The sequence below is a fragment of the Enoplosus armatus genome, chromosome 3 (assembly GCF_043641665.1).
Source record: "Enoplosus armatus isolate fEnoArm2 chromosome 3, fEnoArm2.hap1, whole genome shotgun sequence".
NCBI classification, from domain to species: Eukaryota; Metazoa; Chordata; class Actinopteri; order Centrarchiformes; family Enoplosidae; genus Enoplosus; species Enoplosus armatus.
The window spans coordinates 21,279,426-21,423,604 of NC_092182.1; the positions used below are offsets into that span (position 1 = coordinate 21,279,426).

Below are 144,179 nucleotides of genomic sequence, written 5' to 3' on the forward strand. Positions count from 1 at the left end.
GTATCAGGGAGGCGTGGAGAGCTCCCTGCATGCAGAGGCCTTGGACTCAAGTAGCAGCTAACCATTCATTTTAAATAATTTCATGTTTCCCTCCACCAATTCTCTGTCCTTCCAGTGCTATTATCAGAGCAATTGTGGCAACATATTATTCACAGGATGGCAGCCATTGTCTTTTTTTCTACAGGGCTGACAAACTTGTTTTTAATCGGTATTATTAGTTTACATCAGGAACACTCACACAGAAGGGCTGCCAAACATTTATCTGAAGATAATGTAGGTCTGCTACAGTAAATCTCCATTCTGTTTTTTTTATCATGCAAGATGCATTGTATGTATTGATAGTGAAGACCTGTTAGAAAGCATTCGACCCTTCCTTTTAAAGCTAAGGGTCAGAATTCATGAACAAAACCGGTAGTTTCCAGAATCACACAAACCTGAAAGCGGACGTTGAAGTTTGAAAACATTTTTAATAGAAATAAAATTTTGTATAAAAAAAACTAAACATGCTTCACACACTTCATTAGTTTTCATGAGGTTTTACAAATACATAGTCAGATAGCCAGGCACTGTATCTTTTTGTACATTTTCCCCAATTTTAGGATATGTCAGGACACAAAGCAGACATCATCAATCTATTTAATAACATACATTAACTTGCCATTTAATTTGGTCAGCACTCACATTTTATTCTGCAACACAAATGGTGTTGAAAGTAATACAGAGGGAGGCATGAAAAGCAGCATTGAATTCACAACACAAATGACCCCACAATGTTTTTCCCCAAGACATTAGAGGGCTTTTATACTGCACGAAGCCAACTATTAATCTGTTCAGCGAGCTGAGGGTGATTGATAGAGATATTGTATACTTTTGCAATTAGATTTTCATTTATTGAAAAGCTTTACAACTTCCTGACACCTCCTTCCTTATCACGAGAGTGCCTGAGGAGGACATGTATAGTAATGAATTTTCTCAATAGCTGGTCCATTATGGATATCACCTTTAGGACATATTGCACAATCCTCTCAAGGGCATACTTCATCTTAATTCGCCTCCTAATGGACCTGTACAGCTAAGCTTTACCCTTACACTACGTGTGACCAAGAGAATAGCTGGTGGCAGTGATGGGAGGGTCATCCTGGATGACAGCTCACAGTAAGATCTCCTGGCTAAAACACTGTTTATTCTAACCACGAGCCACCGTTTCAAAGCACATACAGGTATGCGGAGGGCAGTGGCAGCCTTAGGCTAGCTGGTAATACAAATCATGGCCTCACTTAAGCACAGATAAATAATCACTCACTAGACCTTCACCATTTGAGAACAGTTTTTAACGTACAATAGGCTCAGGCCCAAACAATTGTTAACAACGCTGCAACAGAGTTTAACGCATTCCAAAGATATTATTTTTTATTTTTCTTGTTTTTTTTTTGTTTTCTTTTTTTAACAACACAACACAGGATGTTGAAACTGGCATGCTCAAAATCGGCACAGACCATCTTACACGTGTAGTCATTCTTACTAACTTGGTGGAAACCTGGAAGAGGGAGAAAAAAAACTACATGGAGTCTGGTACAGATCTGCTGCATTGTTGAGGTGATCACCATTTCCAGTCATTTGACTTATGAGATACATTGAGAAATAAAAACCCGCTCTTAGAAATCCATGGACCATGTTTTCATGCCTTTTTGGTGTTGATTAATCCCTTGCGATGCCGTGAGGGTTTTAAGATTAATTATAGTTTGCAAAACTGAGCAGACGACATTGACAACACCTGAACATCTTCTTGATTTTAGTTCAGTTTCAGTCAGCGCTGCTCAAGATGACAGAGAGGTCTTTGATAGAGGGCATAGCTGAAATGTAAACACTCAAAAGGAAAGCTCCATCCGTCAGTCTCCAGGCCTCTGCCATGCAAGTATTTTTCATTTTTCTTTTTTTTTTTTTCTGTGTGTATTCTTGTGAGGCAGACAGAAGATGAAACATTACAATTGTACTGTTATCTGTTCTGGTCCCCTGTTTCGTCCGCCCCTGTGGTCTCTCCTCGCCATGTCACGTCTTTGGGCAACGCTTCTGTCATCTCCACCCAAACAACGACACATCCGTTTTTTAAATATTTTTATTTTGCCGGCCGTGTGAAATTCCACCGCATGTTTTCCTCCATCAGGGTGGAAATCCTGAATTATGATAAGAAACTTTGTCCCTTAGATTGCATGGTTGCTGTAGCTGATATAGGTTTGCTTTGTTGGGAAATCTGAAAGAGAAGAATGAAAGGGAAGATTTAGAGTCAAAGGTAAACTATTGTAATGTATGAGATGAGGAAGACAAGTGTACAATGAAACGTCAAATAATGGCTGAAAATTAATTTTCACTTGCTGTTTAGTTGCTGCAGTGTAGCATAAATGCCAATAATTCACTGTTTGCTGTATTGTTGCCCTCAATATATGCCTGTATTACCTACACCAGATGGGGGGTTTCAGTAAAGCCCACTGCCCCCTCCCTCCACCTTCTTTTCCTTCAGCTATCAGGCCTCAACTTTCCAGTTGTCTCCCCAGACTGTGTTAGCTGATTCGCTGAGGTGGAGCAGATAAATCCTGACATATCACCACCAGATCTCGGCAGTTGTGGGAGCTGGCCCAGGCAGGAATTTTTCAATTTCATCAAGCCATATATCCACAGTGGCGATGACAATGACAAATGGCGCTTATTCAAATAGCCATGCACTGTACAGCCCCTGTAAACGGTAACCCCATCAGGATAAATTGCTGCTGGCTATCAATTCTGCGTCTTTGCCTTCTCTCCACTTATTGTAACAAAAGGCCCTATTAACCCTCCACAGAAACATAAAGCAAGATTGGAATTAATGTTGCACTGTGTGTTTACATGTAGCTATTCTGATGGGCCTCAACACAGTACGCCATTGTTACTGCAATTCATATTGATTTCAGGTTTCTGTGTTAACAGTAAATAAAATGTCAGCTCTTTTATTCTTCTATGAAGGGAAACATTCCTCACGACTGTTGGTATTAAAAGTAAGGAGTACACAAAGCTCGAAAGCGTGTGACAATGGGCTCGACTCCTTGTTAATGAAGGCCAGACGGAGGGAATGTATCTCTGGTGGCAGACTTGACCGATTCAAACCTCTGCCTGCCAGAGGCAAGACGAGGAAGAGCGTTATGGACGGCACATGAGTAATTTCTGCTGACTCGATTGCTGAAGTCATTATTTACTCCACTTGTATAAATCCAGGGTGTGTCACTGATACAGTAGCGCCAAGCACTTTTATTGGTATTGAGATTAGGAGGAGGCGCACGCTGAGAGACTCACCTGCTTCAGAAAGGAGAGTCAGATGCTCCTTGATTATTTACAATGTGTTTAAACTCTGACTGCAGCCAATGTCAATTCATTGTTTAAATCTATAACATGTTACTAAACAGTAAAAAAAATCTAATTTTCCCAGTGTCCAAGGTGAGCTCTTGAAATCCAGTGTTTTGTCCAAAGCTTAAGGACCAGTGTGTAGGATTTAGGGAGATCTTTATGAAGAATTTGAATATAATAGTCATGATTATGTTTTAATTAGTGTATAACCACCTGAAACAAAGACTTGTTGTGTTTTCGATAGTTTAGAATGAGCCCGCCATATCTACATGAGGAGCAGGTCCTCTTCCATGGAGCCCGCCATGTTTCTACAGCAGCCCAGAACGGACAAACCAAACACTGATTCTAGAGAAGTCCGTAGTGTCATCTAGCGGAGTTCAACCTCGACGCTAATTCTTAAAAACTGGTCCCTTAAAGATATTAAATTTACATCACATAAAACAGCAGATCCAGCTGATATTTGGCCTCATAAATGATTTAAACCAGGGGTTTTAAGTAGTTTAAGTTATTACGAGTACTTTCATTGGTATTTAAAGTAATTTATGACTTGTTTTAAATTCTTAAACTAAATTAAAATATAGTATTTTTTCCCATTTGGATTTTTACAGCCTTTTACTTTGAAGTAATCATTTAATTTTCTAGGAATGAAACAAAATGGGATTAAACCATAGCTGAAAGAATCAGTCGATTCATTGATTAGTTGATCTACACAAAATGATAAGGCAACTATTTTGATTATTGATTCACTGACTAGTCGCTTTTTCCAAAATGCCAAATACTGGCTGCTGGTTTAAGCTGCTTGAATGTGAGGATTTGTTGCTTTTCTTTGTCATGTATGATAGTTAACTGGTTTTCACTGTTGGTCAAATAGAAACAAGCTATTTGAGTAGGTCACCTAAAGCTCTGGGAAAGTACAATGGGCATTTTTCAATGTCTTCTGAAATGTTATGAACAAAACGGTTGATTAATCAAGAAAGTAATCACTAGATGAATTGACTGTGCAGCTCAGTGAGTCAAAGAGGGAAGGTACCTTAAATATGTCAACATGTCAAATTTCACGTGCAGCCACTGACTTCAATGAAATAATGATGAAAATCAAAATGACAATAGAGAAAAAATAAAATAAATGTTTCCCACAAGGTTTTACTGAAGTAGAATTGTAGTTACACTGTTGAACTGCAGGATATGTTCTGTGTTGACAACTGTAACCCCCCCCTCCCCGACATAATTGAGAATCCTGTAATGGTGCATCCTTCTGACTCGCAAACAATACCAACACCCCCTTTCCAAATGAACAACAGCGGCAAATTTACTGAACTCAATGAAGTGTTAAATAATGCTACACATCTGTTGATAAGTAATTATTTTTTACTCTGCTTCCTATCTCTGCATCAATTTGTTTGATTTACAGACACTGAAGGACAAAACATAAAAAAAGAGTATGTTCTTCCTCATTATCACCTACAGTATGTACTTACTTTGTGATTCGAGGCTTTCGCACAGCTCCGTCTTGGCCTCTCCGTTGGGTCTGAGTCCAGCCTTGGGGTTGAACTTGTTGGACATGGTGGCGGCGGTAACCACGGCCTTGAGGCTGCGTGTGCGCTTCGGCACATTCTGCTCGGGGTGGAAGAGAACAACGTAGACCTTCGGCATGTAGAGCAACCCAAGGGACACCGAGGCGCTGAGGCTCACAGAGATGGTCAGCGTGGTTGTTTGGATGTACATCTGCAAACACCAAACATGCACAACACAAACTGTTTCTTTTGCACTGGATTGTACAGATTTTTCTACATGGGCAGAGGCCTGTACAGTACAAGTGACATCTGCTGTGTATCATTCTAATTAGAGCATCCAATGACCCGTTTGTTGGCCAAGCTGTTGTTGAAGTAGTTTCTACTGAGTCCAATAGAGGCTTCCGAACTATATGATGCAAATGATGTTATAAAACTTGTTTTAAATCAGCGTGTCATCTACTTTTACGGTGCGCATGCCAAACCAGCCAAGGCCACCTTGTTTGTTTAATTTTCTGCCATACTAGTTTTAATATGGCCATCACGTCAACCTGAACGCAGATTTGATAACGCCAGTCGATTGGATCCCATTCTGACTCATAACAAGCGGGCCCGTAAAAAAGAAACAAGCTCGTGAAAAATTTTACACATGGTCAAATCCTCTGAATCATAGGGGAGGGTAACTCTGAGTATCACACTCATTCATTCCATTTTAATTGTTTCCAAAGCTGCAGCAAATTAATGAGTCAGGGAGGCATTGAAGAAGAAGGAAAGCTGGTGTAATTTCTGTACATCGTACTACGTTGTGACTGCTTCACTGGCCATCTGAGAGAAATTAAACTTGTAAGTTGTTACTGAAGTAACAATTAAATGATACTGCAGACTTGAATGCATCCAAACAGTATGGCGTTCTCTACAGCAGGAGGTCTCTACCTTTTGTAGACTGAGAAGGGAAGGTGTTGGTGCAGGTACAACCCCAAAAAAAGGTCAAACATTCGGATATTAAAACACACATTAGGCTTTTTATTTGCGCTACCACCTCTGAAAGAACACTCAAGTTCTCTGAAACTCAGTGTTTTTGCTTCTACTCTTTGCTACCTTGTTATTACAGAAATGAGCCAAGTTCACGTCACATGCAAGAGGGAAAAACTGCTCCACAGGACTTTAGGTCACTGTGTGCTCAACCATCGAGCAAGAAAGTGATAATGTACATGGTATCTATTTCTGTACCTGTACATGACAATAATGGTTGAGGCCGAGGGCTCCACCTCTTGTCATGTGTCCCCTACTCAGAGTCCATTTCAGATATAAGGACTTTGAGGGCTACAACACGATGTTGCGGATGCAGGAGACCGTATATTTACTCTAACGTGGGCAGGAGCTGGCAACATCATCATCTCAGGGAACCAATTCTTCTATGAGAATATGAAAGGCTGTTATTACTGGGCTGTACCATGCAGATAAATGCATTGTCCTTTAGCAAACAGCACAGTATTCATCCAAGTTTGGAAATGAATGCATCTCTCATATGTCAGAAACATTTAACTAAAATTGCCACCCATAATCCAAAAGATCAGTAAGCAACAAATTAAATCCTGCTCTGAAGCCTGACGTTCCAGCATCTGGTCTGTATCTCTTGCTATGGGAAAACTATCACTACATGTTTTTCCACTTTAGGTTCCCACACTGCCTCAAGCGGATGCCGTTTTTGTTTGCCTTTTACTTTTAAAGGCTTTTAATAAGGCATACTTTCAGTTCTCGTCTTCTAAAGGTGGTTTACAAAACAGTTGAGTAACCGAAATATTTCTTTAGATTAGAAAAAAAAATCCATAAGGGCTACCTCACATGTGTCTTATATTCTCTGTAGGGTGGGACAGGCAGATTTTCAACATAAAACACTGCTGTGGGCGAGAGTGATCTGAATCTCAGAGGAAACGAGCGGCTGCAGGATGAAAAAAGTGCAGAGTGCATCATCGTTCTTAGGCTGCCATGAGGACTGATTCATAACTGTAATTAAACCACTGTTGACTGAAGTCTTCAATATATGATCTTAACGTGTGCTCATGATATAAGGCTCAACTACAACAGGCTCTCATTCAAGCTATTAATATTAATATTAATATAAGTATCTCTTCTTGCCTGGGTGAGTGTTCATCGGCTACTGAGTGACCCCCCCCCCGTACATCTCTGTTGGTTTTTCATCAAAGCAGAGTAACATTTAGCTCCCCAGATGTGACCTCTGCTTGAATATCTTGTTTGTTTTTATTATTTGTGACTCTCCGCGGCGCTTCCCCTCCAGACTGGCTGCATCTCATCTCAGCCAGTCCTGGTTCCATGTGGGACCGCTGGCTGGAGAGAACAATGGAAGAATGGAGGCTGTATGATAGAGGGACAGCTGCAGTGGTCCCCTCCCAGCTGTAGGGAGTGTTAACCAGTGAACTGCTCTGGGCTCGGTTCACTGCTGCCTCAGGGACGGACTGTTGTACCCAAGCTGTTACTCACATAAACAGACAAAAAGTTCAGCTGCCTTTCAACCAAGAATAGCTCTCTTCAAAGCCGTCCTTGCGGTCAATTAGTACATACAGTAAAACTGGAGTTAATTAACCAGAATTTAAAACAGGGCTCGGGGGATAGAGCTGAAATTAGTATCAAGATATTTAAAAAAATACTTCAATATATACATCACAATATGATAGAAATGTATGCAAAATTAGTTCACGTTCAAGTACATTTCCAATTCCAACTTCAAAAAGTACAGGCTGCAACTAATGGCTATTTCATCATCAATTAATCCGCAGATTATTTTGTCAATTAATTGTCTGTAAAACATCAGAAAACTGTGAAAAAGACTTCCAGAGACCAAGCTGACATCTCCAACTGTCAAAAACTCAAAATATCCAATTTACAATGATATGAAGCAGAGAAAGGTAGATCTAAATCTCACATTGGAGAAGCTAAAACCAAATATGAATGGAGTTTTTGTTAAAATAATAGTGGCTGATTCATTTCTGTCATTTGACTAAACTATTAATGAACCACTTGTTTCAGCTTTGGTTGAAAATAATATTGTAAGCTTTACGACATGTTAAACAACAGCACAATTAGACTGACTAATACTGGATTTTTGAGGTTGATTCTAGTATTAATATCGGAGATTTCGAACTAATAACAACAAGACAGGCTGAGCGTGTTTTTTTACAGTTGAAAACAGATAAAAGAGATTTCCGGTGGAAAAACGATGTAACGACACTGCTTCTAAATGATCTAAAACGCATCTTTGGTATTTGCTGTTATTTATCAGCTGACATATATGCTACTACAATGTATCTGCAATAAGCTAATCTTGTCTGGCATATCAACCCTGTTAATCTACCAGTCTACCTCAATACACAATTATGACCATATTATCACAGTACGATTCCACCAGGAGTCTTTTTATGATCATATGTAATTATAGCAAAGCCCTTATTTTAAATCTGCATTTTTCTGTCTGCACAACACGAGGAGCTACTGGATTAAAAAAACAAAAAAAACAAAAAAAAAACCTCCAACTGTCCTGCTTCATGGTGCTACCATGTGTTTGCTTACAAATGGAGTCCTGTTTTCAGTGTCAGACCAACTCCAGTGTTCAATCCATTAATTTGTTTCCTCTGATTGCAGTGCACCTGAGCATGCACAGACCTGAGCATGCACAGACCTGAGCATGCACAGACCGGAGCTCATAAAGGCGAGTTGCTGTAGATTTCACACACCTATCATCACATTGCCATCAGCAGATCTCGCCTGAGGCACAACATGGCACAGGAGAAGCGGCGTATGGCACCATTAATGACTGAACTAGATGCGAGGAAAACAACGAGGATCTATCCGTACATATATGATGAGAGGAGTTTAAAAAAATCACCGCCTACAGAGAACGCAACACAACGGAGTGAGAACTTCTGTGTAACTGATAACGTAAGATTAATTTGAGGCTTTTTTTTAACCAGGGACTCTGGAGAGCTTCTGCTTCAGGATGCAAACTATCAAATTCATTTAAACTGCGTAATTCCCACTCTGCATTAAGCTGCTGCGTTATTTCTCAGCATGCTATGGAAATGTTCAGCAGAGGGGCTTGCTGCATGAGGATTCACTATAATTGCACTCTAATTAAGCCAATAAACAAATAGAAGCCTTAGGGGACACAATAATATAGCTTCATTGGGAGAATGTCGTTTATAAAGATCGCAGTCTTTTGGTCTTGATTAGCTTCAACCCCTGTTCACCCATTATTGGAGGTCAACAGCAAAGCCCCAGATGACTGCCGTGCTGTAGGCCTAATGAACACAACAACTGCTCTCTGACGTCCAAGATGATGCTCGGCTCTTTTCTGCAGCATCAATCTTCATTATGTATTATTGGGCCTGCGGGGCATTATTGTGAATAATGCTGTTTATCTTTGTACTGAAAGGAGACAAAGAGAGAAATGGAAAGGACCGGGGGTGGTGGTGGTGGTGGTGTTAACAGGTAGCAGGGAAGAACACTGAGCCGGCACAGTCGCAGCGAGCACACTCCTGTCTGACATCTGGTCTCGTTGAACTCACTGCAACTCCCACTCTTTGTCTGACTAGTGCACTAACAGCAGTTTTTTGTCGTCGAGTTGACAGTGCCAATAGTGTGATGGAGACTTCATAGTGAAATAAACAACACCACTCAATTCATCAGTCCATTCATGCACTGTAATGGCAGGGCCCTCTTCGTGTGGGCCGATTGAATTTGAACTAAGCCCATTGTGCTGAAGCATCATTCCCAAGCGTGCTATTGTCCGACGCCTCTCCTCCTGCCTCTGTCTTTGAGACACCCGCTGATTTAGACTGTTTCTCCAGGTAAGCAGGTGTCACTTCTATTCCTGCAGCTAGCATAAAGCTCAGTGATCACGCTCCATAGATAGACCAGATGTCCCAGTTTGAATGATAGAGAAAGCCTCCCATGGCATTCGTTACATTTATCCTGGCAGCAGATGACAAATAAATGACTGTGCTTGTAATGCTGAGGCAGAGGCCCGCTGTAAACTGGTGATGAGCACATAGGCGGCTAGATAAGGTAAATCAAGACCCGGAGGAAGTGGAGCATTTAATTGCTCTGAAAGACGTGTCAACGTGGGCTGTGCAGCTTTGTGGGGCCTGTCATTTACAGTACGATGATTATGAGGTGTGTTTGCTTTGACATGTTAATTCCTTAAATAAGAACATTGTTTATGTAACAGCTCAGATAATCAGTCACAGGATTTTTTTTTGTTTTTTTTTGTGTTTTTACATGATGCCTGGCACAGCAAAACTGGTTACTTTAATGTAAAAGCCAACAAGTTCTCAGAATTAACTAACAAAATATGCTATTTTTAACAGCCCTTCAGAACGATGCATATAAGCGCTCGCCAGGTTGACATCAGTTTTATGATCCGGCAATGCTAAGGATAAGGTTTGGTTAGGTTTGGGCACAACACGACTTGGTTAGGGAAAGCTCATGGCTTGGGTTAAGGTGACAACTTTGTTAAGGTTAGGGGACCTTTGTTGTTCTGGTTACAATGATGACTACTCGGTTAAAGGACAATCGTGGTCATGGTTAAAAGAAACCGACAATTTCTTTCAGTAGGAAATGGGAATCTCGGCCTCCCGTTTTGTTGACCCACCCGACCTCCTCCCTCTGCGGACTTTTATGACTCACACTACGTCCTCCTTTGAACGCAAGCATGTGTTGTTTTTGGGGACTTGCTGAAATGACCAATGCTGTCTTTTTTTTCTTGGGAAGACTCTTGGGAGTCTCTTAAAAGCAGTCTACAATAACAAAATAACTTAGTGCTGCATGGTAAATTAGGTTTTTTTTCCAACTCAACACTCGAAGGCCCTTTTGGTTATGTATTAAATATGATTATTCTCCCTCAAATGAGGAAAGAATAAAAAAATGTAGGACATTTCCCTGAAGCAAGATTTCCATTTTGTCTTCTGTCTCATGTCTTACCTTAACAATGCTCAGGGCAATGGGAGAAGTTTTCCAAATGATAAAAGTGGAACTATCTTCCAGCCATTGTGTGTACAGTTTTCTACAGGAAATAATAATTAATGAGTGACTAATATAATTTCGAGGGGGAAAAAAAACAGTGTCTTATGGGTAAGAGAAGTTTTTCAGGGTTTTTGAATTAAATTCATCTGTTGTATAGAAGAAGAAGAAACCAAAAGTAGGACTTACCCTTCAAAGATTTTTTCAGTTCTATTTTACTATTCAAAGCCATGCTAGCTAATGGATTACCTCATCCTCCAAAAAGCTGTTCAATCTCTCTGTGATTGTTTAATTCTCTTTCATCTTCAGAGAGAGGAGATGGAATGATTAAACAAAGAACCCGCTGATATCCATGGCTGCTGTTGACATGTGACTTAAGATGTGCAACACTCACATTAAAAAATTATGTTGATTTTGCACTAGGACTGCTTTTTCTTTACTGTGTGCGTGATGATGGCTGACATTTCAGTACATTTTCCTGAATATATTTCAATGAATGTAACACATAACAAGCAACATCTATTGAGCTCAGCAGTCCTCTCGCTGTTTTCAACAAGTCGATGCTGTTGCTCAGTTTTAGTGTTAACGTCAGTAGATTTATGGGGTAAGAGGAAGCCATATGCAGATTCACAGTAGTTTAGACTTTGTGGTGTGAACACAACATGCAGCATATGAAAATAAGTCATTGTGCTGCAGGTCACATACTGCATTATTAATGTGATTCAATTGGCTGCAGTCATATGCACATTTTTAGCGCTGCTGTGGACTATAGAAATTATTTTGGGATGCTGAGCGTGACACAATGCACACGCTCTGTCTCTCAAGAACGTTTTTCCACCAAGGTAACTATCACAGCCAGTTTTCCAAGCCGGCATTTTGATGCATTGTTTTGTTAAATCCCAAAGGGAAGGAGGTAAGGATTAATTTGTTGCATCTGTCAGACCCATGCTGGCACCGCTGATAGTGTCCATGCCAGTATGAGGCTTTTCCCTCACCACTGTCCTCTCTTGTAGCCACTGAGCCCCTTTTGTTGCACTGCCAAAAGACCTCTTTCAACTGGATCTACACATTTCTACTGTGCCATTGTTGTACCCCTTTGGCTTTGTACCCAGACTGTCTCCACTGAATGTGAGTTCCAAGCCCAGCCTCCATTTCCATGTCCCTTTTGGATCCCTCTTGACCTGTAGCCTCCCAGTGCTCCCACTGGATGTGATCCAGGTCCTCGGTTCACAAGGTCAGGCACATTGATTTGACATGGGAATACGAGTGTGAGCTTGTGTGTGTGTAAACAGCTCATGGGTCTCTAATGCACTGCGGCATACAGCCGTCACATATATGTGAGTCATAGACTTGCGTGCTGCCTGCAGAGTTATTAGTGAATGCACTCGTAAAACTGTGTCCACACTTCGTTGGTTGTTAGTATATTTGAAATATGAGGCTTCCACATGACAACCCATTTTTAGTTGTTGTTTTGGCTGCTGAGTTCTGTTAACTTCATTTCCAAAATTGCTCTTGTCAAAAAATACAGGCAGAGTGGAATATATTAATAAGAAAACAGTGGCGAGCCGGGTGGGACTGAGGTACACATTTAAAGATTGCTGAACTGCAGTTTAAAGAAGTTGACTAGTGTGCAGTAAGTCCGGCATTCAAATTTTCACTTGAAAGTAAAGTATTAATGTGTATTTAGCACTAATTAAAGTATCAAAGTAAAAGTACTCATTAAGCACAACAGCCCATGCCAAAGACAAGAAGACATTCCTGAGTTTTAAGGGGGCGCAAGCCAAAAAGGTGAGAAGTGCTGGTTTTATCTCTAACAGTGCATCATATTTTACTTATTAATCATATTAGTCTGCAAATTTAATAATTAACTATAGATGTTAGATAAATGTAGTGGAGTCAAAAGTACATTTATCTCTGAAATGTATTATGGTAGAAGTATAAAGTAACACAAAATTGTACTTCATTACCGTACTTGAGAAGATACTTAATTGTATCCACCAATGCTAAAATTTAGTTTTTGTTTGTTTGTTTTTTTTATCTGCACCTGCACACTCCAAACATTCTTGTGAACAAACCAAGAAGAAATAAGCAAAGAGCAAACATAGAAATAAAAAAGGTAAGCCAATACATTTGGTATTAAAGAAGAATTTCTGTGTAGCTGCTAAGATTTACAAAAAAAGAAAAAAAGCTGTGTGACAAAAGAAAAACAAATTGCACTTCAGGAATAGTTGTAAGCTTACCTTTTCTGTGGACTGTGAAGTGCCAAAGAAGATTGGGATGAACGCTAGCCAAATAATGCAGGTGGTATACATGGTAAAACCAATGGGTTTGGCCTCATTGAAGGTCTCCGGCACTCCTCTGGTTTTAATGGCGTAGACTGTACAGGTGACCATGAGAAGCATGCTGTAGCCCAGCAGGCAGATCAGAGAGAGGTCAGAGATGTCACACTTGAGAACACCACGAGCCAGTGTCGGGTTAGACGTCCGCTGATCCTCATAGTCAATGATGGCCTTGGAGGGATCCACGCCAAACCAGATGCACACCCCGAGTAGCTGCACCGAGGCCAGGGTGAACGTGATGACTAGCTGCGAGGCTGGAGAAATGAACCTGGGTGCACTGACAGACATGGTGCCCTGCTCAAAGATGCGGTAAATACGATTGGTTTTGGTGAGCAGGGCAGCATAACTGATGCTCATGCCCAGACCCAAGAAGATCCTCCGGAGGGAACAAATTCCTACATCGGGGGTAGAAATCATCAGGAACGTTGTGGCATAACAGAGGAAGATGCCAGTTAGCAGCACATAGCTCAGCTCTCGGCCTGATGCTTTCACGATGGGAGTGTCGTTGTAGCGGATGAATGTGACCACGACAAACACAGTGGCCATGATGCCAACGACTGCAATGAGCACAGGGATGACCGCCCACGGAGAGCTCCACTCCAGCTTAACAATGGGGATTGGAACGCAGCCCGTGTGATTCTGGTTGGGCCGCAAATCAAACCGACACATCTTACAGGTGTAGGTGTCTGCCTGGTACTGATAGCCATCGCAGCGCTCGCAGTGCCAACAGCAAGGGATGCCCTTCACGATCTTCTTGCGCTCGCCGGGCTGACAGGGATGACTGCAGATTGAGGAAGGGATCTGACGGACACCGCCGGGCCACTGCATCGTACGAACCTGCGAAGGACACAGACAGACATGAATAGACACAGCGAGAGAAAGAGAGAGACAAAGACAGAGGAGAGGAGATTTGTAGTTAACTGCCCTGTCCCCGTCATATGGTGGCATGTAGAAGTAGTGATGCTTTATTGATCCAAAAAGATCCCCAGCAGCCCTGGAGGTCAAGGACAATCTAGACGGTGGTTAGTTGCTGTTTGGGTGTTTGAACCTGGCCTGCAGTACTACTCTGTGTGCTCCCATGCTACCTGGTTTTATTTATTTATTTATTGGTTGGGGGGTAGGAAAGGGCAAACTAGGGGTCAAATGAAGCATAGATTCAGCAAAATCTACCAGTGGGAGGTCAAATGATCTGAAGAGCAAGACATGAGAGAAAAGGGGAGACCTATTGTTTACTCTACAGGGAACTGACACAGTTTTTTCTCTTTTTTTTTGCTTTTTTTTTGCTTTGGTAAATACTTTGTGTTAAAAAAAAAATCAATACTCAGCTGTCTACAATCAGAGATAAATTCTGTTTCAGGATACTACTCTCCTTTGTGGATATTCCCCTTGTACAAGCATCCTTGTAAAGATAAATTACATTCGTCATTTCAAACGGATCTGCTCTCTTTAATGTTATGTTATCAATTTTATTCAATTGTGGCTGTTCATCCAAAGCCGGTAAATTTGTCTCTAAATGTGCATTTAATTAAGAACTCAAAGAAGACTAATTAAATACAACCGGCTTAAGAGTCAGAACTGGCATGTTTACAGTAGGTGCCCACCAAAAACCTCGCCTTTTTTCTTTTTTCCTGCATGTTGTTAAAAGAGGTAAAGGAGGCAAAGCTCCTCTCAAGCTGCTTCATGTGTTCAATTGTACTCTCTTTTGCCTGCCCAAGGCCTCCTCTTCATTTTGTCAAAACATAATTTGTTTGGTTCCTTTATGTAATTTACTGTTATAATACCGTTACTTCATCACACCCCCTGCTCGCAGTATTGTTTTTGGAGTTCAGTGATACCGTCTGGAGAGATATTAAATATGTCTGTCCTTAAGCTCTCATGGCTTTCTTTTCATCACAGTCCGCCCTGTTAATCATTTAAAGCGCCCTCTGGATATTTACACCTTTGAAGATGGCACTAAGCGCTATCAAATGGTTTGGGAGGAGTTGGTGAGCAAACACATAGTTGCAGAGCTGGAGAGCTGCAGAAAACATTTTTCAACAACTTTTCAGAGAAGGATTTTTATTCACATAAACATAACACTTGTAGGCTGAATGTCGTCAATCCGTTTGTGCAGACATGTGCGTGTGTGTGTGTGTGTGTGTGTGTGTGTGCATGCAATAGAAATGGAAATGCTCACGTTGAGATGGAGTTGATCCGTCCAGTGGCCAATTATTTTGTATTCGGCCGTTCGGTTTCTGATCTGGTATTGGTAGATCTCGTAGCGTCCAGGGGCGTCTCCATTTTCATTGAAGAGCACTGGGTTGCCAGCTATGCCTTAATGAGAGAACAATCATCATTTAGTGCACATCATTTAGTTCATTTCTGTTTAGCGAGCATGAATGTGTGAAAGCAAACTAATGTATTGTCATTGTTAGTACAGTTATTACAGAAACCAAAATGATGCTTGTGATTCTGAAACATTTAGGTTTTTTTTATTTTTCACCACCCGGATCTCTGATTTGTTCAGCAATTCAAATAAGTCAGGTGTTTTTCTCATTAATAAACAGTCATCATATGTGTTTTAACATATTTTAGCTAGTTCTTTAATGTAGTTTTTATTTCACTCTTTCACTTCTATTACTGTTATTAGAGCTTTTAAATCTATTTTTTGCAATTTTATTGCATTGCCATTATTTTCATTTTCCTGCGTGCATTGGTCCTGTCTCATTATCACCTTGTCAGTCATCTGTGAAGCACTTTGAACTGCACTCACCTGTATGAAAGGAGCTATACAAATTAAGTCTGACTGAGTGATTGATTACAGGTTGTTGTAAGTTGACTAGCAAACACATCAATTCTTAAAATTACCTTTGTAAAAAAAAAATCATCGTATAAAAATGTGAACTGCTCACAGTAACCGCAACCACAGCTTCAGTGTTGACTGAAAATTATGTCAGCAGGACATCAATTGCCACTGATTGGATAAAGCGAAACAAAACGCCCCCCCCCCCAAAAAAAAACATCCGAATCTGAAGTAATCAAGTGAAACGAAGAGGCAATTCAGTCCAATTATCAGACTAGATCTAATCAATATTGTAGAAAAAACTCATTATAAAAAGTTGGCATTGAAAGTTCAAAGATGACATATAGATGCACATATGCAGAATAGCTGCCTTTAGCAACCAGCTTTGTCTTGCTGGCTACTGAGCAAAGTCCACGAAGCTGTTGGGTATTGTGCTTGTGAAGATCTTTGGACAGTGACAAACTGACTTTGAGCAGCTGGATATCCACAGGAGGTCCAGAGGTTGACAACTGACCTCCTCCTGACCTCATACACACTTTTTTCACCACTCACGCCGTCTCCCCGACGTGTTTTCTGCTTCATCATCGTGATAACAATGTATTCCTGTGTGCCGTGTTAAGGCGAGCTGTAATGATGTGTCACAAAGAAAGCGCACCAAAGATTCCTCAGTAAGCTCCCCAATGGAAACTAGACGAGCCACACTCGCAGTCCAACGATCCGTTTAATCATGGTGGAACGTGGAAAGGTTCCCCTTAGAGGGAGAACGGGGGAACTTCATGTCTAATTGCTTTTCACATCAACTTCTCCAATCGTATACACTTTCAAGCACTGATGAAAGCTGTAAGCCTCTGCCTTTTTCTTTCTCTTATTATTAAGTCCTCCAAAACACAATGTGCATCCCAGTTAAGAACAAAAAGGTAAACATGGCCAATTGCTGCTGATAGATTTTTGCTGAGTTTTGGTTTTTTTTCTGTTTTCTTTCTTGCTCTTTGTTTCGATGCTGGAAGACGCAGCGCCTTAATCCACATCTCGATGAGTCAGCCCTGCTGGATTACGGCATTACCGTTTTACTCAGCCTTGCCTCTGTGACAATGCCGCCCACATCACGAAGCAGTTAGTGATCACGGGAGGATTACAGTGACTTTATGAAGCAGGAGGCATTATGTTTATATCAACATATTAAGCGCATCAACACTATTGGTAAGCTGTGATATTTTCTATCAAAGATTGCTATCGTACCAAGCTTTTTTTTTTCTTATTTTCCTCCAATTTCCTAAGCTTTTTAAGAGCACTTTGAAGCTGTATGCCTTCAACTGTCACGGTTGGGGTTATGTGCTCGAGCCTGTAAGTGCTCACATGGACACCACTGTCACTGAAAGAGGAAAATGGGCCCTGAATGCCACACTGGTGGTTTCGAGAGAATAACGCAGCAACACTACCAGCACAACACTGCTGATACTGATTATATTTCACAGCTTTATGGGTCTTTTGGTCGTGCTTGCTTTTCAAATTAAGACCTTCAAAATAAGACAGCTCGCTTACCGTGGCTTTGAGCTACAGTAAATTTGCTTCTTTGTGTACATACTACACCTGTTACTACTTCTCGTTTTTCACACACACACACACACACACACACACACACACACACACACACACACACACACACCCATTTAAGTCTGACAAAGCCACATGCAAGCAATTACAATTAGAGGTTGACCCGTGTGTGTGTGTGTGTGTGTGTGTGTGTATTTGCCTGATACTAACTGACATTCAAGATATGAGCCTGTTTTACTCCTGATGATGAAAGATATAATAAGGTAGGTTTTGTATTAAAAGACCTGTTTATCAATTTGGGAGTGACAGCAAGTTCAGTCCTGTGTTTTTAAATTTTGGTGGCAAGGTGACCCTTTTGGTTTGATCATAAATTGTGCCTTTAATGTTGTTATTCACAAATGTGTTACATATTGAAGACTGTCTTACATCAGCTGTCAGCAGCAATAACCACCACAATTTGAACCCAGGACTGTTGGAAAAGGAGGTGATTTCTGGGAGGCGCAGCTCAAAAACACAATATGCGCTCACTGAATATTTTTCCATAGAAAAACTGTATGTATTACCATTGAAAGCATCTTTACCAATCAGGTGTTTCCCAGCTGACACCAAAGTATCGTGATTCATATTCATTTATCTTAATGAAGCAGAATCAAACAGTTTTCTGTTAAGACCGCCGAATAAATACAGTAGTTCCCTTTAATACAAATTTAACAGTTTGACATGGGAAGCAACCAGATGGTTTGGTGTGCTGGCACAGCATGCATACCACATCTCCAGTGTTATGCATTATGGTAAAACAAATGTAAGAGAAAAGTCTGGCTTCTTAGTCGACACATTAAGGCACTATGGGGAAATACTGCCCGGGGTCCCTGTCATTCTACAGGAGGCAGTAGTGTGTCCTCTTCATTAAGACTGAATAGAGTGCTGCATTTTGGGGCAGTATGGCCAATGTTTGAGTTGCAGATGAGGAATTAGGCCTGTCATGTGGCACAAACTGCTTGTCTAAACAGTCCTCTCACTAGTCAGGGGCATAATGAGTTCCACAGAGGCCTCTGCCACCGCTGCATTGTGCTGTGCGTTAATGTGACGAGGGTAGCCTGAGGTCACACATGTGTGAACCGCAGGCTACTCGTTCGCTCATTGCTTTGTGTGCTCTCAAAGAAACGTTGGGCTTAATGGAGTGCTTGTAATTATATGTAATATCTAATGACTGGTATTGCTCCCCCCTCCCTCTTCCACCGCACATACACACCTTAAGAATTACTCAAGTACGATCATTAATCCAACATGTGCTTGTTCTGCATGGATGCACAACCGGGACACCTTGGTGAATGGCAGCACAGATCTCTGCCCTCTACACCGGTCATTAACTCTAAACGACCTGTACGCAGGCAAGTCATGCAGAATTTACCACAGATCCACTTCAAGTGTTTGTGTGTGTGTGTGTCTTTCCTGCATCTCCGTCACCGTCATGACATTTACATGATTGCTCAATAATAGTATATAACTGTACTATAAATCTCTAAATGGGGTTTAAATCTTGTAAGCATACAAGTGGCATGCTTTTAAAATGCTTAAATAGCTTCAATCTGTCAAAAGGTTCATTCAAATAACGACAATGCGTTTTTGTTTTGGGGCTTCAAAGGAGAGAATATGGATACCATAAATTCTCACATAAACGCTGTCATTAAAATAATGTCAAGTCTTGAGCAATGAACAAATAAAGGACACGTAAAAAACACTGAGGAGCGTAATTTATGAAATAATTGCAACTGGCCGTGGCCTGAGCATTACCATAAATTCAAAGCTGTCCTGGAACGTGATGGATGACCATGATGATGGAGTCGCAGGAAGGATTTTAATGTGAAACATCAATGCAGGAAGAGTTGTGTGAAATGGACATTATCCTTTCACATACACGTGGTGTAACAGTAGCAGAAGTAGAGATTAAGTCAGCAAACTGACTTAGTAATGTCAGTTACACAACAATATCTAAAGTTAGCTCACATTAGTCACCTCTGGTCACACCAGAGCAAATAAGGAAGTACCCATATTGAAGGGTGCTTTTGAATTCAGCTCCTCAACTTTTCTAAGAGGAGGATTTTGCTATTTCTTCTCTCAAAAGTTACAGTCTCGCTTTAATAGCATTTTAAAATGGGAGCAGGGCCACAAAAAAGCGAGATTCCTAATTAAAATATGATAAGATACATTAGGAAAACTGGAAAATTTGAAATAAAAGCCTGTATCAATATTTCTTGTTGTTGCACAGCTTATAGTATGTGTACAACAGGTTTTGGGATGTTCCCTTATGGTAACAAAAGTAGATACCGCACTATGATGAATAAGCTTTATATTTGGAGTTGCCTATTCTCATCAAGCTAAGATGCCGACAGTCAGATTTTTATGAGTAACAGGGCTCAGTGTCATACAGGTGAAAGAAAAACAGACATTTTGCATTATGCAAAAACATGTATATACTATACTATACTAGTACCTTTTGAATTGCACAACAAGGAAAACTTCCTTGAGAAGAGATTCTGCAGCTGTGCATCGATGGAAAACACTTATTCCACACCCATAACTGCTGTCCCCGGTGAGAACGACGGCATAAAGGCCACTGCTTTTTAGTCTGCGGCACAGCAAAAACACTTTTCCCTGATGTGATAGCAAGAGACATGAAACACTGGTGGGAAGCTTCATTCAATCGTGGCTTATTGAAGTCTGAACAACTCTTAGATGCATCGAATGCAGAGGTGGGAACAAGCAAGAAGGAAGTGAGTGCAGTGCATAAAGATGGACTGGAGGTGTTTGATTCTTCTGCTTTGTCGGCCTCATCTCCGGGTGTTACTGAATGAGCCAGCACTTGATAAGTTGGTAATGCAGAATAAATAAACAGCTTGAGCTCTTGAGAAAGCACACACATACGCCCAGAATATAGTGAAAATTTCCCAGCCAAGCAAATACTTTTGTCAGATTTTTCTTTTCTAAAAGGTTATCTGTCATCAGCAAGCTTACTGTGTCCCCTGTTGAGACCCTGACAGCCCACTGAGATATCATAGATAAATGGTTTTGTGAGCATGCCAGAAGTATGGCCACTATGAGTGCCTTTGGTTTTTAAGAATCGCTTTGACATCTGACCTTTATCAGCTGAGTTTCATTACATATGCAACCTAAGACATATAATACATTTGCCAGGGGTGTGGTCTTACTGGACTCTTCAGAGCTGTGCAGCTCTGCAGAGGGAGAAATGTGAATTATTTTCAGCAGATGTCCATGAAACTGCTGACAATAAACAGAAATGTGTAACAATACATTCTTGCTGGCTCAGCCTCAAGAATGATTCATCACAACAACAAAAAAATGACCTACTTTTACACACATTTCTGGCAATTGCTATTTGTTTGTAAGAAAATGGGGGATGACTGCTGTGTGTTTACTGGTGCGTAACATACTAATATCACAACGCAGAGATAAATATTGTCTTTGAAAATATAATACACATTTTAGCAAGACCACTCTCAGTTAGGTTGTTTTATGTATCTGGACAAGTTCAATATACTGCTGTGTGCTGATGCAATTAGATGGAGTGTAGTGTAACCTCAAAGCAACCCTTCAGGTCAGATGGTGTTGTAACATTAATACAGTTTGCCTGGTAAGAACAAAATTCATCTCATAAGGATCTACTGCACTGGAGCTTCATGCCCCTTCTTACAGGCTAAGAACTTTGAAGCCACTTTATAAAAAGCACTGTGCAGTCCTCACTGTGCAAACAATCTATTTAAAAAACATTGATTTGACTTATATGGATGCAATTCCAATCTACACACTTAAATAAGATGTTTATTCACGTTGTTGCACATGATATTAAACATGTCCTATCTACCTGGTTCTCATGTAATATCTGTATGTTTTACTAGTTGGGATATTTTAGAGATTGTGCACTAACTTTATGTCATCTTTATGTCAATATTTTGATTTTGTTGGTCCAAAACTTCAAACATTCCTTACGGACGAAACAAACATCAGTGCAAAAAGGGAGGATTAAAAGCTGCCATGTTTTCCCATAGAGGTTGCATTTAAAACTCCAACTCTGAACTTGGTGCCAGGCTCAGTAGTGTCAAAAAATTATATACAGATGGAATAAAACATTACTTACAATATATGCAAATTGAAAACTAGAATTTTAATTTGTAAACAATTACATAAACCTTATCTAGACACAGACTATCTATATAGAAGTTTTGTCTGGGAAAAAACACAGAAGCTTTTTTACAACAGACCATTAGAACCACCAAACCCAACACATTGCCTGTTGTGAACAGCATAAGTTGTTTTTCTCCCACAAGTTATTGGATTCTGAGCAGCTCAGCTGGTGCAGTTGGGGGTTATGGGCATCTTAATGGTTGTTGTTGAAGGAGACTGTTTACTTTTTCCACCTGGTTTCCCATCAAGGAGTCTACTCAGAGACTTTACATTGATAAACTCAAGTTAATCAGGGCTGAATAAATGTTGAGACATTGGCGCCATGCCCTAGCCGAAAAGACAAATTCATATTACCCACACCAGAAGGCAGATTGGTTGCTACAGTAAGAACCTCTAAAAGGGAAGTAACCCCAAAAGAAGCTAACTAATACCCAACGTTTGGTTGTTATAGTGAGAACAGAAATAAAGAGATAATATATATTTGTACATTGTTGTTGTTACATTGCACATTACTATCACTAGCCTGATAATCAGACTGAACTGACATTTTGTTTTACTATCCATTTAGGTGAAGTATCTGTCCCACTGGCGTCAGTCGACACAGAAGCTGCAGTAGAGGTAACAAGGAGCAGTTAACTTAAGGTTTTTCAGGACGATCAAACAGATGTGTCAATGTTGTTTTTTCTGTAAGTTGACTTAAACAACCTGGATAGCTACATGGATCTCATACACGCTTATCACCATTTTTATGGTAAGAAACGGGCCGATTGCTTCAAGACTTTGCTGCAATGTAACTTCTCCGGTCTCTCTTTCTTCATCTCTTGTTAAATGTACTCTCAATACACTACACTACCACAGAAAACAGTAATGTATGTCATAACCTGAACACTGATAATGTACGAAAGCATTTATTAACAGTGGCATACTCTCAATACACTACACTACCACAGAAAACAGTAATGTATGTCATAACCTGAACACTGATAATGTACGAAAGCATTTATTAACAGTGGCATCCTCTCTGAAAGCCTGCAAAAATCACCTATAAAATTTTTTTGAGGGATTTTCTTTTACTTCTCAGATATGAATTAAACACTGAATTGACATTTTGCCAATGCAACAAGTAGATATTAGAATGACAAATTAGCTTGAAGAGCAAGAGTTCAAATGAATAATTTATCTGTACAAACACTGCATACTCAAGTCTCTGAGAGAGAATTTTAATTGTCTTAAATTGCTTAGCTTTAAAAAGGCAATGTCTATATAATGAAACTCTGGATCACCGCTCTTTGTGTGAAAGCAATTAATTAATAATATGCAGTCATGAATATGAACTCGACTGATAGCTGAGTGTAATGTAAGGCCTCATGGAGGAAATGGAAAATAAGTCATACAACAGAAGAAAGTAACTAAACATGCTGGGTTGTAACCCATGACGTGGAGAAAATGTTTTTCTGGTTGTGCCACAAATGCTTTCCAATACCCTCAAGGTAAAGTCATTCACATTAAATACATTAGGTTAGTACATTAATAGCCTTCCAGTGTTGCCAGGTGTAAAATAATTATATTTCTACAATAATTTATCCCTTTCTACAATGTAATGTAATCCTAAGAAAACCTAAATGTACGATCATTTTGGCATGTCACAGTTTAAGGTTTTTAGCCAGGCTAGTGGCATGTCTCTAGGAATATCTCTCATCTCACTGTTTGATGGATTGCCATGACATTTTGTAAAACATTCATGGATGCCAGAGGAAAATCTGGCAAAAAGTCTTTGGTGATTCTCTGACTTTTCCTGCAACCCAGCAGGTTGACGTATTTGGATGGATTGCCATAAAATTTGGCACAGATATCCATGATTCCCCGAAGATGAATCCCAATCACCTTGGTGATCCTCTGTCTTTTCATCTAGCACCATCATAAGGTCAGGATTTTAATTACGACTAAATGACTAATGACATTCCCATCAGCCTTAGATGTGCTTTTTTTCTTTAGTACGAATTAGCAAATGTTAACATGCTAACACGCTAAACTGCGATGTTGTACATGGTAAGTATTATTCCTGCAGGTACAGAAATGCTATAACTGTAACCTGTTTGCTTACACACTAGGATGGACTGTGTGCCCTCTAGCCTGTATTAAGCTTGTAGTAGCAGTAGCATCTGAATGTACAATAGTTTGGCCTTAAATACAATGGCTGTGGAGTCTTCGTATGATCATTTGGTTTTTGCACTTGGCACCAAAAGTATACTTTCTGTTAATTAGAGAATGGGTTTGTGAGCTCATGTTAGTGCCTCTTGAGTTGAGACTAACATGCTTCTTAGTATTAATAAACGTGACTGACCTGCAAAGTTTAGACGGCGGATGTGCTTGAGCAGATGAGTGCCATTGATGGGATCCATTTTAGCGCAGAGGCCCACCTTCCCCGGGCAGAGCTCCTGGTGCATATTGTGCAGGGCATGAGCCATTGCATAGACTGCATCAATTACAAACTGCACCTTTCCTTCCTGCTCATAGTTCGAGTCCTTTCCTATCCGCTCCTGATCTGTAAGACACAGGCAGATGTAAATTAGACAAATCACATGCATAATTATACTGTATGATTTTGTAAATTGGTTACATGCATTCAAATCGTGGGAAATGCATCCTCTGTGGTCACCCGTTTGGCTCATTGTTAACCATGTCAAGTGTGAGGTGGAGTCATTTGTATCCACGTAGTTAAACAATCGTGAGGGAGACCGACAAGGATTTCACAAGTGGATTTGAAACAATCAGGAAAGCGATCTGTAATTTTATCAGCCACATTATGCAATCAAGAAAATTTTGTCACTTAAAGACTCAAGTGATTTCTATGAATGGGTCCAGCTTAAAGAATTATTCACTTGTGAGTTTCCCCTTGACCCTTCTTTGAAGAAGGCTGATGAAGAACCAGCATATTTAGTATTTGTTCCGACAACTAACATGCACAATAGTACCAAAAAAGAGATCTGTCTTGAAACTTATAAAATAGCTTGAAGATACTAGTTGTGTATGCCAAGTTCACTAAAACGTATCTTTTCAACACTTCTACCCTTGTGTAACCCCAGTTCTATGCAAACCCCTTGGAATGAACTGAAGCTTTTAAATGGAGGGTGTGGCGTCAGTCCAAAAGGCATAGAAGAAAATGCATTACTCCTCCGTGAGTCTTATTCTTTCTACACTGAATGGGTCTTGCCTCTTGCAATTAGCTAGAAGGTAAATATCTGGATTGCTGCAGAGGAGCGAATCAATTCCAATATCTGGAGTGCAAGGTTTTTCTCCTCCGGGAAATCCCATCAGTTAAAAACAAAAACTCTTTCTTGTCTTTCCGGCAGGAATACATGGATTTCCCCCCGAGTGATTTTGTACACATTAGTTCTTGGACCTACATGTCTATGCCATTCACGATTACCTCTATGCCTCATGCCATTTTCCATTAGCAACTTAAAAAAAACCTGATACACGTTTGTGATCGAATGTGATCGAATCCTTGAATCCTGACCTGCTTGACTGAGTGTCCAACTGTGAATTCAGTCTTTATTGCCTGGATGTATTTAGAGGGCAATAAAGTGAAGAATCAGAGAAGCAGGAAATGGAGACATCCATTCACAGGACAGGGATAATCCGCTCATAGGCTCAATGTAATAACTTGTGATAGGAGTTTAGTAATCCTGGCCCAGGTTGTTCCATTGGTTTTTGTGATTGTTAATTGCTATGAGGAGGTGGAGTCTGAGAGGGAGATACAACATGCAAATCCTGACTTCTCCTTTCTCCTCACGAGCCTCAAATGTTAAAGCTGTCTCAATGTAACTCTGCTGTATGTGGAGAAGAGATTATAAAAAGCAGGTGTGTTCAATTTAGATTAACAATGGACTAATTACCTGGGATGAGCTAATGATAGAGTTGCATATATTTATATACCTGCCAAATAGAATTCAATTAAGCTTAGCATGTTAATAAGCATGCAGCGGGGGATCTGCTGCTGACATTTCTAAAAGAATGTCTATACTGTTGGGTGCAGAATTACCTGATGATGTGTACAACTTAATCACTAGCCACCATATTTATCAAAAATGTGAAATATGGTATTGCACAAAATATAAGGCACAGAAATTTGGCTATAGCCAGAGTAGCAAATGTACTTGATAAATGTGAAGCAGGTCAAAAAAAAAACATACAACTAGTTCAAATATGTGTGCGAAATATTTTTAAAAACAAAAATGGATGTCAGGAAACACAGACCCAATGTAAGAAATAAATGGATGTAAGGTTTTTGTAAATTTCACAGTTTGGAAAATGAGTTTGCCTTAATCAGAGGAAGTTAATCTGAGAATTTGACAGAAGCACTTTAAGTTGTAGAATCAAAATAAGAAAAGCCCAAGAAAACACAATCACCCATTTACCTTTGATATGCATGTGTCATACTTCTACAGTTTGGACTGCCTCAATGCCACGCACATTTTGGGAAAGTAGTGTGTCACAATACTGCGTCAACAGTAAAAACCTGCCCTAAATTAAAGTGTATGTTATTAAGGAATGACACATCTTGCACTGATTCATTTTGGTGGATAACACTGATACAGTGCTCAAATATTGAATGGAACAAGGTGACACCAGGAAACATCCATTGTAAATACATGTTCAACCCTGTACCTGCTGGTGTGTAATTACCATAATTACCCTTATTCATAATCTTGCCTGTGGTGATATTAAATGATTTAATTAATTATTATGATATGAGTGTTTGTGTGGAAATACAGTCACACTCTCTGGCCCAGAACCTTGAACAAATATTTAAATTTGCATACACGTAGAGGTTCAGTCAGCATGAGGTTTTCTGTTCACCGTCAGTGCAGCTGACTTACAGACGAACCCCTTGACTGTTTCTGGCGCTGGGGGACAAAACGCTGTGTACACAAATGTTGAATGACAGTCAGAATGATGATGCAGTCATGCACTATGTTGTAACTTGATTAATATTAAATCCAGCTTCATCAAAAAGTATTAATTATATGTACTATATGTGATCGTCCTTACTGCTTTGCTTTATTTTGTGACTGAACAGTCACATTATCATGCAACATCTATCCTCTTAAGGTTCAAGCAATTTTCAATGGCCACTTCAATCTGAAAGAGTGCTAGCCCTCAAATCAGGAAAGGTCTCCTTCTGTCAGCCATCTTTCATTTACTACATCTACAGCTCGTCGCTGCAGACCAGAGGCGTTTTAATGTCCCCGATTATCTCATGAGCTTTTGAAATGCATGAATTATTGTTGGAGGTTACGGCTCAGTAATTAAGGGCCACAGGGCCTTGATTGGACAGAGATTGTCACAGTTTGGCCGACATGCTTATGCCATGGGGAATTCTGTGGGCCAGAATGGGTGTGAGAGTGATATTTCTCTTGCAGGCTTGGCAGGCCACCCACACTAACTTTGTATTGTCTCTTCTCCATAAGACCATTTCCCTTTTTCCCTGCGTCTCTCTCTCTAGCTCCCTTCTCATTGGCATTTTGGCTCTCTCACGCACATTTTTCAGGCTGGCGTTTTGCTTTCAGAGAAATCCATTCAGATTAAGCAAAGCTGAAGCAAAGTGTGGGTGTCTTCCACTCTGAGGTGTCACACAAGACAGTTTGTGACAGTGTGTGTGGGCTCAGACCTTTGACCATTTTTTCAGCTTGTGACTGGCCACAGGCCATCCAGTCCTTTCCTGCCAAGGCAATTGGGCTGCCTCCTAAATTAATGTGACACTGGTGCTATGTGTGTTACTCTCCTATTTCATAATTGTGTTCATCTTCTTCTTATATATGAATTTACACCTAAAGCTGCTTTTCTTGTCTGTATAGGGCTGGAACTAACAATTATTCTCATTACCGATTAAGCTGTGAAATATATTTTTGATTAAATGGGTATTCTTTTAAAAATATCAGAAAATTGTGAAATGTCCACCTCAATTTCCTAGAGCTTTAAAGATGTCTTTAAATGACTTGCTTTATCCAACAAAAACCCAAAGATTTTGAATTTACAAGATTTTAAAAAGGGGGATAAGCAGGAGATCTTCACATTTGAGAAGCTTGTTTGGCCTTTTATCTTGACAATGAATAATCTACTATCAAAGCTGCTGTCACTGTCACTGTATGCTTTTGGGCAAAAAGGCTAATCGTTTTTTAATATCAAAATTCTGATTTGAAACAGATCACAGGCCATTATTTTACATTTCTATGATTTTACTGGCTATTAAAAACACTTTAGCTAGCAAATTTAGTCAGCTGTAACCAAAATGAATTAGCTGAGCTGGCCAAACTACAAAATAAAAACGTATTGCTGTTGTCTGGTTTACATGTTCCTTTTAGCGCTGTGCCAGCGCTGGAGAAAGGTCTGGCTCAACCCATTATCATCCTGGGATAGGGGAAAAAATGCTCTGGCATGTTTGTATTTCTTTAAACCAATCACAATCGTCTTGGGCGGCGCTAAGCCCAGGATGCAGCGACGGTGCTCTTGCAAATCAGTAACTTGACTTATCCAAAAAGCCTACATCCGGTGAGTCAGACTATTGTGTATATTCTAAATTCTATTCTGTATTGTTTTGATGTCTTGTTGCTGTTCAAAAAGTCCAGAGTGTGAGCTTTTATCGACATCTAAGGGAACTAGGTGGTCGCATTGTGTTTGACAGCAGTTAAATGAATCCACAAGTAGTGCTGGTCAAAAAAGTTCGATACGTGCCGGGTCCGCACTGGTCCATACTGCTTCCAGGAAATAGCCATATGCTCTCACTCTGAAGTCCAACACTGGCAAAAGCTCTCGCCTTCTCCCACCTACTCTACTTTTATATGTTACCAAACTAACTGCCAGCCATCTAAATGATAGCATTTCAACCCTAACAGTTACCAGGGTTGCTAGCTCACTTGAATAATGTGTGACAAAATGTAGCTTCCTTTAAGCAGTGAGGGTGGTGACCGACCAAATCATGTTTTCCCCTCTGGGCTTACCGTAGCTGTATGGGCACCCTGCTGAGACCGTTCAGTACTACAAACCTGTATACTCGACTCGACTGCTGCTGATACCAGCTCTCGTACACACTCGCTGCCTTCGACACTTCCCGTACATCTGGAACTGCAGCCCGTACGCCCGTTAATACCAAAGAGACTGCTTGGGGGCTTCTGGGCTCTCCAGATTCTTTCATGTACCAGAGTCTCAGCAGACGCTTGTTAGCCTGTGGATACTATTCCTGCTGCCTGCGGACTTTGATGAGACTCTGTCTGCAGTTTGGGGTTGATAGATAACTTTTAGTGCCTGTTTTACATTTTGATTTAAATAGACTTATATAGATATAACCTATAGACTTTTATTGTATATAGGTTATAGCTGCTACTGTCATGATACAACATACATTTATACATTTACTGTAAAAATAATATACATGTAGCATCAACGCAATTATCACTGTAAGTTAAGTAATAACACTTCCTGATTTCATGAGTTATCATCTTTATGTAGCCTATAGCTTAATAGTTTTGGAGGATAAAGAAGCTTATTGCTTTACTTCCACTCGATATCTGCATATAATGTTAGTTATGCCCGGAACTCCTGTGGCCTGAAAGATGCGCAACACCAAATACTCGAAATCCGTCATACCGATGCAACATAACACTTGAACCTCCCGGCACTGTCCAACAGCGGGCAAATAGTAAACAGTAGTTGAAATCTCCCAGATAAACTTCTGACTAATTAGACTTAACCAGATTGACTGATTATGCTTAGTATAAACTTATCTCTTTTAATACTCTGTAGAAAACCAATACAGGCCTTGAATTTAATTTATACAAAATAACCACAATGAAAATCACAATGGTAAGATATTTTCCTCAAATCACTCATCCCTAATATATGTTGTATTTATTTTCATTGTACAAAAGAAAATCCTCCTGTAACAAACTGGCAACAAACCTCCAACCCAGTGCATGCTGGGAAAGGCTCCAGCCTCCTGTAACCCTGAACAGGATAAGCGGTTTAAAAAATAGATGCTTGGATGAAAAAGCAAAGCACATGCTTGCTGTGTTTCCTGCTGCTCCCCCACATCATTAATACGCAGGAGGAATAAGGAGCCTATGAGATGGGTCCCTGCTCTACCTTTCAACATTAATCAATATCAGTTTTACATCTCTGTCATTCACAGATAAAAGACAAGTCTCATTTTTTTCCCCAGTCACTCGTGACCTCCTTATCCTTTGATCACGCTGAGCAGTCTTAACCCTCCCAGGACACTGATAATTCTGCAGCATGCCCCATGAGGTTCTCTCACAGCTGCCTCCGAGACACAGCAAAGCTCTCCACCACTGGAGAGGCACCACGAGTGTCACACTTTAACCTCAAACAAATGCTGTGAGACTCTCTCTCCACGTGAAGCAGAGCTGATGGCGAAATGTAATACTAAAATGTCTGAAATGAACAAGGCGAGTGACAGAAGAGCTCCTGACTGCATTTTACAGGTGCCATGTTGATGTGGGTTTTTTAAGAGTCATGAAGTTAACAAGGGATTGTAAAAGAGTACATTTTGTAAGTAAATTACATGAATATTTAGAGCAGACTTAGTCTGTAAGTCTGTAATCATTTACTTTTATATTAACTTTGACTTGAAGATTTACTGTAGGTGCCGTGATGTCTCATAATCAGTTTATTCAACATCATGGCAGATATGTTCTTTTTTCCTTTTTGCAGTTTCTATTTAATCCTTTTGTATTTATTTCTATGTGGTCGTCCTTTTTAAGGCTTCTTGTCTTGCATGTTTTCAAAGCTGCAAATAAAATATAAATCTAGTGACATTTTCAAGCAGCACGCTATTTATATTATATTATTATTGTTATTTAAGATGACCTGTGTAGCCAAAGCCTGATACTTTATATCTTACTCTTGTGTGTCATAGACCTCCAAGAACTATTAAGAACACATTGATGAGCCAAATGGGTGACATGTTCACTACGAGCATTGTAGTTTATTTTGAGTTGATTGCAAATCTAACTTCTTGATGTTGTTGAAAACATTTGGGGGTGTGGAGTTAGAAAAAAGAGAGGTTACCAGACCTCTGTAGCCCGCTCGTCGTCGCTGCTTGAAGCTAACGGCTCCAGGCTACATTAGCCACTACTAGCATAAAACAATCAAATCCACACCCTAAAAATAGCAAAAAATAGAGAATATTGCCAGCCTTATCCCTTAAAACCTATGCTGGGATGTTCATTGGCAGATTTTACTGTAAATCTTGAAATACTATTAATCTGCAGTTACAGATCTGCTTACATGTCTATTACCTGTAAATGTATTTGAGTGAATTAACAGATTTTATTTAGCTTTAACATTTTTCACTTAACTGTTATAAACTAATATAGATACTTGTAAATATTCCAGTAACCTTCCGTATTATGACTCCAGGGACAGATTCATAAAACTCTCTTTAGATTCAAGATCAAAAAGCTTACGAACGCACAACAGCAGAAATATTCATACAACATCTTTGCTCCAAATTTAAACGCCTGCATACACACTGTTCCATATTTCACACCCCAGTTATTGTGAAAATGTAAACACAAGCTATGAGTGTCCTGCGTGAGTGCTGATCAGACGACACGCTCCTGAACCGTCACTGGAGCTCCCCAAGGAGCTCGGCGGTGTTCTCGCCAGCATCCCCGCTGGCAGGTAACCAGGAGGTCACTCCCACCATCTCGAGACTCGTCTCGAGATCCCATCTATCAGTATTATCTCATCCAGTGTTACTCTACATATAACCCTCTGTGTTCTCTGTGTGCTGGGACTTATTGCCTGTGAAGATGATGCCAGCTGTTGGTTTTACAGTCTTCCTCTTGAGTAAAAGTTGCACTTTCTCTCTAGTGCATTGAGTGAATCTGAGTTGTTTCAGCAGCACTGTTTTAGTTGTATATTGTCTTGCCAAGACCTTCCTTTGTTAAATCCTGAGTCTATAAATAAACCATCAAGAGTTTTGAGTCTCTACACTGGGGTCCTTCTCTCTTATCATTAGACGTCATTAGACATCATTACATCAAATATGAGTGTGATCACGCTCCCACATCGCTCCCACAATTATACATAAATGGATGTCAACATAACCAATTAAAACTGGATGCATATTGGGATCCCTGTGTTTCATAAAAGCAGCCTTTGAGTTGTTATGCACAATATGGGTGCACGATAAGGTTATAACTTTCTTCATGGTATATGCAATTTATTTTATATAACGATGTCACATATACATATACATACATACATATAACATATAGTGATATACTACATTTTCCAGAAACCTTTCAAAGATAAAATAATAAGAGGGGAATGTCTGCTCGTGGGTCATCAAGCGAATTACCTACCTGACAAATCAAGGTTTTTCATCACATTGATATAAATATGCTCGAGGTAGCTACATCTTCTCACCTTATCACAACTTTACTGTCATTTTGGAAGCTGTAGATTGTGATGCTGTAGAATGTATGACATTAGCTAATTGATATTTATGATCTATCTTATATCTACATATATGAATCTAGATCTATATCTATATATAAATTCCTATTTCCACATTATTGTTTATTTTGGATAGAAATATAACCAGACCGTACTTGTAGAAGGAAGAATGTTACTGCACACGTTCATAAATTCTACTCTATATGGGAATCTGTAATGCCTGAAAAAAATAAAAGACTAAAAATGCTTCGCCCAGATTCCCTCTTTGATGTTTTCTCTTTCTTACCCACAACACTGCCGTTTGTGAAACTCGAAACACACAAAAATGTGTGGACATACTGTTGGCATAGTGTCACAAAACGTTGTTGTTTATAAATACCAGCGTCTGTGTGGAAAGTAGCGTATGCAGACTGTGCACACACACATCTGGCTCCGGGGCAGTGTGGTGGCTCAGCGGTTAGCACCCTAACCTCCCAGTAGAAGGTCGTTACTTTGATTCCCTGGAGTGTGTGTGGTTTCTGCCTAAAGACACCTTATTCAGTCGGATAAGAGACTCGAAATTGCCCTTAAGTATGAACGTGAGAGCGAGTGATTTTCCGACATTGTGTCCAGTAATGATGTGCTCATCTGTCTGTGGTGTCTCCCTGCTTCTCCCTCCAACTATGTTATGTAAGATAATGTAATACTGTTTTTCATTATCATTTGTTACACATCATCCTGTCCTCACTGTAAAGTAAGCCATCTTTAATACAGTTTTCTTTCATTTCATATTTATGTGTGTGTGTGTGTGTGTGTGTAATTTAGGGTTCAATGACATATAATTTGCAATGATCCTGCCATATCTGATCCAGCCATATCCGAAAAATAAAAATAATCTGAAATGTTTTTTTTCTTTGTAAAACTTGATAATACCAATTTTTTCATTAGAATTACTGGATCTAGCTTTCAGATTGTGGTATGAGCTCAGTCCTCATCACTTTGAGAGATCAAACTTCAAAAAGTCTGGTTCCTGAAAAGAAGTCAAAGGTACAAGACAGAGGGTCTGTGTTTCCAACAGATGCTGCCGTAAGAGTCCAATTACGGAGCTTAAAATCCTGTTGTCCAAGTCCTCTATGGCTGGGTGAAGTTAAAAGGTTCAGTGAGTAACAGTGATTTGTGCCTCTGGTTTGTGTCTTCGCCATTGTATCGTTACATTATTCTGGGGACTCGTGTGTCAGTAGCCTACATACGTGGCTTTGTAATTTCTGTATTGTTATTCCATTATCACAGACTTTTCTCTAAAATGTTCTTAAATGTGGGGTGCCCAACAAAAGACTGGCCGGAGAAATATCTGGTAAAAAAAAGTCTCCAACAGAGTAGAATAAATAATGTATGTCGTAGATGTTACTGTTAGCTCATTATTTTTCTAATATCTAATGTTAGTAACATTTTTGGGCAAGCTTGCTGACTTATGTTATCCAATAAATATGTACTTAATAATTATTCATGTAATAAGCAAGTGTCTCACATCATGACACTCAAATGATTGTCAATTTCATTATTATTATTATTATTATTATTATTAAGATGAAGCATCCTTTGTATTGACCATTATTAGTTCCACAAACAGTAACTGATTTCTATAGACTTTTATAAAGTAATTTAACAGAAAAAGTATGAAGATAAGTGAGACTTCTGCAAGGAAACACCCAGATCTAACACAAGTTTAACTCTCATCTTTTAAATGCTGCACTAGTTAATTGGGGTTTAAATCTCAATAAAATGTGCAGGTTTCTCCACCTCAAGACAGATTGTGCTTTCCACAGCTGTATAATGTATGGCACTGAGCCCGAAGCTTTAACCACCGAGCCATTCACTTGTTATAGCCATGTGGGTAAACACACTTGACTCAGCAGAAACATAGTGCAGCACCGAAATGAGATTAACTGTGATTTTGAATATTGAAGGTATAGCTGTTCCACTTTTTAAAAGGTGGGCAATGCTGTCAAAACACTTTCACCATGAGCCAAATGTGTCACCTTCCTCAAGACATCAGAGGAATATTTTCAAGTTCGTTAAAAGTTTCAACAAAACAAACGTTAAATAAAAGCTTTTTCCCAGAAGGAGAATATCTTACTTGTGCACTTTTTCAGTCCGGACCCTTTCTTCACGGCATGACGGCTGAGTTTGCAGTTGAAGTTGTTCTCCCAGAACTCAGCAAACCAGATATTCCTTCTGTTGTTTTCCAGCGTTCGGCTGATGAAGTAACGATCAAACCCTAGACAGATCAATGGGTTCATTGTCATTGACACAGTCAGTGTCAGCGTAAACAACAGTGTTGACGCATCCTGTGAGCCGGAGCTCTGATGTGGTCTACTGTATAATTGATTGAATACTGCATATGTTCAATTTACTTTGCTGTATTGAATTTTAGTTTTTAGACCTTTGATGATCAAATGCTTAATGGTTAAGCATTACAAAACAACTTTTTTTCTTCTACAAACAAATACAGCCCTGCATCACATGAAAAGAATATTTCACTGAAATATGCACATGGTTTTATTATACATGGAGATCTGATGTATGCGCATGTACCTTTGATGGACTGCCGCTTTGGCAGGATGGTGACCGCTCCCTCTGCCATCTCCTCCTGGTGCACAACCGGAGAGATCTTTGAGCCCCAGCTGTCCGAACCCACCCAGATGAAATGGCCTGTCTGGTTGGCCTTTTTAGCGGCATGGAGTAGCCGCCTGCAAAGGTGAGGAAACAGATGTTGCAATGGATAAGGTCAGCATCCCCACCAGCTCCACTTTGATTTTGTTTTGCAATTCATTACACAGTGGTCTGGCAGAGGTGGACTGAAACGGCTGTGTTACCACATGTTTCTGTGCTGTCTGCTGCAGCCGTGTTTTTCTAATCTTCAAAGGAGTTGTTGTGTAGCTATTACCAGACCTTACCTGATATCGTCTTCGTTGGCAAAAAGTATGACGACTCTTGCGTTTGGGTTTTCTCTCAGTCGCCGGATGACCTTGTCAAACTCTCCCTGCTTGGGCTCCCGGGGAATCTTGACGGACTGGGAGATGCACACACCCCCTAAACACACACAAGTTTATAGATGTCAATATGATAATTTAGAGAAACTGAAACTGATCAACACCATCACCAGAAACGAAACATACAGTGACACGGAGTGAACTGAATTCAAATAAAATCAGGTACAAATCATAAAAATCATGAGTGAGGTAATTAAATCGAGTTCTTTGTGGCTACTTCATCAGTTTACCAGAGAAATGATTAGAAAACTGAAGCTAAGGTGGTGAAATGCTATATTTCCCTGAAGTGCGATTGACCAGCAGAAGGAAAATTGGCTTCTAAAAGAAAGAAAGAAAGAAAGAAAGAAAGAAAGGTTTCTTGAGGTAAGCCATTTTCCTTATCTACAGTATATGTGTTTCCCATCGGGTTGGTCTCACTTGGAAGATATTTTTAGCAGTTTTGTGGGACAGAAAATGATGCGACAGCGTGTAGCTGTGTGTATGTTGTTGCTCTAAATTACAAAAAGGGTATTTTATGTTCCTGTACCCATGTGAATTTAGCGCAGCCTTTGATTTTTAAAGGTTCAATATCTCTGGTGTTACATTTCTTACTTTTGCTTCCTAAAGTGATGCTAATTGCTGTATTTTTATGAGTTTTAATATGTTTTAATGTAGAGTTGGTGCACTTCCCTGTATTAGGGAATATTCTGTGTTTAACGAGAAGTTTAGCGCCTGTTTCATTCTACAAACCTGCCGTAAGTGTTGCCCTTCTGCCAACTTTACTTCCTCTTTTTTTGGGGGCTTTTCTTGGCTCTATTTACTTTTGGTGATTTTGCTAAATATGTGATACTAAGTTACTTTATAAAAAAAAAGTGTAAAATAAATGTATTAATATTTTAATGTTTTATTTATTTACATGCATAAACCAGTTATTTAGCTTGTCGAGGCAGCTGTGTAGCTTGCGATGCTGGAGTGTACTGTCATGACCATGTTGGCTATAGTGGAGCATTTGATGGCTCTCTTCATGGTATTAGACAGGCTTAGATGAATGTTTCTCTACAATTGCAGGAAGGTTACGCTGTTGCCATGTTTGGAGCCGACGTCATCCGGCTAGGCACTGTGCAGGTCAATCAAATTCATGCAAAGGCACATTCCTGTTGGATTACCAGTACATTAAACATCACATGCCCACCGACACATTCCCCTGCTGTGCTTTACCGCAGGGACTGATTTTGGTGTGAATCCTCTTAGACACATGACCAACACTTTTGAGTCCTTGCAAAAGCAGACTGAAACAAACAAAACCATGTGATGTGTTTTGTGCAGTGGAAGCAATGTCTCCAGTGCTTCTCCAACAGGACTTCTTGGGCGAGATTTAGAGTGTCTCAGTGTGTCGTGTTTGTCTGAGGGATTGTTTCTTAGCATCCGACAGCTCTCAGGACAGTGGGGACACAGCCAAGAAATGTCTTTGTATTTACTGTACACTGTAGATCCTATACAGATACATACTGTACCTATCGCTGTTGTAGATGGAGACCAGTTTAGAGTCAGGGAAGCTTAAGTTTGCAAACATCTCTTTGCCAAAGTAAGTCTGTGTTTATTTATGGTGTCACACGAAATATTAACTGTACAGCCTGACAGGTTGTTCTCCAAGAAGCAATCAGAGGAAACAACCAGCAGGAGTGAGACTACTGAAAATTGTTGAACAATTAACTGCAGCTTAATTAAAGTCACACAGATGAATACTACAGCAAAAAGACTTCTACCATTGTTACTTTAGGATTTGCAAAGCATATGATTGTCCTGTGTGGTCTAGACTCCTGTCATTCTTCCTTCAGCTCAATGAGGGGGGAGCTAAATCTGTACCAATTTAGCTGTCTCAAAAAATCTTGAGGTCTGAGACAGAGTCCCCGAGTAGGATGAAACTGGCTCATTCTTACACAGCTGTCACAGAACCCGTTAAGTTTGAGAAGGTCAGACAGAATTTCCGACCCAGTCCCCAGACATGCAAAGATTTTAAGTTTTGTCGACAAAAGGATCTGCAACAATCCTGCATTGAGAGCTGTCGAAGATTTTGAGAATGGTGGGCTGCAATAACCAATGAGAGTTTATGACAAGAGAAATCAGTCAGGATAGAGGCAGGATATCAATATCCCTCACCACCAAATCCAAGCACAAAGTATTTTAGTGTGGCCCCGTATATGCCGGATCTTTTTAGTATGTTCATCGCTGCATCAAAAATAGAAGAAACCAGATTTCCCTTCATTCCAGCCGTGCAGGCATGTTAGGTTTTCAAAAGTTTTGTAGTTAGCTTTCCCCTCTTGAGGAGTTACACAGTTCCAATAAAAATACCTTTATTATCCCCATATCCTGAAAATTAAACAATAAATGTGTAGACCAGTCTCACACCAACATTGCACCGCTGCTCTTTGAGTCTCATAGTTTAATACTTTTACTCTTTATTTGGTACAAAAGCGGAAACCAAGCACCTTGCTTGCAGTACATTTTTAGCATGGGTGATCACCACTGTTGCAATAAAATTGCCTTACAGGTTCAGTGCCACGACATACTAAGTAAAATGCAAAAAAAACAACAATTAGGATTTATAGACCATTATAGACCATTAGACTGAAACTTTGACTGAGAATTTATTTTTGTTTTGATTCATTCACTCAGTCTGATGTGTACCTTGTAGCCTCTGTTCCAATAGAAACTAAAGCTGTGGTAGCGATTGCTAAGAGCAGTAAGTGTTTTTCACAATGATAAAAAAAACAGTGAGAGAAACGTCGTCAATGAGCACAACTAGACGCGGGAGGTGATTTAGAGGTGTAACCAGGTTAGAGGATTTGTAGATTGTTAATAAACAAACATGAAAGACTTGGTTACGGATTAATGATTTCTCATGCAGAACTTTCAAGTCTCATGTTCTGAGAAGGCTGTTAGGAACAAGCATTTGATGATGTTGTTTGAAAGATCTTTAACCTGTAAGGCTTCTTTGATGCATGTATTTCCTTTTAGACATCTATTACAGATTTTGAGCAGGAAGAGCATTGTGTATTTGATCCTAGAGGTGACGTGTAGAATCCCTAAAAATCACACTTTAACCGTCTGGATGCTTCTCATCATCTTTTAGTTTATGGTAGACTGCTGCAGGGAGTGGGTGTCTCGACTGCAGTTGTGAGAGCATTTCATCACTTAAGCCATTTGTCTGTGATGACCCACTTGTCCAGTTGACTCAAACTGGCTCTATTATCAGTCATTTTCGATGTTTACTTAAATTGATGGGTTTAGATAAGTGAGAAGCATGCAAACAACTCCATCATTTTGCAGTTTCTCACATGCCACAGTAGATGACTATCCTGGTGTTATCTTAACAATGTGTTCACTAAAATTAATGGAAACTAATAGTGACAAGTAGCCGCTGCAGTGTTAGGACAGTCACAGTCATCTAATCTGTCTTTGTCTGAGCAGTTTTCTTTTTCTGCTTTTTTTTTTAATCTATATTCAGATGCCTTCCAGATAAAAACAGATATACTCTATGTGAGATCAACACAATCTCATACGATTATCAAGTCAAGACATCAACAAACAGTGCATTATTTTGTATTCAAATTACGTGAACACTGGATCCCACCACCACAAAATCGGATTATGTCACAGCTGCAAGAAGTGGACAACACTTTGATGTTTTCCACAGTAACAAATAAGCTAATGATTAGATTTAGACTGCAGAGAAACAATGTGTTTATACGTTAAAGAAGATGAAAAACTGTCTAAATGTGAACTGATTTATGTTTTTAATGGCATATCAGAAGCCAAATTGAGGTAGTCAAGCAGCTTCTCTCTCCTCATAGCATAAGATCCTCATCAACCACGGTTCTGTGCAGCGTTGCAACTGCAGAGAATCGTGTACAGCATTTTCTCTATGTTTACCTATAATAATAAATATATTCTTCTTCCTGTTTTGTGCCTTGTGTTTAAGAGGCTTCTTTTGTGCTTCCTGTGTATTTCATGCAATTGCACCTGACTGGGGTAAAGAGTAAAAGTACATAAAAATGAGCTAAAATAAACCAGTTTTCAGTATGATGTCATTTTCCACAGCTAATACACACTGTGATTAATGCTAATATTATGATGATACTGTATACTAAAAACAATATTCAAAGATTAGGCAACTAAAGGGACTTCAGTTCGGCTTAACAGCAAGTTTGACTAGTTGTGTCTCCTCAACACAATCCTTTTATCGTGGGAATTTTATTAAGTTTTCCCCACTGTAAGGCATCATTATGGTGGTCGAGAAAGCTGCTTCAAATACAGAAGTTTCAAAAAAATAAAAGTAATGCTGCTAGTCATACAGAACAATGAAACTAAGTCACAACACAATAAAGGTTAAGTAAACACAGTAGTAATTGGTAAAAGGCTTACCCTAGTATGTGTGAGGGCAATAGCTACAGTAATATCTGAATCATGCCATCATAATGTTAAAACTAAAATAGCCAGTCAGCCCATTTTGATACAGTCAACAGCTTTACTGTTTTGGTTCAGTCTCAGTGCTCTCATCAGCGTTGTTTCCAGCTGTCCAGAAATATGAGCTGTTATCAGCAAAAAAAGCTCTAAAAGCCCACTGTACGCTACCTGTCCAGCAACAAACGAGAGACAGACAAAGTTAGCAACTAGCTGGTGAACATAGCGGAGCATGTTCTGAGCCAAACCAGCCAAACCACAGCTAAGAGAAGAGTGAATGTTGGACTTACATCCATCAGGTGGACATAAACATGAAATTAATGATAATGTTGCTCTGTGTCTGCTGGATGTGTAAATCGGCAATGTTTCAACGTTATAAGGTGATAACATGTCAGCTTACAGCTAGCTACAACAAGTGGCCAAAAACATCACTTAATGCTGCTTTAAGTTCATGCGCGCTGAGCTCTCTCGGCTACTGTACATCATGTTTATTTGTTGAAATAAAGCGCCAGGCGAGTGAGACAGACCGTACACATGACACAATATTAGACAATCGCCATCACTAAAACCCATATATAAGGAAGCATGCATGTATGAATCTCAGAACGCATTTATATGCATGTGTTTGTGTTTATGAGCAACATTTGAGGTATATCTTGTATGCACAGTATACTGTCTGGCATCAGCTTCTTGTATTGTAAGAAGCAGTGAAGCAGTGAAGAAGAAAAATCTGGGATTAAATCTTAAGGATGCTGAACTCCACATGAGCTGACAAAGGCTTTCTACTTTCTACAATTTTGGTGTCACTTCCTTCAGCCTGCCTGTATTTTCCAATAGCAACAGCCCATTTCCCATTTCATGGCTTTCATGTAATAATTCAAGGTAAAACATACTGTGATTTCCTGCTTAAGTCAGGACTTGTAAAGACAGCAGTGAACTTGCTGACCTTGCAGCAGTCCTATAAAAAAAACACAACTGCTTTTTAATTCCTCTGCAAACTACAGTGTTCCTGCTCTGTGCTCTGATTTGAATACATTATGTAAAGACCTCTTTGTCATGACTTAAGTTATTCCTCAAAAAAAAAAACAACAAAACAAGAAGACACAGATGTCCTCATTCTGAATACTGATAGCCCTAAATCACCAATAATGATCAGTTATAGCTGGATTAATGAGGATGTTGAGCAAGTGATTTGATGGAGAGCTGGATTGGATCACATGTAGGTCTAATATGAACAGTGGCAACTAACGACATTTAAAATGTCATGTGTGAACTATAGCTTTACTGTGGATTAACAAATGCAATGTGAACTGCAGAAAACTCACAAAAGTTCATGGAAGAGTTTAAGCACTGAACTCAACATATTCAAAGAGGGAAACTGGATCCTGAGAAACACTGTTTAATGCTAGAAAGTAACTCTGTCTGTGATGGTTCTACCTTCCCGCTGCATTTACAACACAAAGACGAATCTTCCAGGTCTGTTCTTGGCTTGCTTTGCGTCAGGAGGTTGTTTTCGTGGATATGTGAGGAGATTTGAAATAATCTCTTCTTGCAAATGATTCTCTTTTCTTGCCAAGTGTTTACTGTGTAACTTTAACTTCTTATGTGGGTCTGACGCGCCAGAAAAAAAAACAAAAAGTCCAAAGATGCCATTTTCAAGACATATTTCCCACTGCACTGTCCTATCAGCGAGGCTTGTTGTATACTTTAATCTCTTATGCTGTGTCCATGCTCTGTTCATGTTCAATTAAACCAAAGAAATACAATGGTATTAAGTCTAGAAACACAATTTGTTGTTTCTCTGCTCCACTGAGTTTCCTAATTGTACATCTTTCCCCTGTTATTTGTTCAGCACACATGTCTTTTTGTGTGTTTAGTCTGTGGAGCCACTCAAGTAAATAATTAACATGTGGAACTCACCATCTTGACTTCTTTGTAATTTCTTTTAGCTCGAGATGCTTCTGAATTTAAAGGGCTGTTTCATTTTTGTGCTTTTGGAGCGTGACAAGGTGGCTTATCTCAGACTTCAAGCTTGAAACATTGTGTTAAATCAAGTGAGGGCACATATACCAGTCCAGTACCAGTCATGAACAAATTGAAATTATGACTTTCATGTTAGTCAATGATGTGTTGCATACAGGTATACTGTAAAATCATATTTATAAGTACAATTTAGGATGTACAACAGAGGAAAAAAATGCAATGATGCTTAGAGACTACATTTTCAGAAAGAGGAAGGTGAAGCATAGAAAAATGTGCTATAAAATAATGTTGGTTTGGATATTAAGTTTGTAATCTGTATGCTCATATCACAATCAGTTGAGATATATGAGCTTTATTTGGCTGTCTCTCAGATATTTGCATGAAAAACACATTTTCATTTTCACTTCAGTCCTGTTTGTTTGTTGGCAGGATTTCTTCCGAAAGTATTTCAATGAAACTTGGTGGAGACTTCAAGGACCAAGGATCAAGTGATTATTTCTTGGTGCAAAACTGCATCCAGGCATAGAACCAGGAATTTTTAAAGGGACTATTTAACATCGCAAGACAGGCTTTTTTTTAATTTTTTTAAACATTCTCACTACTTTCTCATGAACTATTTTACTTTAACTTACCTCAATGAAAACAAAAGTGTGACGAAAGGTTTTTTGTAGCTTATTTTCCTACCACAAATATCAAATTGAAATAGGCTATTTAAAGCTGCAATAATTAATCATTTTATATTAATTATGGATTAAATTACTATGTGTAATGCGAAAGAAATTGCTCATAGTGATACATTCACAAAGAATTATCACCTGATTTTGCAGATCCCCTCTACGGAGCATTTTAGCATCTTTCAGCTCTTTGTTTTGGTTTTATGGCTCACAATTTTACTGTTTTGGTTCACAACCTCGTTTTTTAGTCTCATCAAGCAGCTGTTTCCAGAAAAAAACCTCTAAGAAACTGACCGTACGCTACCTGCCTAGCACCAAACGACAGACAGACTAGCTGGTGAACATAATGAAAGCTAATGTTTCCAACGTAAAGCTAATGTTTCTACGTATCTGCTGGATGTCTAAATATGTAACTGTTTGTGAACACGTTTGCCATAACAACTTAATAGGGTGATAATGTCCATGTTGTGTTTATAGCTTGTTCCACTGCACCCAAGCCAAAATAAATCTGTTATTGCTCTACGAAAGATATTTTCCCTGAGAATCTTCTCAGTAGGTCAAAATGTATAAGGTATGAATTAACATGTAATGTGCTCTATTCACTCACCATTGGGTTTGCTCTCGCCCCTTCACCTCAGTTCAGTTTCAGCTCCATTGTAAACACCACAGGCTCTAAAGACAGCAGTGTCTACTAGGTGCTGGCTAGCGGTCATTATTACCTCTGCAGACCTGGAGGAGACAGGACGAGTGCTGTCCATTGGTGAGTGATGGTATTGCCAGAGTGTACGGTCTGAGGAATGTCCAGGCAGAAGAGATGGTAGAGTTCTCCTCTGGACTCAAAGGCATGTCTCGGTATTCTACTATATACAATATATTATATGAGTGCCTTACGAAAATGCAATTCAATACATCAACACCATGCCTCAAAGATTACTGTAGAATTTAATGAACATTTTTCTGTCAAACTCTCAACAAAGGGGAACATTTGTAGATACACCATTGTGTCATATTGTGTTCTTGGTAAATAAATGAGCTTTATAAATAAAGTGACTGAGATACTAAAAGCTGTCTTCACAGAAAAAAAATAAAAATATATATAACAGATAGCACGTATGAAACCACTGCTATGCTACTTTTTACTGCTGTGTGCTTTCACATACTGCATTGTTTGTTTGTTTGTTGGCAGGCAAATATCAGAATTTTTAATTTTAGTAAATTGCAGCTGTGTGAGACTTTAAAATAAAATATTTCCTGGAATGATTAATTTGCTGAAGCCCAAAGAAAGGGAGGACAACTGGCTCGAGGCCTTTTGACATGTCAGTGTGAAAAGTGTTGAAGGCTGTCAGCATACTAGATGTTTTCCAGTTTCGCATTTTGTCATTCTGTCATTCTATAAAAATAAAGAAAACACACTCTTTTCCTTACACAGGTTTCTGAAATGAATTCACATGAAACATAAAAAAAGCAACATAACAAACACGACTAACAGGTAGTTAGAACAACATCTGGTGATTGTTTTTCTGAATTTTTATGGTGTATAAAACGTGACTAAAATATGTGACTGGAGTACATAATTATTCAGATGTATTTATTTTGTTTGGCCATATTTTCTTTGATACTTGATTGGTAGATATTTGCTCACTTCTCATCAAATACTGTCCTATATGAACACTTGAACCTATTTATTTTGTCCTCTGTGGGTTTGATGAAGTTAGATTTTGATCTAAAATAAAAGGGAATTTCCAATCACTATTGCATGATAACGTAGTGCTACTTCAGTCAGATATTCATCATCATATTAAACGTGCCAATTACCATTTATTGTGTGTGTTGAAAGGTTTCGTTCCACAGTGTTTTCAGACTGTTTTCTTAAAGTTTGCGGCCCACATTGAAATGTCAAAATTGAAAAAGTAGTTGAATCTCTTTTTTTACCCGCTCTTTCAGTTTAATGGCACTTTGGCAAACAATAAAAATGGAGCACTGCCTCCATCCACAGTGTTTGGATGAATCGGGCATTTTGACAAATAAGGCCAGTTACAGCACTTTGGGATAAAACGCCTTTCTCTCGTCTTTGACATTCAAACAACAAACAGAACAATACTTTGGAAATTTCGGCTGTATTACCACACAAAATAAGCTATCACAGAAAAAAAGTTTGAGGTAACAGAAACTTTACTTAAATGACCTGATTTTGTTTACGCTTTAGAACAGGGATCATGGTGGAGGAGTCAAAACCTGTCATCATTTAAAATTGACCTTTAGTTAGTATCGCCTCCATCAAGCTAATCACGGCAATGTTTTTAAACACCAGAACACAGTGCCGGAATGAATTATCCCTCAAAAATTTAGCAAGGTTGAATGGAGGTGGTGTCTGCCATATCACATTTAAGTTAAAAAAAATGTCAGTTTAATTACAGAAGAGCCCCCAGCAGGCCAGCCAGTCTACGCTTCTGAAATATCACCAGAGATATCCCATTAACAGATAGATTGAGTGGAGCCCCTCACCACAATCCCTCTTCAAAGTGCAAGACAAAAAAGGAACTACATGGCTGCATAATGTTCCATTTTATTTTTCACCTCTCCTCTAAAGCAAGGGCAGCAGTTTCAATCAAACCAATTGACTTCTGCCTGACCTCTTTCTCATGACTACAGTCCAGAAACGCCTTAGGCAGAGCTCAATCCGCACACTAAACCTTAAGAATAGGAGTGCTTTAGACTGTAGCCTACCTAATTGACGCTGTAATAGTGTCATAGTTCAGTGCCACCAAATTGACTGAATTTCCAAGCATGCTTTGGCAACACCAATTCCCTGAAAAATTACAAAAAAGGCCTCCCAGTGCAACTCCAAGTTTATTGCCATTAATATCAAGGAGCAGCAACAAAACAGTGCCGATAAAGCATCCAATATTACCCTCTTCATTTAGAGCTACATCAACATGTTAATAAATCTAATATATAACTATCCATCATGCCATAATTTTAAAGCTGCACTTATCAATATTTTCATATGAACAATGGATCAAATGACTACATGTATATAAAAGGGTCGCACATGGTGACAAACCCACAGGGAATTATCACCTATCACCTCTGAAAAAGCATTTTAGCATCTTTCAGCCCCCAACTTTACTTTTTTGGTTCATCCGGGTAGTTTCCAGCCATAGCAACCAGCTGTTTTAAGAAAAAAAAAAAAAAAAAGGTTAAATCGAAAAAGCGCTACCTGCCCAGCACCTAATCGCGAACAAGCAAACCGGGAGTTTGAGAGACTTCAGACGGCAGGGATATTCCTGTCTGGACAGCCTGGGTCTCTTCCAGAGAGTTCTTCACACCTTTGACCTGTCCTGTGTGAAAAGGGACTGCTGCTCACTTAAAAAAAAGGTGTTAATTAAAAAGAGGGGAAAAAAATCCAGGCGACATATGGAGGAGGCTACCTAACAGCAGGCTCCTGCTGTTTTGGAATTTCACTTTGCTGCTCTTCTCTGTGTTTCTGTGGAGATGAGGTCATCTGGAGTGACAGGCTGACAATGATTAGGTAATAGGCCTTCACAGGCCGCTGGTGCTTTATAAATCTGCTCTGTTGGATCACACACGGCTCACTCACAAATTTGGCTACACTGGTTAGCCTTTTCGTCTTGTCAAATTGTGAAATTAAATGTCTCTTCACTGAAGAGAAAAGCAGTTTGTTGTTTTATTGAGAAGTAGTTCTTCTAGTGAACTCAAAATATTTGCGGCTGTATATTTTGTGCTTAATATTTTATTGGTGCTATTGTGAGAGATACAGTGAGTGGGAGGGAAGGAACCTGCAATAGCACAGAAAACCTCTTATGAGAGAAATGCTAAGCCTCAAGAAATGATACACAGCTGCTCGGGAGTATTTTTGCACCATAATTGATGTGCCACAAGCATAATTTCCCATCATTAGATGGACCTGTTGCCTGGGAGCACAGGAGCTTCCAAGGAGGAAAATCCAAGCCCTTAAGCTGCCAGGGCTGAGAGATAACAAAGCCGCACTATCACAAATGCAGACATATGGGCAAAATATACGGACAACAAACAAGCCCATTTTGCCCATTCAGTATGCTGGGTTGTAGAAATCATATCAAGCATTCTGTTATACATAATGAATGCAGACCTGGAGGAAAATTTTCATAAAACCTCAGCAAAGCAGTGCAAAATAAGTGCAACCTCAAGACTGTGTGAGGAGTAAAGCGCTTTCAAAATGGCTGAATAACGTTCCCAGTCCCTTTTCTCAAAAACTCTTCAATCTTTAACTGTCCTCGCCTTCCTGCCCTTGAGATGCAGCCTGCAATTGTGCTGGTCCTAAAGAAAACCTCAGCTGCAGGAGATGAATGACCTCTGTCCATTTGTCATCATCACCTTCTCACCAATTAAACGCTGACAAAACACTGCTGAGGAAGCAGCTGCTTTCATCTTCTAATTGACTGATTGATTTGCCTGTTTTTCTATCACCCTATACGATGTCTTTATGATGTAACCCGACAGTGTTCCATTTGATTTATAGAATGCAGCTTTAGCGGGCGCACTGATGTGGGAAGGTGATATAAACACCATTTGCGAATTCATATGGTATAAAAACCCTGCCTGCCGAGGAAACAATGCAAAAGAAAAGTCAAGTGTTTTGTTTTGCTAATTTGTTGTTGGAGTCCCTATAGAATAGACATAAATGTCGACAGAAATAATGCAACACTGAGTACATTTTCAATATATTTATAAATATCCAAGATCTACCCAGTGTGGGAGTTGTTTAAAAGATTTTGTTGTTGTTGTCTGGTTGTATTGAGAGATGTGCCCAGCCCTAAGGATGAGCTATTGTTGAGGTATTTTCCATTTATCTGGGATCTATATTCACCCCAACCTTCAGGATAATTGGTGTTCATGAAATACATTTTGCTACGAATATTTTTCATTAGAGAGCTGTTTGTCATTCATGGTTAGCATTTTAGTAGATTCTTCTCAGTTTTGACATACGTTTGATATCATGTGAAGCATAAAACAGCTTTATTTTCCCCTCTGAGGCAAAAAGTAAAAACAGAAATTCTCTCCAACGAGACTTCTCTTTTGGATTAGGGGTTGACTAAGATGGTTTTCTAGGACTGTAGGGACTGACACTGTTATTTTTTAGAGTAGAGGACCCTATAATCAATATTTTGCACTCATAGTGTCTTTAAATTTGATCTTTTTTTTTGCTGAAGTTCATGTCTTCCCAACAGTGTTATTTCAAGATTCAGGGTTCAATTTATTCATCCATAAAATCATGGTGATTACAGTGTTCCCATCTAATCAACCAACACTGATTACAAATAACATAACACCATAGATACATTTTGATTTTTGAAAGTGTGGGCAAGTCTCTGTGAACAAAGTTAGACACAACCATACCAATCTGATGTATTGGCAAATGTTGTGAATTTTACACAATTTTACAAGATAAAGTTTTTGGGGAGACTGTCAGAAAAAGTTTTTACTCTGATCATTTCTGAAAATGCTAATGTCCGGCTGTCCATCAGTTTGTCCACCACTTTGGTCCAGACTGAAATATCTCAACAACTATGGGATGGATTGCCATGGAATTTGGTACAGACATTCATGTTCCACTAAGGATGAATCATAATTACTTTGGTGATCCCCTGAATTATCTTCTAGCACCACCAGCAGATCAAAGTTTTCACTTATCCAGTGAATTATCTTCACATCTACTGGTTGGATTGGCACACAGTTCGGTACTGACTTTGGAGATCCCCCAGCTTTTCCTCTGGCACCACCGTGAGGTTCACAAGTGTGCTGAAATGTCTCAACTATCAATTTAATTGTAATAACTTTGGAGATCCCAGGACTCATCCTAGAGCCATCATCACATAATTCTTTGGTTCATTACGTAATACCTGCAAAACTTATGACATTCCCATCAGCCTCACCTGTACTTTGTGTTTAGTTCTAATAATAAAATGCTAGCACACTAAACTAAAATGGTGAATGTGGTAAACCCTCTGAACATCACCACGTTAACGTTTGTTTTTGGCTTTATTGGATAGATGATAGCAGAGAAGCAGGCTAGAATATCTCACCGTGGATGTTTTGGGTATGTGGTGTGCACCTTAACCGTTACTGGATGTTCAAACAGAACTTGAAGCACATTTAGAGGTGGCGCAATCTCATACAAAGTCAGTGGAAAAATGAAAAGGTTTCAACTTAAGCAAAACATTTGCACTCATCACCGCGCTTTATGAATCTGCTTAATACATGTACAGTGACTTAGAAAAAAGGAGAGGAAAGCCCCAGCTGTAAACTTAGTGTCTTTCTGAGACAGACCCCAAGTTAGCCTACTTGTAAAAAAAAAAAAAAAAAAAGTGGTTGGTTTATTTTGGTTGTTTTCAAGTGCTTCTGTTACAATATATTTCTGGCCATCTTTGTCGATGCGTTTAATGGAGCATGATTTTGCAGACAGAATTTGACATTCACTGATATTAAAGATAGGCTTGATTGATTTACATTGCCTCAATGTCCTAAATTATAGGTAATAGTAATGAAAAGTTCTTTTCATTTTAAATTATCTTTGGAAAATAGCAATTGTACACACTGGTCTTAATACTGCACTTAAGAGATAATATTAAACAAGGAAGTATATGTTCGCTAAAAAACAAATCCTCAAAACAGTATTGTGTGCAGAAAGAAAAATATTTCACACACCCTGATGTTGTTAAGTGCTCGGCTGCACCAAACCAATTTTGCATCAAAGAAGCAAGATGAAAAGAATTCAAAGCGACAGTGATATAATTTTCCCTGAAATCTCATGCAGCAACATTTTCTCTGTAAATGCGGCATTTTTGATTTGGCTCAGTTCAAACATGTTTTTCTGCTCACAAAATGTTAATATATATCAGTGTTGTACACAAATAAGCAGTTTATAAACGCTGAATTCTTTACCACTTTCTAAGCCTGACCTTGTGTTTATAATAAATAATCCCTTGTTAAGTGTTTGTACAAGTCATGTGCTGATGTCCATTTTAATTTTAATTACCTGCAAAACCTGCTTTGCATATTTTATGTGGCATTATATTCTTAGAAAGTGTTTCTTTGCAGTGTGTTTGCAAACTTTGCCTATCAATGTTTAACAATACCTAACAGAGGAAACCAAATATGTGTCTGTATGTGTTCTTTCGTCTTATTCTATGAAGATATTTTTGTAGTGAAGATAATGATTTCTATGATGAAAGCTGGTTTAAAATGACTCTTGTCATATGCCCCATGTTTGCTGCGTTGTACAAGAAAAATGTATTTATGAAAGATACATACAGATGTGTGAAAATAAGAGCTCTTGTAGCTGTCAGACCAGGCATTGATGCAGTGTTTTGGCTAAATTGGCTTATACATGTGTAGGCGTTTGGTTTGGTTTCAGAGTAGTGGAGGGGGGGGGGTCACATGTTCTTCACAAAAAGACTGAGAATTCTTTTTCCTGCATCAATATAATGTTTTTATATCGTTCTAGCAAATAACAAATAACTATGAAACTGGTTATTGTGCTTTTGATAATAGTGGTAGCAAAACCAGAAAATTACATGCTACATAAAAATTACCCCATTATTGATGCACTAGCGCTACTTAAAATCACATTTAGTTTCCTTTATAGATAATGTTGCATTTGCATCTTTACCACAGAGAACGATTTCCCTTACGGCCACAACTAAAAACTAAAGCCAAATTGTATCAATATTTTTATCATATCAGAGCTCCTCTTGTCTGGACTTTAGCGGTTGGACGGTTATAAAAATACCTTCATATTTTGTCCAGATAATTTGATTAAGAATACATACACATACACATCAACAGCAATGGCTTCTGGGATAACTTGCAGGGATAGAGCCAGGTGTACAGTCATTCACACATGTGAACTGTCCAACACAGCTACAGTACGTCTCTGCTGGGTCAACTACAGAAGCAGTGAAATGGCGTGCCGTGCCACGAGAGCATTCATTTTTATACATGCATATATTTTCACTGCAATAATGTCACTTGCCCAGCCTTCAGGGCTAAAGAATCTGGCTTCCGTGCCTTGCTCAGGCGCATGCTGACAGTAGTTACAAAGTCAATTCAGCCCCCTACAGCTAGCCTCTCCCAGCTCAAGTGAGACTTCAAACTGGGAAACTTTCTGTTACAAGCTGGATTCTTTAACCTCCAGGCTACAACTGTAACCCAGTTAATTCATTTATCTATTTATTTATTTTCTATTGCACGCTGGCACATTAACTAGTGCCCTCAGCTAGAAATGTCTCACCCATTCCTTACAGACTCAATTGCACTCATTTCATATGGTATAAACAATATGAGTAAAGTCAGATAATGATGAGGCTTTAATTTGCTGGTGGCCTCAGGGCTTGCTTACTGGAAGATTTTGAAGTTCTCGTAAAGACATGGCAACCGCTCAGCCAGACCATCTTATTTTCATGTGTTAATTTGTGTTTAGTTTGCATAATGTAGTAAATATCCCAATATTATGACTGAAGGCAAACGGTGGATGAGCATTGTATTTAAAGATAATTTGGATTAGCTAATGTCCAAAATAGATTTGCTGCAGCTTTGTTTAAAATGGGGATTTAAATGTGTTTCTACTTAAATATTAGTAAAACTGTCTGTCTACCATACGATGCCAGCATTACGGTCTGGACAACATTGATGTCATAGCAATATGTCAATTCCAATACTTTTGTTCTCTATTTTAATATATTTGCAAATTGGTTTTGTATGATTCCTGTAGATTTAGAGTTATAGGCATAACTCACTGGGGGGGGGGGGGGGGGGGGGGGGCACATCTCCATTTGCATGCAGAGACAGATATTCTACTTCCACAATCAAACACATGGAGATCAGAATATTCGATGCCTGCTTTATCTTTCAAGCCTTGTCAAGAATTCTGTGGGGAATTCACAGCAGAGTGCACACGTTGTTCATTTCCCAGTTTTACAATAAAAGAACACTTGATTGAGGAACACAGACCAAACATAACATGAATAATAGCTGACTCCATGACATCTTTGTCCTATGGCAAATTACTTTAAAGAGATGATGTGCCTTGAAGGATACATGAAGCAAAGAGCCACAGCTTTTATCACGTTATCTGTTGTTTTTAATTAAAGCTTTCGTCTTTTATGGCTGCAGTTACCTCCATAGTATGTGATGTGAAAATATGAATGCGCCTTTAAACACTTCTTTCAGACTGCGGAGCCCTACATCACTATGCTGCTGCAGGTACTGCAGATTTACTGAGGTCTTACACAAGTTGATGCAGATTTATTGAAGTCTTGTAGTGCAGCATAAAGATGATAGTGAAAAAAGAGACAAGAGGATCACTCCAAGATCTTTGCAGCTCCTTTCTTGTCAGGGTACTTCAGAGATCCCCTTCGAAACATGGTAATCCTGGATCTGGTACCCTGGCCTGTGGAGCGGGCCTTTTCAAGCAGGACTACAATTTCAAGTCTGTGGGTCAGCACAGTGGGAGCTGTGTTAAAGTGGGCTAATCCCATGGACATGGTGCTGTACCTCGAGGTCAGCACCGCAGTCTGATCTGTGTAGAGACTGAAGAGCAGAGAACCATCCAGAAGACGAACCAGAATAATCTTGCACGGTCAGCCAAATTCATCAGCCGGCACTTTCATGGATCCTGAGAAAGCGATAATCCTCCCTTCATTCTATTGTTTTGAAATTCCTACAATGTTCAGTTAAAGGTTTATGTCATTGCTTTTGGTTGATGGCTCATGGATGGAATTACACTCACTACAAAAAACCTTTTTAAATCATATCTCTTCCTCCATATTAATCATCAATCCTCCATCAATAATTTTTCTGTGAGCTCTAAAAACAGCAGACCTTTATGTCTTTTTTTGTTCATCTGTCACCCCGAGTTGAACAGCTTTATCTGACAGTAGGAAAAATGGATTTGTTCATTTGCGTTACGCTGCCATGATATTTGACTGAACCAAAACCCCTATTCTTCAACAGAATAGCTACCAGATATTACAGAAACAATTAAACTGCTATAAATAAATAATACAGTGTGTCTCTAAGTAGGAAAGCTTTTTACCGACGGGAGTTTTCCAGACTACCACGAGGATAAGGAGCACCAGTTGGTTGAAACGCTTGTGGCTGTATCCTGCGTAACTGATGCTGTTGTCAGTCATGAACAGGTGTGGATATACCTTTCGAATTTCATGGAAACGCTACTGAGCCGCAACAAGGAACATAGAGAAAGAAAGTGAATTAAACTGAGCCTTGCACAGTCACTTTTGCTAGCCTTTAGACCCATTCTGAATCATTTGTATATCTTGGCTACCCAGCCACATAATTGATACCATTCATTACGTGATTGAGGTGGGTGTTTTTGTGGGGTGAGTGGAGGTAGCCAGACCATTGCTGAGAGCAACTCACGCTGTGATGATTGATAGGAGGGCGAGCTGCGTAAACGCTCGACTGTTGGTTCCCTAAATGCAAGTGAGTGTTACTCTCATTGCCAGCTTGGGGCGAAGCCATTAATAAAACCTGCAAATGATGATAGCTGTTGTATTGATTCTAGTTTGCACCCGTTATTCCACCAGCCCCTCTTACTCCAATAATTTGCCTCAGTAAACACAGGCATTGAAATTGTTGACCCGGGCTGTCTCTGCCATTGATCACCCCGTTGATGTTGGGACACCACATTCTCTTTGTTTATGTGGTAGCTTAATCCATTCACAAATCTTGCTGATGGTACAAAATGGATCAATACAGGAGGAAAAATGGAAGTATGAGATTAAAAATTATAGATTTATCCCTGGAAAAAATGGGTTCCTTTGCAACTGATTGACCTGAATACTACAAGAAACCAGGAAATGTATGTTATGTTTCAAAACAAAATCCTGCAGGGAAATATTGCACTCTGCATCGTGATCACAGTATCGTGCACGTTTGTTTTTGAACATAAAGAAAGAATGAACTGTTTCATTTTGATCACTTCTTCATCAGGCTGACAAAAGAACAAATGAGTCATGAAATTCCAGAGTTACAGCAACTCACTCACTACTGGCTGATCAAACAACTGTTTCTCTGCATTCTGCAAACATTGTTTTTTTCCGGCCTTCAAATCCGATCCTGCTTTGTCTCACCCACGCGCCTCTCGCTCCCTCTCCCTCTCTCTGTTTCAACTGACTGTTAAGCGCCTTGTCATTTGTAATGGAAATGACACGCCCTGAGTCAAAGTGACATTATGTCAAATTTTTATCCTGTGATTCCTGCCAGGCGATATCACTCTTGCTGTATTCGTCATTCAGAATCAAATTAGAAACACTGAATGCTAGCCATTGTCTTTCTCTCAAGTTTTGCTGAGAAAGTTGCAAACTTCCACACCTCTTTAGTGATTTTGAAATCTGCTGGAGAAAATGGGGGGGGGGATTATGTTCAACTTTTAAATGGCAACAAACGAATGAAGGGCTGTTTGTTTTTCTCCCCTCCACTGAAATGGCTGCCTCCTCTTATACTTGAACAAAGACTTTTATGGCATTGCCTCAGCCTCCTGCTGTCTTGGAGATTATATTTCTTTTTTAATCTAAGTCACTTTGGGTGCAACAGGTGAGTAAGTAATAAAATGAGGAATACCAAGGGGAAAATATTAACTGTGCCCAGTTGGTCAGAAATTCAAACCACACACACTTGGTTTAAAAAAAACACATTAATCAGCATATTGTGGAACATAAATCCCAATGGTGTGTGCTTATCCTCAAAGAAGATAATTTTTAACCAAGTGCTTTGAGGAAAATCCCTACCCTCAATACATTAATGCATGGCAGAACACTTCTTTTGTGCAGATGTCGTCACAAAGGCTAATGCTTTTGGTCAGAAATAACTATAATATCTCTGACTTTCCCTTCAATCAATTCTGGATGTTTAGCCTAGCCTAGACATTTTCCTGATTTCATCAGGGCTAATGGGACAATTGGAATCCTATTTGTGTCTCACTGTGCAGCCTATTACCATCTGGAAATCTTGTTGAAAATACAGCATCACTGTTTTTTTTTTGCTAAATCAAATTGAGTTTCCACCATCAAGGTTATTTCAGCATACTGTGTATGGAGATTGCTTGTCCTCGATAGTCAGCGGTTGGTTCATGCCAATGTTTTCCACTCACATAAGGCACCAAAGCCCCTATTCATCCCCCCTCGTGGTTCCCCTGCCTTGCTAACACAAGGGCGCCTTTCCCATCGCTTCCAAAATGACCCTTCAAGGTCCTTGTGCAGAAATGAAATTGCATTTATCCCCCATTAGAGGAAGCATATGGTTTTAAGAAATTGTTGGGACTTTGTGACAGAGGTGGACACTATAGAGTAATAACATTATTATGGAAACAAGACAAACGGCTGGTTTTCATTGTTACGTGGGACCAAGGACTCACTTCAGGGTCTCTTCAGAGATGTGTGATAATAATCTGCTTGGGACAAAATTACTTTAAATACAGATACAGGGACAGATTATTTATACTTGTATTGTAAATAACGTTGGCTCCTTTTGAATTAATACAGTACAATGATTTATAATCCACCTTTCTGAAAGGTATATGAAAAATGTCCAGTTATATAATAATAATAATTAATGGCTGACTGCTTTTACAGGTCATTTCCAACTCAAAGGAATAAAGGTGTGCGCATCTATATTGTAGTTAAGGTGTAGTGTGAATGGAAAGGAGTGTCTGTAGTCAGTGCTTTTCTGGTAAATCTACAGCACATTACAGAGATATAATCTGATGGAAGAGGTACATTAGGACACTTTGAAATTATCTGGTTTGCTTTGAATCCCCACAGTTGTCTCACAGCCATCCACAGTCTTTCAATGTCAATTCCAAAAGAATGTCAGCGCCTATACAAGTTATCTAGTGAGCTAACTAGCTAGCGAGCACTACAGTGAGCAATCTAACAAGCTAACCTGCTAGCAAGAGCACTAAGTAACTTGTTTACTGTCAGTCCACAAATCCTGACCCTAGCTAGTTATCTCACTCATTAGTAGGTTAGCTCTAACTTGTGCAGGCACTGCCCTTCTTTCTGATTTTATGGGTGGACAATTTCAGGTCCATGCACTGCACTGTGGGACAGTTCTGGAGAGTCCGAGCTGGGTTCTAACCTAACCGATGGCTGACTTTGTTTGCTTGCTCTTTAAAAATAAGTATTTGAGGAAAATCCTTCAGAAAACAAATAAATCTAACCTCTGTGAAATGTAGATTTTTTTCATGATGGTTAACTAACTGCTTGTGGGATTTTTAAAAGGCCACACAAGTGTTTTCAGATATTTAGGCTGACAGACTTCTTGTCAGGTTTACTGTGTTTTAGGTGGAGCAATATTGGGAGTTTGCTGAGGTCAATGTATACTTAAAAAAACACATTTACCACAAAGAATCATAAACAGACAGAAGGGTGTGTCCTGCCCGCACAGTCCTGAGAAAAGGTCTAAATTAAATCAGATCACCTCTCTCTCCATAACCAACGGCCCATTGATTTACAATAAAGATTAAACTCAACAAGAAATGCATAAATTGGAGTTAGAGTAGAAGTTTGTGGGTTTTCGCAAAAGCTCCCGTCTTTGGAACAGGTTGTTTATCAGGATAAAGATTCAGGTTAGATGACAAGCTGACTAAACAACATTATCTACCACCTGCTCATTAGTGGGAACCATCTTGAAAGAAACAATAGTTCTGAAGGTAAATGTACTGACAGACTGTTTGTGTTCCTTTTGGACTTGTGATACAAGGCTCCATGCTGTGCAGTGCTATACTCTCTAGACAGTTTACAACAGAGTTGTGAAGCAAAGTCTGCTGTGATGCAGATACTGTACATGACAGAAACTCCACTGCATTACCCAAAATAATGATTTAGTCTATACCAAGGTCACAAAAGCCTTTTTAAGCCTTTTCCGTTGTACTAATGTTGAGTGAGATGTCAATGTCAAGAAAGAGACACGACACCAAACTGTGCTCAGATGCACTCCTTTTTTATTATTTTAGATTTGTGCGATTAAGATAGGATAAGCCTTTATTGATCCCTAAAGGTGAAGTTCGGCTGTTGCGGCACAGTGACAGAAATAAGCACAGACAAATAGATAAAGTAAAAAAGAAATAATAAGAGTTATATACAACTAGAATAAGAATACAAGTAAAAATAGAAACTATACAATTATATTATCCTTGTCTTTGCCTATGCTGAATCTTATCACTTGTGTTGCTGGAATGACCTAATTTCTCCAAAAGAATCAATATCTTTAACTCAATAACCTAATCTAAAGACTAATGCTGCTCTACTCTGCCACTGGCTACATGGGTCTGGTAATCCAGTTGCCAAAGTGCAAATCAGGAAAAACTACAGATGTCGCTTTGGAAAAGACTAAAATAAAGTAAATAATTCCAGTTGGAGTTTTTGACAGTGTGGGTGGATAAAATCACAAAACGTATTATCCCTGGAAGGGGGTCCAGATGTAATAATTACTAATGTCCAGACGCCTTGCAGTAATAATGCGGCCCAGATAGGGAGAAATCCAAGAACTGAAAACAGAATTCCTCGAAACATTATCAGCATGGGACAAACAATCAAGTTTGGGGACTGTTCCAAGAAAAACAGGTTCATCTGTCGCTGTTTTAGTCTGTTCCAGCCTTTGGGTTGGTCGCCTGGCACATAGGAAGTGGTGTGCTTTACTTCAAAATGTTACAAGATTGTCAGATGCAGTAACATTGAGTTGTATGGATTAATCAATTAACAATTCAGTATCCTAGCCTAAGCAGCGGCAGTCACACCAGCCGACCAGGAAAAGATTTCCTGCCAATGTAAAGCAACAAAAAGCTGAGGAAACAGATGTCACAGTTCTGTCCACACTGATTAATTGCCAAGTGACCTCTGGGAGCTGTAGTGCAAATATACCACAGCTAAAAATGTTGCCAAAGTAAAAATACCCAAAACATTTCTATTAGATAAGAACGTATGCAGTTTCTTACTCATAGCAACTGTAAACTGCCTTTTAAATAAATATGCTATGAATGAAACCTGCAGTTTTCCGTTCTGACCACAGAGCAAAGTGAGTCATAAAATGGAGCCACACATTCTCACCTTCTAAAATCTACTTGACGACTTATTTTCTGATTCTTGAGATGACACATAAAGTTTAATGGTGTTACGTGAATCTGGTCAGAGGTGAGTGTATTAGACTTATGTAATTCAGTGGAGAGACACATCATAGGTGTTAGACAGGTTCTTTAGATGTGCTCATTGGAGATGTTTAAAAAAAGAAAAAGGGGAAAAAAAACCATCTCTTTCCTTAAAAGACAAATAGAGTGTATGCCTTTTTGTGCGATATTGATGTATAATCAGTCATGTGATTGTTTTCTTTTAACACTGTGTTTATCACACGGCCATGGCTCACATGACAAACAGGGTTAACTCCTGTATTTAGTTTACTTTGTCATTTGTAATTTCAATAGTCACTGTCATAAGTCATTCCAATAACAATAATCTAGTTGAAGGTGTTAGGGTCTAAAACAGGTTGTCATCAGATTTTTATAAAACTGAATAACAGAATATATAAGCCTAGTCTAATGGTGATAATGTGAAGCCGTTTCAGACAGTGCTTAGTGGAAGCTGAGAGAATCTTATCCCTCTGACAAAAGTGATATTGATGTGTTCTAATGAACAGGAGCTGTATGGATTAGTTACAGAATTGTAATCCAGATTAGTTGCATGAGCTGTCCAATTTACATTATTGTCTTATGTTGTCTAATTGAAATCCTTTCCTCCTTAACAGTTTGGAAAGACAAAGGCAGATTTAAGTATCTTTCAAAATCCAATCCTTTGTCCTTGCAACCTCGTTAATACTTTCAAATTTGCTTTTTCCAAAATCCAAAAAAGCATGGAGCTATCACACACCTGAATTAAATTAAATCATTTCCTATTCCACAAACATGTTTAATTTGTTGCTTTTTTATCATTCTTGCACTATAAATTGATTATCTCCTGTTGTTGGATGCAATGTGACACCCAAAAAATGTCATTTAAGCTCCATTTTTAGGCATGTGACAACACAGCAGCCTATCAACTGGAAGCAAATGTGGTATTGATCTCTTTTTTTTTTTTAATTTTCCATGTAATTATTCATGTACTGTATTAGCTTAGCATCCACTAACCTTATCTGTACCAATTCACATTGCTTTTTGTGGCCAATTTGTGCAGCAGGATACTTCAGGATAAATTAAACTGCAGCATCCCCCCGTAACCTCCCCCACACCCTAATCCATTGCTTTGGTTCCCTGCTCTCTTGATTGGATAGGCAACACATAGTTTTCTCTAATTTCCTTCTTCATTTGAATATTTACAAATGTACATTTACATTACAAAGTACATGCTTGATGTGACCTGAATTACATACCACTTCTACAGGGTACTGTATCTAATACTAAAGATCAAAGTTCAAGCAGCAGTACTTGCTTAAGAAAATTGGCTTCCACGGTATCTCTGCAGTAAGAGAGATACATAACCATTTTGTCGCCGACAGGAAACCCCTGAGTGAAAGAGAGAGAGAAGCGAGAGAAGATGAGTGATTATTAGTCAGCCATTTGCCTTGCCCAATTAAGCAATGACAAGTAATTGTTTGAACAAATTGCAACAGGACATATCTGAGGCACTCAGGGGTCATTTGCGTGATGTCAAATAATAAATAACGGCATAACTGGCTGACACGCCACACGCGGGTTTGAACTAGAGATTAAAAGGCCATATGGATGGAAGCAGGAACATCGCTGAGTGTGCTGTGATCTCTTCCCCAGATGACTGCAGCCATTTAGAATACAGATGTTCAAATGTCTCCCTGTTGCTCTGGGTGGAGACGTGCTTTTCTCTTATCCAATCACCACATGCTGCTTTTCCATCAATTAACCTTACAACTTAGACCAATGTCAGACTAAAACACACGCAACAATTAATTGAAAATTATTAAAAACACATCAACGAGCCACACCTTTATACTGGGTGTTCCTTCGTTACGACAAACATGGGCACTGTGGTTTATTTTAAATCGAGCCCACGTACACCATCTTGCTGCGGTAAATGCTCACTGGATCACCAAAGACGTATTCATCTGTGACTGAAAATAGTTCCCAACAAATACACAAATTAGTCCTGCTTGAGTAACGTTTGCTAAAAACTGCAGCGCCCAACTGTTTTATTAGGCCTTTTAAAAAGTGAAAGTATACATTTGTGAGCTGTTTTTGAAGATTTACGTCTTCAGTAGGAACGAATGGGCTTGGAGCTGAGAGACAAAGACAAGGCAGGTAAGTCAGAGAGTGTTGAGAGAAACACATTGCTGCTTTTCGGTCTTTTCATCCCCAGCCTTATCATTTCAATAAATTATTCAAAGAAACAACTCACGAACCGATCTTTGTTTGTAAAAATCAGTTAATTAAGTATAATTAGGCTCTACCTTCTTCTATCACAGCTCAGATTTTACTTTCTGTTACCAGGCATAACCTCAACCCAGTCTAATGTTGTCTGTTGTCTGTATCTACAAATAAATCACCCAGGAGCAATGCAGAGTTGTTGGTGCTCCCCTTTTCTTCTTCATTTTACATTCCCCACATGCGCTCATTCATCCAAACTCTTTGGCTAATGCTAGTAATCCTCCTCGTCAAACAGGGACGGCAGTTACTCCATTAGCAGGGTGTCTCATGTTGGTGTCAGGCAGGCCATTGGTTTGCAAGGGAATCTTGTTAGAGTTCTTATTGACATTGTGTTTCATTAACTTGATTAATGACATCTATTGGGGCATGCTCCACAGTAATCAACATCTCTGCAGAGAGGGACTGTCTGCAGTCAAGGATGAGACTCTCTGGCTTCTGTGCCCTGTTTGTTTCCTAAAGGCTGCACTCAAAAAGAATCTTATATTCATAAATACCAAAGTAGCAAGTAGTAAGAGACCATGAAGTAGACCCCAGATGACCATTATGAACTTTCCATTTCAGAAACTGTGTGTGTGTTCCAGAAAATAGACCCGTTTGAAATTAAAGAAATAAACCACCTTGTGTCCATATCAGTCAGGAATAGATCACTTTAAGGAAGATGTTCCTACTAAATTATTTGGTGTTATAAAGTGCTCATTGTGAGGCGTGTTACCTCATAGTCCTGCTGTTTGCTTTGATTTCTTCACTGTAATAATTATTATTGCAAGATGCACGCCTGTTAGTCTGTCCCTAAAGCAGATGATGAAGAAAGGGTTATTGTTCAACATTAGTTTTAAAATCTTACGCGCAACGCTCTAAATTAAATGTATTACATTGTCAGTAGAACAGGTTCTGGGTTAACATTTGAAGGATAACACACACACACATTTTCACACATCTGATGTTTCCTGAAGTGGTTTAATACAAAAGCGAAATGATTTCTTTCTCCATCTCTGTGTATACTACATCTGCTCTAACATCTCTCCCTTTAAGAGGGGGGGTCACATCTTGGGTCAGCTCATGGGAGAAGAGAAGCTGCTCACCTTAAATAGCCCAAGAAGAGGAACACTGAAGGGCACAGATCCCCAGCTCTAAGCATGGTATGCCAGGGAAGAGAGATACAAAAGCAGAGATCAAAAAACCCCACCTGGATTCATATTTACCTTTCATCATCTGCTTTTTATCCATATTGTACTCGGTTATATTTGCTAGCTCTCTTAAGGGAGAGAGGGGAAAGCTGTGCTGGTGCAACTCCAAGCAGGTGGCTGCTGGGCTGCCAGGGTTGTTGCAATGGGAGCTGACTCAGATAATTTGCTTTTTTGGCTTATTTTCTTGGTACATTTAACTCAAAACAATGCTTTCTGGCAAAGTAAGTGTGCGAGTGCAGCAGTGAATTAACACAATATGCAATATAATATATCAACATAAAATCTTGCTGCTGGCTTAATACCGTAAGAGAACACCATGGAGAGCATTTCAATTAAGAGATAAAACTAAATGCACTTGTCAGGAAAATAACAAGTAATATCAGTTGATTTTTCAGGGCCAATTACTTTGATTCGATATGATGTTGTGTGTAGTGTTGATTGGAGATATGTTTATCCACTCACAGCTGGAACAAACCTGGAGTGAACTTATTGATTGTTACGTTGACAAAGTCTGATTGATTTTCTATGTAATTGTATTGTGATATGCTGAGTATTGCGATAATATGTGATTTATTACCTTTTTTTCAACAGCAAATTATGTCCCTAAAGGAAAACTTTAGAAAACATCTCTTCTATCTAATGAGACGAAGTTTTCAGTCTGTTCATCTCGGGTGGAAATATCGCTTTTCTACGTTTTACTTGAGTAAAACATTCACTTCACCTGGTTCACTGTATCGATTTTTTTCCCCTAACTGGACATGACCTCTAAACAGTCCTTGAATCAAAATCATGCAGCAGTACAATATGTATGACGCTGTAGGTTATTGGCAGTGTTTTGATTGTTTTCTCATACTCCATGTGTGACACTGTCAAATAACTGTTCCTCAGCTCGGGTTATCAGTCAATCTAGATTCTTCTAAACTTGGAAACAATTTGAAGAGACATGCATTTCCTTATTTTGCAGCCCTGATAAAATCCCTGACATGTTTTACCCAGCATCTCTTTTTTTTTCCATCCCTCAGCTGTCCCTGGCTTGTGCCCAGGCGATTAAGTGTTTGGAGAGTGACAGACATAATTGATGAGCAACCGCAGCCAAGCTGGTCTCATTCTGTCCAGGAACAGTGCAAGCCAGAGACATGACCGGAGCACCTTAAAGTCTCATCCTTTTAATTACACTTGTACTTAGCCAACCAAAACACTCAAACTCTTTGGGAACTCCTTCAGTAGAGTCATTTGTTGGAAAGGGGTAAACGCAAAGGGGAAAGGATCCAAAGACTCGTACACTAGGCCAAATGAAAAACCTTGTTGCGTGTAATATTTATGGGAGAAGTTCTGTCTCTTGAATTCAGCCTCTTCTTTTCTCTCTTGCCCAAAATTATGATTTAACCTGTACACATTTAGCGCCAAGTTGATTTTTAAAACAGGTCTGTCAGATCTTGGGGTTACTGGGATCAATGATATTGAAAGAAAATCACAATCATATTTAGTAGCACAAACATGGTTCTAATCCTGAGGCCTAATTTATGGTTTGAAAAATTACACTTTTGGGCAAAAAAAAAGGTAAGAAAATATTTGTATTCTTTGTTTAGTGTATTAAGCATTTATTGAACACTAGGTGACATAAAAACTCCGAAACAAACTCAGAAATACAACCCTAGCAATCTGTCAACTTATCATGTAATCATGTGCTGCAAACAGCTGCCTACTTACACACCCAGCAGATACAGAACAACACGAGCATCCCATTGGAGTCGATCTTCACCAGTGCCTCAGAATACATCTGCTAGATACTTTGTTAAGCAAACACTAGTTTAATTAGGCTCCGTGCCGTTTCTGGGCAGGTACCGTCCACTTTGCTTGTCTGAGCTTGTTTGGAAATGGCTGCCTGCAGTTTTATATTGGTGGTTCAGGTGATGAGAGCCATGGCACTCAAACATACAGTCTATGTTTGGGACAAATTGAAAGACATCAACTCCCTGCTACACTGCAAACAAAAAAAATCAATTATTTAGCTGTCTTAAATTGTCTGAGTTCAGTCTGACAGAACAGCAAAGCTTCCATTTTAACTATAACAACAACCTCATAACCGGTCGTGCTTCACTCGCACTTTCAGGGATCAACAGTGTGAGCATTTTACTCAAGTTATTTCATTGTTTTTGGCATTTAGGTTGTTTTCGAGATTACATCCTTTTCATGCCTGTATTAGAAATGTTGTTCATGATTATTGCATTTCTGTTTAATTGTGATGTTATATTCATATATATTATATTATATATATTCATGATGTACATATTCTGTGGTTATCTGTCATATATTGTGTGTCTGTAACTCATTGTTATTGTTGCCTATCTTGGGCAGGACACTCCTGAAAAGGTTTTTTTTTATTTACAATAAGGTAAATGAAGGATAAATAAATACAATTTTAAAAAGCGCATCTTGCGATGTGCTGCTTTTGCTGTGTAGCCATAGAAGAAGGTGTAAAAGTGATTCAGTGTTGTGAAGGTCTGCAGCGCTGCAGTGGATCTTTGGATCTGATGCAGCTTTAAAGCCATTCACATCATGAGCAAATGCGTAGTTGCAACAAACAGACATCTGTTTCCAGGCCTCTGTATGTGTACGTAGCTGTTTGCATGTTCCCGGATCAAATCTAACATTTGACCTCATTAATTGATTTTTGCTTGCATGTCTCCGAGCTTCACCGATTTTCTACAGTACAGAGCGTTAGCATGGGTAATATCTTCCCACGCCCAGTGCAAGACAGGCAGTATTGATATATGAGGCCAAGTGTACTCACCATCCTCCCGAGACTTCTGAATAAAAGCATCGACACCGCTTTCCCCATAGTTCCCCTCTGAGGCCACAGTGGAGACGTAGTTCCAGCGCATAGCCTTGACAATGTCCACCATGGCCTGGGCCTGGTAGGTGTCTGGAGGCACCACCCGTGAGAAGAAGTCGTAGCGGGTGTTGTCACTGAGCTCTGGAGCTGTGGAGGCGTAGCTCACCTGGGGTATCTGCACAGGAAAGAATATTGATCATATTATAAGCTTGATGTAGCTTCTAGTGAAAATAGTTATGGGAAGGGAGTGAAGAATATAGGGACAAGGCAAGGCACATTTATTTGTGTAGCACCTTTCAACATCAAGGCAGTGCTTTAAATAAGAAATAAAAGGCATTAAAACAAGATATGAACAAAACACAAAGCAATATAAAAAAAGACCATATAAAAGAACAAATATAAATAACACAGAATATTAAAATAAGCTAAAATAGAATAAGACACATTAAACAGGCGAATAAAAATGACAGTGCAGCTTTAGTGCTGTGGAAGATATGAATAACTGGTCCTGAATTGAATTTAATAAAAAGGCATGGGCAAACAGAAAGGCTTGCTTTAAAGGAACTGAGAGTTGGAGATTTTAGGGAGTTTGTTCCAGATATGTGGTGCATAAAAACTAAACGCAGCTAAAAGCAGACCTGTCTCAGACGATCAGAGGGGTTCATAATGTAGCAGCAGATCAGAAATGTATTTTGGCCGGAAACCATTCAGTACTTTGTAGACCAACAGTAGTATTTTCAACAGAACAGTCAGTTCTTTGACAGACAGGAAGCCAGTGTCAAGGTCTGAGAAATGGAGTGATGTGATCCACTTTGCTGGTCTCAGTAATCAGTAATCAGCTGCAGCTGTTTGATCGACTTTTTGAACGCATTTAAAGACCGTTTTTCTAAATCCTGCTGAGACATGAGTCATTTAATTCTTGATATATTCTTGAGGTGATAGAAGCCAGATTTTGTAATTGCCTTAATGTGGATATTAAAATTTAGGTCCGAGTCCATGAGTACACCGACATTTCTGGCTCGATTTGTGGTCTTGTGGTCCTGACTTTTAATCATTCTGCTATGGCTCCAAAAACAATCAAATAAACGTTTTATCTTTGACAAGGGAATGAACACGAGAACAAGTAGATTTTCACGGAGAGGTGTGACGGCATCGAAAAAGCTGCCTTCCTTTTGAGACTCAAAACACAGCTACTGACGTGGCCAGTTCACAAGCTGAGATGATAAGCATGTCAGAGTTGGGGTCACCTGCTAAACATAAATATGTCTCTTAGAACTTAGCACAGCATGTTACACACTACAGAATGTGCTTGCTTAGCTGTAGCTTCTTGATTTGATAAAAAAAATGATAGAAAATAAATAAATAATTGCATTTATTTGATTATATTTCTCCGCTGCTACAGGGTACACAGTGGTACCTTTTTATCATAGTAAAGCTTTATAAATGCAAGACGTTGCATCATGGTGGGCTTCTGTTGCTCCCACTGCTCCAAAGATTTTACTGATGCTGAAAATACATTACATAAGAAACTTAAATAGAAAAATAAATAGGTCAGCTAAAGCGCAGGGCCTTTCTTGGGCGACCATAATTTTAGATTTTCTGGTAGTTGTGTTTCTCAACAAAGGGGACTGTTTTCAGGGATTGCACCGTGTCAGTTTTTGTAATAGGTAAACTGTGTTCGTGTAAATGGAATTTTTCATCCCTATGGCACACAATGATTCACCAAACATAAGGCAGGGGTGTTTCCTGATAATGATACACGGTGTGCCTTTTCGATGAGGATCTGTCGTCATGTTTTTGTGTCTCTAAACAAAATGAAGAGAAGGTGCACTCAGTGAAACATGATCCTAATGAAAAACAGCCCTGTTTTCTCTCTAGATGCCTCTTAGCCACATGCAGCATTTCATTATCACATACAGCAGACTTGTAGGCTGGCGCACACACACACACACACACACACACACACACACACACACTCACAGATAACCCTTGATATTAAACATCTGACTTCAAGGCAACCTCCTCTCACCAAGATTAACACCACTGTGGCCCAACTCACCTATTTGGGTCAAAATATATAAATAAAAAGTGAAGTGGAGTTTTATCTTGACTGGCCCTTGGCCACAGATTGTCTGTGACACATGACATTTATAAAGACTAGACAAGAAGAGGAAAAAAATTGTAAAAACCTGGTTAGTTAGAACGATTCTTATATATGATCTAAGTGATACTAATGCGTGGGGGCTAAAATGTAGGAGTTTACCAGATGATGTGAGATTCTCAGAATCTATTTAAAAACGTTTTATTCAATGAAATACAAAGAGGAGAAACGGGTGAATGTATATAGTTTTTTACAATTTGTGTGATGAGTAATACTCTATCTACTATGATTAAATCTGCATGTCAACTTTCACATAAGTCAGTAATATAGCAGAGACACAGCAGTCTTTGTTGTTTTCATAATCTGGAGGAGGCCATGACCACTATGAAAAGACAGTTTTACCTTTTAGTGTTTTTAAGCTGTGTCACGCTTTCAATTTGTTATGTTTATGTCATCTGTTATTAATAAGTTTTTAGTACGTGTGTTCACACTAGAAACGTGACGAAATAAAGTGTGCTCACAGCAGAGAGCATGCACACTAAATGCAGTGTTGATATTTTTGTATGTAAGTGCCAAAACAGTAGACTTTGACAATTAGTGTGTAGTACATACTGTATAGAATTAGTATGGATTTGGGACTCAGCTTGTGTCCTTCTGTTTGTATGTTTTTCGGTGAATATTTGAACAAGTGTGTTATGTGTAGGTTGTTTTATGACAGAAAAAAGTTTTAACATGTAAACCTCATTCGATGCAGAATCTGGGGTGGAAAGTGCTGATTTCTTAGACCTCTTACATGAAACAAAAAAAAAAAGACATGTTTTCCCTCTCTGTTAGGTACATGGGGTTTGTTTGTGGTATTCTCAGTCTCCTCCACCACAGCCTTATCCATGCTTGTCCACGCTACCCCAGCTTGGTTTGAAATGTATTCATAAAGACAAGTTAGAGGCCAGAGTCGCTGAGGTACTTCACTTCAGTACCAAGACCTTAAGATGACTCCCTGAGCAAGCCTCAGCAGGGGAAAAACATGAAATAATGATATGGAAAACTTAATAATGGAACTGAGTGTATTCATGGACTGGAATTTTGAAGAGCTTGTCTAACAAAGCCTAACATAGTACTAATTGAGGTTATTTAGGGATAAAAAAGACAGAAACACTTCATGATACTAAAAGGCTCATTGAGAAATGTGTGGTATTTGCACTACAACTACCTCTCTATTTAGCAGTGTTGGTGGCATTTCTAATAATGTCTACAGGCATCCCTGTAGAAGCTTTAAATACTTAGCTCAGTGGAATTAACCCCACACAGGGTTTCTGTGTCCCTGTAATTGAGGTTATTGTTTCGTTATGTAATTGTAATTAAAATGTGGTTCTACTAATGAAGGTCTTCGCCAGGTATGTTGCTGTCCTCCTCATCCAGCTGCCCTTTTCTTGTTCCCTCCCATATTAGGGATGAAACAGAGACGGACAGACGGATAAACAGACAGATGGACGAACGTAGTATGACTACAAGCCCTGCAAAACAAGCCACATGGACCTGCATTGCACCAAATGATTTTTTTTTTCAAATGATACTGACAGAAACCAGGTAGGGTGACCTGCTGAGTATAGGATACCTCTTAAGTATGCACAACATGATGCATGGATTAAGGTCTGGAGCATCTCGTTATTTACCTTGCATCGGAAATGAACACGAGCGCATTATTTGAAGGAGATCTTTCAACAGAAAAGAAATCAGAAGTAAGTTCTGGCATGTGACTTTCTCAGCTATGACACCCAACATGTTCTCTGCTGAGGACTCAGCTAAGTGCAAAGCTGTTTAATTGTTGTGACTATTAGCAGGCACGGTTTTGGGACAGAAATAGCAGATTTCTGTAACACTGTCAGTTGCTGTGAAGGTGACAAGTTGCTGTTTGCTGAGAGAGATGTGAAAATGTTCCATCACTTATTAACCTTAGTTTGGGATCTTAGCATTTTGAATTTGTGAATGCAGTGGGGAAAAAACCTCACTGGACAAATTTTAGAAAAATAGTTATGCATATGATGGAACTTAACATTAATACATTTCAGTGAGAATCACGGCCCAGTGGCACATCGTATAATGTCCATCTGACTGTTGAAAAATACCTCTTACTGCAGCATCTGTCTCTGCTTGTTATTCAGTTTCACTTCAAATTACATTTGAGTCTCAAGACTCTACTTGAATTTACTGTAAAACAAATAATTCATATTACAATAAAACAATCTACCCCCTGATTCTGTGTGGAGAGATATTTATGTGTACAGTTTTGTCCCATCTGGACAACATTTCACTCTAAAATGCCTGATTTCTGATTAAAAGTTTGTCCTATTGACATTTAACAGTAACATTTCAAAATGTCCTAAGATCACCTTAGGTACTAAAGCCTCTCTAAAAATTTGAATTTGGCATAGAAATATCGTGTTGTGTGGCATCCCTTTATGTGTTATAGCATAATTTGAGACCTTTTAGTGACTGTCTGGTGCCACATTTATCTCAACTGTTGTTTGCTTTGTTGAGCATCCTGTTGAGATGAGGAGCAACTTAATGATGATAATGTTGGGACCCGAGGTGTAGGTGCAGACTTTTTCTGTGCAAATTATGCTGGCATGCAAAATAGCTGACTATATTTGCATTTGTAATTCAGGCACCTGACAGATCCTCGCAACCTGCAGTGCGGTCCAAATGCAGAGCATCTGCTTCAATCAAGTTGCGTATGGAGAGCATGGATGGGCAAACATAGTTTATCCTTACTACTTGGCAATCTCATTTCACCACAGAAGAATGCTTACTTTCAACATGCATGAGGTAAGCCAAGCTGTGTTTCTTCATGATTCAGCCATATGATAAGGGGGATATACTAAACTACAAAACCAATGACTGTATTCCCATTTTGTTAGTCTGAAAGAGGCAATTCACACATTGCATATTCATTTCAAAACAAAACAAATCCTGAAAATTATTCATCAACATGCTCGAAAGAAATAAGATAATAATAAAGAAATACAATGTGATTAAATCTAAAACGACTAATGGCTTACTTGTTTAGTCAATTAACTGATCAGCAAACATCTCGATTGTTGATTTAAGGAGTTGTTGCTCTATTAGCCCTGTGGTGTAGTTTGTCTCTGTGCCTGCACGTGAGGATGCACACGCACATGCATGTGATATACAGTGCTGCCAATGGTTTCACACTGTTCCACTGATTTACAGGTGTGATGTGTAATGTGTGAAGATATGCAGCAATGTGTCATCAAAGGCTGGGAAGAAGAAGACTGCTAGCTAGTAAACATGGATGTAAACAATGCAGTTTTCACACTTAAAAAAAAAAATCAGCTTTGCCACTGGGAAATGCATTCTACATGTCTGTTAGGCCTCATGGATACACACAGTGGGTTCTGGTGAGTAATACTGAATGTAAACATTTGTTTTGTTCTCCGCATGGCACTTTTAATCAAAAAATCATTTTTCAAGCACAGTTCACAAGTTCCCAAGCTAGGGCTCTGGAAACTTTATTCAATATTTGATTTATTTGGGAAATTCATTGACAATGGCAAGAATTGTTAGTTACAGCCGTAATTGTAATTGACACATCTTTCCACATTTTTAGACTGAAGTTTAACGTAGCAGCAGTTATGTAGGAATAAAGCACATTTCTGTCGTCTATCCTTTACTCTCATGCTGTTAACTCTGCCTTAAAATAAGTTGATGCCGTTTATCATTGTGCTTTGCGTTTCATTACAGGAGACAAATATCGTACTCATCACTGTGTACTATATGAAAAAGTAGGTCCTCGCCGGCAACATGAAGAAAACTACTTTCTATGACTTTTATTCATAAAGGTCTCCCGCAAAAGCTGCCTCAGTATATCACTTCTCTTCTCAAAGTTAAAACCACAGCTCACAAAATCAGATCTCAGGGCTGGTCGAGTAAATACTCAACTTGGGAAGACTCCCTTCCACTGAATTACAGAGGATTTTCAAATTTGAATGTCTCACCCCACTGGCTGATTTTACTCTTTTAACTTTGAATCTCTACAGGGATGCATGTGATTGTCTCTGATGCCGTATTTGCTTTTGTTTGTCTGGTTATGTTTGTTTTTCTTTCTCTCTGCAGTACTCAGGACTCTCTTGCAAAGTGAAAACTACCTGATTTCATAAAGGTTATATGAATTATAACTTGTAATGTTTTTTTTCAGTTCAACCACTCCCTGCATATTACCTAGGAAGTAACACTAGGTTTTTATTACGTTTGAGTTTTCCGGGGGATCACACTGTTCAACATGTTTTTGGTTCATGATAGACCTCACAATTGTCACAAAATGAAAATTAGCCTTCATTTGCTCTGAGGCAAGATTACCCCCCAGTTTCTTTTCCATTTTGGGAAACATGCAGACATGTTTTAATAAAAAGTCCAATGCCCAAAGGCAATTTTACTGACATCAACATTTAGCAGCTCTGCCTGCTGTCTTTAGACAAGCGTAAATGTAGAAACAGTCATGATAATCATACACTAAAACATCTGCCAGGCTCCAAAGTCTGCAGTTCAAGGTCTGCTTGTACACTCCATGAACAGTGGGTTTTGGCATTGTTTTGCTCTGTGTCAGAGAGCTACAGAACAGCAGAGCTCACAGTCCAAAAAGCTCCTCACTCTCGCACAGCAGGAGCTTTGTGTGTTGGCTGCAGCACAGAAAGCGCTGCATTATACCAAAGTGTCAGTGGCCAAAATGGCAGTGTACTCACTATATTCAGGTAGAGTTAATACCTGCAGATTCCTCCTCCAGCTTCATGCTGATTCAATTTTCTGAAATTACAATATCTAATTTATGTTGTTTAACTATATAATGGCTACTGGAATAAAACCTGCAATAAAACAACAATAACTATAATATTTTGTTTTCCTGCATGCTTAACATCTGCACAGGCACAGACAATAGAGACACACATCATTATTTCATTATTTCACACATTAATTCAATTCAGAGCCTGAAAAGAAATTTGGGCCTGGACAGTGGCTGCCAATATAAAGAGAAGTTGTTTAAATTTTGCAGTGAGGGATGGGGGTGAACTCTTTGAGTCAAACGCACCACTTCAGTATCCAGGCTTTCTCCTTAATTGCTATCAGCTGCTGTTGACACTGAGGGGAGATTAAAGTTTCACTTTGTTACCGTCAGGGTAAGTGGAGCAGCAAATAGCTGAGCCTCCTGAATAGAAAACCAATTCCTGCATAATGACATAACAAAACAGATTCTCACTGCTCTGGGAATGAACAACGTAGCACTGAACACAATGGGGACATTTGGCTATGATTCAGACTGATTCAATATTATATAAAGCTGCTGTATAGTAGTGGAAATAAATTCATTATCTTAATTATTTTCTTGGACTTGCACAAAGGCAGTGCCTCATTTCTTCTGTCCTCTGTGTTTGTGTGTTTATTTTGATGCACTGTGTCGTTATAATGGGTTTAGGTCAACAGTTAATTGAACTTAAATGGGAAACTGTGAGGCTAAATAATGCTGCCTAATTTCAGTGCAGTCGGATACAGCCGTGCAGTGCGGTCATGCTGCATACTGTCAAATGTTCAGCCCCAAGAGGCTGGCGATAAAATCTCTGAGCATGCTTTAGACCTTTTCATAATATTTCCATCTCTCAGATTTGACCTTTAATATTATGACATTCGACTGAATTGAGAGGAGAAGGCAAAGCCAATAACATTGAGCTCATCCTGCTTTGTCTTCCACAGAGATTGACATCATCCTGCTTCAATCATGCAGATCACTCTGGGGAACCAAACTCTCTCTGCTGCCTACTTCAGCTCTACTGAAGTGATGGTAAGTCTCTCTCAAAGATTTGTGAACTGAGCTGAACCTGCAGGTGATGTGGCCATTAAAGATGAGGCAGGAGGAGACGGCTGCCTCAAGATGTTTGTCCTCAAACCTGGAAAAACCCCATCTACTTCAGTGAAATATTATAATACTGTACAACTTGATTTATGAAATATTCTCCAGCAGAAATGTACACCCAACTAAGACCAATCTATGCTATATCATAAGTCAGGATAGATAAATGAATGAGATTTTCTCCAACTTATCACTGTTTATAACAGAGGTATGGTTACAAAAGACAGCTGTACTATCAGACATGAGCAACCCAGATAGTTACCGTAAAATGCTACCTTGTACACTGAGGGTGTGTGGGTGTGTTTGTTCATGCATGCCCATTTTCTGTTGAAAGACTCCAGATATTGATTTTTGTGTCATACTTCTGCTTTGCGTGCTCAGATCAGCTCTACAAGTTGTCATCCCTTTGATTTTGTCTGGAATTGATGAGACAAATGACCTTACTGTTACTGGGCAGAACTTTGTGTTTGACCTGAGATTGCATTACAAATACTAAAGACAGCAACATAAATGTCATTCCCTGCAAACTAAAAACACTGGCTGATTTGAAGGTGTTCCTAGTTATTCACATTGCCTCTGTATTTGATCGAGCCTCTTGGGCAAACTGCAGGAATGTCTTGAAGAAGTTCCTAAAAGAAAATCTGCTTCGTGCTGCAAGAAAAGCTGAACCTGGAGAACTTTTAAATGTTATTTAAACCTGTGGCAGAGCCCCATAGACCCCTTAATGAGCTGTTCAATGCTTTCACCCTATGAAGGAGGAAGTCAATTAACCCTAACAATAATGCGGTAACATTTAATGTAGTTTATTGTTTCAGCCTGTAAGTGAATGTTGTTTCTGTTTAGGGCAGTCAGTGATAATGTATCAGTGCAACAGCATATATACTTCAGCTTAAAAATGTGTCCTGTACAGGGTAAATGCAGATTTTGTTTCTCTTTTACATGTACTTGCACATCTTCTTGTACATTGTAGATTTAAAGCTGGAGAGCAGGACTTTCACATATAAATGAATGTCCGTTACATTCAGGCCGTTGCCAAATGAGCGCACACAGTGCTGATTAAGCCTATCGCTGCCAGGTAAATCTCTCAGTATTTCACACTAAACCGGAATTTTTAAATCTGGTGCCTGAGGCGACATTCCCGCGCAGACACACCAGTAGTGATGCGTTCTACGTCAATTAGCAATGATTGGCTTGCCAGAGCTGCCACCGTAGCGAAAGAGTAGGCTACAGCATCTAGGAATATGGCGGAAAAACCTAAGAAGTGTCCTAGAAAAGTTTCTGATCCTCCAGATTCTCGGCGTTCAGAGGAAGGATTGCAGTCAAAAAAAGAAAGCAATCGACGGCGAGGACACAGAAAACCATTAGTGTAGCTTTTCCTCTTTTGAGAGCGCTTTTACCATATATTCATCCTTAACCATACCAAAGTTGCCATATGCAGATATTGTAAAAAGTGTTTATAACAAAATGTTACCAAAAAACGCAAGCTAACACTTGGTATTTTCTCTTGATCAAATTGATGATTCAAATTAGGTCAAGTAGCAGTTCTTCAGTACCATATCTTCTAGTACGCCCTCCAACCTACATGTGGAAAAGCTCCATGCATTAAGTTCTTACCTATGGCTCTTATCCAGATATAGTAAGTGCAAAAACACTATACTAGTACCAAAAAACATTTAATATCAATATAGAGGACCACAATGCAAAGTGAGAGGGTATATGCTGAAAGTACAAACGTCACACGGGTTCTCTCGAGTCCCTTTGGATATCTAAGATGCTCTGAGATTCTTTGAAGCACTTCTCATCTGTGCTAAACATAGCACCCCCCATCTGTTAAAGACTCATGACAGAGTGTGTGAGGAATCGACTGCCTGCTATCTGGGTCTCTATCTCTCTGCTCTCCTCTCTGTGTGAACCAAAGATGGCACCTCCAGTGACCCTTTATTCAAGCTGCTGAAGTTTGTAGAAAACATAACCGAGTCTATCGGTGACACATAAGAGGGCTGACTGCTGTTTCAGTGAGCCAAAAACAACTTAAAACTCTCGATACGGTGCAGACGAGAACCGATTTCCACCAAAAATCTACAGCATCATCTCTCTCTGCAATCAGTGATGTGGACACAGGGGAGCTGTTCGAATATCTTGAGACAACAGGATGAAAGTATCTCCAATCTAACCACAGAGGATGTTACTCCTACATCATTTTTGGCAGGCTCAGTGTGTCACAGTCAGTCCTGGTCCAGTCCCACAGATCCATCATTGAAAGCATCCTCACACCATCCATCACAGTCTGATGTGGCTCTGCCTCCTGCCGCTCCAAGGGAAGCATGTCATTCAAACCTCTGAGGGGGTTATTGAGTCCTGGCTGCACTGCATCACACACACACACACACACACACACAAACACCTGCACAATAACAGTGCAAAGAAAAAGGCAAAGAGGATTCCTGTCAACCCTGCCAAGTGGGACAGCCACCTGTTTGACCCGTTTGGTTTACTTAAATCACCTGCCACCACGACTGTCTCTTCTCATGGGCAGAGGCTCTTATTTTCAAACATGAGAGCCAAAATGAAGAGATTTCTGACACTTAATGCTTTAAATATTTACATCTAGCTCCAGGCTGGTGGTTCAGACTGTACTTGGATATTAGTGATGATGATGATGATTTCCAGCATTTTAAAATCATAAAACCCAGATCATATATTGGCCCGGAAGCAGCTGTCAACTCACAGGAGCACTCAATTTTCTTTATGTTGCAGCAACATGTCGAGCTAATGAGTGGCTACTTCACACAACTAATGTTGAGGATGATCTCACAAAATGAAATGAACAACATGGAAAATTGTTTCTGTGCCGGAAGAAATTTAAAAACCTTTTCCTGGAGTGATTTGATTCATTTTTTTTTATAATTTATTGCCAGACTGTCGCATTAGACCGCGTTAGGTTTAGCTAGGTGTCCCTAATAAACTGGCAAAATAAACTGAGTGTATTTTCTTCACAGTTCTCTAAAGGCAGTATTATTTTAATTCTATTGTTGTTAGTTTTCGTTCTTTCTTAGTATTGTAAGTGGTGCAAATGTGCAAAAATGTGAGTTTGTTTCTGTTTCACAAATTCAGATAGAAAGAGTCAAATATTTTAAAAGCTGTATTCAAGTTGGCTAAATTACAAAAAGAGGAGGAAGTATCCTTAGTGCTCAAATGATCCAAGTTTGAATTTTTCATCATTAATTTTGGTCTCAGTTTCTACCATCCTGATTTTGAGACTTGACTTGAATCTGAAAATGACAAAATCAATGAGCAACATGTCAAAGAACAATACAGTTTACTGGACTTTTTAAGTATTTTCTATCTGAATTTGTGAAACCAAACAACCTAAAATCAAATTTCTGAAATTACAAAACTTACAATTATCTACAAAGAGTAAAATTCCAAGAGACATGGTTTTCAAAGAAACACATTTCAGTGGTGAAATTCAGGCAAACATGTTGACTTGTCTTAACAGTGAACGCAACGATGCTCAGGTCCATTTAAGCATCAGAAGATACTATCCCAGTTTGTCAGTGTGCACTGTACCAGGGCCCTGAAATTAGCCAAACTAAATGGGATGCAACCGTCATTATTAATTAGGCTACACCTGTGCTTTTCCTGCCAGTCAAAAACACTGCTGCGAAAAAGGCCCATAAAAGTGAGCAGCACACGGACTTACTAGTGAGATAACTTATAGATACAATTAAAACGTGATGTTAACACTTGTGGCCACCTCCTTCACTGGTCACAAGTCGGCTTCACAGGAGCCCCTACTTGATTTTATTTGCCAGACACACAGAAAAACCAGAAACAGCATCCAGACAAGCTTGAATCGCTTCCTTTATTTCGACAATAAATCAAAACAAATCCGAGCAGTCAGGGTGCAAAATGTACACCAGCCACGTCCCTGTGTCCTGGTCCACTACATACAGCACATGGGGGATTCCTGTGCTGTGCATGGCTGATCATCTGTCACTAACGCTGATGCAACCGGTAAGACATCGACGTGGCCCTTGCATGTTGAAAAATAGCCACAAGCACAAAAGATAACACCACGCCCAACATAGCAGAGGTTCAGGAGAGGTCCACTGAGACAGCACAGGACAACCCAACATTTGAAACCATATGGTGGTAGAAAAACACACACACACACACACACACACACACACATCTTCAGCCAGGTAGCTAATGAGGAAGAAGTTTAGGGATGCTTTGGGCTAGATAAAAGATGAAACTAATACTACACAGACTACTAACAACTAAAACTTAAAGATGAACAGCGGAAGCATAACTTTGAAGATAAATCCCCAAGACAGAATTTTATCCATTCCTCTTTGGCTTCTAAAGACCCCACCGGCTTCCAACAAAATGTTAAATAATGTAGTGTGATGACACTCCAAACTTTAATAAAAGTGACTGATACATCACAACAAATTATCAATCATGGTTATAAAGTAAAAGACAGAAGATAGGGAAAGCATCCCTCTGCCACGTCTCTTTCTCTGCAGTGTGCTTAAAAAAACACCCCAAGATAAAACCTCACAAACCAATAAAATGCCACTTAATAACACAGGTACAGAATGTCCCCATAAAGACCCCGAGATATCATCAATATCCAACCATCAAATTTATTGCACCGCTGGGCTTAGAGTGACAAGAAGAGGCAGGATGTTTGCCTTGGCCCTAAAATTATTTTCTTCAAACTGGGCAGACCACAAAGCTGTACAGAGTGTCACATTCACTGACCCCTAAAAAAAGGCCCATTGCTTGTATGTCATCCTTTAATCCGCGCGACTTTAAAAACAATCTTGAGTGAATCTAAAGCCTTATCAGCGCTGGCAGGTTATGTTCGCAGGTTGTGTTCGCCTTTTGTGTGGGCTTATATCTCAACATCTCCAGTGTTCATTTCAACTTGCAGCTATCCATCTAACAGATGGGAATAAAAATGGAACGGCTGCATTTGAAGGTTTATTTAAAATTCTGTGTGATTTTCTGTTCTTTAAAGTTGATGCGCCATGTTCCTGAACAAACAAAAAATGCCACAGTCTTCCTCTGCTTCAAACACAAAAAGGGCAAAAAGTCAAGCCAAAGACTGCTGCATATTCTCTATAAACTTAAAGTGCATGCACTGCCATATTTATATACAGCACAAACAGACAAACAGAGTGTGTCGTGATCCAATTGAACTTTTTTCTGATCTTTTCACACTAATTTTGACATGGAGAGCTTGAAGTTATGAATGCCTCCACAGCAAGTCTCACTTCACTGTTGATCAATAACATATTACAGTCCTCTCCTAAAATGACTGGATATGTGCAATTGTTCAAAAATCATGATTTTGTGTGACTTTTGGAAGTTTTCGATTTGTTTATTTGAGTTTTTTGATGAACAGCTGTTGGACATTAAATAATAGTCCACATACTGCATCGTGAAGTTCGTTAAGAAAGCAGAAACAAAGATCTCAAACCTTACCACTGTTTCTCCAGTGGGAGGATTTGCTGCTTTTTACTGTTTTATATAATTGTAAGCTGAGTATCTTTGTGTTTTGGACTGTTGTTCAGACAAAACAAGACATTTGAAGACGTCACCTTCGGGCTTTAGGAAGTTGTAACAAGTAATTTTCACTATTTTGTGTCCAAACAATTAATCCATTCATTGAGAAAGCCCCAGTGTATACCATAATAATCAAACCCACTGCACAAACCACGCACACACTGCTTGACTCTTACAGAGGTGCTCCTCACACAGAAAATGAAAATAAACAGCCTAATATGAATCTCACATGAACAGTCAGTGAGTCTGTTTAGATCAAGATTCAGGGTGTGTGACTGAAATCATGTATGGTTGTACTAATGATTTTTTTTCTCTTTCTGGTCACTGAGATACATCACAATTGGCCTTGTTATGTTGTGGCCTGTAACAAATATAGGTGATGCTACAGACAATAACTATTAAACAAACTAATAAACAATTTGTATAATAATATGCTACAGGGTTAAACATTTCTCACTTCAGAAAAACAGCTTAAGTGAATCTCCTGTTTTGAATTCATTCACACCGCTGCCACTTCTACACCTCCACCCCCCACCTCTAAGTGTGGTCTGTTGAAACTCTGTCCATCACAAATGAATCACTGAAGCAATCACAAACTAATTAATTCAGCAAAACAACGCTGCCCAGTATGCCTCTCAAATGTAAGTATCACTTTGTGCAGGCAGGTGCAGGCAAAGCTTCAAGTATAAAAGGCTGCTTTCTTTATTTATCATTTTCTTCTTTTTGTGGGATGGGTTGCTGCTAGCTGTTAATAGTGAATAAATTGGGAGCGCAATAATAAAAATTCTTCACATGATTTTCATTAGTATGCAAGGTGCTGATGGCAGCAGCTCTGCATTTGTTAACAATATCCACTCAGAGTTTACAAAGCCAAGGAAAAATGCAGTAAAAAGACTTGAAACACCCAAACTAATGGAGGGATACTTGCAGGCTTCTGTCTCCTTTCTTTTATGGTTCAGCTTTAAAATCAGCCTCATGACCAGCTTTTGTCTTCATTGTGATCAGGAGTAGCTAGGTGGGAGGTAAGAGTGCTGTGGACTGTGTCTGTTCACACCATACAACTCACACAAAAATACAGGAAATGATACCTTGAAAAGCCTCAGTTCTGGACAAAGTAAACTTCTTGGTGAGCAAAAGGAAAACCTTAAACATTAAACATTATTATATATATTATTATATTTCAAGCTGTAATTGACAGCAAGTTACATTTTTTATGAATGTATGTAGAGGGAGTAAAAAGCTGGACAGCCCTAACTGAGTTGTCAAACTAAAAGCTGATTATCTTCATTAAATGCCCAGATGACAGTTAACGCCAGCCCAATTATCCATACCACATATCCGTCATCCTTCTGGAAGACCTGTCTGCAAACCACAAGAGACATAACTCCCACATTGTAATTCATAAACTTGTTTAGTCCAATCTCCAGCCTAAAGATCAGGCTTCCCTGTCAGCTCAGGATGAACCATGCCGTGTCTTCTTTACCGACTCTGCCCCTGTTGCTTCCCTTTTGTTGTTTAATGAATAAACGACTCAATTATTGATGATCTTGGAGTTCCTTAATTATTAAAATGTGCCTGTAGTTGAAAGCAGCGCTGGGGTTAATGCGGGTGATATAGCGGCCTGGAGAAAAAAAACACCTCCTGCTTAATTGTGATGATTAGCGGTGGGTTCTGGTTCACAGTGTCACAAGATGGAAAACTGGAGGAAAACAAAACATGTTGGCAAATGGTTGCCTATTCACACGTCCAGCAGACACAGAGCAACATTAGCATTTATCTGGAGTCACATTTCTGTCCACCTGATAAATCTAAGTCCAGTATTTACTCCCCTTTTAGCTGTTGTGCTCCCCACTAACTCCTGAGGGAAATATCGGGCTCTTTAGCTGGTGAAGCACTTAGCAACTACTCAATAACCTTGTCTGTCTACTGGTTGGTGCAGGGCAGATAGTGTACAGTGGGCTTATCAGAATGTTTTAGCAGAAAACATCTGCCCGCTGTGGCGTGAGCTAAAACTAAAAAAGTAAAGTTACAGGCCGAAAAACCAAAACCACAAGCTGAAACACTCTGCAGAGTTACTGATGATTCTCTGTGGGCTTCTCACTACAAAACAACTCCTTTCACATGGGCAGGATGTATTAAATATGTGCTGTATCACAATATCACTACATTTGCGGCCAATGTTAACTAGTAGTATCACAATATTTTTAGCCAGTGTTACTTTTTTTTCTGTGAAGCAGGCAGGTGCTGTGTGCCTTTGCAAATTGGCATTTTGGCAGCATTATGAGCCAACAGGCAGCTTCTCAATTACAGGGTAGCTTCCCTAACAGACCTGGCAGTGTGGCACCTCAGTGTATTCAGTTAACCTAAAAAAAGACATTTAAAACTAAATATTCTTTCTTTCTTTCTTCATAATATTAGATTTGTGTCACTACAATGAAACAGGCTCAAAGTGTATGTGACAAGTAATGAAATTAGATGCCACTGAAGCAACAATGCATAGAGTCTCTTCTGACACCTTCAGGAACTGTTGCACATCAAGGCAGACGAAGAGACAATATTTCAGAGAGCGCAGAACACCAGCGAGCAGCACCAGCAATAGAAAACAGCTGCCTTTGAATGGTGGATCAGGATGTTGGATTTATCATGCTCTCAACATGACCTCTTTCGACATGAAATACACAAGTCCTTTGATTGCTTCAGCCTCCCTGACATGAGCTTTCAATCAGACTCTTTGAGAGCAATTCCCTGGCCAGGCTTTGTCATCTATATTTCCACAATTGTTTGGAGTCCTGATTTTGAGGAGCACTCAGGGACCGATCGGTTTTACCTAGCCTGACTTGTCTCCAGAGATGAAGATATATCCAGTACTTGCCAAATACTGCATGTACACTCAATAATCTCTAAGACTATTGATATTATACAAACTCCTTTGCAGTAAGGAGAATCAAATCAAAGTGTTGTAAAACTGGTGTTTTGAATCATTAGAATATGAGTTCTTTGCTCTTTGATATTCCAGACAGACAACAATTAATTCAACGTGCAGACCTCTAATTTCTGTGCTTTAATTTTCTGTTACTTGTTTTAACTTTGATGTCTCTGTTAAAAACCTCAGCTTGATAATGTATTTTCAGTAATTGACAGATTTCTTAATGTGCATGTGCAGACGGAGGACGGGGTAAAAGAAAACAATGAAAAACGGCAATGAAAAAGAAACGGGAAGAAGCATGAAGTCAGCAGAGGCATGTTTAAGGTAGATAAGGTGAAACCAATTGACGGTTCCTGCTCTTTCCCATTTTATTGGCAAGTCAGTAAGATAGTCTCCCCGGCCCCAAGAATAAGCTAGAGAATTGCAACAGCTGGAGAAAATGCTATTGGTCACAGCGAGTCATTGAAAATGGAAGTCTCAGAGCTGTGAGCTTCTCCCATGAAATCTAGCTTTTCCTCTTTAGAAAAGGTGTGGCATATTTCTAATGAGATCCCTCCATCACGCTTCAATTCTCAATGTAATTAACACATTCAGTATGACATACAGCCTCTTCTGTTAGGCCTGCACAAACTTGTCAAGATGTGCGAGTTCATGATCCCAGTCATGATTCAGTTCTTCTTTGATTGGGAGAAGACTGCCGTTCCAACCGTTGCACTCTCTCTCTGAGTAGATATGATTTTTTTGAACTCTCATCATGACCTTTGAGAATAAGGCTAAAAAGTAAACACTGCACACAGCACGCCTTACATTTCAGTGGACGTCAAAGACCTCACGCCATGCAGGGAAACATCTTATCAAACATCACACAGACAGTTTAGTGAAGGGTGGCTGAGGAAATGTGTCACAGCAACCCTCATATAGCCCTGGGATGGTGCCTCTGGACACTCCATTTCTGGCATGTGCTCCTTGATCAGTGGGCATGGGCAGCCTGGCACATGGTGGGAGGGATTGGCAGTTCACAGCTTGCTTTCAGGACTGGTTGGATAAATGATTAAAACAGCATGATGGGCAGCTTTATAACACAGACAGGGTCACAGAGGGCTGGCAAGGCACTCCCTGAAAGGAAGAAGAAGAGGGGGGAAGGAATGCACTCACAGAGCTACCCATGGCTAATTAGATCTGACGGGCAGTAGAAAGTGAGTTAAAATGTAATCTATTCATAATCATGATGTTAGGAGGAATATTGAATTTGACATGGTGCAATGGATTCAGCCATGTCTACGAAATTCACTCCACAAGGTTTCTGTAGATATTACTGAGCGATACCACCAACTAATGATTGTTTTTCTTCATTAAAATCTTTGTATTAAAAAGCATTTTAGCGTCTTTCGGCTCATTGTTTTGGCCTTCAGCTTTTCTGTTTTGATTCACTCTATCCGCTCTCATCAGCATCATTTCCAGCTGCAGCAAAACATATTGGACCATTTAGCAGAGCCATACATTTCACTAAGGAGGTGGTGGAGACCAAAAACAGAGTTAAAAGGAGAGTCCGTATTGGACTTCTAATACAGACTACATCAGGTGGTCAGAAACATTAAATGCAAATGCTGCAAAATCCGTAACTGCTGGATTTGTAAATAAGCCGCTGTTTGCTAACACAATTGCCATGTCAACTTAAAAGGTGATAACATCAGTGTCTGGCCCAAAAAAATCAGTTAATGCAGGATAAGTATTGGGATGAAGGATGAAGTAGTACAAAATAATAGAAAACATAAACTTGCATGTTTTTTTCCGTCAGCATTCAAAAATTAAAAAAAGAAAAAAAAAGAAAATCATCATATTTGAGAAGATGTTTGTCGCTGCAACTGTTGCAGCTGATTGACTAATCGATTCATCTTAATCTTACTCTAATGGCAACATTTCATTTTAATTATTAGGATGCATTATAGTTTAACACTGGTCCTATTTTCCCCCTGCATAATTCAGGAGATGCTTCCAAGACCGATTAATACAACCTAATTACTCTGCCTAATTATGCGGACTGCCTCTCAATCTCGCTGTCTTTGAACCTCCCTCTACACTGTCTTCCACTTTCTCTCCGATCTGGTTGACCCTGCCCCCAATCGCTCTTCTTCTCTCTGATACGGCGGGGGGGCTCTGCACTGATTGTCAGCTGTAACAAAAAGAAGTACATCTAAACCCCGAGATGGATTGTAGTTTATCCCCATAGTTAATTTCATATCCTAAATCAGCTCAGGGTTTGTTCATTAATATTGAGCACTGTTCCTGCCAGGAACTTCTGATTTTCATAAGCTCATTAGTGACTGCACCACAGATCATCGGGGTCGGGGTGAGCAATTATTATGCTACAAGTGGAGAAGCCAGCTTATGAAAAATATGTTAATCAATAATGGCTTTAAGCACACTGGTTCAAGCTTTAAAAGGATAATAATGTACCAAATTTAGTTATGTTTTAGCAAATGAATTAAATCTGGATAGAGAATATAGATGCCCTAAGCCCACCCTTGATTTCCCACCGTTTAGCGTTACTAGAGGAACAATTATCAAAATGAGCATTGTAGCACAGAGTGGCCATGAAGGCCAAATTACAGCCGGCGAGGGCACTTCTATTCCTTTTTCATCCATTTAGATAACATGACCTGGAGAAAGGTTTAAATGAGGCACAGCAGCAACAAGGACCATGGAAGGCTTTCTCCTGGTCGGGCTGTCTGAATAATTAGTGCAGGTGGTCAGGGAGACGTTAACACTCCTTGTGGACGTTAAACCTTATTAGAGGGTAAACAATCATTTGTGATGAGTAGGCCTCCTTCATGGCGTCACTAATGACGAGCAAATGAATTCATGAGAGCCTACAGTGTTGCCAAGGCAAAGGTGTTACTATGAATAGCATTTGTTATTTAATTCTTAATCCAACATGTGTGTGTGCGTTTGGATTTAATAAAGTACAATTAGAAGATTGAGCCCAACAGTGTTATTTTTGCTTCCGTTTTGACATGTTTTAAAATACGGAGGCTCACTGGGGAGAGCATGTTGCTTGCATTCCCTTCATCAGCTGCTGATCTTTCCTCTGCTTGTATATGAGAACACATTAACTTTTCATGAGGATGAATTCAAGGGTAAAATGCATGCAGTGTGTGAACTATAGAGTTTTTTTTTATTATTATAAAACCTAAATGTCAGATCAAAACATCTTCAGGAAGGCAGAATGGTAAAGGAATGCTAAGACCTAGTGACACGATGCATTCTGCATCTCTGTTTTGTTTAGTTTGTGATGCAACTTTATATGTTTTGGAAAGGTCACTTTCACACCTAAAATTCAGTTCATTTGGTCCAGACCAAGAAAAAAAAGACCTTGTTGTCTTTTAGCTCTAGTCTGGTTTGTGTTCACACTGGCTTTTTACAAACGAACCAAGAGCCATAAGCACGAAGTCTTATGAACTGATAGCATTGACTGGACAATTTTGGTGACTGTCATCCAGAATCATCAGCACTGCATGGACCCACGTGGGAAAATTCTGGTGACTGACAGTGAGTCATGTAGTAATGTTTTTATGTGTTTACTTGTTTTGGTCGTTATGTTTCTCTTACTTTTTAATGAGGAACTGCCAAAATACACGGAGTAGGACCCAAGCACAAAATCCCTGCACTCACGTGGCGACAGGCACAACAGAGGGATTTAATAGAGGTTTAGCTTTTGAATTTATGCTAAAAATCACACATCTACTATCATAAAATCCTGCGGTAGACCATCTTTTCAGATGCACCAAGACCTTGAAAAGGTGGTTCTCCCAAGCAAATTCGAGCAGTTCGTTCGTAGTGTTCACAAGACTTTATGATAAATGTGATTATAGCATGAATTCAAAAGCTAAACTACCTAACTGTATCTAAGTATCGAAATGGCTGTAATCTGTATGAGTCATGTATACATTTATGCAAGATCCTTTGGTAACTATTGTAACATGTACGCACATCAGCATCAAAAAGTGTAAAGGAGTTAAAACAGAGGTGTGTTGTTTTTGTGTCCTAGCGACATCACTGAGTTACCTGCCAGTCCATATGACTTTGTGCTTACTCCTCTTGGGTTTCTTTGCAATAAATCTGTGTAAATAATAAACATACCAACAATGACAATGTTTTCCCCCTCAGTCTGGACCAAATGACCCAAGCTACAGGTGCTTGTTATCAGAGAGAACCGTCTTTGATGCCTCTCTCTCTATTTTTGCTCTCTACCTGTCTGTTTTGCACCAGCTGAGTGTACTTCATTTTATGGCTTAAATGCAAATGCAAATGACATACTGTGACCTTACATAACATTTTCATTAAAGACGTAAGAAACACATGTAAATGCTGCGCACCTTCGTCTTTAAGGCTTATATTTTCTTGTTCTAAATACACTGAGACTGAGCTCAGCAGCAGGACCAGCTTAAGGAGGATATTTAATACCAGCCATGCAGCCCCATAAAATGGTTGTTCCTGTGTACTGTAGTTACTAATCTCATTACAGTTCATTCAGCCCTTTGGTTCATATAGCTACACCCACCAACTCCAGCAGGCTATCTCAAGAGATTGGGCTGAGAGAATTAGAGAGAGGCACTTAGCTCTGCTTACTCACTCCCCTCCCTCCACTGTCAAACCCCAATTCTTTAGAAACACACTGTGGAAAGATCAGATGACATAATGTGAAGACAGCGAGAGAGAAAGGCTCCTTTTGCTTCTCATCTGACGGACATTATAAAAGCATCACAGTTTCATAATCATTTTCTACAGAAGCTTCTCAAGAAAGGAAAAAACAAACTGTACAAGACTAGCTTTCATTTGATGCTTTGGTGTAAATAATGTTGACGATGTCTACTGCCAGGATTGTTAAAACACCGGCTGGGCTACGTGTCCTATGTCATAACAATTCACAATGCACAATTTTACTCGAATGCGGGTCTCTGAGAATGACCATGTCCTGCTTTTTCAGGCCTGCTACTGCTTTGACAGTAGTAGCTGCAGGGCAGAACCATTGATCTGAGGCCTGAATGTTTGAAATGGAAAATATCAATCAAAAGCAAAAGGGTTATCAAATTGTATGAAATCTAATAATATGACTCGCACAAGGAGAGCTCTCTGCACCAGTGTAACCATCGATCCCTTTCTCAACTTGCTGTTTCAATTAGACAGCTCTTATCAACGGCCTGCCCATATGGAATAACACCAGCCTAAATAGATCAGTATCTTTTATGAGCTGTCCAATATTACAAATATGTCCAATCCCGTGAACAGGGCCACCTGGGATGCAAATCTTTGTACAATATTGTAGTCTGTGTGTCAAAGTGTGGTACAAACAGTCCGCTCGACAGGGTAGAGCAAACATTAATATTGGCAAGTGAGAACTTTCCATTTTGTTGCAGTGTCTCCTGCTGTAACATCAAAAGACTTCTTCTGTTATTCTCAGAGTGATGGGAAGCCTTACAGATTCTGACAGTTACAACGAAGGAGCTCGGGTTGCAGGAAGATTTATTTTTCGGGGGTAGGAATTTGTCTTTTTGTTTTTACTTGGGTCTTTTTAGCATAGGCATCCATTTGTTACCGAGTAGACATTTTGAAAGAAATGGTCCCTGAAGATGGTGTAACAAAATGGTGCGCACTTCACCAAGATGGGAAAAGTGTCTTGCCACATATTCCTCAATCATTTTGTCTCAGATGAATTTTTGATGTTTCTCCAAAAGCATTTATGTGCCTTTTGAAATCTGCCATAATAGCGTGGGAATTCATAGTTGTGCAGATAGCCTTATGTAAATCCCCATTTAATGTGACCTTCTTTTCCTTTCATGGAACAGGGATGAGTCACCAAAAAGGGCGGCTCAAATTCCATTACCAAGGAGGCTTTGGGCATGAGCTAAAAGTGAAAGCATGGCAACACCCGGCCAAAATGAGTCCCAAAATAATTAGGTTGACAAAAATTGTGAAAATGAGGTACTTCTATGAAAAAATTAAACATAATATTCATGACACCTTTTGGCCAGCTGATTAAAGAGACATGCCCAACAGCTGTTTTTTTTTTTTTTCCTCTCTTTGGTAAAATATGCATTTGCTTACATTTGGCAGAAATTGAATGTTGCACTTGACTCCGCTAACAATAATAACTCTTCATCTCTTCTCTCTCCTTTCATCATTTCAAGTTAATTTTACTCTTCTCACCTCACTAACTTCTCACCTCTCTAAAACACAGCCGAGAATATCTGACTTGTTAAATTTATTTCACTTTCATGGATAATATCTGGCACAGCAACTCCTCTATGGCTCCCAATCGGCTTTCCTCACCTCCTGTAGCTTCTGCTTCTATCATTGTAGGACCAAACGTACAACAGCGAAGTTATCAGCTCAGCGCGGTCTGGTTAAAATAGACCATGACTATCAGGGTTAAAGGGGAAATGGGCTTAACATCGGTCTGTTAGCTCTTCGTGTCTTTCATGTGAGCATGACTCTGGCTTATCAGCCCCCCATGCCGTGTCACCCCTGTGATAACCGTGACCACAAAACAGTATTACAGGAAGACATTACAAGAATTAATTTATTGCTGTGTTTCATACTTCAGTTTCTCAATTTGATTTAGAGGCCCTTGTTATGGAGAATCGAGGTAAAGGTTCAAGATTGAAAGGTCGTATTTCATAAAGCGCTAAAGCTCTCCAATTACAGTTTTAATCGCCTGAGGTTCACTGGGGGAATGCAAAGCAACATGTGCCACTCGGGATGAGTGAATTATAGCAGAACCCATCTTCATAGTCTGTCACTGACAATCGATCAAACACTATTGCCATTTGATGATTTGCTCTATCCTCTTTCTGCTTCCATAAAATTATCTTAGGACAACATGGGTAGCCACGTTCAAAGAAAATAATAATAACTCTTTGAGTGGTTTTATTAGTCTTTTGTCTGATCTCATGATGTTGATTTCAAAGACATGGGGGGAAGATGCAGTCTAACAATACACGATTTAGCATGGAACTAGAACAAGAGTGTTTCTTCTTCATTTTTGGGGTTACTCTACTTGGAGATGCAGCGGAGAAAATACATCTGATGTTTCGGCGTACCACAACGTCTATGGGGCCTCAGGGACTGTGACCAGCCCCATTGAGGCTGTAATATACATATAAGCATGCAACACACCCACGCATTCGTTCAGATACTCCTCTTCCTTGTAGTAACGCTGACATATCAGACCATTGTTTGTCACTGCCATATTTTCCCAGCCTCAGCTTAAGGGAGCATCCATGTACAGTCGGCACTCATGCATTTTTCATGAATACCCACTGGAGTTCCTTTGAAAGACTACGTTCTATAGTCGCCATCAGAGTTTGGTTTCTGTGCCTGTGATATGTGGTAGAGGGGAGAAAATTGCATTGCCCTCTGATAAAAGCCACAGAAGATGAATACCCCTGACGGAAGAGGAACCTTTCAAAGTAGGGCAGATTAATTAGAATAACTATGACCAAGTCTCCAAACTTGTCAGAAATAGAGAGGAAAAAATCATCATTGGAGGTTCATCCTCTTTTTAAGTATAATCACTCCTCTTCTCTTAGTGGTGTATTTCAAATAATACACTTGCTGACACACCAGACTTTTATTATTTCACAGCAGAAGCTACGGTTCAACAAATGCCATCAATCGCTGTAATACGGAGGTCTGCATCAGACAACCGCTTCACCGCCTGGCCCCTCTGAGACTCCTGAGCTGAATGGGACACAGTCAGCAGAAGAAAGCGAGGATAACGGAATGGGAGTGAACTCATTCAGCCACCGAAAGCCCCATCAACTACAAGATAAAAAATACTATGAAATAGAAAAAGAGGGAGGAGGGGTCGATTTAAATGGAAAGGGAAACTGACAAGACACATTTTCAGATAAAGACAACAAAAAGGTCGACATTGAAGCCACGAAAATGAAGAAGAAATATTAAGGCGATGATGCAGAGGTGGAGGAGTAGAGGATTTTTTTCTTGTCTTAAAAAGTTAAATTCCTCATTCTTTAACTTCACAGGTTCAGATACATGCTGTAAGGAGGAGACGCTTAATTAACTTTATCTTGTTCACCTCTGAGCTCAATTTTTAAAAAATAAACTCTCCCTGCAAAACGTCAAAAATACAATTATATGCTACACTTATTCCTGACAATTCAATTATCATCAAACATAAAAAGTCTTAATTTCACACACAGAACATTTTCAACAGCTCCATTAGTTAAACGCTATGTGGTGTACAGGGGAAAAAAAAGCCAAATTAGGATCTTAAGAGTCATACCCGTCAGCAAAACATTTGAAAAAAAAGAAAGTTTTGCTCTGACTTTAAGGCCTGCATTTGACCGACTTACAGCATACAGGCTTTGAGGGCTGTAAGGGACAGATAGCATTCCCACCTCAGATCATTTTCACGAATGTCAGAGGTAGCCAGTGTTAGGAGCGACTAAAGGAAAATCCTCCTTCCTCGGCATCACATCGTATGAAGATTTGATTTACTGTTGCGTGTATCTGCAAGAAAGTGATAAACACGTCTCCTTGCAGCTATTCAGAGGTTTCCTTCTCTTGTCCTTACGGTGAGAAATTGCAGAGGAACATGGAGAACGAGCAAACGGCTCACAACTGTGGCAAACACATCAAATTGGTTGTTTTTTTTTAAGGCTTACTGATGCTCTGTGATGCCTGTGAATCTTCATTTGGTATTTCATGTATGCTGACTTTGAATTCCGACTAAACAGAAAAGTTTGCATTGCTTCTTTTTTCAGAGCTCACTTTGAGGGAAGCATTGATATCACTTGCTGTGGCACTGGACGATAAATAAAAATGTTTGCGACAGCATTATTACATATTTATTTAAATTAGATGATTACATTAAAAGTTTAAAATAAATGCCATGCCAGGAAAGAGTAAGCTTATCAATAATACATCAGTTCATACAGTAAAATAAAACTAGTTAATATTTAATTGTATCAAAATTAAAATTTAATGTTCATCTCATCAGTGGACTACGCCATTCGGTTTTAATTGTACATGGCGCTCAAATGTCTACATTTAATCAACCTATAAACTTTTTTAATTAATTATTTTATATTTTAATTGCTATTGAGAAATTAAAGCCTTATTTTTTACTTGACACGACCTGTTAGCAATAATTAGTATAAAAACTAAGAATTATAAATAGTCCAACAGTGACTAACACAGAGAATGTTTGTGCTTTCTCTCTGAGTGTAAAGAAACTTGAATGAACTCTATCCTTAAAAGGCAACACACACACACACATATCAATTTTTGGGAAATGAGCCCAGACTAATGTTTCAGGCTCAAATTACATAGTGGAAGTTACACTCTTCCACCACTCATTGGATTGCGTGACGAATGCACAAACTGGACACCACTTCACCCATTTGTCCTGTGAAATAATCACAGTTAAAGGATAAGGCAGGCTTTAATCCATAGATCTCTTATTGTCAATAAATCACATGGAAAGAACAAAACCAACAATGTGTTTGTCCATCTGTCAATACTTTACAACTTCCCCCGTCTGTCCTTGGCACTCAGTTCCAAATTGGCTGATTCCTACTGAAGATGTACATCTTTAAAATGGGTCACAAATGTATACAGTAGCATACAGTAGTACAAGGCGTTTTCCAAAAAAATATCTGGTCACTGTAGTTTTTAGCACACATAACTAAAACAGTAAATAGTCTAATTGTTGAGGACTATTTTCATCTGTGGATTCATCCACATTTGGTGCTCTAGTGAGTAGTGAGGGATTGACTCAAAATAAACTACAATGCCCATGTTCATTGTAATACAGTCTGGCTCATTAATAATTTTTGGGCAACAATGGAGATCTATGGCACAGAGGAATAAGCCAAATCAGGCTTTGGCTACACAAGCAATACTTCATGGGATCAATTCATTGTTGGTTTTGGTCTTGTATTGGGATTGTTGACGACAAAATAAATAATGTCACCAGACTTATCCTTGAAGGTTAGGAAAGCAAAATAATTTCATTTAACCAAATTGGTTCATTTCTATGCAAAGGATCGTGGTTAAATACGTGAAAGTTTTCCGTAATCTTTTTGATTTGAGTTGGATTCATTAGCGTTTCTCAGTCTGCTTGCCCCTCTCAGAGAGCTAGTTAGAAAGAGCAGCTTGTTCCTCTGGCTTTTGTTTGCTTCGTGAATAGGATAATTGTTTTGATTACTTATTCAGCGTTGGTGAGGCCAATGTTTTGCCTTCTCCCGTACCGACAGATCTTCTTCTGTATTCTTCTGATAGATTCATGGAGTTTGAAGCCTTGTGTGTGGGATGGAGGATTGTTGAAGTTGTTGATAAGACTTAAGATGTTTATAATTGTATAAATGACTAATCAGAGAATCCCTGTTATTGGTGAGGTGGACTTCAAGGTTAAGAGTTATATTTTCATTCATAGAGATATGTTATGAGTCACAATATGCAGATCCAAGTCAAGCCTCAAGCCTCCCTAATAGTTTAGACTTAATATTACTTTTTAAATTTTACTGCTAATGAATCCCACTGTACTTAGTAGTTAGTGAGGGTATACAAGATGTAAGATAATTCCGATTTATTACAAATGGGACCTTATTTTTGTAGTTTACCATAACTTTTATCGCTTATGATAACATTATTCTCACCACGATAACTCCTGAGATCTGGAAACATGGTAACTTGACAGCACTGAAACAATGTAATGGGCAAAAAATACGAGCAGTCAGACGATCCTACAGGTTTGAAAGGGGAGCTATTATGCTCATTTCCAGCTCTACATCTTTATTCTGGGACACCACTAGAGTAGCTTTGCATGATTAACAGTTCAAATAAGTCATCTTATTCTGGCCCTTCATTCAGCCCCTCAGTTCACCCTCTGTCTGACACAAGCTGTTTGAGCTCCTGTCTCTTCAAGGCCCGCCTCCCTAAAAGCCCACTTTCTTCTGATTGGCCAGCTCCCTGCAGCCCACGAGGGGCCGGGAGAAGCCTCTATGCTCTGCGCACAGCGCACCGCTTCATACTAAAGCCGCTGTGTTCGACTGCATATGACACCTACAGTAACTTAGCCTGGAAAATAGAGATATGGGGCACTGAAAGTGATGAACTTACTGTTTATCAGACCACAAATGAGACAAGAAGTAAGTTGGAAAAAACGAAAGATGCTGCAGGAGCTGAGTGTTTCTGGGGACTGGGCCTCACTGATTACTGTACAAAAACACAACTTTATTCACTGATTTTGGTGAAACCCGATCATTTTATGGAGAAAATGTTTTCTGGTTTTCCCTCTGATGTCCTCCGGCTGCTCTGCCTCAACTCTCTGTGATTTACGGCGTTTCCTGACGGACAGAAAGCTTTATAAAGTAACTGCTAACTGCTGGTAATTGTAGCTGCCATTAGCTCAGTTAGCTCTGAGCACCAGGAGAGTGTTGGTGTTTACACCACCAGCACAGGAGCTTTGGAGCGCCGGGAGTCAGACGGTTAGAGTCAGCTAACAAAGATCATAGATATAGAGATATATCTATGGCTAAGGGGACTGCTAGATGCACCGCAAACTAGCGAATTACTTCATGGGCGTGCTTTTTTTCCCTTTTTCTTCTACTTCGTGGGCGTGCTGTCACTGCTGTGCCCTGAGCAGATGACTATCTGAAGAAATCCATATCCTGTCTGACGTCAGACAGAAACAGAAGTAGAAACAGAGAGGGAAATAAAGCGTTCTGAGCAGTCTGAAGTCTGAGATTTTGGCTCACAGGGATTACTTTTACATTCATTTGGCAATGGTTAACATGAACATCCAACACTGTAACACTATGTATATGACAGAAAATAAGGTCCTCTTTATCAAACCTCCAGGTTTGCCAAACTCACTGGGAAGACAAAAAGAAGGTGAACAGTAAAAACCCTTTTAAAGTGGTAAATAATCTGGCTAAACAGTTGGCTCCTTTACAACCTGTCTGACTTATCGAGTTTCTTTCCTCATCAGACGTTGTTGTAGCGATGTCGGTGCGTTCACAGATCTCAGCAATCAACTTGGTGAGTACCATGTTGGGCCTTTAAAGGTTCTTAATGATAAATTCTTCATCAAGAGGATGTAGTTATTGAATATATTAAGGGGCGAAATATCAGACCTTGTGTGTAGAAATGATTATAACAAGCTAGAGAATTAAATGCTGTCTTATCTTAGGTTTAAATTCTTGCTTGGTGTCTCACATCTCAGTCATATGAAACAACTGTAAAATCAGCAATATCTTCAGTCTCAGCTGATAAACAGAAAAGTGAAATGCACCAAGTTGAAAGGTGAACGATTCCAGCATTGCTTTTTTTTTTGACAGATATGAAAGCTATCCTGTCTCATAACTCCATCTGTCAGAGGAAGAACTTTGTGCTGCCACGCTGACACTAAAATCAAACACTCACACACTGTGAGCAAGCAGCCAGCCAACATCATACACATTTTAATGAATGATCTATGAAGTAAAGAACATTTAAGATACCAGTCTTAATTGCACAAAAGGTAGTGGTAACATGATGGAGAGGTAAAGGATGAGTTTGGAGGATTTTAATACAAACAGCTAATGTAACAGCTAAAATGAGTCATAAATAAGTTGAATACAGATACAAAAATAAGATACCCAAATATAGCATCTCTGTACACCTCTTGTATACATCTATCCACCACCAGAACCACAACAACTTTTCTTTACCACACTCGCTCAGACTAACACCTGTTCCTAGTCGTGTCTCTGTCATGTAATCCTTTCAGTCCTCACGCGTTTCTCTGAACGGCTGGTGCAGCATTATCCAAGTGGTTCACAGCCAAACAGTTGCACTATGAATACGTGCCTACATTTACGCCATCATCTCTTATATTTAGCTCACTTTACAGTGCCGCTTTTTTTTTTTTTAGAGTTGTGAACAATTGCAGACCTTGTTGCTTCATCCAGCAGCGCTCTCCCAAAAGGTTTTCTTCCTGCTGTGCCGCCAGTTGCTCACTGTGCAGACAGTGTGCTGAAACTGGTCCGCACACCCTTCAATTAACACTTGATGGAGGCAAGACTCACTTAGGCACTTTAAAGTATAATTCCAGTTTATAGCAACTTTAATCTTGTTTTGGCTATCATTCTTGTCCGTAATAATAACATGTACTCACCAGATCAGGGAATGCAGTGACCTTGCTAAAAAGAAGTCACACACGAGCAGATCATACAGCTTTTAGACACAGTCACAGGTTAGCCAAACGTATTTATTTATAAGGTGTTTTAACTTCTACCTCCAAACAAAGTGGTTGAGATAATCTGGCTAAACTGATGGTCCAACTGCTCGTGTTTCTCGACCCGTCTGCCTTTGACAGAAATGACCAAAACTACAACAACTAAGATAAGTTGCAATGAACCAGAATGATCCTTTCAAGGGGCATTCCAGCGGGTTAGTCACGTACGTCCATAAAGTTGGGGGACAAAAGACATGAAAAAGGTTGGTCTAAATCAAAGCAGCAGAGGCCATGATATGCTGACTTTTAGTCCCTTATATGAGACAGGCTACCACACCCCTGGACCCTACACCCGTAATGCAACTGATAGATAAACTGGTATAACCATGTCTTTAGAAAATGTAGAATTTGTAGTCTCCAAGCCTGATGACATCAAGAGGGGTTATTTCCTCAGACTTCATAGAGCGTCTCCAGAGCCACAAAATGCCTTATATAAGTGTTTTTACAGGCGGAGTAGTGCTGAACATGACGAGTATGTGTAAAATCAGTTCAGTGCCACTTAAGCATCATCATCATCATCATCGTAATCATTATCTAATTTCTTCTTTAAATTAGTGAGGATCAGTTTAATATATTAACATAGGGAAGGTTTCACTGAAATGTGTCAGTGTTGCCCCTTTTTCCATCTTGATACAGTCCATTCTCCTGAGATTTCACAGCTTTAGTGTATGTTGGTATTTTTCCCTCCAGCCTGACTAGAGCTTTTTGCCCTGCTGAAGAGAAGCCCACAGCATGATGCTCTCATCGTCCTGCTTACCATCAGACTCTATATTCTGTGGGTTTGAAGGGTGTGAAGAGATGTATCTTTTGTGGTGCATCCACAGAGTTACAGTGCACTGATGGGCTATATGCCATAATTAATACCAAAAGTCTTTTATCCTGGTTTCATCAGGCTATAGAGAATACTCCCTCCCTTGCTGAGACGGAGAGTGTCTTTTTGCACAATTAAGACTGGAACAGCCTCCATTTTCCACCTTACCACTCAGCCCAGAGCAACAAAAGACACTCAGACGGGTTTTTTAAACACACAGAGAGCCAGACTCTACCATACAGTGCTGCCCTTGTTTTAAGGCTGCTGCGGCCTCTTGGCTTCCCTGATGAGCCTCCCTCTTGCACTATCATCCATCTTGGTTCGACAGCCTGATCTAGGTGAGGTCCTGGTGGTGACATACTTCCTCCACCTTTTGATTATGGTGCTCACTACGTTCCAGGGTTTATTTTGTGGTCTTTGAAATCTTTTTTTTCCATCTCTCTTCTCATCCAACAGGTTCAACAGTATGATCAAAAACATCTTGTGGTAGCTTGGTTCTTGACTGCATGCTGACGCTCAGCAGTATGGTGATTTTAATCATTCTAGTAAGAATTAGTTCAGTTGATGTCAGCTGAAATGTGCGGCTTTCTAATGCTTTAGAATATCATTAGATAATTCATTAAAAGAAAGAGACACATAGGCCTACATAACAAAGAAACGTTTTTCTATTTTTAAATACTTTTTTTTTTTGGACTCCAGTCAGATATTATTACATTTATAGTATATTAACATTTACTGTTTATAGTTGCGCTGTGGTCTACAGTATGTCGAATATGAACATTTACTTTTTGTTTCATTAAAAGTGAAACAAACCATATCTTCGGACAATTTTAACCTGGATCCTGCTTTATTATGTTCCTCCACATTACGGATATATTTGGAGTAAAATCTTGTGGTTTATTTCTCCACTACAGAGCAAAAATAAACCTTTTTGCTTGGGTTTTTGGGCAGTTCGTTCCTAAAGGGCAAATGGACACCAAACATCAACCACACAATAACTAAATGCTCTGTAAAAAAACTAATCTGTAAAAGATGTAAACATGACATTCACTTGAGAAACCCTTTTTCTGGTCAAGTACTGCTTCCTGTCTGCATGTAGTGAAGATGAGAGTTGTCTGGCCATCGTACAAATGAGAATTAAGTATACACATCTCACCATTATGTAATGTGTGTATCATTGAAAAAACAAAATATTTACTTCTTAAAAGGCAATTACATAAAAAGTACCTAATAGTCATTAACAACAAAAAAAAATCACATAATTTCCATTTCAGTCTTTGTAGAACCAGGTTGTTCATCTGTGTGGTGGGCCACCAGCACACCAGTTTTTTGGGTGATGGATCCTCTTTTTACGGTTTTATACAAACCATCCATTACTGATTTGTTTTTACACCCTTAAGGCAGGAGTTGCACCGCCCTCAGTGATCAGAGTGAAGTTTGTAAAGGTCCAAAACTGCTATTGTGATCAGATTTGGCTTTCCTGAATCTTTAATATCACCCTTACCATAAATTAACATTTCTACCGATCAGTAGTCATCAGACTTTTTTGGGGGGTATTAATTTACATCATTCTGTTCAGCCAGACTTCTAAAACTAAACTACATAAAAAAAAGCGTTAGGACGCATAATATGAGTGATTTTCCTGCTGAAGAATTCACACTTTTTGCCCTAAAATACTTAGGTGTGTTAGAGATGGTGCAAACAGGTGGAGTTAAGCAGAACACATTTTTCAACAAGATATCACTGCTCAAAATGTTCTCTATTTTCTGTGCTTGTTGGGGTGGATCTTTGGTCTGTCCCTCTGATCTACAGAGTCGTGCTCTCTAGGAGGTAAGAAAAATCTGTTTTTAGATACATTACAATATTCTCGTTCTCAACCATAATTCAGCAGCTTTAGTATGCCGCAGCTGGCAGTAGTATAGCCAACTACTCACCACAGTCTGGCTGGCTACTTATATTCAAACACAATGTAGTCTCATTCAGCGGGAGGAGGGTTGAGTTCATTAAGTTAACAAGATTATGGATGTAATGTTCATCAGCACAAGCAATTCTGCTACTTGGAGCTGTTTAGTTTAATAAGCAGTTCCAGACAAGTATGTGCAACACTGCCTATTTTTATTCACCCTATGGACGAAATAAAGGAAGCAAATATCATGGATAGGGTCCCATTCTTGTTTGTTTCTTATGAAATATAAAAAGTTGCCATTTTACAGTTGGAGCAAACCAATCCAGGTATACAGTGCACATAAGCTTTGGTCTCTCACAGTTGATTCTAATCACACAGTCTTGCCTCTCCTCCTGTTTCTCACCCTCTGGTAAGTTGACGTCAGAGTTTCTTTAATTAAAGGCCAGAGCAGCAACAGTCTACAGCTGTTTTATCAGACTGAGACCGAGCTGTCAACAGCAGGCTGGACTGTAGTCACTCTGTTGCTCTGTCTTGTCCAATCCTGTACATGTATGTCCAGGACGTAGCGCAACACAGCATCTCTCGGAGTGACAGCTGAGCTGCGACAGTTGCAGTAGTTGAGACAGCGAGAAAAGCAGCGAATGATGACGAGGAAACAGCTTGTTGAAAGATAAGTTCATTCTGTTCAAAGACGACAGCTGCACTGAGTTTGTTTATTTAAGGTTCACTATATTGCCTTGACAAAAGACTAATTTCTCTCACTGAATGGAGAAGTAAACATGCCATGCCATGCTAATGCCCGTTGGCATACCTCTGAAAATGTGACAGTGAAGTTGAAACATACGTACTTTCTTTCATTCAGAGAGCAAATGCATCCGGCTGCGCAAGAAGTTCTCCATGTGAAGTTTGAAATGACTCCTGGTGTATATTTACTTAACTTTAAGATTGGTTCAGGTTATAATAAACCTGTTGTTAACTGTTATTACTGCTCATTCTGACACAAAATGTATTTTGTCTTAATGAGATTTTAATACATGCTCAAACCTTAAGATGTACCTGTTTTTTCTTCATCAGAAATGAGTGATATCACAAAATATTAACTTCTGCGTCCGCATGTTTGCTGCATGTGCATGTTGGGTGACTGTATATGTAGAGACAAATATGTTTGTTATTGCAAAAAAAATAATAATAATGTAAGTAAATTCATCTTTACGTTTTTCATGGTGGATACGAATGGTTAGTCTAATTTCCATCATGGTACAAGAAAAAAGAAAGCATGGAAATCATCATTAATCAAGATCCATGAAGAATCGTCTTTTGATTGTATCAAAGCTCCCTGAATCGAAACCAACCACATAGGACATATGTTGCCTGTACTGAAGCAGCTGACAAGATATTGGTCAGAATTGATCAGACAGACACGCTATGTGACTACTTAACATTGCCTGGCAGTCCGAATGGCTTCACTGATGCCGCTCTCTCTCACGGAACATGAGCCCGGCATTTATCATCACCAGAAAAGTAAGTGAACATTACTACCTCTGAAATCATCTGCCTTCCCAAACCCAAACGACAGGAGCCATCACACACCTAGCACTCACAATCGCAAATGACACTGATCACCCCCTCAATCATCACTTCACATTACTATCATCCGGACGGAGATACAGGATCTTAAAATGGAGGAGAAAAATATATTTCCCAGTGTTTCTTTAAAATCTTAACAAAAACACCCTTTGTGTTTCCATTTTCCTCCACAACACTATTAATTTCATTGCATTATTAAGTGTGATACAAGGCTGTCTCGGGGTAGGTTCCACCATGTCTATGTTATGTCAGCAGAGCCTGGAAAGGCCTGGCTGTGGCCTGTATCCTCTGCATGCAGTATCTCGGCCAGAGGCAGTTTCCATGGGAGGATGGGTTCCCAGATCTCTTCATCATCTAGAGCGTGCTAGACATGTGTGTAATGGTCTCTCTCATGCCTCACTGCAGACTGTCTTCAGCCTGCAAAAACTACATACAGAATTAGATGGCGGGGGGTTGACAAATGCTCTTCCACTATTCCCGACAGGTCCAGTGGCCTTTTCACAAATAGACGCCCAGACTGCACACACAGGTTGGAAGCACTTAAGAACAAACACAAGCACCAGCATGCCCACATCGCTAATATGTGCACGTACATGTACACAAGTGCACCGGCAGAAAGGGAAAACACAGAAGCAGAGTTTGTTTGCAGTTTCTCTGCACTGTTTGGCATTTGTCGACTTTAGTGTCAGACTGACAATCACTATAGGTCAAACCAAATTGCCTGTTGTTCAAGGTGTCTTGAAAACAAGCCTGCCTAAATAATTACTCACTCAACCATACTCCAGTAGCCTCAGGAGGAACACTGGGTGTTTTTATGTTTAGAGAGGTTATGATGTGTCCAATTTCATGAACCAGATGCCACTGTGAAAAATAAAAAAGTGCCATAACAGGATTTAACTTCTCTCCCCACCCTGGTCAATCTGACATTACAGCATCTTGACAATCGATCAGTGTGCTCAGCCAAGCTGCTTGATAAGAAGTGTTCAGATTTCCCATAGACAGCTGATTATGTTTTGTGGGCATTACCTGCCTGACCTTTTCCCTGTCTGACACCAGTCTATTACAGCAGTGATCAGTAAGCAGCTGTAATCACCTGTATAGGTGTTGTGGGAACAATAAGGATGAAAAGAGCATAGCTAAGCCACCAAAGACTGGCCCTGACCATCAAAGATCAATACATCATCTTGTCCAATAATAAACCACATCGACCTTTTCCTCTCAACAGATATATTAGGGCAGGGACCTGGATAGAGACCTTTCATGATAAATTCACATCAGTAATAATATTTTGGCTATATCAACACGCGTCCACATCCAAAGCATTTGATATCATGTGTTTACTATGATAATCTATCATCACAACACACTGCCTTTTATTTTTTCAGTAATACTACGACTTATGATGCAATCACATAGTTCACTGATCTGTAAATCCGGCCATGAAAATATTTAATCAAGCTTGTGTAGTTCAATATCAAATCAATACACTTCCATTTTTTACAGCCAGATTAGCACATGCCAAAGATCCCCATGGCTACAGGCAATGCATCGACCCACTGTGAATGGTGCTATTTGCATTCAATCCAGTACTATTTGTCTGTTGAAAAATAGTTCAATGTAGTAAGGACATGTCTTTTCTTTGCTTTACTCCTCTTGCTCTCGGATTGGTTATTAAAGACTCAATGTAGTCTGGGTGAAATAGCATTCTTCTATGGCCACAATTAATGATTACTTTCATTACTGATTAATCTGAAGATTATTTTTTGCATCAATCGAATAATCATTTTATCCACGTCTGAAGATAGTGAAATACGCTGATCACAATTTCCCAGCAACCAGTAGTCCAAAACGAAATAATCAGTCAATTATAAAAAAGTTAGTAAAAATTCACCTGAGGTATCACATGGGTTTAGTTAAACCACAAGGAAGGTACTCAGAAAATCTTAGACAGTTTCACCATGTTGGTTTTGTAGTGCATTTACATTATTGAATGTTTAAGTGTTCCCATTTTCCCATTGTTACATTGTTAGATATCAATAACGTATGATATTCAGAGCATTTTGTGACAAAGTGCAAATATTCACATTTGAAAAATATGTCTGGAGTCAGTGAATCTTTGGCATTTTTGCTTAAAAATGACAAATTAAACGATTAATCTATTCTCAAAATCATTGCAGATTAATATTGTGACGATCGACGAAGGGACTTGGAACTGCTCCAGCCCTATTGAAACCAATATCATATTAATAACCTTTTCCCAATATATCATCAAATAGTAAAAAAAATATGTAGAATCACATAATCAAACTTATGTTAAATGCCATGGATTGTGTTCCACGATACGAGCATGTTTAAACCAAAACTTAAATAACTAATTTTGTTAGTTTTTACTTACAATTAGCAAAGTCATTCATTTGGATCATTTTTAGAAACAATAACACAATATGACCTGAATTATTGCTCAGACCTAGATGTATTTCACAGGCAACCAGTGGCAAATTCACAAACACGTAAGCCATGTCCGTATTGAACTAAACCGTAGTCTATTAAAACGAAAATCAATTGAGAAATTAGTAGCCTATATTTACTTCTTCCTTTGGATTTCTCTAATAGATCATTGCAACTGTCAAATACAAAATGCTGAGTCCTGATGGGCTGAACATTTACAGCACACTCTCACCTATCGGCAATTAAGAGTCAACCAATGTGTTGACTCTTAAAAAAAAAGAGTCGATACAGATACAGACTATTAGTAAACAAGGAGACCAATCATCATCGCTTTCGCCTCCATTGAATGAAATGAAATCCTTCATGTGTGCCCTTGTAAATTTTATATTTTAAAGGCTCATTATTACGGTTTTGTATTTCTCTGTAATGTAGCACAATGTTAACAATGGGGATGATGATGCCAAGGCAGCTTTCCAGTCACCACTAATCTGCCACGGTCAAGATGCCAGTTTAACATCACCACCACAGTCATAATAATAGGTTATATCTTACACCAGCTCAGGTCATACGTACTTTGGAGTCAGGTTATTATTCCATTATTCATGTATTCTCTAGTTTGAGTCCATGGGGCACCTGGTCCATTATCATTGATAATGTTGGGTTGTCTCAATCAATATAAGTCCAGGAAATCCTTCAGCAAGTTATGTTTATTGCAGCAGTCTGGTTTACGGATTTTCCAGTTCATAAGTATTGTCCTCTTTACAGAAAAACTAGTATGACAATACCTTGTGTAGTTCTTTTGTGTATATTTCCCATTCTGTTTCCGAGTATGCTTACAACAGGACATTCAACATCCCCTGCAAAACATCAATTACCACATTAAGTGCATGAGTGTAGCAGTCCTACCACAGCCATGCCAGCAGAAGCATTTGGGTCCATTTTTTTTAACTTATGTGGAGTTTATATATATATACATGGATTATACGTGTTTTTCACATAATAAATCTCTCAAATGCAAAGAGGAAGTATGTAGCAAGAGGCTATCAGATGAGTGAAAACTGAAAGATGTAACTGAGTACATGTTAGTTAAATAATTAAAATTGAGTGATGTGAACTTTGCACATATGAATAACTTGACCTATGGGGAAAATGTCCAGGAGGTTTTTTTTTTATTAGATGTTTCCCGCCAGCCAACGGGCTGTGTAGCCGCGTGTGTGCCAGTCACGCTGCCAGCTGCAGTGCAGGATGAGCTGGATTGTAATTGGTCCTGTTCTTTTTACTGTGTGCTTTCAGCACTTTGAGTAACTTATCAAACTAGATTCCCCACATCAGAAAGTAGATCTTAAAGTGATTCTACAGCTCCAGTATCTTCTGAAATCTGCTCTGGATACTTGGTATCCTCATCAGGAGTGACAGAATCATTACTTCTTGAGGGGTGCATTTTATTGTACATTTTTGCAAGGAGAAATAAAAAAAAATGCAGATGTGTTTCTGAAAAATTCTAACTAATAATAGCTAATAATAATAGCTATTATAAACAGTGTTAAAGTGTTTTGAGGTGGATTTTGCCTTTAATTGTAAAAGTGGTTGATACTGCCTAAGATTCAGTATAGGGCTGTCACATTTATTTAAAAATTTAAATTACCATTTGAATGGCGATAAAAATTAAATATTCAATCTGTAATTATCGGTCTGAATTCAAAATTCACTGTGTATAACAGGCCATGCCTTGTCCATGTGTGTTTGCAAAACTCTCACCTTTCATCTACTGCATGCCCTTTCAATAAATTTAACAATTGCTCTTCTATTTGTAACGCAAACAGATAATCATGACACCAAACCATTTGAGAGGTTATGAGAGGAAGCATTTTGGATTCAACACCATCGATGGAAAAACTGAGGATAAAGGTGAGGCTTTAACATTTCCATAACAACAAATGTGAAGTCCCGCAGACTGAACTGCCATTTCGTTTCAGCAGTGATTCAGAGGTCTGGAAGTAAGATAACTTGTTAGCTTGTCACTCTTGTGAGGCAGCTGAGGAACTGAACGTCAATTCTGCATTATAATTTAGGATTAACGTACATGGTAGTAGTTAGTAGATAATGTTAGCTCTCATTCATTCGCACTCGTTTCTGCCGTCCCATTTAATGCAGCACAAATACACGCACAGCTGTCAGTTTTTCAAAACAACAAAGTCAGTGGATTCTATGCAGTAAGTATTTGCTTTCTGTTGACAGTAAGTTGAGCCATAACAGAATACAGGCAGTTTTCGCACTGTTTGTTCATGTTTTAACAAAATAATAAAATGTTCACATTACTAAACAGATCCACACAATTAAACATGTAAACAAACAGCCTGTAAGATACACATGCACATATGTGTTCAAACCACCCACCCACACACAGACAGACAAACACAAGAGTGTCTGGCAAGTGAAGAAAACTGACAGATGGTAGAAGGTCTGGATTTGGATTCTGGATGGACGTTTGTCAACTCTTGAAGATTAAGAAATGTTGTTATGTCTGATTTGCATGGAGAATCAGTCGCTCGAATTTGGTGAGATGAGATCACAACTATGGCAAAATATAATTATAGAGTAAAACAATATAATTATACAGGAATACACAACATGCAGCACACAGGAGTCCTACAGAGGAGGCCAACACCTGCCACCAGTAATCTGTCTCTTTAACGCAAGCAAAACAAACCGAGTGAAGAGAAAGAAAACACCTATCACAAAGGATCACAAGAATTGTAATCAGGAATTGTTCCTGATTCAAAAATAATTTAAATCAATTACCATCTTTTAACTTTGTAAAACCTCAGAGATGTGCGTCATATATCCTTACAGTTATTAGTAAGTGTCTGTCTTGTGGCCTGGACTGTCAGAACTAATCTTTTTTAGACAAATGAGTCACCATGAATCAACACTTACTCATCCAGCAGCAAAATAACACAAGTGGAAAATCAAGCCATAATAAAGATAGTGTTCCATTTTCCTGAGTGTAAAGATAGCACTTGGATTGTATTTCATCAGTTCAACTATTTTGTCAAAGCAGAAAGGTTGGCACATTACTTTTTAACTTTAAAAAGAACCTGGTGTATCGGGATGGCGTAACCCATTCATAAAATATCACCATGTTTCAAGTCATAGAAAAGAAAAAATCCTCATATTTATTACTGGTGTGCTGTACATACACAGATTGGTAATCGGCCAATATATCATTATCAGATTTTTAAAACTCCCAAATATCAATATCTGTCAAACAATTCAGTATCGGTCAGGATTTTTCCATTTGAAAGACTTTATGACAAAGCTTAAAAAGGTAAAAAAGTATCTAAAGTAGCAGCGTAAGGGCACTTGCTGCTACTGAATACCGTCCTCCATGTTCCAGGCAAATGTATCCCATTCAATCCCATTGCACAAACATAGTAAACAGGTAGAGAAGAGTGCATAATGTCTGTCCCAAGGTTGGATTGGTCAGGATGTGTCCTATGTCATCAGATCCATATCCTAAAGGATGCCTCTTCATCATGACATGACATGACTCTTTAAAGCACAGTGGGCCCTGCTAAAATTCCTGCTACAAACTGTGCACTTCATTATTGAGCTATATTTAGCAAAGGATTCCATGACATGCTGTTGTTTGCGCTGACAATCTAAATTGACCGGAAACACACAATTTAGGAGATAAATATAACAAGGAACTGAAACTACTACTACTGCTACACTACTGTTAATCTTTTCTAGACTTCCTTTAATCTTTGCCTTGTTTCTTAAGGATTTCTGGGTCAGTTTATTTTTCCAGGACTGACCCAGAAATCAGGAAATTGTTCCAATAACACGAGAAAACTGGTCACAACTGGTAGACATATGCAACTGGTGACGAGGGGTCACAAAAAACACATTGCTTCTATGTAAGGGGTCACAAGGCAAAAAGAGTGGGAACCACAGACTTGGGACACGAATGGACACATGGACACGAATCAACAGCCAGTGCCAACACATGGCACCAAACTGCCCTACACCTCCATAGGCCTAAAAGACCTGCAAAAAATGGCTCAGCTGCATATCCATCAGATATGAGCCATTCTGTGAAAAGCTGACATTTTAGGGGGTCTCATTTAGGATTTGGCCAAATCAGGATAAAAAACACTTTATACAAAATGTCCCTCTCATGTGTTGAGACAGATGGATGCAGGCAATATGTGCATGAGCAGAATGAAATGATGTGGATGATGCTGAAGCTCCTCTGGTGGTCGAAGAACAACAGGTTACCGAGTGTAATAATTTCTGACTGATCAAAATCAAAAACTGAGACATATCAACATTATTACTGTATATTAAATATCAAAGAAGGGAGAAATAAAGAGTTGGCTTAGTAGCTGCACAATCAGTCAGCATTTTGTTAATGGAGTAGTTGGAGGACAGAGAGGGCAGAGGAGGGTGGGCAAAAAAAAATGGCATAGGAAAACACAGAAAATGGAAAAATATCACCTCCCTGAACCGAGCAGGATTATTATCTGCAGCTCCCACAATGACTTACAGTACTCTGGCCAAAATGGCCCTCATTTTAAAATTACAAAGTAACAATGCCCTATACTATCTATCCATTTGTGCTGCGGCTTCCCTTTTTGAAGCAATAATGATACAGTTCAGGTTTCTGCCGAATAAAGAATGTAATATATTCTCATTGGAAATGTGCTTATAATGAAACCTATAAGTAAATCTGACAACAGTTGCTCTTTTTTTTCACAGTATGACTTGAATATGTAAATTAAGGTTGGTGTCACCATAATATGCATCTGCATCAGCATCAAACTGCAGAAAAGTACATTACAGTATATAGGGCTTTACAGTATTACAGGATGAGGATCCCATAGAGTCTTTACATGGCTCTGCTTTTGGAGAGCAGTTGAGCCGCTGTGCACGCACCCTGCAATGGCAGCCCATGAAAAAAAGCTGCAGTCCAAAGTAAAATAGTAAAATACAACAGAGAGAAGATGGGAAAAACGAAACTCAAATGTCTGGAGCAGAAGGCGAAGAGCTAGTCCCTCGAAACGGATCATCATTTTGAATTTAAGGCAAGTGATGTTGAGCAAGAACAAATCATACGCAAGGCCAAGAAGAATAACGCCGCTTACATTACCTCACTGAATATCCGTCCTTGTCCAGCATCAACTCAGACATCCATAACAGTGCGTTATGTAGTACAGCGCGTCACCATAAAAAGTTTCGGTACATTTAATTTATATTTTGCACTGAGAATAAGGACCACTCTTATTTTCATGCAAAGATTTGTACATTAGCAGCAATAAAATCTAACGAATAATCGTGATAAATAATCGTGATTATCATGTTGGTCATAATCGTAGCTATATGGCAAATTGCTCTCACTAACAACATGTCACCTTGTTGCATGAAATTAAAGTGGATGTACAGCGAGAGAGGAAACCGTTTTTAATGGCTTCATAGTGAAGCAGTCAGTGTTAACTATCGTATTGTCACTGGCTCACTGAGTGAGAGGGTTTGGTTGAAGCGAGATGCCTCGCCGGGCTGATACGAGTTTATCTTGATTTAGCTGTCATTCCACCAAATGAGCTGCTAAATCAATTGTGACACAGGGCCGCCACTCTACTGTGTCACTGGAGGGTTTATATGGGAATAAAAACCATCAGAACAAGGTGAGATGAAGCATGACGTTTCATGACATAAATCCATCCTCTCTTGTTTAAAGAATTCACCATACGAGGGCCATAACAGGGTTAAAATGAAAAGAAATGTACCGGATACTGGAGGATTGACTACCATAAAAGAAACCGTATTATCACCTGTGCCACTTATCAGGTTGATCCAGACTCATTAAAAGTGTGGGCAATCACAATGATGAAATGCAATAAACAGGGTAAATCATTTTCATGATGAAACTTGGTGTAAAGAAAATGAATAACTGCCAAATAATATAAAACCACTCATGCTAGATTTCAAGGACTGTCAAACTTTAAATTCCTTTTATACATACAGAGAAAACCAGGACAGAAATAAAACACAATTCTAAAGCAACATTAATACCCTTTTATTTTTTATACCTCTGATCTAATTCTGTTTAAGTCCAAATTCTAAATTAACACGAAAGGCATGCATTTAAATTTGAAGATTTGATTAAATTTTCTATACAAGATCTGCTCAGGTTATTGCTTCATTCCAAATGAGTACAAGCCCAGCGGCTAAAAGATAAAATGCTGCTCAAATAATATGTTTTGAAAAGCTGACAAGGAGGAGAACGAGTTCTCACAGAAGTCTTATAATGACCATAATGTTCATTAACACATACTCTTATAAAATGGACAGATAGCTCCTCTGTATTAATAGTTGTACATGAATTTCACCGTCAAAGACAAACCAAACAATGCTTGTCTTTCTTTCTTTTCTCAGCCCAAAATCAGCTGTAAGTTCCCTCACTGTTGCCAAAGAGAGAAAAGAGAACACGTTTGAGGTTTGCCAGTAGATTAACCAATCATATCAACCTAACATTAACCAATTTTACCAAACTGGTCTGAAGCTAAAATGTTTACAGGAGCAGACTGGAGGTAAATAACCATTAACTCGCTAAAAGAGGTTGCAACAAAGCAGATGGCGGGCACCTCTGGGATGGAGGGATGTGGTGGAGCTTTGACCACAAAACAGCTGCAGAATGGATCGGCTCGCTCATTCAAGGACTCATGAAAGAAACTGTCAACTGCTAATGATATCTGCCATCCTCCTCACAGTTGGCTGTGTGACTGGGTTTCCACTATATGCATATACTTTGAATGAGAACGACACTGATGGCTTTTACCTTACAAGCTGTCATGTAATTGCAGCTTTACTAAAAGTAGAGCGCACACACACACTCAGAAATGAGTCACGCTAATAGTAGATACACTAGTAGAAGCAAACATTAGCAACTGCAGACTATGAATTTGATTTTAAACGGGTGTTTGGACTATGTACTTTTTATACCTACAATGCGTATGTTTTCCAAGAAAGAATCCCGACTTTAATATGAGATGTCTTGGTTAATTGTATTAGATCACAGTACTTGGAATAACAGACAGCATATGCATAATTGCTAATCTGCTTTAAAAATGCATTATTCAACGCTGTGGTTCATTATTTACATGCTTTTACCAGCAATATTATCATGTACAAAAATCCCACAAGAATTCATGAGATAAAGCTCAGAGATGGCAGCTCAGGGCAATCTCTAATCAACTATTCATAATCTATGGTGTTTATCCAGCACTAAATATTATTTGCTTTACTTTTTTTTTGGTTGACAGTTTGAAGCACTTAACCCATGAGGGTTCAGACCAATTAAACTGCCTCACACTAATTACAGCAATGCCATGCAAGAGCAGCGTAGTAGCAGCACAGGTCAGGATCAAACGTGGGGAAAAAATGATCGCGTAGGTATTCATGTTTTGTTGTTTGTTTCTGAGACCTTTATAAAAAGGCAGATGATTTGCCATTTCATGACAGTGGTGAAGGTTCCTACACAATGTGAAGGCGCATAAACAATAACTCAGTGGGTCAGTTTCTGTGTCTCCAATGTGAAACTTAGAAACAGGAGCTTGAACTAAGGGTGAGGGAAAATGTCAGAATGAGTGGGATGCTGAAGGCCTGTGTGCTCTTGCATGAAAAATCATTTTCTTCTACTTTTCTTCCTCAAAATGGATCATTTTCTTTTACTCTTCTGTGGTCTCTTTACTACTGAAACTAGCCACTTCAGTGAACGTGAGATGCTTTGTCCAGCCAGCAATAAACTGTAATGTCAGAACAAGGAGCCACCAAAATGCTTTCCTGTGAGTATTAAAGGCTAGAACGCACTGAGCTTCTTATTCCTGGGTCACTGCCGCTACTCATGTGCACCACAGAACGAAAAACAAATGAAATGTATTGTGCTACTCATGTGCACCACAGAATGAAACGAAGGAAATTTCTATAAAATACTTTTTCTTTTCACTGAACAAGAGCCAAACTTGTGCAAACCCTGGCAGGACATCCTGCTGAGATAAACACTAGTCAAGAGGGACAGACCTGGTAGTACAATCTGTGTTGTAAGTGATGTGTGTCAACTTTATGAACGCATCTGCTGCGCAAATGAATAATGTAATCATCTGACATAGCTTGTCTGTGATCATGAATGATCTTTTCCCCAACTGCTTGTCACAGCGGCTCCCACTTCTCGGAGAACTACACTAAAACGGTCTTGAGCTGCAGCTCCTGGTTCCCGTGTTACCGTTACATAAGGTTGGAGTAAAATATTCATCAAGCTGCTCTGGACCACATCTGTATGCAGCTGAGTGCTGAGGAAACACTTTTCTCTAAACCTGCTAACTACACCAGGGTGGCTGCTGCCGGGTTTAAAGTGGTTTGCGTGCAAATGTGCTTGATTGCTTTTGTGTATGCTTGTGTTTCTGTGTGTGAAGTGTTTATATACATGGTGTGTGTATGTAAGTGCGTGGTTGTCCAAGCATACAGTAATGCGCATGTCTACATGTCTGAGAGTGTGCCCGTCTTCATCAGTATGCTGAGTTTGTACTCGTGTGCATGCATTGCCTCCATTTAAAGCAAACATTTATGTCTAGCCGCAGTGCTAGTAGACGTGGTCGTCCCTCCTCTCTCTGCATGCTAGATCTTGCAGCAAATGACGTCTTGCTGGTGCAGGGCATGTTACGAGACGGCCGTAAAGTTAGTTACCTTCAGGGGCCATCAGCGGGTCCATCAGGACCAGGAGAACCAGCTGGCATCTGGATGACCTGTGGATAGCCATAACTCAAGACCCCGCCTAAATGACCACACACCACTCTCCATTAAAGGTTTAATGTTTAATCTATATAACTGACCAGACTGCTTTACATCACGTCAGGAGCCTTTTCTCTTTTTTGATTGTTGTAATGATCGTTATTCAATTAGAGCGGATGTTGATTGATTGGCGACTGCCTTGGAAAGTGTTTGATTTTCAATAGTGCAACTCAGAAGTCCAAGTGATAGTAAGTGAAGATGAACTGGCAAAATCTCACCGTGTTGATCTACTCAACCTGCCGTCTGACTTGAAGCTGCTTTCTTAACCTCCAGCTGTCTGAATGTAAAAAGGCAGAAGAGGGGAGCGCTAATATATACATTGAGGATAAAGAGAGAGGAGATCAGAGAAATCCAAATTAAATATGCAAAGGACACCGCTTACGTGCATTAATGAAAGGGAATGAACACTGTGCTAATGACGAAGGATTTGAGGCTTCCATGTGAGATTGGGATCAAGAACACGCTGCTGGAGGAAAGGCTCATTACTGTGGCCCACACCGACTCCTACCTGTGTGAGCGTGCATATACGCATATTTTATGTGTGGGAGACGGAAAGAAATATAGAGTTCATGCAGAGGGCTTTGAATGCTTGTTGTATTATGTGTATTATCAACAGGTATATATAAAGCCCATCCATAAACTGAAGAATATAACATACATACATTAGAGCGTGTGTGTTCTGTCACACTGTGTTCCCTCCGATTAACGCTGGGGGCCTCGACAAGCAGAAAACATCCCATGTGGTTTGTAACACCCTGGAATGAGGGAGCTTATCAAATCATACATATACTGCAGGCTGCTGCTGGGACGTATTAGATTAACTAATACAATAAAAAAATAAAAATCTAGGGCTGTATCCAAATCAGAGTTTTCTAAATCCACTCACCAATTTGATACTTGATACAGATTATACTTACTGAGGTGGTTCCTACTGGTCCATACTTTGTATTTATATATATGTTTTCTAAAAATATTCAACGTCAATACACCTTACCTAGAACTATGACTAATGCTATAGTATTCATGGCCTACGCCCCAATTGTGCCACAAGTGCAGCACACCTACAGACCAGGCACCCCACACTAAACTCCTACAATATAACAGCCAACAAGACTCACATTTTATTGGTTATACTCACATCTAGCATGTCTATCATCTGCGATGTGACAACACTAGATTTCCGCAGTCAATGAAATAAAAAGTGAGTGTCCTAATCTTAGATTGGTAATAATATCCTGACACACCGCAGAGCGTCTCTCCTGAATGCCGTTGGCATTGATGGCATAGTGTTGATCACACTGGAAGGAAGTAGAGGAAGCAATGCCAGAGTCTGGTCTGGTTCAGGAGTAGTCTAGCATTCAGTAGCAGAGCTGAGAGCCTCAGAGGGGCAGCAGAAACAAGGGTGAAAAAGCAGGGCGTCCATCACATATGGCTGCAACTACAGATTATTTTCATTATAGATTATTCAGCCACCTATTTTTCAGTTCATTTTTTGGACTTAAAAATGGTGAAAATGGCCATCACAATTTCCCAGAGCCCAAGGTGACATGTCAAAACTACACTCTAAAGAATATTATTTATCACAAGAGAAAGAAGGGCAGCTATCCCCCACAACTGAGCAGTTATCAATAAAGTATTTCTGATTCTGATTTATAACTAGGGAATGAAGAAAAGAACAATGACTTAAAGGATTAATCGATTATTGAAATAGTTGAAGAATATTTTTCTGTCGATTGACGAATCGTTTCAGCTCATTACACTTCTCTATTTTTGTTACAGTTACACTAGGTTTGCAGTTGGGTACCTGCTGTTATCCTGTGTTTCTGTGTACAATGACAGCAAAAAAAAATTGAATTAACCCAACCCACTCAAGGTTTAGGGGCAGCCCTACCAAAATCATTACCACTAACCACAATTATTTGGGGCAATGTAGTCAGTAAGATTAGAGCCTATTTTAGTGGCCTGCTGAGGTTTCCTTAAGTAAGACACTGAATCAGCTGCAGGGACAGTTTTGTGACTGAGCCACCACCTGACCTTCCAGGACTTCTAAGCGAGACAAGAGGGAATATTGTTTGGATTAGGCATGAATTTTCACGTGAGATCAAGGTGAAAGTAAACTTTGGAGTCAGGATTATAATCGGCTTTTTAGGTGAAAGCAAAACACAGAGGAAATACCTTTTGAAGTTGGTTTTAAAGTCTGAGTCTTATCTGAGGAAGAATCCCTCATTTTAATTACCAGAGAATTTAAATAAGCCACTACCTCGCGGGTCCCAGTGAAAGTGATTTGCGCAGTACCTGCGCTAAAAATGTGTAATTGCCCATGAAACAATTCCAAACACATGACAGTTTTTTATTCATAAAAAGTAATTCTTTTTAAAGTCAAAGAAAGGTGTATTATTTTGCAGTGAGCCGAGCAGTAAATAGCAATCACACCTTCAGTAAAGTAGAAAGAGCTATTACGCTCGCCATGGCTGGCTGGATGGAAAATAAAATATGTGTTAAATAATTCATCAAAATGTCCAAATGTACATGAGCAGGACACATTTTTTTCCATAGTGTAAGCAGATGTAAACACCAAACTGATTGGAGGAAAGGCTAGGGGGTAAAAATCAAATCAAGTAGTATCCTATTAATCACTTCTGTATTGTGACAGGCAATACCTCTCACTGCTTAGCAACCAACTCCTGCAGGGCAATACCCAGAGTGATTAGATTTACCAAGGGATCTCCTCTCTAAAGTTATGAAAGTGTCCATTGCGTGGCAGCAGATATCTTTTCTTTATTGTTCTCTCACGCTGTTCAGCAGCTCCTGTTGTTTTTCAGCCAGTGTTATTAATTATTCAAACAAATATATAAGAGGATCAATAAAGCAAAAACATCACAAATCACAGTTTTCAGTTTCATACAGCAGCTCCTGTTCTTTGTTCTGTGCATTTCATACACACCAAGAAGGGGACAATTAACCTACACAAACAAAACAACTGTGCTGATGTCTTACCTTAAACAGGCGTAGTATGTTGGCCACCATGATGGAGACGGAGCTGGACGAGGCTCCAATGACGCCCACCACCCTCTCAGGTTTGGTGATGATTGGCGCTCCGCCACCGAGACATTTGACGTCTGTCCCGTCCTTCTCGATCAGAGCCTGCACGAAGGTGAGCGACTGCTCCAAGGCGTGAGTGTCCCTGGAACAGGTGTCCAGGACACGAGCCCCCAGTGTGATGTTAGGCAGCAGATTATTGTCATTATTGATGCGGTCAAGGGCAAAGAGCATGGCCTCCAGTCTGTGTATACCCTTCTCCTTCTTCAGCTCCCCACATGGCTTGCCATCGTGGCCCCTGGCGTGTACTGGGAAGAGCCCACCTAAGGAGATATCCCCGTCAATGCGGATGGAGTTCAAATGTGTGTGTCCCGGCCCTTTGGGTTTGGCAGCCCGAGTGGCCATGAGGGAGCTGTAGAGGAGCAGCAATAGCAGCGCCACAATCAGGCTGTTTCGTTGACAGCCGGTCCGATCCGGTCTACACGCCGGGGATTGAAACATGACCACAGCCCGAGCACACATCCACACCGTACAACCAAACCCAGCAATCAGAAAACAACAGAAGCCAGGTATTATTTTTTGATGGCCAGAGGGTTAATTGCAGTACCTCTTGAAGCAGCTGGCACAGAAAAGGCTTCCTCTCATGTCTCTCCACTCTCCCAGGCATTCAATTAATGTAGAATATGAGCTTGGCTCTTTCACAGGATGTAATCCTGTTCTCTTTCACTCCCTCACTCCATCATCTGACCACAGTGGTGGGCAGCTGCTCTTGTGTCTGCTGTTATTCACAGACTTGCCTATGGAGATCCTTCACTCAGGGCATTAGGAAGAACAAAGGTGAACGATAAGCTTTTTCTTTCTGTCCCCCCCCCCCCCCCCCACCCTCCCCCCCAACTCTCTCTCTGTGTGTCTCTTTCCTCTCCACCTCAATCAGAAGTTTTTAATCTCCCCTGTTCCCCTGGGCAGGGATTTGGTATATGTCAGAGCCCTCAGGCCTGCTTAGGTCCACAGGCTTCAGAGTGAATTCCTGAAAGATGAAAAAGAGAAGAGTAGTGAGACAGTGCACAGAGAAAACAGAAAAAAGACAAAAGGCATTTGCATTGGCATGAGTTTTTCAATGCATTTTTTTGCTTAACCTTTTTACTGCAGCATTATGTGGAATGAAGAGACAGTTCTGCTCAAAAACTAATTTCTTTCTTTTATACAGTCTTCCTCCGTCTACCATTTTGAACTCTCAAGGTTGACAGGGCTGAGTGTCAGATCCCCATGCTTCACTTTCACCTATCAACCTTGTCAGCTGACACACTCAGCCTCTATCACAAAATTGTGATATTTCCTGTTTTTACTGTTGATTTTACATCAAACTTAACAGTAACACAAGACTGTGACGTCGGCATTGACAGTCGTAGTTAGGTTGCTGTTCTGCGTTGGTACTGGAAATTTGTATTTTCTAGAATATGTATCACCATTGCTGCCACATTACTTCTCCAAAGCCTGTCAAATCATTAGAAATATTAAGGGTTTAAAGGGAGGTTCAAAAGGAATAAGCTACTGATAAAGCTTATGGCTCTTTGTGCCAAATGGACCACTCCAGCATTACCTAGGTGTTTCTGCTTACGACACACAAATTCAATTACATATTTTACAATGGAAATCATATGTGGGTCTCAGAGTCTCTTAAGCATGTCTGAGTCTATGCCCTGCAGGGTAGAAAAGTACAACAAACCAATGCGGGTATGGTCAAAGAAATGAGTTTCAAATTGTAATTATGTTATTACAGATGGAAAGAAGCTTTTATATCCAAAGTTGGCAAAAAGAAAAATATTCACCTTAAGAAAGCATTAAGAAAGCTGACTTCTGGTTTTAGGCAGCCATTAACACAGCAGAAGATACTATAGTTTTCAAAAATGACTGAAATATCATCCAGATCACTGGTGCCTGTAATTTAGCCTGTAATTTTATGAAGCGATATAAATATTTTACACATACTGATCACATGTAGAAACAGAGCTTCATTACATGGAAAATGTGAAGCCTAAAATCGTATTTTCAGCTCTGTGATGGCAGCTGTATCTCACTAGGGCTGCAACTAACCATTATTTTCTTTCTACCTATTATTTGTTCAATTAATCGATGAGTTGTGTGGTTTATAAAACATCCAAAAAATGTGAAAAATTAACATAATCATTTTCCTAGAGTCCTAGATCAAATAGCTTTTTGTGTTTGAGTCGGTCCAAAACCCCAAAAATACTACATTGTAAGACTGGAAAAAGTGGCTAATCCTCACACCGGAGAAGCTGGAACCATCAAATATTTTGCATTTTTCCTTGAAAAATTTACATTAACAATTAATTGACTATCAAATAGTCAATATAGTTGCAGATTATATTTCTGACGATCAACTAATCAAGTAACCGACTAATTGTTTCAGCTCTGTGCCAATATACATCTGTTCTGATTATTATTTTGCTGCAGTGACAGTTATTAGATGCGGATTCTGTACAGATTCAAGTGCTGTAAACAAGCTGCCGAGGTGCATAATGCATATTTAAAGCTGGGTTTTGAGTTTCTAGGCTCCATCATGTAATGAACATCTATACAACCTGACACTATCATTCCCTTCCTTCTCTTTTTTTTCATCCCTCTGACACACACACAATACATGCAGGCCACATAGACACAAAATATGCCACTACAAGCTATCTTGTATGTACATATCTACACCCTGTTCATTCCTGAAGCTGTAATAGGCTCTGAAGGAACAATCTCCCTGCACACAGTTGCAGAATAGAGCTGTAGACATTGGTTTTCCAGCAGAGTGGGTTGAAGCCTTGGATCAGCAACGGCTGAGATTCATTGAGAGCATATTGGAAGTGACAAGGTCCTTTGAATACACCCAACTATCTCCTAGTGAGTGAGAAGTAATTTTTCACAGTTGATTCACTGCAGGTCCACTTTAACTGCTGCAAAGCAGATGACAGCTGGAAAGCCAGCCAACTCACCTTAGCCCCCAAAACCAAATACAAACCATGCACCAGCATATCTAACATCAGGGCAAACACAGAGAAGAAGGCAGTGAGCTGCCAACACAGCTCGGTAAAGATAAGCAAAAGAAGAAAAAAAAAGCTGTAAACATTGAAGAGTTCAAATAAGAAACTGTTCTGCAAGACTGCAGATTTCAAGACAGATGTCATCAAACTTCATGTTTGTACAGAAGAAGAGCTGGTGGGGAGACAGCTCATATGTCTCCTGCAGACTGAACAACAGCTAGCTAATCTGAAGGAGTATCTCAAGTGCAACTGAAGGAAAACGCCTCACAAGATTACATCAAGCATCATCATGTAAACCAGCTTGTTTTGTCTTGTTTCAGATTAATATTATATCGTGTTTCCTCTTTGACCAGGATGTAGATAATTCATTGTTTAATCTCAAAGATCTCAGTGCTTCATCTCAGAAATTACCATCACTCTGTTGAAACCTATGAATCCCTCTTTAATCAAGCGCCGGTTAGCACAGACCACCTCTCAGAGCTCTATTCAACATGACATGTAATGATGTAGTAACCTAATGGAAAGCACAGTATTAGCATACTCAGTGAAATCCAGTTTCACATTATCAATGTTTTCACTGTATATCTTATTTCCAGTACTCAGCTGTAATATACTGTATGTCACACAGACTCGATTCTGTGGCTCACATTACAATTCTCAAGCCTGACACGCTGTAAAGTTACCGACGTTTTGGTTTGCTTTTACGGCATTGCGCTCAAAATCTCAGTGCTCAAAAAGAGCACAAGTTACAAGGGCACTGAATGAGACAAAGACAAAACGTGTGTGTATTTACAGATCAACCCGTAATGGCATACCTCAATAAAGATGTACGACAGAGACAAAAATGCTTACCAGCTACTAAATGTCAAAGACAGCTGCAGGAATTACTGGAGATTCATATCAGGAAAACAACCTTTCCTCAGGTGCAAAAGCTTCTGAACAGACTATGCATTCAAATCAAAAGGCCATACTATAACCTTCAGGCAAATAAGTGTGTGTCGTTACATGGCCACGCAGAGTGGCAGCAGCAGCTGAATCTAGAGTAACACCTAAATTCTTATAAAAAGGTAAAACCTCTCTGTTTACAGAGAGATGTGTGTACTTTCTGCACATTAAATATGTCTGTTTTGGCAACTTTATTATAAAGGACTTAACTTAATGAGTATTCTAGACTGAAATATTATGAAATAAAACATTTTTCGTGTGCACAAGAAGGCACAGCGTGGGTGTTGTTTTACATTGTGGCTGGTCTTGCCTCGCCTACACATCTGTCACCAAGACTAGTTCTCAAGTGTACAGACCATTTTGATATGGTTTGTCAATGTTTGAAGGAGCTCTAGAGACACTTTGTGTTTTAATAGAACATAAATAGCGAAGTCACTGGGGAAGATGTGATCCAGAAAGATCTGCAAACATATTGTAGACTCGGGTTGCTAGGAGTAACAACGCTTCAAACAGAATCTTTTATCCCTGAGAAGTATTCGCCCCTTCCGCTATCCTCAACCCGCCTGCCCTTACAAATGCACTTCACCTGAGGAAGCTTAAGATGTGTTCTCTTTGAAGAAGTATGTGTTGTGCAGACCAGCCCCTACATTTTGAAACTCATAAGTTTTTACCTCTTCACATTAGACATTTCACAGCTCCAGCCCGAGCATTTTACAGTCCAATCAGTATTGCAAAATGAACATTATAAATACAAACAAGGTTACATCTGAAATAAATGTATATTTATCTTAAGCAGATTTTTCCCTCTTCATCTTCTGAGACCTGAGCAGCTGCTGGATGGCAAAGCCAGCCAGGGAAACTTTCAGAGATGTGCTGTAGCTCTCCTCTAACAGATGGGCAGGAGGGGCTCTCTAATTGACACTCCAGCATGTTGATGCTGCACAGCAGATCAATAGGAAGGTAGAGGAAGACTGCCCTGAGGAAAATGAAGGGAGAGAGCTGCACACAAGGACTGGAGAGCTTAGAGGAGGCTGCCACTATGCTTCTAGTAAAAGAAGAAATGATTGAAATGAGCCTTAAAAGAATGTTAATCAATAAGAATGGATCAAACTTTCAATGTTACTCTTTGTTCACATTTGTAAGTGGTCGGGGGGTAATACCTTTTTTTGAGCAGCAAAACCAGTAAACTGCAATACAATTGGTACAATACACTAAACTGAGCACGCCGTCCGTCACAGATCTGCTATTCAAAGCCTGAAGAATTCTGACACTGTTCTCATAGACAACATTTAATGTTTAGTTTAACCAGCAGTTTTATTGTGTTGTTGCTGTAAGCTGCATTTCCAGTCTCATATTGTGAGAAAAAAAGAAAGCAGCAGATCCTTACATTGGACCAACAAAAACTAGAGGATGGCTGACATTTCTGCTTGAAAAATGACTTAAACCAGTGATCGTAAATATCAAAATAGTTGTTCATTAATTTTCCATCGTTCGACTAATCAATTAGTCAACTGTTTCTGCTCTAAAGTTCTTTGAACAATTTAAGATTATAGATCATCGATAGAAGGATCGTTATTACGCAAATGTTACAAAAGATTTGGTCTATATTTTTCTCAAAAGATAAGTTTATCCAGAAGTATAAGAATTTGCCATTACTGCACACTGGCTGCTACAGTATGAACATCATTTTACAGAGTAAAACTTCAGGCCTTCATACGCCTACACGCAGCACTACTGAAAAAGTCTTGATGAACAGAGTCTTTATTGCGAGCTGTCACACTATGCATTCGAGACAAAGAGCAATCTTGATACCAGTTTGTGTCACACTTCACAATAGAAAGAAGCCTCCACTCACTCAGATCTGCGCAGCCTGAATTGGGATTTCTTGTCTCTTATGTTTTCAAAGTGTTTTTAAGCCGCAGCACCTCAGCCAAGCCTTGCAGCGGCTGAGCAGCCTTTCCCTCCATTTTTGAACACTTCACAATAACAACTGATTACAGCTGTCAGGGCAAATGGTTGGCAAAGAAGAAACTACCTCTCACATCGTCAGATTAGCTGACCACGTATTTTAGTTTGCTCCAATTACAACACTTTTTTGGTGCAATGTGCCCCCATTTCTGCGTTTTTACACAACTATGTCAGGAAGTAGAGCAAGGATACAACTAACCTGAATCAATTTCCACAGTAATTCCTTAACCGTATTTTACTCAGTATGATCATCTTAACAATACTGAGGGAAATCAGGAGGAACAAGATAATCAGTAAATCAGTATCAGTTTTAGAAAACTTCTGACTGGTAATTATAATTTAAAGATCTTTTTAGTACTGAAATTCAATACAGAAGACAGCAACTTATGTCTAGTTACTGCAATACATTTACTACTTAAGTTGTAGGCCAATCTCACAGTGTAAGAGATGTAGTAAATCCTGGATGTGCAATACGTTTTGTCTGTATGGTCTGTACACCAGATTTCATTTTGAAGGAGTTTAGAGATGCAACTAATTATTATAGTCACTATCAATTTATCAGTTAATGATGTTTTTCAAGTAATCACTAACTGTTTTGTATATCAAATATCAGAAAATCATGAAAAAGCTCTTCACAGTTTCCTAGAGACCCCAGGTGACTCTTCAGATTGCTGTATTTGTCTGAAACATTTTCAATTTACGATAGAAAAGCATCAAATCTTCATGCTGAAGTTGCTGAACTTTTTGCAGTTTTTGATTGATATGTGATAATCAAAATGTATGCCGATTAATTGTTTCAGAGTGTGAGGATGAAAATAAATAAGCAATAAACAGGTTAATTATGGTGTTCCCTCAAATTGATGGGATCACGTCCAGCATGATGATGTATGTATTTTGCACTTCACTGCCAGAGGTGTCTACTGGGAAAAGCATTTTTACAGAAGAGAAAATGATTGAAATGATCCCAATCTCTTTCCCCTGACATCTGATGTGTTTTGTCACTGTTTTCACCATATGAAGAGAGATGGGACCGGGGAGCTTGAATATTTTAACTCTGGGGCACATTAATTACAGAAACAGCAAAATACAGTTGACAGTTGAGATTTATTTAGAACTCTGAGATATGTGCTAAATCTTGCTAAGACATGATATTATGCAATAGCTGACTGTGGCCGTTTGATTTCCCTTTGCTGAGAACCCTGAGGAAACACGGGTGCAATTTATCTCTTGAAATATCAACTTTATGACAACCACACCAGAGAGCCGTTCCATTTCTGTGCCGGCTACAGACATTTTAGGACATGCAAACAAGGCTTGTTAACACAAGGCCAGAGCTGTGCTTTTTCAACGCGGCAAACGTAATGTGTTGTTTTGAAGATACCGTAAGTCATTTGGAAGATGAGGTTGAGAACGGGGAGGGGGTAGAAGAAATGGGCCATCCCTAAATTTTTTGTTTACTTGCACTGGATGCTTTTCTGTGCAGGATAATGGAGGGCTAAGATCACTGAGCTGCATCTAGCGGGAGATAAATGGACTGAAATGTGAGAACAAGCCATGATTCTCCTGCCATGGGAGAGCAGAGGGAGAACTCTCGTGCTGCTTAAGAAGGCTGAAGATGCTATGAGGGGAAACCATCGGGGAGTCAGAGGAGCATATTAAAAACTGTTGACTTCCGGTTCACTGACTGAGTGATTCAATGACTAACATCTTGCTGTAATGATGAAATACACCCCCACATTCCTCAGTTCCCACCCTTCATCTTTACAGAGGCTTATCCTTTATTCGCTGAGTCTCCTATACTCTTGTTTAGGCTCTCGTTTTGGGAGAAAAACTACTTGGTATTCATTGCCGCTACCAGGTTTCCTCCCTATAAAGCTTTCAATTCCTACCCATCATCACATGTACACCTTGGGGCCTAGATTGAATATGATTCAGAGGGCAGGCTTGAATCTTGAATCTACAGGTTAAAATATATCCAAACGTCCTGGTCTCTCAAAGCCTCTGGCACTGAAGGCTGCTCTCTCTCTCTCTCACTCGCTCACTCTGGGAAGCTGGTTAATGGTCCAGTGAAAAGATGGCATGAGGTGAACCATCTCCAGCCTCCTGTTGACTCTAAGCGGTGCTTGGTAATGATGCCTAGCACACTTCATCTTGTGGGTCATATACATTTTTTTCTTTTTTTACCTTGTTGTTTGGAATACAAACTATAACGGCTTAGTACGTACAGAGCTTGAATGTGAAGACAAACTGTATCACAAGCCATCACTGTGTAGCGCGTCCTACACAGTGTATGTGTAAAGGGGGGGGGGGGGGGGGGGGGTCACAGTCAATACAGAGGGCTGCTACTTCTCAGACACATTGATTGATTTGCTGTATCTGTTGAGCAAGACCTGCCTGCCTGTCAGGATTAAGGAATTTGTCTTATCAAACCTGTGCCCCTTAGAGACCTATTTCCAGCAGAATCGCTTGAAGCTGCAGCATATGGAAAACTAGGGCATATCGGCACGAATGAGTGGTTTGGAAGTATAGTCTGTGTTTGTTTGATTTTTCAAGATAATGGGAACAACGTGATGTACAGTCGCACAAACATCACGTGCCTGAGTGAAAAGCTGCGGTTGAGGTTTGAGTCTCAATCTGACCTCAAATCTGCTTATTGAATGTGAATCCTATCGAATCTCAAGTGAAGTCTTCTAAGACCGGAGCCGCCACCTGCATCACCTGCACAAAACTGTTAATACACTTTTAATCTCCTGCAGCTAATACAAAATGCATTAGACCCAGGAACTCCAGGGAGTAAATCCAGAACCAGAAAGCCTCCTTTCTGAGTTTTGTCTCCACCACATCCAGAGCAAGGAACTTTTCTATTCCAATGTATCTGAGAGAAGACACGGAAAGGCCTGATTATGTGAAAAATGTTATACTTATTTGGTAACACACTAGGCCTACAACCTGACTGTAAGAGGGGATCAAGGGTCAACACTGAGAGACAACAGGGAACAAGCTAACAAACAGCTCATTGTATTCCAAATGACAAACACATTTTAAATAAAGGAACAACCAAAGACTCTCACTAAACCATCTTTTCTGAAATAAGGCACAAAACCGTTGACAAATAAGAAAGAAATGCCTAACCAAAATATGTCAAAATCGAGCTTCAGTCTAACTTTCAGAGCGTCTGCCCATGAATTTTATTAGAGTTACCTGCTGAGGCTGTCCCGCAGTGCTTCACTGCATCCAAGAGAGTGTCCCAAACCCCCCTTCTTCTTGAAACTGACTGAGAGAAATACTTTAATCTGAAGAACTGTTGGATTGTGCTAGAACAAAACCACATAACACACAATTTCTTGTGCAGCTCAGAATGAAATTATATTTAGACCTATGTTCAAGCCAATAAAGTAAAAGTGCATATCATACACATCACATTTAAAAGCTTACATTCACCTACAAAAGAAATATCAATCTATCAATGCATGTATCAACTACATGACTTACACGCCATCCCTCCCTGCATCCATATGTTTGGCATATATACACTATATTGCCAAAAGTATTGGCTCACCTGCCTTGACTCGCATATGAACTTAAGTGACATCCCATTCTTAATCCATAGGGTTTAATATGACGTCGGCCCACCCTTTGCAGCTATAACAGCTTCAACTCTTCTGGGAAGGCTTTCCACAAGGTTTAGGAGTGTGTTTATGGGAATTTTTGACCATTCTTCCAGAAGCGCATTTGTGAGGTCACACACTGATGTTGGACGCGAAGGCCTGGCTCTCAGTCTCCGCTCTAATTCATCACAAAGGTGTTCTATCGGGTTGAGGTCAGGACTCTGTGCAGGCCAGTCAAGTTCATCCACACCAAACTCTCTCATCCATGTCTTTATGGACCTTGCTTTGTGCACTGGTGCACAGTCATGTTGGAACAGGAAGGGACCATCCCCAAACTGTTCCCACAAAGTTGGGAGCATGGAATTGTCCAAAATCTCTTGGTATGCTGAAGCATTCAGAGTTCCTTTCACTGGAACTAAGGGGCCAAGCCCAGCTCCTGAAAAACAACCCCACACCATAATCCCCCCTCCACCAAACTTTACACTTGGCACAATGCAGTCAGACAAGTACCGTTCTCCTGGCAACCACCAAACCCAGACTCGTCCATCAGATCGCCAGATGGTGAAGTGCGATTCGTCACTCCAGAGAACGCGTCTCCACTGCTCTAGAGTCCAGTGGCGGCGTGCTTTACACCACTGCATCCGACGCTTTGCATTGCACTTGGTGATGTATGGCTTGGATGCAGCTGCTCGGCCATGGAAACCCATTCCATGAAGCTCTCTACGCACTGTTCTTGAGCTAATCTGAAGGCCACATGAAGTTTGGAGGTCTGTAGTGATTGACTCTGCAGAAAGTTGGCGACCTCTGCGCACTATGCGCCTCAGCATCCGCTGACCCCGCTCCATCATTTTACGTGGCCTACCACTTCGTGGCTGAGTTGCTGTCGTTCTCAATCGCTTCCACTTTGTTATAATACCACTGACAGTTGACTGTGGAATATTTAGGAGCGAGGAAATTTCACGACTGGACTTGTTGCACAGGTGGCATCCTATCACAGTACCACGCTGGAATTCACTGAGCTCCTGAGAGCGACCCATTCTTTCACTAATGTTTGTAGAAACAGTCTGCATGCCTTGGTGCATGATTTTATACACCTGTGGCCATGGAAGAGATTGGAACACCTGATTTCAATTATTTGGATGGGTGAGTGAACACTTTTGGCAACATAGTGTATATAACATAGCGTATATTCAGTATTTCCTAGTAAACCAAATATAATATTCCAAATACAGTTCTGCTTAAAAACAAAACAAGGATGAACATTTCTAGACCACTAATCACCACTAATTAATCCAGCCCAAAGCTTCAGCACAGTGACTGTAATGTAACACAAATCCAGCCAAAATAGGAACCGCACAATTAAGCAATAACTTACAGCCTTAACAACCACTTCAGTTCATAGACAGTACCACGGAGGGCTGATCAGTAAATCCAACAAACAAGACACGAGATGTGCATTTCACTCACCAACTATCTGTAGATGAAGACTAATGTCCTCCAGGGCGGAAAGCACGACGGACTCCACTGATATTTTGGCTAACTTAAGTGGCCAAGTCCCCACTGTTTCCTCGACGTTGCAGGTCCAGTTTCAGTGTAGTTAGGGCTCCCATCAGATGACATTTTTAATCAATAGTAATTTTGGGATGTAGAATTTCTTAAAACCCCAGTTTGCTAGCCCCAGTTGCTTCTGGCCGGCGTTAAGTAGCTAATAACTAACAACTAAATTATTAGCTAAAAGGTTGGTTGTTTCATTTCAAGGTTGCTAACTTTCCGTTTGGTGTTTTACTGAAATTACTTAAGGTAGGCAGGCTTGACTAACCTTTTCTTTTTCCAGAGTCTTGGCTATTTACAGTTTTGAAGTAGCCACGTTTAATTAGTTTGATCCTATGAATGTTTTAATTAATTAAAAGACGCTAATTTCATCTGGCTTCCTCTGGCATGACAAATACAAACTGACTGGCAGTGACCACACGTTTCATGCAGGGGGCGCTGTTTCACCAGAAACAGAAATTCAATGAAAAACTGGAAAGAGGAGCACAATAACATCAATGTTATCTGATAAATTTAATATATTTAAATGAAAATAATGGCTTGAATAATATAGCTTAGGAAACCTGATGAGAGACCCAGTTGTCTTGTTAATTAGGCAGCTTTGGGCATAATTACATTGCATGAAATCGTCTCTGTGGAAGGTGAGTTTAATTACGGTCAGGATTTTTTTATAACCCATCCTTTGACTTACCATGCCTTCAGGAGGCTAGAGCTGCTTCTCCAAGTGAATGCTAAGGTTTGTCTCATGTCTACAGCTGAAATGATCAGTCAATTAATCAATAGGTCTGTAAACTGAAAATGAATCGGAAACAATTTTTATATTCGTTTAACCGTTTCAGTCAATTTTGAACGTCCTCTGATTGCAGCTTCTCCAATGTGAGGATTTTCTGCTTTATTTAACGTATATGATTGTAGACTGAATTGGTTAGATAAAATAAGGAATTTGTAGACGTCACCTTGGACTAGGGGAGATTATTGTCTAGTTTGATTATTTTCTATTTTGTAGACAAAATTAATTAATCTGAAAATAATAATTAGTTGTAGCCCTATTTAAATGTCAGCTTGTTTTGATGTATTTCTGCCCCCTAGTGACCAAAATTAATAAATGCAGCTATGAGTAAAATTAATGTTTTTTGTAAGATGACGTCTCTGATCATGCTCTGAACTTTGGTGATCTGGCTGTACTTTTGTTTTGCACACACAGACGAACTCTGACTTACAATGCATGTAAATGTAATTTTAACTTTAAAATTACTTTAAAAAAAAAAGAGACAATTCTGAAAGTGGTAATGCCACTCAAAAGAAAGTTGATACAATTCAATGAGGACAGAAAATAAATTAGGATGGTGACGTTTATTTTTACACATGCTCAGACAAGAATTCATCATCACAATCTCATTGATGCAGAGGCACCATAATCCCCATCCATCGATTGACCAGAGTGTCATCCCTTTGCAGCGCTGTATTTTTTAAATCAGATGCACGTTTTAAACCTGTATTGATTACATATGTGCAAATGGTTATGTTTCTGTGTGTAGGACAGGGCCTTTTCTTGCAGCAGCAGGTTCTGGATCTATAGGCTGTTCTACAGAGAAACGTCACTTTATCATGCATCTTTTTTTATGCATAATTGATTAAATTATACTGCCAGCTCATGAGTGAATGAACACCTGTTCCTTAACCTACAAATGTACCTTTCAGACAACGTCTGGATGAATCCTTGCTTGAGTGAAAACAGTCTTTTTGCATTGATGAGCGTGGATTTCATTTTTGTGCTTTTAAAGAACAAAGCTCACATTATCCTTCAAACTCTTGTGTGAAACCAAAGTCACACTCAGAAGTGCAGATGAGCGGTCCACAGCCCACAGGTCCTGTGAGACTAGCAGCAGATGTTGGCAGCGCGGGTCTTCTTCCAAAGCTGCAGGTGGGCATGGGCACTCACCATGTAATGCATGGTCAGTGTGTAGGCTGGAAAGCTTTCTGTTCGCCAGCTTTAGCTTTCCACACGTGCAGCAAAATGGTAACCGGCAGCAGTTTTTTAAGTCATAGCTGATGTCTTTGTTACAGTGAAACAGCTATGGGAATCTTTGACAGCGCTTGTCAATAAGGACTCTGACATTTTCTGGTGAAATGTGACAGCAACTCACGCAGACTTGAGCTCAATTCAAGCTTAATAAAAATGGATTGTGAGAGCTGGGGCTTGCAGCAGAAAATCCTGCAAGCATGTAAGCCATTAACATAATGATATGACATTATTGTTTTTTTAGGGACAGGTGAGTGGATAAGAGGATGGTTTTGTTTGAATGGGGATTTACACATCTTTGCCCAAGACCCCTGTGCTTAACAGTGATTTTACAGGTTATATGTATGTCACACTGTTTGAGATGAGTCTAATCAAACCATGGTTGCAATTTGTGTCAGACTGTACAGTATTCATCTTGAGGCTTGTGGAATTGTGTGATGAATGCCAGGTGAACTATTTCTTCTAACAACTGAAAAATTTAATTTACAATAGATAGATACGCGCATACGTAGTATCTACATGTACGTATCTATGGACGTATTCATGCCATATTCCGATTGGTTGGTTTGTAGACAGTGGTCGTAGCAGCAGTCATGACTTTAGTTTCGACATTTCTGTCACCATCAGATTTTTTATGCAGCCCATCTCTGCTCAACAACACATGTCAACACATGTCTCACAGTGTGATCTAGGCCCATTGTTTTGATTTGATAACCAAAGATTTCACCCTGTTTCTCTTAGGGCCGTCAATTTTCCTCTGTGACAGCACAAAATTGCACAGTTCATAGGTGCCTTAAGTTATAATCTGTTCTAAAAACATGCATAAAGATTCAGAAAGTGTAATGTTGTGACTGTTGGTAGAGAATATCCTGACAAACATGAGGTCAACCTAAGCAATTCCATTGCGTCTTTTGGAGGAAGAGACTGGGGCAAAAAAATATCAGCAATGCCAACATATCAGCCTAAAAGAGAGAATAGTACACTCTTGTCTTAACTCCACAGCCTATCGCAGGTCTTTATAAGTGTGTAATTGCTCTGTGACACTTTGGACGACAGCACAACAATGCAATCTCAAATGAGATTATCTGAATGAAAAAAGGAATAAGAAAAGAACAAGGAAGGGACATTGTTAGAGATGTCTCTTCCAGAAAATATCACTGCCTCTCTGTATGCATTCATGTCACAATTCAAACATCAGTTTACAAGGCCATGACTTCACAAGTTGCCCTGAACACTGTAACAAGTCTTCAGGGGCAGGAGAGAAGGATGTCATTGACAATTTGTGTTTGTCGAAGCTTGACTGCTAATGAGATTTTTTTTTTCTACCGGTGGCAAATATATCAAATAATTTCCCATACAAAAATCACCTCTTCAAAAAAAAAACATGGCAGTGTTTCTGATTAAAACATACTCTTGTTGTGCACAAGTAAATGGACCGACATGAATTCTCCATTTATTCTTTTTTTTTTACTAAAGTATTGTAGAATTTGACACTGTTCTGTTTTATATTGTGCAGCCGAGTGCCACTCTGAAACATTTCTCCTTTTGCTTGAAACTGTTTTGGTTAATAGGCATTCTTTTGATGGTGCTCACAGCCTCGTCCCACAGCAGTATATGGACATCTCCACCGGTCGCTTCATCAGGTGCTAATTAACTGACACAACCTTAGAAAACAATTTATGATTACTTTTCTTTCTTTACATTCATAGCCCATTATGTCTAACAAAGATATGTTCAGAAATCCATTTGGAAGATGGCCCTATGTTGTCAGTATTTGAAGTACTAACTAAACAAGGAAAATTACTGTATCTGGAAATCAATTTAATTTAAAGAAGTTAGCCCCACTTATTAAACTGCCATCCAATTTGCTGTGATGAGTGTAAGTGTTTAACTATACAAGCACGTCAACTCAAGCCCTGCATCCACACGTGAAAACGACAATGCCTGTGAATATGAAAAGTGCTTCTTATGCAGCGAAGTGTGGCTGATGAGATATGCATAAATTCATGAACAGGTGTAGTGTGTTCTGTAAAAACTTGAAATGGCCTTTCAGCACAAAGTGAGAGTGATTGCAAATTATTTATGTTAATTTTCAAATACATGCAAACACTGTCACACAAAGGACTCTATTACGGCAACCTTGTATCCAGACTAACACCCGTAATAACGGATTTCAGTGATAAAAAATAAAACTGACTTCATGAAGCCAGATTTTTGAATTTTGAGTGTGGAAAACTAGGCTGTTCACACATAATACATAGTTCTGTTCTTATAGCATGGTAATAGAAAGTTCAGCCACAGCTCACTAAATAATGTGGCCAGACTGTGTGGCCTACACAATTGCTACACAAATACTGTACAATAAAGCATATAATTTAACTTGTGCTATATAATAACACAAGACTAAGAGTGCTAGGGGCTCTATAAGGCTGTACTTTGTCACAGCAGTGCTTTGAGCTAAATGCTATCATCAGCATGCCACCGTGCTCACAATGGTTACCATGGTCACCATCTAATTTTAGCGTAAACACAAAGTATAGGTGACGGTGATGGGAATATCATTAGTTTTGCAGGTAATTGGTCATAAACTAACAAACTGACATTTGTGAAAAGAAAACTCAGGGGATCACCAAAGTCATTATTTACCCTGATGGGAATGTGGAAGAACGCCCAACCGACTGACGCTCTCTCTCTCTATATATATATATATATCTATATATATATATAGATATATATATATATATATACTGTATCAATGGCAAGTCAACACTACACAAACTGATCAATCTTCCCATGAAGACACTAACATGTCTTGAATGGTCTCAAGTGAATGCCAGTAATACCTGAAGACTCCTAACACATATGTTACTGCAACTATGCTTTCTTTTGCTAAGAGCACCGACATGTTAACACTCACAGCACAAAGTACACGAGTCCCGCCTTACTCACATTACCGCCTTAATCCCATTACAATTGCATACATGTAAGCATGATCTATGGCCCTGAAACTGCTGTAACAGCCTAATGGAATAAGTGCAGTGAGAGTGAAGTGATACGTGTTGTCAAAGGCACATGAAAACAATTACAATATGTTCCCCAATATGGGAACAATATGTTTCCGTTTCTGTCACTTTCACTGTCACAGTCTTGAGGGACAGCAGAATGTAAACATTAACACAATAAACGAACATGACGACCCCAAATCTTAGACATCTTCATCACAAAACAGGGAAACCACAGAGAGTTATATCTCTGCCAGGACTGCCAGGGTGCCATGAAAAGGGAAGCGCGGTTTTGTTCTTAGTTACTTTGCAAGTGTACAATTTTCTGAAGGCAACAGAAAAAAACTGTTATCCTTCCACTTGAGTAAAAACATTAACATTTGGGATTTCAAGGTTTCCACTAAACAACAGTAATATGTTAATTCGGTCATTTAAAATTATTTTCATCCTTTTTTGTTGTGTTTTTAAACGATCTCATAATAAAATTTTATCAGGTAAGCTAGTCATTTTCTTCCACTTGCCTTCTCTCACTCGGCACACCTTCCAAGCTTATAAAATACCCAGCAGGATAACAAAGGAAGAGGGGAAAAAATCAATGCAATCGAACGCTGTGTGGTCACTGCAATAGCGAGTGTAGATACAATTGTCCAATGTTGAAAAGGGACAACGTGCAGAAGCATCATCCTGCACTTATATGAGCCAGCTGGAAAGGAACAAATTCCAAAGTCTGAAGTGACAAAATCTGACGCTATAAAGTTTGAGGATATAAAACCTGCTGCATGCAAAAGGAAAAGGAAGGGCCAGTGACAGATCACTTTTTTGCTGCTATCCTAGTTGTCATGGAGATGATAGTAACTTGTTGTAATGTCAGGGTTTGATGTTGCTCATTAGGCCAGTAATGATTTGTGGATAGATTGTAGGTGTGGGAGCTGTGTCTCGTTTGAAACCATCCGCTGGCAGCCAGGGTACTTCAGACACTAGTGTTTACTGAGAGAACGGAGCTATTTTATTGCTCCTAATGTCATAATTTACATTCTGCTAGTGGACCCTAATGGATCCAACGCTACACATCTTCCCTTTTTGTTGAGCTGAATAATCAATGGAAATGTAGGTTTCAATCTTTTTGTGTTTATGGCGGCATTACTATTAGTAGAGGTAGCTGTAGTAGAATTATTCCTATTATCATAATTACTATTGATGGTGTTGTGTGTTCTGGACTCATGATGGAACATTTCTAGCAGGTGGTTCATAATTGTTTTTTGCCTGTGATGAACCGTTGTCTGAAAGTCAGGGGGATTTGCTTTTATGCCGCACAGTTTGACTCCTTAACTCCCTGACAGATACTGAACATCTGTCAAAAATTCTCAGCAGTGTGACAGCGTGATGGCAACAGTCAATATTTCAGCTACAGTATGCAGTATTTATTCAAAGTCTAATGGGAGCTCTATGTTACATTTTGAAGCTACAACCGGCTTGATTTTCATTTAAAAACACATTTGTTGTATCAGTCAAACTCAGGCTGCATGCCACATTGATTAACCTTGTTTACCCAAATTAAATTCTGGTGTTGGGTACCCACAGAAATGACAAATCAAAATTTGAGTCAAAGATGCTTCCTAATTAGGAGCAAGTGAGCGCTGTGATCAGAGAAAACTGGACTCAGCAATGTTACTTCTGCCAGCTATGAGCTTTTGCCTCTCCCATCTCTTTAAAGCAATCACAGACCGGCCAGCATTGCTGTGTGCCGTTTAATGACTTCTTAAGCCATGATTTCTGGATAGTGAACTTTAAATTGTCAACATAGTTACCTGTCGCTGCCATCGCTGCCAAGTGTATATAAATCCACATATTATATGTTTACTGCAGCATCTGCAGTGTTGACAGCTTGTGACAAGATTCAAACAATCTTCATGGAGGGCTCCAATCCACGCAGGAATGCACCTCTTCCAATGCCTCTGATTGTAGGTCCTATGAATTTGTAAGTGTGTGTCGTGGTGACATGCAGGAGTTCTTGGCATATAAAATCATATAGCGTTTGGGCCCGAAGGCTTCCTGTTCCAGCCCTGGTCCTTTCCCTTTGACATTAAGACCGGAACATGCTCCCTCATAGGAAAAGCCCAGCTTCTGCCTTTTAATGAAAGGTGTTCATCATCACCTTGTCAGCAACAGTGTGTGACTACGACAGGTTGACGCCACTTAGTCTCCCTACGGGGAGCGCCGGCTGTCAAGCAGAATTTGCAGTCCTGCCATTTTACCTTGACAGACGAACCAACCGGGACAGGACAGGAGAGCGGGGCCACATAATGGGCCCTCCAGTTGTCTTCCCCTTAAAAAAGTGAATTGGATGACATTTGTGTCTTATTTGAGTCCTCAGCTACATCTTGTTCTGCTGTGCTAGTCATTCTGTGTTTACACCAACAGATGAATCAGAGCATTGCTTTCACCATCATTCATCGCCCACGCCACACATCACAATCCTTGAAAGGCCCTCAGAGGTCAGTGTGGCGGAGATGACCGGTCTCTCCCTTGGTTGCCACGAGCGAGTGCCTTCGCTTTGCCCCAGTTCCTGTGCATGGGTGAGCCCTGATCGCAGGCGTAAGGAGGGTTACAGTAATGCTAGGTGACATCCTGAGAAGCTGTGATTGCTTAGAGGGCTTTGTGGGCGGGCTGGGTGGACGGTGTGGGTGGCGGCGGAGGGATAGGGGCCGTGTCTCGCAAGGACCTTTAACAGCCTTTTAAAAGCTCTGAGAGGGCCAGGCTGACGCCAGCCACTCACAGGAGAGAAATCGCTGACAGAGCTAAAGGGAGGGAAGGCAGTGGGGAAGAGGTGAGCAGGAGAGCGCAGCAGTTCCTGGAATGTCTTTGAGTTCATCACGTAGGCCTCCGATCCCCGCGATGATCTAGACACACCACAACCTAATCGCCAACACTGTAGTCACTGTGTAATTACAACCATTTACGCTAAATAATTCACCAGGTGCAACCGCTGAAATAACATCCAGCACTCATGGAATGCACTTCTGCAAGCTTTTCCACTGCAGCCTATTACACCACTTTAGTCTTTGTCGGGTCAGCCTGGCCACTGAGATAGAAACATCCTGCATTACAATCCTGTGACCTGGTACCACTCACAGCAAGCTCACAGAGTGCTGTGTTTGACCTATGAAGGTTTGACTAAATTGGCTAATACCATGCTCTGTGCCACTGAATCCTCTGTTTCTTTGAACAATCATCCATCGCCAGACGGTGGGGGGGGGGGACATTATCCAAAAAGAACACTAAAATCCCGGGAAGCTTTATTACTCCTCATTTCTCCAATAACTCCCTCAGACTTCCAGTTGCGTGCCATATTTCATCTCTGCGCTGAAGAATGAGTTTTCTGACAGTGAACATGAGAAATGCAAGAGACTCAATGGGCACGGCTGGAGGGGGGCAGCCTACCCCACAGAAGATCACAGCAGTAGCAATGAATGCATCAGAAAACACTGCTGTAGGCGAGCATAAGTCAACAGTGCCTAATGTGAGCCTTTGGTATGCATGATGTTAAATAGATTGTGAAAATGCTCTTTTCATGACTAAGATGGAGCTTTTCATTAATCCTAGAGCTGAACCTGCCTCCGCAAAACAACGAGCATCCCTCGCGGGAAAGACAAAACACCCACGGTGGGCTACAGGGATCTCAGAAGAGCTCTCATACTGCCCATGGACTCACTCTCTTTGCATCCGCCCCCTTAGCTGTGCGTGTATTTATGATTTGCATATTTCTAGATATATGTAATACATCACATGTGTAGCATGCTGTAATAAGTGTCTGTATTCCCGAGCATGTATCATTTTCTCTGTGTGCATGAGCCTTTCAGCAGCATGAACATATGCTTCTGCTGCGCTCTGCGGCGCAAAGTGTAGGTGGATGTGGTTGAGACAGATATTCACAGAACTTAAATCACATTCTGCCTTTTATGTTCACATGAGCAGCAGTTGGTCAGAGGAGATATAGGTTTTTGATTTTATTTTCGGAACCCCCCGTTAATGATACCCATATGTAGAGGATTAAAGCAATATCATGGAGATTCAGTAAATGTTCACATGTGGGAATGCTGATAAGTCTGCTCAAAGCTACTAATTTATTTGCTATGATATGAAAAATATTACAGAAATAACACACCTCAATTTAGCACAAATCCCTCTCAGCTTGTTCCTTGCCTTTTCTCTTCCTTCCTTCCTTCCTTCCTTCCTCAGTTCTATCTCCCATAAATTAAAAGTCAACGAATGTGAATGTGTGTGCAAACACATTCGTACACATACACATTCATTGTGACCACAATTTGAAATCTACATTGCGGTGCTGGAGTTGCAATTGAGGTAGATTATCACATAAATTGAGTTATGCCAGTTCTTCTTTGTGTGCCTGCATGTATATCTGCACCAGTGATTGCAAGTTTCACTTTAATGTGCCTGTGCCACTAGTAGCTGTAAACGGGGAACTGCAGATTCAAAATAAAACAGGTTTCACTGTCAAACTGTCATCCTGTCATGCATTGTTAAAAAGAAGGCAGAGACAGTTTAATCAGCCGTTGCAAAGTTAAATGAATCACCGCAGGACATCAGAGGATTCAGACTTCACTATGGTGCCCATAGACACTAATTCTAGGGCACATCAGCCATATAGCAGCTATAAAGCTCTCTTCGTGTTCTGTCGATTCTCCAGAACCTGCACCACACTAATCTCATCATAGCAAGCCCAGCAATCTCTTTCTGAGCAGAGCCATTTCTTGAATCAAACACCTTCCTCCCAGCCGGCAGAGTGTGACTGTGAGAACCGGAGCTGTCTGCAGGTAACAGCCCAGGCATCCATTTGTAATGCTGATGTCAGAGCAAATAATTGCAGCCACATTATCAACACCTGCGTTGATCAGTGTGGGCTGCATGGACATCTTGTTTGCCACAAAGGGAGTCATTGTTGAAACCAACCTAAAACCTGCATCTACTGCCATTAAAACTCTGAGATTTTTAGGGAGTGAAGAACGACAGGACGGCTAAAAGTAGTGCACCTGCAAGGCTTCATTATAAATTCTTGTGACCATCTGGCCTGAAATCCACTCAACAAACATGTCCACTTAAGTGTGTTTCAAGTCAAAAAAAGAGTGGAATATATAATTCAGACTTGTGGCCATTATTCAGGAAAACATTTGGGAAGATATTTTATTGCACCATAGGCATCCCGCAATCTGTGTGTGCACTGGGCCCCTTCCCAAGACTGCAATAAAAGAAAGGCAGCATTTTAGAGTGTAAAAGAAGCATTTTCCATATGGATTTGTAACAAACTGCTAATCTGGTGTTACAGTTTGAAATATATTTGGGTGACAAATTAAAGAAAAAACAACATAAAGTGTCCTTAAAAGGTGTTGAGCCATCGCAAGTAGCCAGAACAGCTTCAGAGACTCTGTAGAGACTCTACAAGTCTGTTGGACTCTACTGGAGGGATTTTCTTTTTTGTTTGGCGCTTTGATGATGATGCTGGAGAGTGCTGCAACATTGTCTCCTGGAAATTATGCCTCTATCCAAGTAATGTGCAACAGCAAATATGTTTTGGGAGAAACGCATTGCTGCACGGATAATGTTTTGCATCAACATCATAAGGAAACATTTTAAAATAAAGGTATTTGCCAAGTCTGTCATCTGTTTTCCCACAATAACCACTCATGCAAAACAACATCCTTCTATAGCAAATTAAAGCATTTTTAAACTTTATATGTTGTATGTTTACGTACTTTACCAAAGCACTCGGTTAAGGTAAGGGAAAGAATGTGGTCTTGGTTAAATATTGAAAAAGTCATAAGTAGCTTGAAACACGTTGCGTTTACTTTATTAACGTTTAAGCAGAGCTACAATCTTTCCCTTACTTTTACAGAAGTGCTTTTGTTGCTTTGTTTTTGAGTCCTCCACTTCCACTATGTTTTACCCTGAAAATGTATTCAACAAAACAAATTAGCAGGCTAGTATATAAATGTAATTTATATGTGAAGGCCATGGTATATGATTTACATTATTTTTATATTCATCAAACCATTCAATGAGAAGACTTTTGGGAATATTACACAATGTTTTATTGGTTTTATTTAGGCAGATTGTGTACCTCATTTGTTTGGTTGCAAACCCATTTGTTATCTATATACTGGTGCCATATATTGGGATTTGAGGTAAGTGTGCATGTATTTAGTGACTACAGCCATATCTCAGTGGGTAGGAGCCATTCATCCCCTTTGTAGGCTGCGGCGGTTGATCTCAACAGGAGACCAACCAATTTGTTGTTTTTGCTTTAGTGTGACGGAGAATGTGGATGAAGTCTTGGGAGCATTTCCTTGATTTCTGGCCAGTTTTATGGTTAGTGCATGAGTTCCCCCGCATCAGTATCTGTACAAAGAAGACTAGGGATGAGTCTTCAGTCGATGACCACTAATTTCTTCAGGTTTTTCCTTTAATTTGTCCTTAAAGCTGCTGTGATCAATATTTTTATGTTAGCAATTGATCAAATGATGGATGAAATGGGTGAAAATGACGTGTAATGTAAAAGGAGTCACTTGTAGTGACGAACCAACAGACAATTATCACCAGACTCTGCAGTCCTTGTCAGCTTTTTAGCATCTTTCAGCCCAGCACCACATGGCAGTGTTACGACTGTGGTGGTATTTTGTTTTGTTATTAATGTGTGCTCTCTCCATCAGTTTGAATGATGGAATTTGATGTGTGACAGGTGTGCCAGTGATTGGCTCATTCCTGATACCGCTCGACTCTAAACGGAGCCAAGATTGTGATAGTGCTGCACGGGGCACAACTCATCCCTCTCTCCTCCCAACAGGCCTCACTTGTTCCTGTTTGGAAATGTTGCATTGTAGTTTATAAGATCTAAGAGGTTTGTAGAGTTTGTAGTTAGGGAGTTAAGTAATTGTACTTTGGTTTCTTTGATTTCATTTGGTTATATTTGTCATACCTTCCTAGTCAGACTTCTTTGTTTGTTATTTTTATATAATTTAGGACCCTGAAGCAAAATCCTATAGCTCCACCTTTTTTTAAAAATGCATTGTAAATGAACATTCAGGGCAAAACAGAGCAAAAGAGAGACTGAATATTGGACTTAAATCAGGAGGACACAAACATGACTCCAAATGAATCCCTATGTTGCTCCATGACTGCTGGATTTGTAAATAAGCCAATGTTTGCCGAAATGTTTGCTATATCACTTTTATATGGTGATAATATGTCAGCTATTTGCTCACAGCTTGTTGCGCTGCCCCCAAGTGGCCAAAAAATCCATTACTGCAAGGTTAAGGAGCCACTAATCATCAGCTGAAAATCTTGTTTTTGCTAACCTTTGGTGGTGGTTTAACTTCTCACTTTGCTGCAGTGTGGTTACAGGTGCAACAGAGCACACAGAGCAGAGAAACACTGCCAGGTGTTTAGTTCTTGCAAGTACTTTCTACTTTTGCAGGAAGAAGTGAGCTTCTTCCTAACCCTATCCCTACTGAAATGTTATTTTGCTATTATTACAAGTCCTTATTAAGTCACAAAACAATTTTTGGTCCACATTATCACAGTTTTTGTATTGGTACTGGGAGATAAGAGCACTGAAAAACCCTACTTTGCAGGCTTAATACAAAGCATACACATTAGATATTAGATTAGATAAAATAAATTTTTGATGTAAATGTTTTCTAAAAAGAACTGGGAAAAAATGCATCCTAAAATACCTTCAAAGATGCTCATCCGAAGAGAGGTTTCGAAGAAAAGTGAGCACAAATGGGACATATAGAGTGCAGTGCAGCATGATCACACTGAACTGTTGCCTCTGTCCGGTTAACACCCACATTCAGAGGTGGAAAGAATATCCAAGCAGGAGAGTTGCTATGTTGTTAAATTTTACTCACGCTTGAGCTCAACTAAAAGAACAGCTCAGAAAGTATCTATCTATCTATCTATCTCAAGTATATTTCTTTGTATAAGAAGAGAGATAAAGTATGTCTAAATATGGTTTCTGAATAGTTGGTATGTGACAGCAGCTTCTTTTTCTGTTATTTCATTATGCAGGTGCAATACAGGAGAAGCACTGAAATCAGCAAACATTACACAACCGTGCATGAATAGCAGGAGGTGAAATCACAGGTGATAGTTTGGGAAAATATGAGGCGACTGTTACTGGTAACACCAGCAGCTGTCACACCTCTCATTCTCAGCCAAAGCTCTCATCTCTTGTATCTTTGTAACTGTCACCCTTTGGGTGGAAAAGAGGGGAACCCAAGAGTCTGCAGCTCGTTTTTAAGGCAGCCATAATTTAATGTCGAGAAAGAAAATGTGTTCTGGTGCTGCCTGTTAATATATGTTGTCTTGGAACTGCCCATGTCTATATGATAATGCAGGTTAATGCAGGTTATTAATGCACAGGGGGGAATAGTTGGAGGCGAATGGGGGGGGGGGGATTTTACTTGGTGTGATGGTATGATTATTGCAGGGCATCATTACTCACACATTTGTTTCCGCCTTCGTGGGTCTAATGAAATCGTAACTCCATCTTTACTTTGTCTGACTTACAAATTAAAATTTCAACACAAAAAAAGGTGAACTTTTTTTCTCTCTATCATGATCAGTCACCTTATCAATATGTATCATTACCTATTGTGTATTTCAGAGAGACTTATCTATAAAGCTGCTATTTTTTAAGAATGGATCAAATGCGTGTGTGAGGTGAAAGGTATCCCACAGAGAATTATCACCTGATGCTGAGAGTTCCCCTCAGCTCAACAGAGCTATGCACCTTTCAGCTCATTGTTTTGGTTTTACGGCTGTTTTGGTTCACTCTCACCGCTGTCATTTACGGCCACAGCAGGCGGCTGCTGACACTGAAAAAGCTCTAAAGACTCATTGTACGCCACTTTCACAGCACCATGTCTCATCTACTTCTAAACTACTACTACAAACTACAGTCTTGGATTCCAAGAATGCCTTTTAACAATCTTCAGAGAAGAGCTATGTTACAGTTATTTGCAGCAAATATGGACCTGTGGGCACATCAGTACAATTTGAAATACAATATTTTTCCCACTGCATTTTGTTCTGTTGAGGCCACTTAGGGTGGAGGAAGTAAAATTGAAAGAGTGATACATCCCGATGTCTACTATTTTGATTTCTTAACATCAAGTATGTTTACATCGTTGTACATTATGCTGCTTTATTAAATCACCAACAAAAGACCCCAAGCCTAAAAAAAACCCAGTTTTTAAAAAGGTAAAAATTATGTAGATGCATTTCAAAAATACTAATGTGCCACCATGTCTTCTATGTTTGGCCAGTTATCCAAATGAATACGAAAAATACACCAAATGGCCCCAAAAATGCAGAGTACATTAACAACAGCTGCTTTTATGGGTGTCAAAGTGCTTTTAGTTGTTTAACTTCAATAGAGGTGTTTTATTAATTAAAGCATACCAAAGTGCATTTCCCCTCTATCAGTATAATAGGCGTCCTACAGTCTCCCAGGTGAGCATATAGTCTGTAATAAAGAAACAGAAGAGACATGTTTAAAGTCAGTTTGGGTACTTTTTAATGATTGACAATCCCTCAGATACTAATGAAGCAAACCCTGTGTGGTGCTCCGAGAAAGTTCAAGTAAACTATGATTTAATTCCTGCCATGGACTGATTGACGACATGGAATCAGTCATGTAGGGACTTGAGTAAAGGTGGACGTAACTTGATGACAGATTCACAGGCGAGAGGCAAGATGCTCTCCAACCTTAGTGTAAGATAATGTGTATAATCCACTGCAGAGATGTTAAGTGCACTCATTTCACACTCCATTTCACACAACACTGCCCCAGGAAGTATCTGTGTGTATGATGACTCAGGAAATGCATAACATCACTCTTCTGGGTTCTTTCTGTTGTTGTTTCTCTCCATTGTTAATAATTCTGAATCCAATCGTTTTTCCACAGTATTTCAGAATTAATGATATGTCAGGAATATAATGAGGGCCGAATCCATGTTATGCGTGAAATTCATACTAGTCAATGGAAGTCAATATTTGGTAGCAAACTGCTTCAAAAGATGTATTACCGACATTAAAATGCCATTTGAAGGTCTAATTTCTACCTGTTGCTTTTCTCTAAATGTACAAACTAATGCACATTTGAACCTCAACAGATAACAGTGTCTGTTTTTATGTGATTACCTGTTAAAAGGACAAACACTGAATTTCCATCCATCAGCCTAAGAATAGGACATCCTCTCTCTGAGTGGCTCTTACAGTGTAAATGGTCTCCATGAACTCCTGCTAATGTAATTCATACACGTCATGTATCCTTTAGCTTAACTGTCAAAGACTTTCATCTATTTGAAAACATTTTTATACGCCATCAACATATGAAATACAAAAGAAACTCTCACCAGAGGGATGAAATGTAGTCCACTAAGTGCGGGATGTTTTCCTGAAAGCCTGACAAATTTCCAAATTAAGAAATTCATGGATGTATAGAAAGGAAATACATCTGTGTGTGTGTATATGTGTGTGTGGGTGTGTGAGTGAGTGCATACATATCCTAAGGTAACATGAAGGCATGAATATTTGCAGGGATTTTTATCTAGTCATGTATTTATATTTAGGTATTTACTCATGTATTTTCTTTCAGATTAAGCGAGCTGTTTTTCATTTTAAAGAAGAAAAAAAAACTGCGCATGCTGTGTTTGTAGTGTAGCCATGTTTCTCATTTCCCCTGTCTTTACTATGGGATTGTTTGGAAAACCTCCCCAGTGAGCAGATGGCGTCTGCCGGGAGGAGAACGAAGCTGGAACCTGGGCTCTACACTGCACACACATTTCCCCATTTCCAGCACAAGCCTTTGTAAAAGGGAACAGAGGTCTATCGGGAATTTAACCACGGGTCTGTTTTGGGAAACAGTGCACACGTTTGTTTATTGCAGTCTTGCTCTTGGATCCATGCAGCAGGAGCAGCAGCAGCAGCAGCTACAGTAAAAGATGTGGATACTGGAGAGTCTCTCTGCAGACTGGAGAAGCAGGACCACACTTCCCCCTCCTCTTGGAATGATTTCAATCACTTTGATCATTGCGGTTTCCATCAAGTGAATGTGATGTGATCATTATTTGACCCCTTTGCCAACAGAGTGAAATGTAAAGAAGCATTTGTATTGTCTGGGCGAGCTAATCCACAGTATGCTGGTGTGTCCTCGTGTATTATTAAGCAGAGAATGAGCCAATGCTACAGTATCTCCCCATAGCTGCTTACACTCTCGCCCGTGACGTATTTAACGAGAACTTAGCAGCAGGCAAACCAGGGCTCTTACGCTGAGTCTGCATTTGCTAAACTAACTCGGAGGACATGATAAGCCAGGCAAAGCTTGGAAAAGTAAATCTAAGGCTGTTCGAATAAGCCCCGCACCTCTCTGCCAGCTATAATCTACACACAGTATTCCACCCAATCTCTCTCTGGGGGAGATTTCTTAAGCATGCTTTGTAGCTAGATCCAGGTAGGCTATCAGTCACTGCAGTTGTGAAGAACATGCCAACAAGAATAACCCAACGTAAGACGTAAAATCTATCTCGTGGGAGCTCAGAGGCTGGACAAGATTGAATTAAAATCTGTCTTTTGCTGAGTCAGACTCTTTAGATAATTACCCGCTGATATGAGGAACATTTCCCCTCTTGGCTGTAGGTTCAGAGGGAGTGCAGACAATGGCATATTTGGCTGCAATCACAGCAGCGCCCCACAACCACCACCATCATGAATTAACGCTATGAGAGTAAGATAGCACAAAGCTAATCTCTGGCCCCACAAAAAGGCCTGAGGGAGCAGCCCAAAATGGAAGCAGTGTTAATATGGTGTCTTTGTGTGTCAGGTATCTTTGCTTATCTCATCCTTGACCACTACCTCCAGCACTGTTTTACATGCCAACGTACAAACAGTGTACATACAGATTAAGCACAATATACATCGCTGTCAACAAAATAATGGCCTTGAAGTAACAACCATGCATGCCTAAGTGACCTATTAAAGTTTGCTCTGGGGTACACACAAGTAGTCTCACATCAGCAGTTCTACCACTGCTTCCAATCTGGCTTCCACTGCCAGGAGGCTGCACATCTGCACAGCACAGTGACTGACAATCGATGCTTCACACACACACACACACACACTCACAAAACACCACCCAGCCAGGGTGCTCCCCTACATGACTCAACTTGTTTCAGGGCTGAGAGGGAGACACGAAGAGAGAGGTGGAGATTAGATAAATCTGGGGGAGCTGTTTGCATCCCGGTGTTGCCATTCAGAGTCAAACTGGATTGGCTTGAAATAAATGCACAAAAGCTTTGTCCCATGGTCTAATCTGTGCTTTGAATGCTGTACCTATAATTACATTTAAACCCTGTAGCTCCAGCAGTTCGTATTTTGAGTCATTCTTTTATCATATTTTGTGAGACTCCAGGCGCCTCTGCAGCGCAGCAAGGAGCACCACACAGAGCTCCACACAAAACGCTGCGCCTTAACGCGTAAAAACAATCAATGCACTTACAGTCCTGGGCGTTGCACTCCTTGTTATGTGCAATCCGGAGATCTACTTTTCAAAACTGCCATAACGTTATAAAACAGTAACTGATTGAAGTATTAAACAGCATTGGAACATGCAAGTTACATGAAAGATGTTTTGCGTGCATCCCCGGATTTGTATCATGGATCCTAATCTTTTCAATACTCTGCCTTTAGACTTAAGTCAATTTAAGTCACGGCGTTTTTTGAGCATTTGATTGCCGTAGATGACCCATTTTTTTTGCATCTTGGGTGGCTGTACTTACCCCTATCTCCTGCCCACGAAGAATCCTGTTTATGAGAAGTGACCCATATCCACAGCCAAATCGTATCTTGTTGGATCTTTCAATCTGTGAAGGGAGGATTTCCTGAGCAATTCTGGCTTTTGTACAAATCAACATCTAAACATTGTTTCTGAATTGTATCCAAAAGGAATCCACACGCATTTCGAGGCTGCGTCGATCCTACCAAATCATTGCGTGCGCTGTCCACGGAAAAGTGGTTCTGAAAGTCTCAAGTCCCAACTTTAGGCTGTATGCGAATGGGAAATAAATGGCACGTCCAGCAGGGCCACTCGCTAATTCAGCTCCTGCGATGTGAAGATCAGATTTTTACGGGATAATGGAGCGGAGAAGCACATATCCCACACCCGAGGCGAGAGCACTTTCCAGCTGATAGACGGAGGACTGTATGCGCCCCGTGCACTGGATGTGATTGATGTTAAATGCATCGCAGCACACCGCCTTTATCAGGGAAGAAATGCACCATCAATGGATGTGGGGGGGAAGGTGTGAATGCCAGATTACAGCATGTAATATCACCAGCGCTTTGGCAGCGGCTGCATATTCAAAGTGTGACATGAAGCCTTTGCTGCCATTTGTTAAATCTTAACGTCGATTTGGCCACCTGGTGTCTTCCCTCTCCGCAGACTTCAGTGTCGGGTTTTGTACATTTATTTTTTCTCTGCGAGGTGACAAACAAGAAAACAGAAAAGCTCTCCGCCTGTCCGCACTGACAGTGAAGTCTAATTAAACTCTGTTTTTAAAACATCCCACTATTTAGGGCGGTTAATGGCTCTATTTGCAAGACACATTTTACGCCTGCCAGATCATTTGGACTTGCAAGACAAGATGCAACAATTCTATTTTTCCCCAATTAACATTACGTCTATGACTATCACATTATCTCCAATATGTTGGCGCGCAATAAATCCAATTCTCACGCAGACAATTGTTTCAGATGTGACGCTTCTGGGTCGACTACAACGTTACAGGTGCTGTTGCGCAGCCTATGCAGTACGTTGAGTCTCAAAGCGCTTGGGATGCTGTGCGTAGACACTGACAAACATATCAAGTCCCATCTCTCAGTGAGAAAACTCAGTCTAGTTACATGGGTTTGCTTTGTGTGTGTGTGTGTGTGTGTGAGTGTGTGTGTGTGTGAGTCGCTGACGTACAGCTTGCAGCAGAGAGTATGAAATCATGTCCAAGGGCATACCTAGTTATATATGTCCAACATTATCCAGCAAAAAAAGCGAGAAATTAGTTTTAAACCAAGCATGGAATGTTATTATTTGAGGCTTTAATGCGATTGATGGATCAATCTTTTGGCTATTAACCTTCAAAAGTCTGCAAAGTGTGTTGCAGGGAGAGAAGACCCTCCTCATCAATCAGTTCAACTGTGGCATCGTGCAACCTGCAGGAGGAGGGATTGATTAATTTTCCATGATGTCCAATGGATGGCTCATAGGGGAGGATTCTGCCTTCGCTTCCTGTATATGCCCAGCTGCTCTTTCTGCCTTCCTGATCACAGGGCCGCTTGGTGTGTGGAGGCTTTCACAGGTCTGAGTGGGTCACACCTGTGGAGTGTTGGACTGACTCCACCACACATCAAGGGAAAGTGGAGGGGCGCCTGTGTGGAGAGATGAGAGGTGGGGGGGTGGGGCCTTGGAGGGTTGTGTGTCGTGTCTCTGTGGGCCTTGGAGGCAGCTGAGCCTCTGAATATTCATCCCAACCTCAGCAAATTCCAGATACACGACTAGACTGACTGTCAGTCTTGTGGGCTGTCAGGAGACTGTTTAAGTCATGCAAAAAAGATTCACAGAGCTAACTTGTGCACATTATTGAACAGAGTGTTTTACATCTCTTTATTACCCCACAAAGCTTCAGCTCTCTTCCATCTGTCAGCTCCTCAAACCAGTGTTCTGTTTCTGTTTAGCATAGTTAGCATAATAAGTGAATTATTTAGCTGTGGAGAATAGATACAAAACTCTTTTCCACCAGGAGACCCATTCCTTCTTTGCTTTCTGCTGCAGTGCACTGGGAGACGGTCTTGTCGAACGTGTCTGCTCTGAGGATAACATGTTACGCCGCTGAGCCCCCCCCCCGCCCCGTCCCTCCTTGCAAGGCAAACTCTGGAGATTACTTGTTTCAATTAGCTATGGGGCGGAGAGAATTTAAGCCATGTTAATTCCAGTCACTAGTGAAAATCCCAGTGAAAAAGACTAGCCACTGAGGCATAATCGCCTGCCCCCAGACGTCTCTCATTTCATGGGTACATTAGGGGAAATTATTCAAAATGTAAATTCTGAGGTCACAAGATTTTCACTTTATTGATGGGATTCATTAAAGGCCAGAGCTCCTGCAGAGAGTGGCCCACTGCTTATGACAGCTCTGACCTGTTTTTGGCTGTTTTGTCCACTCATTCAATCCCATATAAAAAGCCCTTTTGACTCTCTTTTTTTTTTTTACTATAAAAGAGTATTTGGTTTTAAATAACTTGCTTCACTAAATAAATGTTGAATTAAACTGACTGAGGAAGAGCTGCTTTAAGAGTTTTCAACTAAGGAATAACAATGATGATAAGAAGGAGGAGGAGGAGGAGGAGGAGGAGGGGGGGGAGAACTCCCTCAGCATGAAATAAACAATAATGTAATAGTTGGAACAAAATATGATGTTTGTGTCTCGCATCTTTTCATCAGCGTCTGTGTCATCTAATATTGAACTCTGGGGGTATACCGACTATCTGCTGACATTTGATTACATAAAATTGAGCTTCTGACTCTCTAAC

The 144,179-nt window shown here is 39.8% G+C and overlaps 1 protein-coding gene across 2 annotated transcripts; it reads right to left on the reverse strand.

Annotated features, from left to right (window-relative positions):
• Nucleotides 1-2,201: 2,201 nt before the first annotated feature.
• Nucleotides 2,202-120,149, reverse strand: LOC139283499 (metabotropic glutamate receptor 4-like). 2 transcript variants are annotated; one of them, XM_070903529.1, is made up of 11 exons: nucleotides 120,137-120,149; nucleotides 112,334-112,737; nucleotides 63,866-64,082; nucleotides 35,222-35,357; nucleotides 34,860-35,014; nucleotides 34,402-34,542; nucleotides 24,145-24,345; nucleotides 15,438-15,574; nucleotides 13,163-14,098; nucleotides 4,854-5,100; nucleotides 2,202-2,251 (listed from the first exon to the last, which is right to left on the reverse strand). In XM_070903529.1, the coding sequence occupies exons 2-11, from the start codon at nucleotides 112,607-112,609 to the stop codon at nucleotides 2,202-2,204; spliced, it is 2,496 nt and encodes an 831-aa protein (XP_070759630.1). In that variant the 5' UTR covers nucleotides 112,610-112,737; nucleotides 120,137-120,149. The 2 variants fall into 2 exon arrangements, with proteins under 2 accessions (XP_070759630.1, XP_070759629.1); XM_070903528.1 differs by lacking the exon at nucleotides 120,137-120,149 and having other exon boundaries at nucleotides 112,334-112,897.
• Nucleotides 120,150-144,179: the final 24,030 nt, after the last annotated feature.

What these genes read in the sequence shown, in the direction of transcription:
- LOC139283499 (XM_070903528.1), bottom strand. Translation starts at nt 112,897, where the DNA reads ATGTGTGCTCGGGCTGTGGTCATGTTTCAATCCCCGGCGTGTAGACCG. An exon ending in AAAGCGGCAGTCCATCAAAG is followed by an intron (nt 34,543 to 34,859) that starts GTACATGCGCAT and finishes TGATCTGTCTAG; the next exon opens with GGTTTGATCGTTACTTCATC. An exon ending in CGGATCAACTCCATCTCAAC is followed by an intron (nt 14,099 to 15,437) that starts GTGAGCATTTCC and finishes TGTCCTTCGCAG; the next exon opens with GTTCGTACGATGCAGTGGCC.